General features: G+C 41.3%; 2 protein-coding genes across 2 annotated transcripts; one reads left to right on the top strand and one right to left on the bottom strand.

The window, feature by feature from the left end:
- The first annotated feature begins 764 nt into the window (after positions 1-764).
- On the top strand, positions 765-74,347 carry fbxo41 (F-box protein 41). The gene is made up of 15 exons (XM_080880503.1): positions 765-879; positions 4,277-4,385; positions 18,503-19,278; positions 20,192-20,421; positions 42,525-42,732; positions 49,441-49,514; positions 62,139-62,515; positions 65,190-65,428; positions 65,541-65,656; positions 66,568-66,720; positions 66,890-66,985; positions 67,079-67,197; positions 67,450-67,608; positions 67,777-67,892; positions 69,770-74,347. The coding sequence occupies exons 3-15, from the start codon at positions 18,730-18,732 to the stop codon at positions 69,830-69,832; spliced, it is 2,499 nt and encodes an 832-aa protein (XP_080736629.1). The 5' UTR covers positions 765-879; positions 4,277-4,385; positions 18,503-18,729; the 3' UTR covers positions 69,833-74,347.
- A 7,937-nt stretch (positions 74,348-82,284) lies between these two features.
- smox (spermine oxidase) lies at positions 82,285-98,855 on the bottom strand. Its single transcript, XM_080880015.1, has 7 exons — positions 98,716-98,855; positions 91,507-91,741; positions 89,424-89,650; positions 86,997-87,170; positions 85,101-85,821; positions 83,611-83,771; positions 82,285-82,827 (listed from the first exon to the last, which is right to left on the bottom strand). Exons 2-7 carry the CDS (start codon positions 91,712-91,714, stop codon positions 82,675-82,677), a joined length of 1,644 nt encoding a protein of 547 aa, XP_080736141.1. The 5' UTR covers positions 91,715-91,741; positions 98,716-98,855; the 3' UTR covers positions 82,285-82,674.
- Between the last annotated feature and the right edge of the window lie 2,184 nt (positions 98,856-101,039).

Genomic DNA, 101,039 nt, shown 5'->3' with positions numbered 1-101,039 from the left:
AGTGTACAGGCGCAAACACATAAGAGCACCTCTGGTTGTGGCTGTGTTCATTTTAAGCTACAGTGAAATCAAATCAAAACACCAGGCAGTGCATTCACTCTGAGGTCTGCAAGCTGCAGAGCTGAGCTTCAGCTTTCACAAGCTGGAGCTCAGCTTGTGAAAGCTGAAAATTTCCCCACATAAAGAGGCATTCAGCCTCTTCCACACCAAAAGGATATTGATTGAGTTGATGCTGAGGTTTTAATGACCTCCTTTAATTAAATGCACCCTTTTAGTCAGCTATTATCAGAAAGAGTGTGTTTGCATGTGCCTCGAATAACACATATTCATGCAAACACTGAATGATATCATTCAAGTGGATCAATTTGCATCATTGTGTGATTATGTGTTTAATATCAGGAACACAGAGTTACAACAGCGTGAGATTTAGTATTTCACAGCCTTTAAAACACAACATCTTTTATTATTGTAGCACCGACTGGATGAAAACATCATTGTTTGCTTTACACTGATTTAAATCTGTGTAATGATACCTCCATTTCTGTGGAAAGTACTATTCTCTTTCACCGGCCATTTTATTACATATAACTGGTCAACTCTTCGTTAACCCAAATATTTAATTAGCCAACTCCGTGCATTCAGGCGTATAGGCACGTGTTGAAAGAAGAAAGGTGATTTAAGTGAATTTGAACATGGCGTGACTGTTGGCCAGATGGTCTGGTCTGATTTTTTTCAGAAACTGCTGGTCTACTGCCATTTTTCGCCTCGAGGGTTAACAGAGGAAAAGAAAATGAGAGAAAAGCAACAATATCCAGTGAGAAAATGCTTCGTTGATGTCAGAGGTCAGAGAAGAATGGACAGACCTGCTTCCAGCTGATGGTAAGGCAAAATTAACTCAAACAACCACTCATTACAACCAAGATATGCAAAAGATCATAACAATTAACAGAGTTTCACTTAAACCGGGAAATAAAAAGACTGGAAATACATTACGTGGTCTGATGAGTCTCAGCTTCTGCTGCAAAATTCAGATGGTAGGGTCAGAATTCATGTAAACAACATAAAAACATGGATCCATCCTGCCTTGTATGAGCAGTTCTGGCTGGTGGTGGTGTAGTGGTGTGGGGGATATTTTCTTAAATGCCACAGCCTACCTGAGTATTGTTGCTGAGCGTGCCCATCCTGTGTACCTAACTTCAGATGGTTGCTTCCAGCAGCAAAACACACCAAAATGTCCCTAATACACTGGCCAGTGAGTGTCCACAAAGACAGTTTTAGCACTTCTGGTTGTTAATGTTACTGAGTGAGTCCTGTTCTGTAGGAGAACCAGTCAAAATCAAGATGGATGCTTGTGTCTTTGTATCAAATGTATATAAGCAACGCATGCAAAGTAAAAGAAAAGCTATAACGTGTGGATGACAAAGACAAATTCATGTTTGCAGACTGCTACTTCTAAACCATTAGTACAGAATATAGCCACAGGCTGTGAAGCATGGGACAAACATCAGCTGCTGAATAAATCCCTGGAATCTGATTTTTGCTTGTGTATTATTTTTTTTCTCTTTTCTGTCACCACAAAGAAGCCTACTGTATGATTAGCAGAAGAGTTATGACCCCCATTATAACACACACACAAACACGCTGCACTCAAAGGTCCAGAACATTCTTTAACTCTGTGTTATCAAAGAACCACCCATAAAAAATGTGATTTGTTTACCATGACTGCCTGTAGTGAACAGCAAGAAACCATCAGAGTTGGAGAAATGAGCACAAAAGAAAGTGAAATCTGCCAAGTTTAGTTCTGCGTGCTGCTGTCCACATGCAGCCCAACATGTATCTCAGCAAGATTAAAACAGCACAGCCAAAAAGATAAAAAAAATAAATAAAAACAAAAACCTAACAAGAAGCAGAGTGTTTTGTGAAAACCTTGACATAATTTTAAAGAAAATAAATCGAATCTTTATCATAAAAGTTATGATCAAAGCTAAAACAAAAGCCAGTGAATGGTGAACTGCATTAAGCAAGTCCCTCAGATCCTGAGACAGACTGTTTGTGACACAATCTTTTTGAGTTTTTGTGAAATCCTTGAGATGGTTGGGAAGACAGCTGCAGAGAAATGGTGGCAAATCCAAATGGATGAAATAATCATGATACAAAGATCTCAGTCTCCAGTTGTTATTCCTGTGATCTATACACTACTCTGTCCCAGTAACACAGTTTTATTAGCATTAATATGCTAAATGGGAACAATAGCCAGAAGTGACTGATTACCATGGCGGTGTGGGGCTCGTGCTGGCCAGTCACTAACCAAACTCAACACCACCTTGAGCCATAAACACACCAGCTATCCCATCATAAATTAACAACAATGGAGGACAAACACATCATAGCTGCAATAACTGTTACTACACTGTAAATTTAATGCATTCACTTAAACATGAACAGTCCCTAAATCTTTGAACTAGCTGCCCTTAGTCGTTACATCTATAAAGCATGTCTAAGAAATACTTAATACTTGGTAAATGGCCTATATAAATACAGGCCATTTACCATTTACCATTTTACTTGTGTGACTTTTTTAACCATTGTTCCAGTTATTCCAGTATCACCGGGCTGTAGCCCATCCAAAATCCTTGTGTTCCGTCTCTAAATCTCTCAAAGAAAATGTACCAAAATTATCCATTAGTCATATTATTTGAATTCACATTATCCTAATTGAATTGATAAATTGTATTTCTCACAGATTCTGTCTCTAGCTTGCATGAATCCTAATTCCTAACTTTAAACACATTGCCACTGATACATTTATCAGGTGGAGATACACATCTTGTCTGAAACTGTTACAAATGATGTGTTTTGCTCTAAAACTGTATAGATGATCTTTGAAACCAAGCATCTTCAATTTTTTATATCGCAGGTGAACTTAAACACGTATACTTTTATTCTATAAAAACTCAAAGAAATTAGCTGTTATTAATTTACTGGCACTTTTTGGGACCTGTGTTGACATCTGGGTGATGCAGAATTGTGTAAAAAAAGAGAACAAAACAATAAAACAACCAGTCACGGCAGATGGCTCCCTCTTCAAATGTTGGAGGTTTTTTCAGTTAAAAGGGTGTTTTTCCTTCCCACTGTCGCCAAATTCTTGCTCATAGAGCAATATAAGAAGCGCTATATAAATGTATTGAGTTGAACTGAATTGAGAAGCAGTTATCAAAACAGCTGATAATTAATTGTTATGTGGACTGACTAATGATTGGCAACAAACAAAATACTGTTAGATTTATCATTAGTCAACCCTATCAGAAAGGACTTGGCGACAGTGGGAAGGAAAAACTACCTTCAAACTTCTTATAGAACCAGACTCAGAGAGGAGCGGTGATCTGCCAAGTACAGTTGGGGTTGAAGGGAGAGAGGCAGACGTGCTGTAGAAAAGAGCCAAAGATGGATAATAACTAATTATTAAATGCTGAGTGGTGTATAAACACACAGAGTGAAAAAGGTGAGTGAAGAACCTCAATGCATCATGGGAAGCCTCTAGCAGACTAGACCTATTCCAGCCTGATTAAGGAGGATTTAGGGTCACCTGATCCAGCCCTACCAGTATGCTTGATCAGAAATAAATGTTTTAAGCCTAGTCTTAAAAGTAGAGAGGGTGTCTATCATCTGAATCCAAACTAGGAGCTGGTTTCTGAAAACCTGTAAAATGTCTCCCATTTTACTTTTAAGTATCCTAGGAACTACAAGTAAGCGAAGTGCTCCACTGGGGTGATGCGGTACTATGAGGTCTTTAACATAAGAGGGAGCCTGATTATTCAAGACCTCGTATGTGAGGAGAATAATTTTAAATCTGATTCTGGATTTCACAGGAAGCCAATGAAGAGAAACCAGTATGGGAGAAATATATCTCAGCATATGTTGAATTAAAAGACCCTTTCCGTCTTCTTCTGACCAAAGACACGTGAACATGCTGCCTGGATGACAGAGATGTTACCTCACCCATGTTTACTTGATGTTAATTAATAGGCAAACAGGCAGCTGGTAGGACAAAACTGTCTTTTCAGTTTGTGATGGTGAGCTGCTGAGCTGGATGAATATGATGTCTAATCAATTTCCACCTCCACAGCCTGAGTTGGTACAATATCTTCTCTCTATCCTGAGGACAGAAGGGCTTTTTTTTTCTTAATGATTCACATTTTTGCATCTGCTCCTCTCCCCCCTCTCTCTTTCTCCTTCTCTCCTCCCTCTTCCTCTCCTCCCTGCTCGTCCTCTGCAGGCCTGCTGCTGCTCTCTGCTGCAGAGACGGGCTGCGTGACGTCACTGAAGGCTGGAGCGGTCCCTTGATTGGAGCAGGAGGGGGAGAAAAATGGGGAGAAGATTAGGAGGTGAGTGAGACCGCACGTTTCTTTTGCTTTTTCCAACATCCCTCTGTCTTCCGATCACGTTTGTGTCAGCGTGTGTGTGTGTGCATGCTTTGTCGCTTCACTGCTGCCGCTCCGCTCTTCCCGTGCAACGAATTTTATGCAACGTCGGGAGTCCGGGTCCAGCAAGGAGCCAGTGCTGCCGTGAAAACACAGGAGAAAATCGGGTACACGCCAGGTTGTCCCCTCCCCGTTGTGCACGGCTGCTGTCACGAGCATCGGTGTGAATTAAGCTGGACTCCGGGCCTAGGCTTGTGTGTATATGTGTGCGCGCTTGCAGAGGCGTTCGTGGCTGTGAGATAACATTTGGTGGTGCCGCTCGTCCACACCCACTTGATCGGCTGCTTATGGTTGATCTATGTGCGGTGCAAAATGTGAGGATCAAAGATCGTCAGCGCCGGATGATCCAGTGGTTGCTGTCACGTCGCTGGCGGCTGTCAGGCGACAGCTACATGCAGCTTTTCAGGGATCGCTCTGAGACTTTGGCCGGCCTTGGCCTGTAGGAACTGGACAGGTTGTATGTAGAAATATTAGGATGCTGTCTGTTATAAGTTGCATGTGTTTGCTTATTGAATGTGCTCACACAGCTTGAGCATAAATCTGCATGTTTCCCCCCCTTATAGCCTATACAGTGTTCACTGCACAGATTTGTGCTGTTCCTCTGAGCACACTTGGATTCAAGAGGAAAGTGTCAAAGGAAGTCATGACTCTATATGCATGGTCTAATAATAATAATATACCCGAAGGACTCCTCAAACTCCCCTGATGTACCCTCAGCTCTTAAGGCAGCATGCTGCTAGAGTTTGGGAAACTGTCATATGACTACAGAGCTGGAGAAATCTCAGAGTCAGTGGGCCTTAGCCTTTATGTTGCTGCTGTGTTTGTAGAAATCTGATGTGACAAAAGTTGGGGCAGTCATGCTGAAAAAAGAGGGATGGCTGCAAGATTAGAGCTGAGTTTGTACAGGGTGGAAGTAGATTGAACTCTTTTGCAAACAGAGCTGTCAGGGCCTGTGAGTGCTCATTATATTTAAGGAAGAGCTGTGTCCTTTATCTGCAATGCAGTTATATACAACATGCTTGTGCAGACAGTATGTCAGTTTATAGCATAGCCGGTTATCAGTTTCCATTCGTCATGCAAATGTCAGTGCAAACAGATGGTTTCCTGACTGATCACATGTGAGGCAAGTATTTATACAGATGCACAATACTTACTGTCTGTACTGCTATCTATCTGGTAGGATCCTTTGATGCAGGTCTTGCCATGGTGACACCTCCAGGCACTCCTCTGGAAAATATTTTTTTGAAGGATTATCTAAACTTAAATTATCTTAACTTAAATCTCATTGATTATTTGGACATTAAAAGTGTACATGTCCAGGTAAAACCTGCTTAAAAATGTTCATTGACTTTGCCCCAAGTTTCATCAAAGTTTTTAAAAAGGTCCCCGAACTACTACAGAAGTTACACTTCTGCCACCGTCTTTGCTGTTTTCCCAAAGATTTTAATCTGCATCCTTTCAGTATGCAGTTCTCAAACTGAGGGGTGGGGTCCCACTGGTGGGACAGAGTCACTATGAGCAACAAACTGAAAAATGTGACGTAAAGCTGAATGAAGTAGCTTCTTGTAAGGGAAATAAACAAGTGTTTGCTGGGGCTGTCTTGGTGACATCTGCTTTAGTCAAACTGAGATGTTTTAATAATGAGAAAGAACAAATTTAGTTAAATAGGTGTTTTGGTGCTAAAGACATAAACAAAGTAAGATTTTGGCATTTCTGCTAGTTTTTTGGAGTAGCAGCCATCAGCTTTTTTTTTGGTGCTGGAGCTCATTATGTTCTCCTGGCTGTGTTTTGTTATGTACTTTATTTCTAGAATTTAACGTAGATTATTTAGTTATTTTTATTTATTTCTGCAGATGTACAGCCTGCCAACTGTTTTCTGTATGACATTATCAGTCTTTCACATCATTGTGGGGGATTTTTGGCCTGCTCTTCCTTACAGTGTTGCTTCAGTTCGACTCTTTTAAGATCTTGCCAGGGCTTTTCAATTGTCTTGAGGTCTGGACATTAACCGGGTCATTGCAACATTTAAATTCTTTTCTTTTTCAGCCAGTCTGTCGTAGATGTGCTGCTGTGCTTGGGATCATTGTCCGGTTGCGTGACCCAGATTGGGCCAAACTTTAGCTGTTGGGCAGATAGCCTTACATTTGACTCAAGAATACTTTGGTATACAGAGGAGTTCATGGTCGACTCAATGACTGCAAAGTGTCCAGGTCCTATGGTTGCAAAGCAAGACCAAATCATCACCCGTCCAACATGGTGCCAGCAGTGCTGATATGCTCTGTTTTTGTTAAATGCACCGCCTAAGCAGTGCTGCAAGACACTTAGAGAGAATAGGCTTTCCCCTGGTAAGCTACCAAACAAGCCATATTTGTTCAGTCTTTCTCTAATTGTGCTATCATGAACTTTAACATTTGACATTCTGATTCCTGTTAGAGTCTAAGATGTAGCTCTTGGGTTTCTTGCAGTTTCTCTGAGCACTCATGGTCTGACCTTTGGGTGAATTTCCTGGGATTTCCATTCCTGGGAAGATTGGCCTTTTGTTAACACACACACACCTGTATGCTCCAGACCAGCAAACTGCCAAAACATCTACTTTCATAGAGGTGGTCATACAAGTGCATTTGATTAATTCCTATTGAAGCAGTTTTTCACAGGACCATATATCCTGCTACGCATGCTACAGACAGCACTGAGAGTGTTGTAAACACTGGAGTTGAAGTTGCATTGCTGGACAAAGTACTTGTCTGGCCATCAAGTACAGATCGAATATCAGACTCATGGCTCTGTCCCAGAGCATTTAAGCATTTCTGATGGCTTGTGACTATCAACGACTGTATTGACCCTAATGTAGAAATGATTCTTGTGCCATATTTACTTATCTTCATTTATTGTTTTAAGGTTTTTAAACTTAAAACATCAAAAAGTGATATCTAAAAATGTTATGAACACTATTTAAATATTTAACCCTCACTTCTTCACCTGCAACTTGCATGTTATGCCACCACAAGCCCAGGATTAATGAGTATAAGAGGACTTCAGAGACAGTCAAAATGCAGCCACAAATCACAGAGGCCATTTTCTGCATCATTTCCTCCTCACGTCCTCTATAGGAGCTTCATCCCCATTATTGTTTAGGCAGGCATGGAGGGGCTTAATGTGCAAACATACAGTAAGAAGCTTGCTGTAGTCTTTAGAGAAGATGCGCAGTGGAGAGAAAGCAGGAATCTAACATCCCTGAGTGGAGGTGACAGATGTGTTATCTGCATAGGCAGCTGTTTAAATGAACTAATTGCTGAAAAAAAGCGTATGACGTATAAATTGATCTTATTAACTGTTAAGAAATTTGCAGAAAAAATTCGTTTTTGTATATTCCCTCATTAGCATACCCACATTATTGTAAAAACCCTCTATTTTCCGGGGAAACGAACAAGCAGAATACAAATGCGCCTACATTGTCAGTATTGAATTTGTACAGTGCACAGATTTGCCCACATAATGAGCATGGACTTGTGGCGTTAGGGTGCCTAACAACATCCTCTTGGCATGCTTGTATGTACATGTATACTTGAATGTAATTGCTTCAGTGAACAGCTGTCTGGATCAATAGCAGACAGCGGCGAGCCAGAGGATGAGTCTGTCCATAAGCTCAGATCGGCGAGAGGCTGTCGCAGCCTTGTCCTGTCCCGAGCTCGATGCTCATCAGAGTAAAGTGGGCAACTGCCCAAATGCCAGAAGAAAAGTTCTGATTAATACATCCAATCCTTCAGTTGTAAAAAGGACTGATGTGTCAAAATCTTAATACTGAACACATCTGTTAAGCTTTATTACATTTCCTTACCACTTTTTTTGTGTGCACTGTAGTAAACGCACAAGGAACTTCAAGCAAAGTGGTATTATTCCATCACAGGAGTACTACTATAAATGACTTTCCTTTATTAATGCAATCTGATGCGTAGTTTCTTTACCAGTCATCAGAAATACAGAAATATTTATTCACAAAATCACATAAAAATTATTTGGTTTTGTGTGAACTACAGCGTTTTATAGTTAAGTGGTTATTTGTTTTTAGTTTTTTGGTAATTGAAAATCAGGAATGTTTTGAATATTTACATTTGAGGAGATGCTGACAGAGCCTTTTTGGCATTATTGCTTAAAAACTGATCAGTTTTCTAAGTTTGCACAGATCTTTAGAGGAGTGTGTGTATATGTGTGTGTATATATGTATGTGTGTATATATATATATATATATATATATATATATATATATATATATATATATATATATATATATGTATGTATGTATGTATGTGTATATATAGCCGAAAGGGATTCTGAGTAATACTGTGACATGAGATGAAATGCTTCAGACGAGTGGCCCATTGTGTAATAACTGAAGTGTACCAAGTCTTTTTCGACATAAGCGATTAGGCTTGTCCTTTGTTGTCAGGTAATAGGCCCACGGCTATGAGGTTGTCCTGTCAGGGGAGTGCCATGGCTTACTCAGGGCTAACATACTTTGATGTAGTCATGTAACCCAAAAGGCTTTAGGAGCTTTCACTAAACCTCTCATTAAGTTTATAAAGGAGCCTATAGTGTACTGTAATGTGTCAAAACTCTGAAGGATCCTCATCTGTGTCCCCTTTAATTATTCTTGATACAACTGGAAGCCACGCAGAGCACTGGGGCGGGGTGATGTGAAACATTTTGTCGCACTTTGTTTATTTTGCTCTGCGTTTTTATCATGGTATTAACTGTAGTTGGAGGAGCACATTTTCCAAAGGAGAAATACCAGCAGGGATAACGGCTCCATTGTTAAAGCGTGGGTCGAGGAGGATGATCGTGTCGCACCTCTCCGAGAGGCTTGCACAAGTTTGAGCTCAGCGCTACAGCATCTCCAAGCGATGCTTTGCAGAGGACTGGCATGAAGGCTGTGATACACCTTGAGTCATTCTCCTCCTCACACCTCCGAGCAAAACAAATCTTTGTCGGCGAGCACGAGCACGCAGAAATAAATCTGAAGTGACTGCGTGATAGAACCCCAGTGACAGCCTGTGAAACAAAGACTGCGAGACTGAGGGGGTATTTCGCTTGTGACTGGTCGCTTTTATTATTTATAAATGAATTCAGACCATCATTTGGCGTTTATCCTTTAGAGCTGAACCTTTAATAGGCATATCATTAATGCAGCCTGAGGGCCAGCTCATGATTTATGCACACGGTGCAGAGATTGAGCTTTCTGTTGCAGTCGCTGCAGCGGTGTTCATTGTCCTCAAGCAGGAGTTTGAAACTCCAGCTACGCTAAACACAGTTCAGTCAGAGACTCTTAAAATCACTTACAAGGACCATAATGAGCATTAATAGTATCCTCAGTAATAAACACATAAACGGGTGTTTAAACCTGAGCTTGATCAACAATAACAAAAATATAGCACATAAACAGGATGTTGTGGCTTTGGATAGAGCAGAGTGAGAAGTGTGTACACCTGCTTAGAAACGATTTGCTGATGTGAATAAGGCAATTATTGTGAGGCCTGAATGCAGCAGCTGATGCCAATCAGTTTCTTTGTTTCTCAGGTCTCGTCAGTGGCAGAGATGGTTGAGCCAATCTTGACTATTTTCAGCAATTATCTCCTCCTGTTCAATTACTGTTAGATTTTGAAAAATAGCATTAACATTTGTTATCTCTCTAAACAAATGCATGCATGTCTGCTCTTTATCTTTTCAGCAGCATTGAGGTTCTAGACATTTGACACGACAGCTACCGATTGCCTGCATGTGAGGCATTTAGGGAACCCTGGTAAATTGTAGTGATTACACTCGCCACCAAAAAATACATTTTGAGCAAGGGGGAAATGCTGCAGAGAAATTTGGGTGTAGCTCCAAAAAGTTAGAGTTCACCTAACACTACTTAGGTCAACCTGGTTATCTTGTAGAAGGCTAATTCATTGCTAGTTTATATTTCATTATTTAGCAACTTCTTTTGTTAGCTTTACCTTTCAGGCTCACTTCATCTGTTTTATATTAATTAGCAAAGACTAATCCTTCAAGTTGTTGTGTCCTTAAAGATCTGTCATTTCAAAGAAGTACTTACATGTCTCTTAGTGCTCACAGCAACTGTTTGGCTGTATGGTTGTGCATTTGGTACCACTGTCATCTCACAGCAAGAAAATCCTGGGTTTGAATCCATCAGCTAGCCTGCGTGGGTTCCCTCCGGCTTCCTCACGCAGTCCAGCAACTAGTGTGTTAGGGTAATTAGTGGTTCCAATTGGCTGTTGGTTTAAACAAATCCCTCTGTGTTAGCCTTTCAAAAGATGGGCCCAGAGTATGCCCACCTCTCGTCCCATGACAACTGGGATCACATCCAGTCCAACCACAGCCCTGAATTGCGTAACTACAAGGATGTGAACATTGAAATTGTAGCTACAGAAAATAATCCAGGTTGCTCTTCCCTAAACATAAAAATAAGTGGTTACAATAATTATCGCTTATCATAATCATCATCATTATAAAAATTTGCTTATGTAATGATATGTTAATTAGCCACATGGAACCCACTTAAAGCATGATAGATAGTTAAAAGAAGATCATTCAAGTAAAGGATAATATGAAAACACATTGGAATAAGTATGGACAACATAGCCTCAAAATTATATCTCGATATTTCAAGAAAACCTGCAATAATGATACCTGAGATGTTATCTTCTCCTTTTTAGCCTGGTTATACTTGATGATGTATTCTTTGCCTCAAGTGGTGAAACAGGTTTGTTGTTTCCACCTTTAACAGCAAGTTTTCTTGCATATATAAGTACTTTGTCTTGTTGGAGGTTGTTAAAGCAGCTCTATTCTTAGATACTAAATTGTCACACAAGGCTGACACGTGGCTCTTGCAGCTCTCTCAGACATGCCCGAGCTTGTGTGCACTATAGGATGTAAACACCTGGTGTTGCTATAGCAATAATATCACGATATGACATTTTTATGTCACATAAAAATTTATACTGAAAATGTGTTTAAAACTAAAAATAATTGTTTTATTTATTAGGAAAATAACAGTTGAATTCATGGTTTTATATCCAAATTTGAGCACAGTGGTCAGAAATGAATCAAGGATAACATTCAGCCACTAATGCATTTTATTTTGTATTCAGGAATTTAATTAAATAAATTTAATTTGACATTTTTATCAAAAAAATGATGTTCTGCTTTAATATTTTTTTCTTTTCGTGTAAAATATGAATTTGAAAATTCATGGATAACAAAATAATATTCAAAATATCCCGTTTTGATCAAAGAACTTGAATATACCGGCTGGTTAAGCATTACAGGAACATAAGAAATGATTGACAAAGCTCAAAATTGACACCTCCCGGTTGCTTTTCTCTCTAGTCTGCAGATTAGTTCAGTATTAAAACCTGTTATCGCCTCTTCTGCTGAGAAACACTTTCACTCCCTCTATCTGCCCTGTTCTCACTCACCCTCACACCTCTGTGTGTCCTGATAGATTTCTTATTCTTTATTATTACTTTTCTATATCTTTATATCTATCTCTATCTTCTCTTTGAATTGGACTCTTTTCACCTTTGACATCTTGCTTGATGTGCAGAATCCCCGTGGGAGGGTAGACCACGTTTCACTTTTAAACAAACCCTGACTTCAGATTACCACCCCAATGCAAACAGCAATGAATAAAGAGTTATTTATGCCTAATACCATAACTTTCAGTCTTTGACCTTGTTGTACAGGACCACAAAATGAAGTCCTCCCTCTTACACTCAAATAGGTCATAGGTTTATAGATTGTTGACTGGACTTATTTTGCGTCTTGTTTGACTGTCTGAAAGCTTCTGTGGGTTTAACAATGAGATTGTTACTGTTTCCCAGCAAAAAGCCCTTTAAAAAGTAGCTTTTCATTAAATCTCTTCATTTGAATTACTCAATAAAGAAATGCAAAACTGCCAGTAAAGGGTATATTTGTGGTCCCATCGCACCAGTGTTGGTTGTAACTTGAATTGATTTTTTTACTGATATTTGTACATTATTATGTACTGTAAATATGGAATAACTGTGAGTTCTAATTAGAACTTATTATATTTGACTAAGTAAACTGTAAATACAATGCCTGGCCAAAAGAAAAGTCACCAACTCAAAGAATTTAATTTATAAAAATTGAGCGACTCTCTCAAATGTTGTGACGCTGCATAAGCTTGTGGAAATGATGCCTCGCTAAATTAAAATTGGCTTAGTTCTGCCAGAGTTCTCCTGTAAAAAAAAAAAAAAGGAGTTTTTCCTTCCCACTGTCACCAAGTGATTGATCATTGTCTGACTTTTGGGGTTTTCTCTCTGTTTATTGTAGTCTCAAGGCCTTACAGTATAAAGTGCCTTGAAGTGACTGTTGAATCGAAATATATATTTATAATATAAATGGTAAATGGACTGGACTTGGTATAGTGCCATTCTACTCAAGGTATGTAGCATTTCTGAATGCACAATCTGTCAAACCTTGAAGCAGATGGGACACAGCAGCAGGCCACCGCACTGTGCCTGAGCTATCAGTGACCATAACTATCAATAACTAATGAAGCGGCCGGTAATATAGTTGTGAAAACTAACCCTTCTGGAAGTACATTTAGGCTTGGAGCCTTTGCTTTTAACTCAACTGTTTAATGAACTGTCTAAATGCACAATAATAAGATGAATTTAACCACATTTACATATCGGCAGGTTTTTAAAAAAAAATTTCTACATTATTAACTTTTATTAGGAATTAATTGCTGTTTAGGATGTGTGATCTGTCTGTGTCTCTCTACCCTTTGTGAGGGTAAAACCAAAGATTTTGTGAAAGTATGACTGTAAATATGATTGTTGTAAATACCGTACACAAGCTTACTGTGCTGCTTGATGCTGAGTAATGCACTCTCTGCGTGGCTTCTCTGTGGGATCATTATTATGGAGCCATTCTGAATATGCTCGAATCCCAAAATAGTACTGAAATACAATTGTAGCTTTGAGGTTTTTGCAGATGTGATCAGTGCAGTTACGAGAACGTAAGCTATCATAAAGCGTTCCCTAACATTTCTAGTGCTTCTACTTTTAAAGGACAGCTTGTAAAGCTGATCTGTGTTTGGCCACACAGCCTTTCAGTTGGCAGTTAAAGGTTGCAAAATGTTTGAGGCAGATGGGATAGCTGATCTGATGGGACCGATGGCTTTTTGTTGTTACTGATGGTCACTGAAGTGGAGCTGATGAGTTAAAATCTGAACTGCTACCACCTACTTTAAAGCAAACAAATACATTTTTATATCTTTACTCTGTTTGATGTCATAAGGCGACTGTGTTTCTTCAATGATGTCCATTTATTGAGGCCTGAATATGCTTTCTGTGCATATGAAGTAAAGTAAATCATACATTATCTTCCCAATAGTTTCTATTTTGTATTTCTAATGTCTGCTATTCAGTACTCCACAATAAAGAAAATTAAATGCATTTCTTTTCAATGTTTCAGCTGAGCTCCACTGACAGGATGTGACATGTGGCTAAAAGCAGCTTCGCTTCCTTCCTTTTCCTGCCTGTTTAAATACCTCACTGAGTAATTTTAAGCAGATGGGAATGCCTGCTCACTGCAGTGCAGTGACTGTGTCTGTGAAATCCTCCTCCTTTAATAAATGGGGACGCGTTGCCAGTACACTCCCTGATCCAGCCTTACCAGACGTCTAATAACAGTCTGTGCGACTTCTGGGGATTTCCAGTGTATGAGCCCACTGTGAAGAATGGTCTGCATCTGGGATTTGTGATTGTGCTTCCAGTGCCTGCTGCTTCACTCATTAATAGCTGTTGTAGAAGTTTCTGAGAGATAGGAGATCTCTGAGAGTTGGTTCCAGTTCAAGTGCCAGTGTTGGTTTTTACTCTCACTTGTTAGTTAGATTTAGGAGCTAAAAACTACTTGGCAAGGTTTAGGAAAAGATTGTGGTTTGGGTTAAAATGTGCCTCTTGATGCATAACGACTGTGTTATGGCACCAGTCCCAGAGGACACATTGTCAAATCTGTGAGACCCCACTGCCTTTGACAGACTGGAAGTACGTGACTCCTGGGAATGAGAACAGGCTGGTTTGGTGGGAACTACCTGGTAAAACAATCCCTGCTTCAAGCATGAGCTTTCTATGGCTTTGAAACACTACTCTGCCTTATAGTAGAAAGTAGCTTGTGCTATGTTGAAAATGCAGATAATACACTACCCAGTATTTAAACTGATACCATTAATAAATTCCACATGTAATGATGCTAGTTTGATTTTCTTGTCAATACGGAAACATTTCCTAAAAAATACCCTTGGGTGTGATTTATGGAGATTCCTCAGGATCATTACTAAAAGTACACACATGAGTACACACTAAAGCCAAAAACACCAACACACAATAGACAATATAATATTTATAAATCGCAGTCTGCCTGGAAATGTTCACCTTTGGATGAGCACAACTCCTAATAAAGATATGCTCTGTAATGATTGGGATTGGAACTATGACTGGTTTATTTCTAGGCTGCAAATTTACAGATTGGTAATGATTTGGAAAGTGTGACCGAAAAAGGCATCGCCTACCGCCGTGTCTCCAGTGGGCTTTGTGTGGCTGAGGGGAGTGGCGTTCAGTGCAGCAGCAAATGGAATGCAGCAGTCTGATACAGATCCTTTTAAACAGTCTTAAATTGAAAAAGCTGGGAATAATTCTTTTATATGTAAGGAAGCATCAGGCTTAGGCTTCAGTCACAGGGGTCTAGAGACCCTGGTTATCTCTGGTTGCTAGGAAAAAATGTATTTCTGACTGGTTGACGAGTGGCTACTGGCAGTTGTAAATTGATCACAGAGAGGGATCAAAAAAACCTTTTGATTGCTTTGCTTGCTCGTAGGTTGTTGTGTTTGCCTGTGATTTGCATGGAAGACGCCAGCTTGTCTGCAAATGCTCACTGACTAACCATATAGCGATTGTAAAACTTAGCAAAATAAGAAGTGATTGCTGTCAAAGTAAAGGGTGTGCCATACTGGTGAAACTGACATGTTTTAAAACAGGGGTGGGCAACTCCAGGCCTCAAGGGCCAGTGTCCTGCAGGCTTTAGATATCACCCTGAGCCAACACACCTGAATCAATTAGTTCATTACCAGGTCTCTTGAGAACTTCAAGACATGTTGAGGAGGTAATTTAGCCATTTAAATCAGCTGTGTTGGATCAAGGATACGTCTAAAACCTGCAGGAAACTGGCCCTCGAGGCCTGGAGTTCCCTCGCCCATGTTTTAAAAGGTGCACCTTTGACTTTGATTGCAAACGGTCTGTTTCTGGTTTTCTGTCGCACTTTTTCAAGTTGCTGATTTCTGTGCATATTTGTGGGTGATTGTGGCAGTCTGCAGTCGTGAGGAGGTTTTTAGTACAACACTGCATACCTCTTTGTGAGGAGTTTCACCTAGCAACAGAAAGCAGCAAATCAAAGAGTGGAAGTTAACCGGTGGTTACCAGGGGATCCCTGGCCTGACTTTAGCAACCGCAGTGACTGTTGGCAACCTTCAGCAGCTACTCACCAACTGCTCAGGGAATATTAATTTTTTCCTAGCAACTGGTGGTTGCTAGGCTCTATGTGACTGAAGTCTTAAGCACTGTTTTTTTTTAAACAAGTTTTATAAAATAAAATGTAGCAAACAAATACATCCAAGAACATGAGTTTACTGAATTTCTTATTAAGACAATGAATCACAGCAGGACTTGACTCTAAATGAGACCTTGCTACAGATATTATTTAGTAGCTGTGTAGGCTCAGAGTGAAGAACTCAGTATTGTTTGTCAGTGCACTTGTGTCTAAGACTTGAGCAGAACACTGAGCTTTACAGTAATTAGAGAAGCTGATTCAGGGAAACCAGAAAAGGATGGTGTGCTGAATTTTTATTTCATCAGGGGCTTCAAGTTCTGGGTAATTGAATAAAAAAAAAAACTAATTCACTGTTCTTGCAGTGACCCACACAGCTCTGCATCTGAATAGCAAATGGGAAAAAGTAATCAAAAAATAATTTTGAATATCTTAAGTTAACTTCAGTTTCTGAATGCAACTGTGTTTGTTTTTTGTTTTGTTTTTTTTGTTTGTTTTTTTTTTTACCCAGAAATGCATCCAAGGAAAAGTTTTGCTATGCATTTACATGTTCTCTTCTTGTCTTCATTATCTATGAGGGCCGTTACTCTGAAAACAGATATCAGGGTTTTTTTCTTTACTACTGTGGGTTACCAGATCCCTTTGTAAAGGATTTAGCCTTATCCAGTCTGACCTCTTAGACTAAGACTGGAAAATGACCTTGGCACTAATAAGCACTCTCACTAATGGATCCATTTCCATTTCCCCACCATTCCCCGAGTACAAGTGCAAGAGCTTGCTTTTTAATCCTTGGTGAAGTAAAGGTTTCAGGTTTCTTGACGGCTAAACTCATGGATTATGAATCCAGCTGAGAGAGACAGGCTTTGATTTCTTCAGTGATCAGACAGCTGGAGTAGTAAATATTGAGAGGCCTGTGGTGAGGACATTAGGAAAACTGTTCTCTAATATTGTAATAAAGATTAGCTAAATGTAACAATAACCAGGATTTTCAACCCCAATTCCAGAGAAGTTGGGTAAAATATAAATAAAAACAGAATGTAATGTTTTGCAGATCTCATAACCCCATATTTTATTCACATTAGGACATTAAAATCTAGCTGCTCAACAGTCCTGGGTCTTCTTTGTGGTATTTTCTTTAAATTTTAAGATTCTCCAAATGTTTTCTGCTTTCAGTGAAAGATCTGGACTGCAGGCAGGCCATTTCAGCACCCGGGTTCTTCTATTATAAAGTCATGCTGTTGTAATAGATGCAGTATGTAGTTTAACATCTTCTCTCTAAAATATACAAGGCCTTCCCTGAAAGTGATGTTGTCTGGATGGGAGTGTATGTTGCTGTAAAACCTGTGTATACCTTAAAGCACTGATGGCACCTTTCCAGATGTTTAGGCTGCCAATTTCATAAACACCGATGCTCCTCATATCTCCAGAGATGCTTTTGAACTGAGCACTGTTAACTAGATGATCTCTGTCTTCTTTGGTCTGGAGGACATAGCATCCATGTTTTCCAAAAAAGAATTTGAGGTTTTGAATTGTCTGACCACAGAAAACGTTTCCACTTTGCCTGCTTTAAACGCAGAAGATAAATCATGTTCACACATAGCTTCTTCTTTGATTTTGCCTGCGTTTGTGAGTGGCACAGTGAACTGTGTTCACAGATGGTGGCTTCTGGAAGTCTTGCTCATCCCATGCAATGATTTCCATGACAGAATCATGCGTATTGTTAATGCAGTGCCACGTGAGGGCCCAAAGATCACAGACATCCAATATTTGATTTTCAAGCCTGCTTTGTGCACAGAGATTTCTCCAGATTCTCTCAGTCTGTTGTTTGTATTACGTACTGTAGATGATGAGATATTAAAATTCTTCTTCATATAGACATAGTATTTTATATCTCAGCCCACTTCTGCTGCTGAGAAAAGATGCTCTGTCATGTTACTGACCTGTTGCCAGTTAACCTAATTACTTGCAAAATTTTCCTCCAGCTGTTTCTTTTTAGCGTCACCTACTTTTGTTACCCCATCCCTGTCTTCCTAGAGATGTGTTGCTATCATCAAATTCAAAATGAGCCAGTATTTTTCATGTCTCAGATTAAACAACTGATTTGTGTTCATTTCTCTATTGTAAATAAAATGTTGTTTTTTTTTTTTGTCAAATGGGAGTTTTATGTGGCCCTGTCGCAGGGAAAAGCCGTGTAGTGTTGCTGGAAAAGGCACGTTGTTTTTTTTCCCTTGTATATTTTGGCAGGTGGTTTAGCTTTAGCTTTGTGCTCTGCTTCTTGGCATCTATTTAGTTGACTTGATTTTTGCCTTTGAGTGACTTTATCTCAGTATATGTTAGAATTATACTTGTATGAAACCAACAAACTTTAACTTGTATTTTCGTCCTCTCTTTAGGACCTTAGGAAAGGCAACCATGGCAGATGAAATGAGACGACCAGCTGAATGTTGCCACCCAGTGCGGTCATGTGACTGACCTGGCTCTTCTCTCCTGCTGATGTCCAGTAGTTGCCCTGTTCTCACCATGAGAGGATCTGTCAGGTGCTCGAGCTCAGTGCCCTCAGACTGGCGCTACCGTTGTGCTGCGTGAGCGCCCCCCCCTCCTCCGGCAGTTACTGCACGGAATGGCATCTTTGGACCTGCCATACCGCTGTCCTCGCTGCGGGGAGCACAAGCGCTTCCGAAGCCTGTCGTCGTTGCGTGCCCACCTGGAGTACAACCACACGTACGAGACCCTTTACGTCCTCTCCAAATCCAACAGTGTATGTGACGCTGCTGCTCTGCTGCCCCTAGTGGCTGAGGGAGCTCTGCTCGCACCCGCCAATAACAACGACCCCTTTGAGCCACTTCGGCCTTCAGCTTTAAAGGAGCGGCGCTTTCCTTGCCGTGAGCTTCCTTGTGCAGACGACCTGAGTTTGACCCCAGCCAACTCCAACACTGCAGCCCGGTATATTCCCAATGTGGAGTTTCCCCTGGGGGAGATTTTTATGAAAAAAGCCATGACATCCACAGATCCGGGTCCCCATGGAAACCCCAGCACAGCTGTAGCGGTGGCAGCTAATGTAGCAGCCAGTGCAGTCGAAGCAGCGTATGAGGAAGGCCTGGCCAGGCTGAAGGCGCGGGCGTTTGAACGGCTGGAGCTGGATGAGAGGCTGGAGAAGCTGTCTGAAGAGGTAAATACACTAAGCTAACAGAGTCAGAATAAACTTTATCAGGAAATTGTGTCCATAAACAGTCCTGTGCAACAACTCACCTCTCATTTCTCTATATTTTGCTTCCAAGGAGCCAGACTTTCTTGGAATTTTTTAAGTGGTCCTTGGACATTAGCTGCTTTTTCACTAATTTTCTAATAGTCTACTTCTTCACATTTCCTTCTTTCTTCATGATTCCTCTTACCTTGATGAGCTTGAGCATCCCCACAGCATTATACTCCCACCACCGTGCTTCACTGAGGGGACAGTGTTCTTCGGGTTGCACGCCTCTCCCTTCTTTCTCCAAACATAAGCAGCATCTCCCCGGCCAAAGAGCTTTAGTTTCTTTTCTTCTGACCAGAGGATGCACTTCCAATATGCATAAGTAGTATGTAATTAGTATATTTCTGTCTGGCTTGAAAGTGTCTCTTCTGCAGAAGTGAAGTTTTTCTTGGTCTGCAACCTCACAGTCCATTCCTGTGCAGGGTTCTAGTGATTGCCTTCTTTGAGACTATAATTCCTGACTTGGCTAAGTCATTCACTAGTGTTATGGAAGTTGATCTGGGGTCTTTAGACACTGTATTTTTTTTTTTTAACCAGTCTTCAAACTCTTTCACTTTCTACCTCTGCAATGCTTGTTCTGTACTGTGTAACTCTTGATAATTCTCACTCCAATTATTGACATTTTGGTACACTGCGATAACTTTGTATATCCATCTCTTGCAACAAGTTTTTTTCTCCAGTGTAAACGGACTTCTTTTGTTTTTGGCATGCTTTTTCATGATTTCGTTCTCTGATCTGATTTTCTAAAGAAAACTAGTATGCTTAGAAATTCTTGGAAAAAAAAACACTTTAAATTTTACACAGGGGGGTAAAATTTTCTCCTCGACTGTAGGTGGAGCAGAAAATAGCGGCCCGTGTAGGCCGTCTTCAGGCGGAGCTGGAGAGGAAGAGCTCAGAGTTGGAGCGGGCCAAGCTGGAGAGTGAACGGCTGAGCCAGGAGAAACAAGACCTGGAGGACAAGGCCTCGGAGCTTTCTCGGCAGGTGGACGTCTCCGTGGAGATGCTAGCCAATCTCAAGCAGGACCTGGTGAACAAGGAGGCAGAGCTGAACCACAAACAGCAGTAAGTGAAATATACTGGTTCTCTGCTGTTTAACACATTCCAGTTTTATAACACATCTGAATGGGTTGGTGTATACAAAAGTGCAATTAAGTGCCCTTAAACATCCTGCTAAGGAAAAACAGCAGTCCATCCAAAAATTTGGAAAAAAAACATTTTAAAGAGTGTGGAAGTGCTAAAGCCAAAAACAGGTCACATAAGAATTTGTATATTAAAACAAATCTGCACACAATAGCACAGGTTTTACCTGCTTACATACTTATTTATTGATCTCCCTCATCGACTTCACTGCTGCATGGTCTGATCCAGGACAGAAGAGAGCTGCTGCCCTGCTGTAGTTATCTTTATTTCTGTTTTCTTAACCTGTTCTTTCTTGCTGTTGTGCTACATATTAAATAAATATTACACATCATAATTAAGGATTAGATATGTATTAAAATAATATTTAAGGCAAACACTCTTGGAGCTAACTAAATGTGCAAAGTATTTGAGAAATAATTATACACGCTACTTTTTCCCTCTGTAGCAGGTCTGACACACACACACACAACATACTGGTACTGATGTCGCACGGACTCGCACACAAACTTTGACCTCTTTTGACTGCACCTATAACCAATAAATACGATGACAAATCTGTAAGATTAACGTCACTTCCATGCAAGTTGATATGAATGACTCTAGATGGATATGCCGAGCAGGTGTTTCTGACATCTGAATATTTGCTGGCCAAACGCTATCATAACCTTGCTTTCGCAGGGTAATAGCAGGTCAGAGACATCATGCTGTTCCTCAGGGTGCTCTGATGGCATGCAGGCATATGGCTGACAGCAAAAATCAAAAGAGGATATGTGGCTTGTGTGATCTAGCAGAATTATAAAAATATAATTGTTGGCCTTCATATGCTTCTAATTTGACATTAATGTCATACGAAATTGTGAAATAGATGATAGAAAAAAAGTAACCTGCAAAAAGGGGACTTATCAAGTAAGAAGTTAAAAGCACAGGTGCCTGAGCACTACCTGGGGCAGGGGTCGGCAACCTGCGGCTCCGGAGCCGCATGCGGCTCTTTAGTCCTTACAGTGCGGCTCCGCGTGGTTTGGGAAAATAAATTAGAAGTATTTAGCTGACGTGTATTTTTATTTTTTTTATTTTTATGTTAGTTCTTTTTTACCTTGTAGTTCTATAAATATAAAAATAAATTTATATTCTATTATTTTTTTCATCGCTCAAAATAAGAGTCAAACTCGCGGAAACCGATATACCCGCCGAAACGCCGTGCATTTATCAAGACTTTCAACCCCAGGTAGGCCAATTATGGATCTTTGGATCCAGCCATTCTCCACCGTGAACTATGTTAAAGACAAACACCGCTCACGCCTCACAGATGACAGCTTACAGTCCTGCGTAAAGATGAAAGTGACTGTTACAGCCTACATCAACAAGTGCATTGAGGATGTAACAGTCACGAAAACCATAACTGTCCGGGCCAATCAAAAACCATGGATGACAGGAGAGGTCTACAGGCTGCTGAAAGCTCGGAATGTTGCCTTCAGAGATGGAGACGAGGCAAGCCTGAGGACAGCTAGGGCCAACCTTTCCCGTGGCATCAGAGAGGCTAAGAGACAGTACTCCAGGAAAATATCCCATCACTTCAAAGACAGCAGAGACTCACGGAGCCTGTGGCGGGGCATTCAGACCATCACAGATTACAAGCCCCCACCACAGACTTGTGACAGTACTATCCCCCTGCTGAACGAGCTGAACACTTTCTTTGCTCGCTTTGAAGTCCGAAACAGCACCACTGCACAGAAGACCCCACCCCCTCCTGGTGACCAGGTGATGACTCTGTCCCCGGACAGCGTGAGGAGATCCCTCAGCAGGATCAATGCGCGTAAAGCTCCGGGTCCTGACAACATTCCTGGTCGTGCACTGAGAGACTGTGCAGTGGAACTCACTGATGTCTTCACAGACATCTTCAACATATCACTCATCCAGGCTGTCGTCCCCACATGTTTTAAAGCCACCACAATCATTCCGGTTCCAAAAAAGTCATCTCCCTCCTGCTTTAATGACTACCGTCCTGTTGCACTTACTCCCATCCTGATGAAGTGCTTCGAACGACTAGTCATGCAACACATCAAGACTGTCCTGCCCCCCTCCCTGGACCCCTTCCAGTTTGCGTATCGGCCCAACCGCTCAACCGATGATGCCATCTCCACTGCACTCCACTCAGCACTCACACACCTGGACAAAAAAGATTCATATGTTCGAATGCTGTTCATAGACTTCAGTTCAGCATTCAACACTATAATCCCCCAACAGCTCACTCAAAAACTGGTCCAGCTGGGGCTCAACACCTCACTGTGCAACTGGCTGTTGGATTTCCTCACCGGAAGACCTCAAGCAGTACGGGTCGGCAGTAATACATCCAGCACCATCATTTTAAACACGGGGGCCCCGCAGGGATGTGTGCTGAGCCCCCTCCTCTTCACTCTGCTGACCCATGACTGCACTCCATCACACAGCTCCAACCTCTTCATCAAGTTTGCGGACGACACAACGGTGGTGGGTCTCATTAGCAACAGGGATGAGACCGACTACAGAAGTGAGGTGAGACGCCTGGCCACGTGGTGTGCTGACAACAATCTCTCTCTGAATGTGGAGAAGACGAAGGAGATTGTTGTGGACTTCAGGAGAATGCACACCCAACATGCTCCTCTGACCATTGACGGAGCGTCTGTGGAGAGAGTGAGCAGCACCAAGTTCTTGGGTGTGCACATCACAGAGGATCTCTCCTGGACGTACAACACCACAGCACTGGCCAAGAAATCACAGCAGCGTCTCTTCTTTCTCCGCAAACTAAGAAGAGCAGGAGCTCCAGCCCCCATCATGTACACTTTCTACAGAGGCACCATCGAGAGCATCCTGTCGAGCTGCATCACTGTGTGGTTTGGAGCCTGCAATGCGTCCTGTCACAGAACCCTCCAACGCATAGTGAGAGCTGCAGAGAGGATCATTGGTGTCTCTCTCCCCTCCCTCCAGGACATTTACAGCACCCGTCTCACTAAAAAAGCCCTTTGCATAGCGGCTGATCCCACGCACCCAATGCAAAGCTTCTTCAAGCTGCTGCCGTCAGGGAGGAGACTGCGGAGTCTCCAGGCCAGGACCAGCAGACTGAAGGACAGCTTCATCCATCAGGCTGTCAGGAAGCTAAACTCCCTCCCGATTCTGCCCCCCTCTCCCCTCTCTCCTCCACGGTCTCACTGAACTCTGTCACACACACACACACACTCACTCTCTGACGCACTCACTGGCCTGCTCCAGTCACTTTGTGGAGCATTGGACTGCTTAAGCATTGGACCTCATAAGACTTTGTTGTTACACTATCTCTTACCGTACACTACTAAATCCCCATTTGCACTATTTGCCTATTTTGCACCACTATGCCTTCTTACTTGAATATTGTATATTGTATATTGCATAGCTTTTTTTTGTTATACGTAAAATTGTATTGTATTTATTTAAATTTTTACTTTTTAATTATTTTATTTGCATTTTTCTAATCACTAGGGTTTGAGAGTAACGCAATTTCTATTCTGTGTATGTCCTGTACATGTGGCAGAATTGACAAATAAAGTTGACTTGACTTGACTTGACTTGAAGTGACTTGTACAGCCCCGATTTGCAGACGCTGTGCGCAGAGGTTCAGGAGCAGAAGTCCCATTGTAAACATATCACGGCAGACCCGACGATGTTTCCATGAACACGCTTTTTAGCATCTCTTTATTGACCACTTTTCACACACGGTTGCTGTACACATACAGCCGGCTGTAGCTTTTCAGCTCACAGCCCGACACATACCAACACAACAGCATAGAGAGCACAGACGTAAAGGCGGCGAGGCGTGATTGCAGGTGCTGCTCAGGTGCGTCGCCTCCCCTGCAGCGGCGCTGCAGACCACGCCACGCCACACACATTAACCAGGTAAAATACATATTTAGGCAGAATTTTGCAAATATCTATTTGTCATTTTTTAGCAGCATAGTGCTTTTTTTCCCAATTATTTTTTAAAAGTCAGGTCAAGGCTCCAAAAGCCCAAAGGCGATATAAGGGTGGCGGCTCACAACACTTTTTGTTTGCTACATGGATCATTTTAGTTCAGCTGGGTGTCTTTCCTTTAGCTATATTTCATTAAGAGTTCAAAATGTGTCAATTACATAAATAAAATGTAATTTTCTCTGTAGCACTTCAAGGATTTCATAAGCAACACACCTTAGTTGTTCACACACAGCATAAAGGTAAAAAACAATATATACAGTGTTATTGTCATTTTAGATGTCAAAAAGTATTTGCGGCTCCCACTGTTTTCTTTTGCGTGGAAACCGGGTCCAAATGGCTTTTTCGGTGTTAAAGGTTGCTGACCTCTGACCTGGGGTCTATGTGGGCACGTGCCTCATCTGTTCCTTGAAGCTCTGCATGAGGAACAAAAACAGTTGGTGTTGAAGTACCTGCAGCAGTCCTTGGAAAAACATTGTCCCGTGATTCCATGATTGCATTTTACTACCTGTCAGCAATTTCTGCAGTACTGTGCTGCAGCTGTCTTCCCTCCAGCTAAACGCATAAGGAAAGGTTGCTTTAATACGAAGTCTCCTTGTTTGTGTGCTGCATTTTGGATGAAGATCTTGTGTTTAGTTTAACCGCTCATCAGTGTCAGAGTATTAGTTTAATTTCTGAAATGGTCTGAGGCGCTCTGATTAGTGCTGAGTTGGAAAGTGACATTGGACTGCACACGGCAGCGCTTTATCATCCTCTTCCCTCCTTTCCTTCACCTCTCCCTCTGTGTTGATAATGTAATTTGCCATCATACCCCCCCCCCCCCCCCCCCCCCCCCCCCCCCCCACCACCACCACCACCACCACCAGATGTGTTCTGCATCTGTCCCACTGTTGTCGCGATTTACCAGTGTCCTCCAGGGCTGGTCAGCTGCTCATGTTGAATGGAGGGCTGGATGGGAGCAGCTGGATTGGCAGTAGAGATTACAGCATCCTGCCAGTCCCTCAATAAAGCTGCCATGCTGTTTCTTGAACTAGTTAAAGTGCGGCTGCTGTAAATAGACTAAGTTCTTGGATGCCAATCACAGCTTTATGAAGATAGATGAGGATGATTTGGAGCTCTTCCGCAGCATGGCTCAAAGCTTAATTTTCTGATTTTTAGAGCTTTTATTGAAATGAGTCCCAGGATGAATTATTGTGCACTCCAAAAATTTGTGCTGTTTTTAGTTTGACACACTAGAAGCTGTCAAACTAAAATCTTTTATAGGATGCATGCCATCTAGTTTCCTTTTTAATATTTGCAAATGTTAACAAAGGAGGATTGGATGCATTATAGCATTAGAAAGGGGAAAAAAGGCTCTGCAAACAGAATAAGTACATAAGAACATGTAGTTGAAATATTGCTTGGATTTTTTGATCTACAGTGTTAAACTGTAGTTTCTGTCCACTTGATTTAGATCCGTTTGTGGCACTAGTAACTACGAAAACAACCTCTTCACTTTAAGCAGTGAAAATAAAAATACAATTTTACTGACTGCTTTACTTTGAACACTGAAGTACCACTAATGGAACTAAAGCAGAACCATAAGCTCTATTGGAAAAAAAAATTAAATGTTTGCTTTAATGAAAAAGTTTTCTTTTTTAAAAACAGGCAGAACATTTTTTTTCAGTGGTCACTAAAATTCAACCTTGCAAAAGTCACCGGATAGATCTCAGATTTTCAAACCTGTCCACCTGGTCAAGAAAGCCCGTCAGCGTCTCTTCTTCCTCAGAAGACTTAGAGACTTCCATCTGCCACTGAAGGTGCTCAAGAACTTCTACTCCTGCACCATCGAGAGCTTCCTGACGGCAAACATCTGCACCTGGTTTGGCAACAGCACCAAGCAGGACAGACGAGATCTGCAAAGAGTGGTGCGCTCAGCCGAACGCATCATTCAATCAGAGCTCCCTGACCTGCTGTCCATCTACACCAAGCGGTGCAAGTCCAAAGCTAGGAAGATTATGATGGACCTCTCCCATCCCAACAATGGACTCTTCTCACTGTTGAGGTCTGGGAAGCGCTTCCGCTCCCTTAAGGCCAAAACAGAGAGAATGAGGAGGAGCTTCTTCCACCAGGCTATTCGGGCCCTGAACCAGGTGTAGGACTGGACTCTCCCACACACGTCACTATAAGACTGGACTCTCACACACGTCACCACACGCACCACCACACATTTCCTATAATCCTATAATTCCTATAATTTATAATCTTTATAATCTTTATAATCTCTTCTGCTATTTGCACATTCTTTACTGTAAATTCCTAAGTTAATTTGTAAATTTTGTAGTAACCTGTAAATTGTAAATATTGTAAAACTTTTTTTCTGTCATTTAATGGTCGGGCATTGTACAGCTACAAGCATTTCACCCCCATGTCATACTGTGTATGGTTGTGTGTGTGTGTGTGTGTGTGTGTGTGTGACAAATAAAAATTTGAATTTGAATTGAATTTGACCTCATGAACTGTTTGCCCTCCCTCATTGCTACTTTCAGCTACATTTATTCACTTCAACTACTCATTATTCATTAATCTGTTGAATTCTTTTAAAAATAATTTCAAAGAAATCTTTGATCTTTAAAATGTCAGTACTGACAGTTTCCTTGTGTCCAAGATAATGCCTTCAGCATACTCAATTTGTCCGCTGAAGATATCCACCACACCGAAACCTGTTAAAATCGCCTTGTTTGGCTTTCATTTTGCAGTGCTCTAGTGGTAAATGCAAACATCGTAGGTTTTTGACTAGTTAGTCTTATTACCCAAACGGCTTTGTTTTCAGATGTGGCTGATCTTGAGCGTTCATCTGGTTTAATGTACAAAAAAACGCCCACAAGATGTCCTGTTCTTTTACTCACTTCTGCTCGTCTATTGTAAAGGTTACAGTAGCTGTGGTCACGTATCTCAAACCTGGCAACATCAGACAGGGAAGGTCATGCTGTGGGCTTAAAATCCTTGCCTGGGCTGTGTGAATACCACCTACTTATGTCAGCAGCTTAGCCTCTCCCTCTTTCTCACACTCACACACAATTCTTGTGCCTTTCTGCCTCTCAGAGGAGAAGCTGGCAGTGAAACAGTAAGCTCATTCAGAGTCTAAAATACAGAGCAGGTCTGAGGTGGAAAAAGAGCATCACAGTCTGTGAATGTTCAGCAGGGTGGACGTGAAAGCCGTAGTCAACAGATACAAAGCGACTTATTGGCTCATGTATGTCTCCCTAACAGCCTATTAGATGATTTTTAGTTTAATTCTAAAAGAATCCAGTGACTTTAAAGGCTCTGTGAAAGCCCTTTAAGGAGATGTGTGAGATCGTGCTTTTACATCAGCTGTGTCAAATGCTGAAAAATGCGAGTCACCTAACCGAAGGTTGCTAAGCGACCAGAAGAAACTCCTACGAGCCTTCTTTTGCTTCTAGCAGTGTCGTGCATAAAAATATGACCTTGATAATTCCTCCTGCACTTAATATCCCTGTAATTAGAAAAAAAGTGTGCAGAACGCCTCAGGTGCAGTTGTTCCTTTCAGCTTAGACTTTATTACTCAGCATGTGAAATAATTCATTCGCAAACAATACGAGCGAAAAAAAACCCCGCCGCATGCTAGCCTGTAGCGGTCAGAGCTGAATGAAGCGTGCCTGTTAAGTGGTTTAATAGCAGCTGGAATAAACGAGAGCAGCTGTAATCAGCAGAAACTGGAGCCCGAGGAGAAATGAAAAATGATGGGACGGTTATCTCCATCATTTCAGCTGTTACAGAATCACTCAAATGAGAAAACTGCTCCATTTTGTGTCTGTCTCAGAAATATCATTGGAGTTTTTCCAACTATCTGTGATTGCTTAATGATGTGGGTTTATTTCATTGCTATGATAATGATCTTGTTATGATTACAGTAGATGGTTTTAAAGAGGTATTTGGAGCAAACGTTTCTGTAATGGACTGTAATACATGGTGATCATGCACAGCCAAGTATGTGATGGCCTGCCTCTCGAACACTGTATGCTTCAGTCGCAGCATTTTGCCGAGAGCTTAAGGGGCTGAATGCAGTATTAATTAGACCTGTGCAATATTACAGTCCAGTGCTCAACTTAGGTTAAAAGTGAACCTGAAGTGCTTTTCCTTGTTGTCTCTCATATATCCAGGTAAGTCCGTAAGTGCTTGGACAGTGCCACAGGTTTTGTAATTATGCATGTGTACACCTCCACAGTGGATCACACAAACAGTAGCTGTAGGCAGCTGCAGCGAAAGCCTTTCAGAGCATCTCAAAGGAGAAAAAGCAGCATTACAATGAGGAGTGATCCTTTGGAGAAAGTAAACCTGATTTATTGAAATGCAGAGTGTGACTAATAAGCTTAGCAGGATTATTTAGCAGAGTTGACTCCAATGAAGATAAGAAGTAGGACAGGACCTCAGCAATGTCCTGTGGTAAATAATACCCCCACCCCAGTTTCTAGACACTTTTTTGTCATTGGTTCACAGAAAGCAGTCAACAAAAAGACTGGACCAGAGTGATGATGACTGAATTGAATTTGACACCGTGGGAAAATAAAAGTGATGTAAAGAACAGACCAGCAGCTGAAACACCCAAGAATGCAGGCAGACGAGTGAATCCAGATCTTACTTATTGAACTTCATCTTTAAGCTTCAGTTGCTGATGTCCATGGGTCCTAGACTTGAATCAGCCATAGTCTGCACATATTTTTATCCAAATTTGTTAAAAACTGTCCAGAAATGTTAGTTTGCCCAATTACATTTGAGACTCACTCAGTCTAAAAGTCTGTTGTTGATTGATTAAAAAACCACTTTGGGGATTTTACAGCGGCAGAATTACAAAAAACTGTATTATTGCCCAAATTCTTACTGACCAAGTGACTTCTTCAGAGACTGAGGAAGTCACTTGGATGAGTGGCGATATGTTTCTCCCACTGGAAACGCTACATCCAGATGAACAGAGTCAACTTTTTTGCGTGGACTTTGATGTTTGCAGATGACGTTTCTTTCTATGGTGAGATTAGTGATCAGGTGGAAGAGAGCCTGGAGAGGTAGAGGTATGCACTGGAGAGACAAATGAAAGTCAGTAGAAGCAAAAATAATAGATGTGTGTCAGTGAGAGGGAAACAGGTGTGATAGTTAAGATGCAAGGAGTAGATATATTGAAGCGGGATGAGATTAAATGTCTGGGTTCAGCCATCCAAAGCAACAGATGAAGAAGAAGAGTGTGCATGCAGGGTCGAGCGGTTGGAGACAAATGTCAGACGTGATTTGTGACAAAAGGCTGACAGCAGGAATGAAAAAGAAGGTTTTCAAGATGGTAGTGAGACCTGGTATTTATATTCCTATGTATGTATGGTTTGAAAATGGTGGCACTGACAAAGAAGTTGAGAGGAGGTTGACCTGAAGGTCCTGAGGTTTTCACTGGGAGTGACCAGAAATGGATAAGACAAGTAATGACTTTAACAAAGGAACAGCTCAGGTTACACCGTTTGGAGACAAAGTTACAGAATCAAGGCTGAGATGGTTTGGACAGGTGCAGATGAGGGATAGTGGATATACTGAACAAAGAATTTTGAAGATGTAGAGGCAGAAGAAGGAAACAGGACTGGCTTTGTCATGTTATGTGAAGGAATCAGAACAAGAAATGAAGTATGTTTTGTTTTTGCATTTTGAGTCGTAATGAACCTCCTAACACTCGAACTCTTCCACGGCATGCATTTTTAATTTCTCTTTGATATGTGGCCATATTGGGGCCCGATGAATGTAAAAACAAAGAATTACCAGATTTTTTGTTTCTAAGAAAAATGTGAGCCACATATAAGGATATTCATTTAAAATTTTGATAGAACAGTGGCAATATAATGTCCTCGTAAGTGGATATCAGGTCCTAGGAGGTTAAGGCAGAAGTAAATCTTCTCCTGACCTCATATAATCCCATGTAGGCTAGACCATTCATCCATTAATCTGAAACACTATAGTGTTGAGAATGTGTCAGAAAAGTACTACTATTATGGTAAATTTGTGCCTGGACAGTAGTGTTTATGTTATTAGGCTGTGTTGTAGATAGACTATCTGCGTTTCGTCACTTCTTAACTGGTTTGTACCGACCCAATGTATCATTCATCCATAATCATACTTATCTTACATACTGTACAAACAGCGGGGGGAGGCAGTGATGCATTTTTAATGTCTGTGTAGGTGTTCAAAATATTCTGTCCACCCTCTGCATAGAAAAGCAAAAGAGAGCTCTGAGAGCTGCCAGGTTTTCATATCATATTCAGCACACACACACGCGCCTGCTGCAGTAGGCCTTAACCCTGCAGGCTTGATTTATTCCTACAACCAGCTTTGATAAAGTAACATTGGTCTGTGCTGAATTCAAAACCCAGAGGCTCTGAAGGAAGCACAAAATACAGAAGAGTCCCGCTATGTGCTGTCACCATGTCTTCTTCAGAAAACAAGCCTATTTCACTGAGCAGGAAATCTCGACTGCAAAGTGAAGCTGTCAGGGCAAAAAGAGAACTCATCTCATTAGTAGCAGTGTCTCGGAGAAAGAAACATGGCAAGACTTCCAAAGGCTCCCTAATGACAAAGAATCAGAAAGGGAACAGGACACGCACAATATCTAGGAGGATGGAATATTTGAATAATAATAAAGAAGTTGGGCATCTGCTGTGAAGATGAAAAATCAAAGTCGAAGGTAGTTTTGATTTTTATAAACAAACACATTTTTGAATTGTTGAAGTATCGGTGCAACATATGTCTGAAGGCAGTCGAGAAATATTTGATCAAACTCTGGAGGAATGGGTGTCATTTAAACAGGCAAATTGTTTGAATGACAGAAAACACGCTGGTGCTGTTTCCAAGCACTTTTATGTCATAAAAAATGCATGCACATACTGTGCTGTAGAGATCTTTTCTTTTTTTTAATTTCAGGGAATTTGTTCATTAACAAGAACAATAACATGAAGTTCTGCACTGGTACGTGCTTACAAAGCCCATTTAATTGGACTGAATGTCTGCAGTTGGATTTATCAGGGCTGTAATGCACAAAAGAGTTGTGGTAATCCAACCTTAGAACAAATCAGTGCATGTGTGTGTAGACACTGCTTCAGGTTTCCTGTAGTGAGATGAAGATGAAGTGGCTTCTAACAAGAAATCGTTCCACATGATAAATAATCAAGACTAGTGCATTCGATTTCAGTTAGGGCAGGATTTATGGGCAGAGGGCTTTTCATGTCTGCCATTAGATGTAGGAGACTGACATGAGTGTCCTTGAGTTTGGGTGAAATTATTTCATGAGGGCAGGAGAAGGGAATCAGGAAGGATGATGCAACCGGTCTTTCAGTAGACACATCTCTCCTCTCATTATGTTGAGACTGACACGAAAGGTTGGACTAACAATTGTGCAATAAGATGAATGGTGTGGTCAAGTGTAAGGTACTTGAAGAATCCATCAAGGGTAGATAGTTGTCAGTGTGTGTCGGGGGCTGTTTTTCATCAGAAAACCTTATATTGAGACAATGTTGTCTCGGATGTTTTCAAGTTGTTATGTCTAAAAACAGATGTCCTAGCAAAAAAGTCAAAATGTTTCGGAAAGACATTGATGTAGCCGCTCTGGCTTCACCTGCTGGTTTGTGAATTGCAATTTTGAAGGCTTGGAACAAGTGACTGAGACCATAAACACATCAAGAAGAAGTTTACTTAGGGCTCCAAATAAAAACTTAAGTCATCCATCCATCCATCTTGGGGGATGAAGCTTATCCCTGCTGCCGTAGAGGTACACCCTGGACAGATTCCCAGTCTGTCGCAGAGCTAACACACAGAAACAGACAACATAGTCACACCCATAGACAATTTAGAGTCACTCATTAAATTAACCCCACTAACTTTGTGTCTTTGGTCTTAGAGGAAGCCAGAGAAACTCCACATAGGCACAGGGATAACTAAGGGATTCTAGCGCCGCACAAAAAGGCCCCACGTGGTGGTTTTGAACCCTGGATTTTCTTGAAGTGAGGCAACAAAAGTGAGATTTTCTATCTGCTTTTTGGGTATTTGGAAAGGAAAGTGGATTACATTTAGATTTACACATCTCTTTAAATGTTTTTAATGCAATCTCCAAAAGTTTTGCAAGTTGTCCAAGTTTTAGGATATGCATGAACACAATCACATGACTTCAGCCCCATGTGTTCACCACGCTGACTTTAAATGTCTGTAGTTGCTTTTAGTCACATTCTCACAGTTTATGTTGTACAGTACAATGTGGCAATTTTAAAAGCTGCAGTTATGATCTGCTAAACACCCCCATCATAGAAATGCCTCTGATGGGGCTGAAAAAGCTGAGGTATGCCAAATTAAACACGATCTGAACTGAAAATCAGTGGCAACAGGTCTTATGGAGTGATGAATCCATATTTAAAACAGCCATCTGTAAAGCACAGTTGTCAGTACCAGATGTACTAGTTTAATTTAATTGTTTTACATTTTAATTGATGGCTAGTGCTGGAAAATTGTTGTGTCCCACATTTTATTCAGCCATCTGCCACCAGAGGGAACAGCAGCCCTGACATCGCTGGAGAAAAAGCCTGATCCTGTCAAGTATTGTGGTTCTTTTTGTTAGTTTTTTTTGAAGGTGAAAGTATGAGATTCTCGATACAAGCGGCAGAAATTAGCTTCCTCCTGTAGATGAGTGGAGCCTCTACTCCTCCATATTGAAAGGAGCCAGCTGAGGTGGTAGCCTCTTGGGTCGAGGTGTTGTGACTGAGCACATCCTGGGGAGATTGCATCTCTCGGCTGGCCTGGGAACGCCTTGGTGTTTCCCCCTGTTGAGCTGTAGGAGTTGGTTGGAGAGAGGGAGGTCCGGGCTTCTCTGCTTAGGCTGTTGCCTGCGTGACCCAGGGGAAGAAATGGATCGACAGGTGATTATTATTTTGTTGTCATTTTAGCTTTGAACTTTTATAGAGATAGTTGTCACGAATTGTTGAACAATTTTCATTATTCAGTTGAAATTTATCAGTTTTTTGGGTGTTAATTTGTTATATTTTAACAATATCGGAACTTTTTTTTCAGTTTTGTTGTAACGTATTTTCATATCATATTTAACACGTTTATTTGAAGTGATTTTTATTTCCTCCTTCTTCTTCTCTGTCTGTTTTATAAATGCAAGGTTCACAGTGGAAGGTGGCACACAGCTAAACAGCATTTAAAGTACGACTCATTATTGAAGAACTGTTTAGATCTGAAGAATGCCTTTAGACTGTTTTAGAGATGGCACGATACCACTTTTTTATGTCCGGTACCGATACCGATATCATAAATTTGGATATCGGCCGATACCGATATGAATCCGATATAGTGTGTTTTTTAATCAATAAAACTTTTCATATTTTGCTGCATTTTGTATAGGTTCATACACAAGTTTTAAAAAACAAGAGACTGAAGCTATTCTGTTATACCTGTATGCAAAAAATGCACTGCACCCAAAATATTTCATAGTTCAGCAACACAGATCAATCTAATAAACTTAAACCTACTCCATCCTCCCTATTCTGGTATTTTAAAGAGTATGCAACCTAACTAATAGGGCTAAGAGAACCACCCCCCACCTCATGATGCTTAATCGATGTAATGAACTTTAATTTGATGCAGTGTGAAAAAAAATGCACAGAAATCAATTATTTTTCTACAATATTTAAATAGATTCAGCATCTTTCTTCAACAGAATTGCAGACTGCACAGATGGTACCTTCCCAAAGGAAAAAGTACTATAGCTTACTAAGATATATTAGACTTAATAGTTACTATATACAGTAATGGACTTCTATATATTTTACATCAGATTAAAACTTTGGGTGTAAGATTCGGATAATTATTTATTAAAAGCTAGACATTTTAAGTGAGAATAAGAAAGAAAAGTATGTCTTTGTGCCCCCTTTTCCCTGTTAATGCCCTATCGGCCCCCCTGGCTAAACTTTGCTAGATCCGCCCCTGCACAGTTACCAGCCGTCAGCTGCGTAGAAAAGGATCCTGGTGTAGAAAGTAATATTAAATAAATTCTAACAACAGCTTATCAAGCTTAAACGTGCTGCTGTTGTTCAGCCGCTGGTTTCCTCTTTCTGGCGCGAAGTGGGCGATAAACAAACAAGAGAGAAAAGCCGATCAGCTGATCATTGATCAGTTTCATGATTGAAGTAGCAACAGGAGAGGGAGGGAGAGAGAGAGAGGCAGTCGCTCCATATATCGGTTGTTAAGCTTAACGCTGGAATGCTTTACAAACATTCAGAGATGAACTTACACACTTGCTTTACTTCTCTCTGGGATAACTTTCTCGGAGATGAAATGCCGGTTTGGTAGCGAGGATCCAAATGCTCAACCAGACCACCGACAGGTCTCGCGCCACAGCCGCTCTATCACCTGATGCATACTGCTCCGATGTGCTACAGTTATGAGCCGAGTTACGCCATGTCGCAAGTTTTGTGAGGTGCTTTTTTTAATATTTAATGGATCGGATTATATTTTTTTATTTCTCTCCGATATCCGATCCAGTAATTTAGGTCAGTATTGGACCGATATGTAATATCGGATCGGTCCATCTCTAGACTGTTTAGACTGTTTTTGACAGTTTGACATTAAATGGGCATCAAATTTAACTTGACATATGAGTGTTTTTGCAGTACAGTAACAGCATACATGGATAGAAAAACATGCAATGCAACACTATCAGTCATGGATTGGCCTCCCCAGAGCCTGGACCTCAACTTTACTGTGGGATCATTTTGACAGAGATCAGAAGAAAAGGCTTTGAATGTCCTTCAAGAAGCCTGGAGAACTATTCCTGAAGACTACTTAAATAAATTAGAAGAAATCTGCTTAAGAGAGTTCAGGCTATGTTGAATCACTAAGGTGGTCATACCAGATAATGACTTTCAAGCTTGTTAGAATTGTACAAACTGCTTTTGCCTTATATAGTGTACTTCCATGTGTGTTTGCACATTTCAAAAATTGTTGCATCTGTTTCCCCTTTTTCTAACTAAATAAAGAAATGGTGGACGACTCTGGACTTTTACACAGTACTGTATATGTTAAAATGTTTGTCTCCCTTGCAACACAAAAATGACTTCATGGACCCATTTTTATCATCTGTTTAAAATCCCAAATAGAAAACCTGCTACTGCTTAATTAATTAAGCAGTAGCAAATATAGCTTAATTGCTATATTTGCGGTTCACAGGGTGTTTGATTAAATAAGCAGTTTTGAAGACATCTACTACTCATTCATACCATCATTATTGTAGATTGGTTGTCTTCTCCCACATTTTTGTTTAACTTGCACTTCCGCTTTCTGAAAGATTGGATGCAGATATACAAAACCTCATCGTTGCGAACATGCTTTTCAGGACATATCTATTCTGTTTCTAAAGACACCCGAATTTTTGTTGACCTTTCCCATGTAATGAATTCGTTCTTTCATGCATCTGAAATGCTGCAGATCGTCACCTTGCTTTTGTATCTCAGGGTTACTCAGCCATCTGTCTGTTTGTAATGGGAATTGAGATTTCCAGAGAGCTGGTCCACCCGCAGTAAAATATTTATTTTCTCCCGATTGATCGGAGGCAGCAAAGACCAGGATTAGCGGTTTCTTGGGAAACCAGGTTTTCTGTGAAAAAGCAGCACATTTTAGCCTGCAACTCTTTTATCATCCCCTTTCTCACAGCCTTTCATCCTCGTCCGTCTCACATCTCCTCTCATGTCGCCATGCTCTTCATGCTGCCTACCTCACTGTGTGCTTCTGTGTAATGCATACAAATGTGTGACACTATGACATGATAACACAATGTAAACCAAAAAAACCCCCAGAAAACAAACCATCAGAAACAAGAATAAAAAATCCAGGTGTCAAAACAGAACGACATGCGAGCAGCTGTCCTTTGTTAAAGGAGAGAAAGCCTCGTCGTCTTTATCCAGGCCTTTTAGTCAATCATCTCTGCTCTTAAATATTAATAAAGCATAATTTTAAATTAATGGCCACAGATGATAACAGCTGTGACAGGAGGTTGACCAGTCACTGTAATGAACATTTAGACAAAACCCTTCAGCTGAACACGTCTTATTATCCGTGTCTTTTCTAAGCTGAAGTGTTTACATTTGGTTTTGGAGTCGTTGCTTCTTAGTGCTTCATACAGTCACCAGCTGTCTGCTGTTTGGTGCCGAGCAGGTAGTGTCCAGATGGCTCTCAAATTTTCAGTTAAGTGCAAAATCAAATGCACATGCATACATTTTTTTTATCTTGTGGGTGTTTGTGTGTAGCTTCAGAGATGTTGGCTGTGGAGACGTGTGCCTTTCTCTTGAATGAAATGGACGCAGATGCAACTTGCCCTGTGGTTCTTGGAAAAATCGGCGGCGGTGTTCCAGTTGCTCCAAAACAAAAGTTCCTGATTCTTGTCTTAAAACATTTGGTTTCATAATACTAATACTTGGTTGGAGTCTGTTTACCTTCACAGCTGCTTTAACTTCTTCATCAAGGGGTTGGAAACATTCCTCTGAGGTTGTGTTCCATATTAACATGTTAGCATCTCACAGTTGCTGCAGATTTGTCGGCTGCACATTGATGATGTGAATCGCCTGTTCCACCACAAACCAAATTAGATCGAAAGCTGGTGACTGTGGAGTCCAGTACAGTGAACTCATCACGTTTAAGAAACCAGTCTGAGATTATTTGAGGTTTGTGACACGGCGCATTATCGTGCTGGAAGCAGCTATCAGTAGATGTGTACACTGTGGTCATAAAGGGATGAACATGGTCAGCAATGACACTCAGGTAGACTACGGCATTTAAAGGATGCTCAGTTCTTTTGACATTTCCATCGAAAGTTAAAAAAAAAAAATAGGACCAGTTGGATGAATGTTGTAAATTGTTTTTATTTGTGAAATTTGGACAAATCTTAGCAGACTGTTTTCCCACTGTTTGCAGTCTTTTTGTTAAGTAAGCTAACCATCAGCTTACCAATGTCAGAGAAACTTTCATCTTCTCACTAAACTCTCAGCTGTTTTTTTTTTTGTTTTTTTTGGTATTACAAGGTCTCAATTATTTCTCAAAGTTATAGAAAATAGTGTGAAAATAAGATGTATGCTGTGTCGTTTACTATGAAGATCACTGAAAAGTGCATGAAAGGACAAAATTCTATGTCACCATTGGCTAACGTTCACCTGGAATAGCCTGAAAAGATGGGATTTCTTCTTTTCCAGGTAAACACCCAGGCATGTTTATCACCTTGAGGTATTTTTTCGGAGGTGTGAGAGTGAGGTGTTGTGAATATGTCAGCGTGTGTAAAAAAATTGGGATTGACAACAGGAAGCAGCTACATCCCATTTCCCTCCTTTCCTTAAACCTCCTGTGCTTTCTTCTTCCACATGACTGCAGCTTTCTGTTTGCTGTCTGATCTTTTAGCTTCTGCAGTGTGTTATTTTTTTTTTTTCTTTTCTCACAGTCGTTGTGGCCCTTCCTCCCTCTTCAGCTTCAGCTCCCTATTTCTCATCTCCTTGTCTGTCTTTTTTATTGAATTTAGATCTTACCAAAAACTGACAGAAATATTTATTTTTCCTTTTCTTCCTTTCTGACCATCCTTTACCATCAATCGTGTTCTTTTGTTCTCTCGCCTCATTTCCTTCCTTCTTCGTTAGCATAAGACCGAGTAAAGCGTCTGTTAGGCTGTCAGGCAGCATTGGGGAAGGATGGGAAAAGTGTTCCTGTGTGGCGTCCATCACGGGGTTGGTGTATCCATCTCCTGATACAGCTGAATAATTAATTAAGACAAATTAAAGATGCATGAAAATTTAGATCCTGAATCACATGCGCCCTAATTTTGAGTGCATACTAACCAAGCTCAATAATGTCTATTCCAGGATTTTCTCAAATGGATATTTGCTACTTTTCTGGAGGCTGAACTTAAAACAATACTCAGTCGTTGTGTCCTCTGTTTATTAAACCGAATAATGAGAACAAAACGTCAGCTTCAGGTTTTCTAATGAGACATCTCATTATGTACAGATCTAATTATTAAATCAAAGTAAATAGTTCTTGAAGTCATTAAACATAATGAGATGCATGTTTAGTGTAGGATGATTTAATGATATAATCTGCAGAAGCTGTTTGCTTATTTACGTCATTATGACTTTAGGACTCCTCCAACCATCATTTGCCATATGGTTTTTGAAGAGGGCAGTAGTCACCAGCCTTAAGAACTACAATCATTCACTAAAATGGTTAATTTGACTGGAGACTGTTCTGTGTAAACCTTATTATCTATGAAAGCTCATCTAGATTGCACAAAGAGGAGAGGAAACTACTCTTATCACTGGTTCTTCTGTTATTGTTTATCCCTTCTTTTCCTTGAGGCGGAGCAATTTTATTTGTAAAGTGGATTTTACACAGAAAGACAATTAAGACCAGTCCTGAGCTATACCATCCATCCATTCTCTTCCACTTATCCTTTTTCAGAGTCGCTGGGGGGCTGGAGCGCTGGCGAGAGGCAGGGTACACTCTAGACAGGTCACCAGTCTGCTGCAGGGCTAACACATAGATACAGACAACCATTCGCACTCACACCTATGGGCAATTTAGAGTTACCGATTAACCTATCCCCATTAACTGCATGTCTTTGGACTGTGGGAGGAAGCCAGACTGCCCAGAGAGAACATGCAAACTCCACACAGAAAGGCACCGGCCTGATGGTGAAATTGAACTCAGGACCTTCTTGCCATGAGGCAACAGTGCTACCCACCGTGTAGCACACACGTGTGATATACGTCACACTAAAATTCACAAAATCTCTGTCAGTCCTAAATGATCAGGAGTTGAATCCAAACTTGACATACAGAATTCAGAATTCGTAGTCATCATGTGGGTCATGTGCCCTTCAACTAGCATACAGAGTTGTTGGGGTGAACGGAGAAAGACAGGAAAAAGACAAGCTGTGTAAACATAACATTAAAATTTGGATTTAAATTAATGCCGTCAGCATTAATCTTGTTAAAATGACGTTAATGTCATAACCGCATTAACGCGGATCGTCCCTAACGCGTTAACGAGCTAACCGCGCTAACGTGTTGAGGCCGCGTTAACTCGCTAACGGAGATTTGCCGCGTTACTGCAGTTATGGCGTTAACGTCATTGTAATGAGATTAACGGTGACAGCACTCATTTAAATATATCTAAAGACTTAAAGTCCTCTGGAGAATGTTGTTCTCTGCTGAACAGTTTATCTTCATGTTGGCTAAAACCAGATCCTCACATGTTCAGTTTGTCCCCGGTCATCAAATCACCTAAATGTGTTGGGCTGGATTTTCCTCTTTTTCCTTTTGCAAAACTAAACATAATGAGATGCATCGTTGGGAATTAACAGTGTGGTGATGGTGAGATAAGACAGTTTACAACAAGACACACATGCTTAATGTTTTCTGTGTACATAAACACAAAGATTTTTATCTCGAGTAGTGTAGATAGTGTACAGTAGCAGGCCTCTTAATCAATGTACGCTCAACTTTATACAATTCGGTTAGTGAGCACTTGATAAAAATCATGCTATCTAAAGTTGTGAGCAATTACTAAGTGACTCCGAGCTCTACTCACAGTCGATCACATTTCATCGTGGAGAGAAGCCGTTTGATTCTGACATAATTTCCAGACTCGCTGATTATTTACTCACTGATATTAAAGCACATTTATTGCTGGCCTACAGTTTGCTACCTTGACTAATTCTGGAGTCGTTTTCTTTTTATAATCTTTGCCTGAAGATAAGAAAAGTTATCTGTGCCAGGCTCGAAGCTATTTTTATCTCAGCTTGTCCCCATTTCAGGAAGTTGTGCGTGTTGTTGCTGTTTTGGATTCTGCATCGTATGATGGTTTAGCAACAGCGGATGTTTGACATTAATTTGACATGAAATAAGTGGCTTTGCTTGTTTCATGACCACAAATCCATTTAAATTGAAGTGGCACGGGTTATATGTCTCCATTCCATGTCTGCAGGAATCCTCTGAACTTTTCTTTTGCTTCCTGAAGGTCAGATAGTTTAATAAGCTCTCCTCTCTGACACTGTTTAGACGGTAAACACTGGGATGTTTGTATGGATACAGTCAGAGACCAATAAAGGAAAAAGACCTTGGAAGCTGTAGACATTTGGATTGATGAGCATTAAATATTATATTCACATATTTTTGTAGATTTGGAAATGAGTAAAAGACAGATTTTTAGTTTGTATCAGGCAACAAGGGAAAACTTTTCAAAAGACCAAAGGACTGTGGGTCCTAAATTGTGGAACTTGCTCTCGTCCGACTTATGATGTGTTCAGACCTGCTTGTTGTTTAATACCATCTACTCAAGCTGTTATTATTTTTCAGCTAAAAAGCTAAAGCTTTGTCTCTTCTGCCCACAATAAGTTACTGTGTTTTATTATTTCAAGCACATTGCAAGAGTCCGACCGTGTCTTTTTTAAGCTAATGCAGAGACACAGAGTCACACTTACAGGATTAATCGATCAGATCAATACTCTTCCAGAGAAATCTTGGCCACTGCGTTAACTTCAAAACTCTGCTGCACGTATTGGCAAGGACCAGAGAGGGAGGCCACATTACACCAATTGTAAGGTCTCTGCTGGTTTAAGGTTCCCAGTCACAAAGATATCGTTTAGTTATTGTGCTCCATGTTTATGGAGCAGTCTACCTGATGACCTGGTGGCTGCTCAGACTGTTGAGATTTTTAAAAGCAAACGCAAGACTTTCCTTTTTATTGTATTTTACTTTCATTCATTTACTGATATATTTTCATTGCATTTTTTTTGTTTACCTGTTTATTCATCTGTTATTATCTTTATGCCTTTATTCAGCTCTAAGTCAGTAGGATCAGCTTCTCTCTCATCTGACTTACGGTACATTTGAATAGTGCAGACAAATTTACCTCCTTTCTCTTTTTCCGAATCACTTTCAAATCAGTATCACAGTATGAAGGAAAGGTGAATCTGACTGTGCTTAAAAAAAAACAAATACAAATGGAACTACAGTGAAACCTAATCAAGTTCAAACTAACTTTGATGTAAGTAATTTAGGAACTGTGGGTTGGTGTCAAAAGTCAAATCATACCTGCAGGTCATGGCATGAAATGCAAAAACACATTCTTAACTAACATTGAATTAGCAGTTATGTTATTGTTTTTATGATTGGTTAAATTGCTATGAATGACCTCTTTTACTTGGATAAAGGATGGTCCAGTGTGTCCTCTCCTAAAGGAGGCAATAAAGGAAGCACTAGAGCACCTTTCCTCAGTATCTAGAGCAGCTCTTATTATGGCTGCCACACAGATACTTCTGGGTCACTTCACTCTTAGAGACATTTAGGGTCGGAAACTGTCCATCATTAGTTTTAGATAAGTTTATTGATATCCCTTGATGAGAAGCTTTTGTTCTGAAGCTTTTGCAGCTGACTAACAAGTTGTCATTGATTTCAGTAAGCTGTCTTCTCTTCTACCAGTTCCTACTCCCCTCACACACATATGGTGCCAACAGAGGAAGCTATTACAGAAACTAGTGCAACTATAATTGAATGCAAAATGCATCTGAGACTATTAAACTGCCCTGAAATTAAGACCAAGGCTGTCTAGGTCACACGCTGTCCCTTGAAATGACAGGAATTTGCCCTGCTGTGTTTGCAGTGCAAGTATCCAGCTGCTCTCTCACCCTCTACTCTCTCTGCTTTTGTGGTTGTATTGTTTATTTATCTGTGTCATCAACCCTCGGTGTCTGTTTTCAGAAAAGGGCGGTACAGCTGGTGGATGCGTGAGAGAGGCTTTTGAAGGCAGAATCTGTACCCACATGCATTAATAAACTTGTGTGCGCAAAAATGTCATCAGGACATGAATGTTTCTGAATGAAGGAGGTTTAGGAGATCTCTAATTTTCCCCACAGCCCTCCAAATATCTTATTTCATGAATCCTAGCTTCCAGCAAGAAGGAAAGGTTCACACCTCTTCCCCTTGTGCCCACAGGGAGGTCGCCCAGATTGACCAGTTCCTTCAGGAGACGGCGGCCCGTGAAGCAAACGCTAAGGTACGCTTGCAGCAGTTCATTGAGGAGCTTCTGGACCGAGCCGACCGGGCCGAAAAACAGCTGCAGATCATCAGCAGCTGTGGCACCACGCCGAACGGCAGCCTGGGACGCTGCAGCCTGCAGGCCTCGAAGGGCAACGGACGCCAGGTTAGGATTTTTGAATACACGTTGCTGTAGGTTCACACTATGAAACGTGTGATAGTTCCTGTCAAAAGAAAAAAATATATATAATGCATATAATATATAACATATTTTGTGCCATACGTAACAACACCTGATGTACAAATTGGTTTTTAAATATTTAACTGCTCCTTATCACACCGATTGTCGTTGGTTGATTTTCCGATGAACTTTTTCTATGTAATTTTGTAGCACATTTTAACTGGCATATTATTTTAACTGGCAAAAGTAAGTAACATTCTTAGTTTTATTGCAAATAAGTAATGTTTCATTAACATTTAGTAGTGACTTTTTTCACTTCCAGAGACTCTTAAAGACTCCTTAAACTGCAGGAAACTCCACTTCCAGCATTCTGGCAGTCATTAACAGAGCAGCTTGTTGCTGATGAAAAGTACATAACCATAGATTGTATTGATTTATGCCTCTGTAATGCACCACAGCTCGAACCGGTAATAGACTTCAAGATGCCTGAGACAGCAAGTCTACTGTGTTTTACTGAACTGAAGGGTAGTCGCTGCCTGTTTTTCACATATGAGCAGTTGAAATTAAATAAGATATTATTCTGGATTAGTGATGCACCAAATTCTGATATTTTTATTTGGTTTGCTTATTCGGAGCAATTATTACCCCTTCTGTGAAAACATAAGAAACAAAACAAGACAAACCTCTGCCGGCACGTCACTCTCTGGGCAACAATGTTCCCTCTAATTTTTCACGTGTCTGAGCGAACACACAAACTCCCTGAGCGCGGTCCCTTGGACCACTGTGAGCGACATCAGACGTGTGCACTGTGGTCACGCCAGCATCTAATCCATCCAAGTTACATGGTTTATTAAAATAATCAAATTACAGCATTTACATTTATGTTAGACTACTTTTAATTAACTGCTTTAGCCCACTTACAATGAAAATGTAAAAAAAATCTAGTCATTCACCTGTGCAGTATGTTAACACTATTGGAAGTACAAATAACTTGAACTCCAATTTTGAAAACACAAGTTTCTTTCTTTTTAAAAAAAAGCTCTGACTTGTATTATGAGTCTGTGGTCTGGGAGAGAGTCCTGTAGCTCTCTATAGTATATAATGACCAATGCTGGGCAATTAATTATATAGCTACTTCTTCAAAAAGGTTACTCAGTTTGGCAAACAACAAAGATTTTTGCAGCTATGTTTTTTTTAAATGCAGCCAAGGCAGTTTTAAATAAACATTTCAAACTATTTACAGAACAATCAGCTGTTCTGCATCAAATCTGATGCCACACAAATTATTTGTGCCACTTCAAAAAATAATTTCTGTCCACTATGAGATAAAGGAGAACAACAGCCTGGTACCTGCAGGCCTGACAACAGAAGATGTATCACTGCTGTAACACCTGTAACATTCAGCAGTCGCCTCATTGTTCTGACACACACAACAAAACTACACTACACACTAACTACATAAGATTTGCGCTAAACGTCTCAAATCTCTCACATCTCAAAGCACCGCCGTCACTCCTAAAACTTCCCCCCGTTTCTTAACAACTAGATGTCACGTTGCCATATCAGTTTTTTGATTGGTCGACATGGTACTTTTTTTGGACGAATAGGAAAGGGAGAGAGGGGTGGAGTTTGTTTTTGCTCACAGGCGGAGAGCGCTTTCAAGCCTTTTTCTTATAAAACGCCGTTTTTACAGTTTCTTCCCGCAGTAAATATAAACAACGATAGTATTCAGCAAGGAAACCAAACATTGCAGATATTTTTATCATAACTCTGGTTTTACGTGGCCTATCAACACGATTTAAACGCTGGTATAAAGTCCACACTTTTTCTGTCAGTTGTTCCGTCTGTCCTGCTCACATCTCCAATGGTTGTCCACGTTGTCATTAATGTGGCTTCACTTCACATCAGCCACGCCGCTTTGTTAGCTAAAACACCGGTGTCGGCACATAAGGACGCTGTCATAGCCTGTCAATAACGTTGATTAGCTGCGTATATATGAATGTAAATCGCATTATTGGCTGGACTATGGGATAAGGTGGCATCGTTCTAATCCCATACGGGCGCAGACAGTCACTCACTGACTAACACTGCAAAACAGAATTGTTAAAGTATTAATTTTAATTTCAATGCAGGTTAGATTTATTTTGTGCGCAACACAGATTTTCTGTGCGCAGAGACCGTGGCAGCAGTGCGCAATTGCGCACGTGCACAGCTTAGAGGGAACATTGCTGGGCAGTATTTACTTTTAAGGGAGTAGTACTGCATTATATTTTAATAGTATTGTAAACTTTATGTAGGAGTAGATCATGGAAATAGGTATTGATTTGTAAATAACTGGACACGAACAACCTGTGCATACTATATCATATTATACTACGGGATATTTCTAGATAACTAGACAGCTCAGTCTCTTTCCTTTGGCAATACTCTCTTATAAATATCTAACATGTTTTACGGTCAACTTGTTAGAAAGGCAGATGTGAAAATTAAAAGTGAGATCAGAGGTCAAACGTGACGTGATATTTGGATGCAAGCTATGTTTAGTCATATTTAGAATCCCCATATTCTTTCCCCCCATATGTTTAAATGTGCAGATGTTTTTATTTAAGGTTATATTGTTTGGATATAAAGTGAGTCCTTATATCGTTGTACAAGAGATAATGTTTTCTATAGATTAGATTTTGTTAATAACCATGTGCTCTATATATGCAAGTGCATTTTATTAATATTGCACATTTATAACCAAAGTGCTTTCAATTAAAATAAAACTGATTAAACAAATTCCTTTCTTCAAAGATATGGGGGTAAGCCTAGCTGTATATATTGAACTGATAATATACAAAGCATTTTATTTTATACTCTATCAGTGTGATCTTCCTTCATCAAGGGATTATTACAGTAGGTACAGTTTTACAGTTGTTACAGCATTCAGCATCAAAGCTGTTGGAACAGTGAAGCTGTGCAGCTCGGTACATCCTGATCAGAAAGTGTGCTCCTATTAAAAAAGAAAACTGGAATGCAGCTCTTCATCTCCAGGCTCGGTGCTTGAACCATCCCTCCTTGCTCCTTTTGTTTTGCCGTATTACACAATGATTAAAAAAAGCTATAAAAGCACACAGAGTCTGTTCTTAATGTCACGTATTCAAATTACTGTACGACACTTATGGAAAAAAAAAAGGGGTCACCTGTTTCACAATGCACTAATGTGTATGCTGCCATGGAAACAGTTCTTGCTCTCGCTCAAGATTTCAGCATGATTTTTAATCAGATGTGATGTGGTGCAGAGCTGCCTGAGAGGAATCATGTCCTAGGATTACCGTCTCTGAGTGCACAGATGATGTCGGCGTCCTCGGGTTATCGCTTTATAGTCAGGTGACCAATTATAGACAAATCTTCAAAATAAAGTGTTTTACTAAGGAGTTGGGCCACTGTGGCCACATGTTTTCCAAATGATATTCCATTATTGGATGTTATCTGACCAATCAGTCCAAATTCTCCAGTAGCTCTTCACTTGGGTTGAGATCTGGCCGTAGCATATGATTCAACTCATTTTCATCCTCGAGTGAACCTTTCAGGGCATCAGGGCAGACAAAGGGGGTGATTCAGAAGAGTGAATGTATTGATTCAGAGTGATCCTTCTTTCTAAGGTCAGGGCTTTTAAAGTGTGGCTCTTGGTAACATTTTATGCAGCCCACGAACATGACGAGGATAAGAATGCACTAATGCACATTTCATTCATCCGAGTTCATGGCAGACTCTGACAGAACAGGAGAAAAGTATTTCTCTTCAACTTCTTCTGCTGTAGTCATCATAGCTCACAAACCTTTCTAACACTGACAAATCCAGCAGGTATCAAGGAACACAACAGTCTCAGAAGAGGTTATAAAAACATTAACACCATAAACCACTATCAACTTACCAGGCAAAAAGCCTGCTACAGTCACACTGTAGCGGAAACACTGATTGGAGACAGTGCCATAATCACGATTATTGCAATAGTTGCAACGAACTTGCGATCTTGTTCCTTTAAAGATGGGAAACAACAGTACTCGCAGTCAGTTTCCATTTTCAAAGTGACTTCTTTTTTTGCAAGAGCCAGTCTGCAATCAGTTTGTGATTGATTGAGGTGAAGTTGGCATTGGCATAGAGTCTGTGTGGTTAATGGGCGATTAACTGTCATAAAATGGTAAAAATTGCAAGTCTGCTGTCATCTGTTGTAAATCTGTTGCAACAGATGACAGCAAGATGCACAGAAATTCACATTAACTGCTCGCATTTAGAGTTCACCCAGAGCCTCATACACACAGAAATTCCTGTTCAGATGGTGACATAGTTACTGCAGGATGGAGATTTAACTGCAAAATGAAATAGGAAATAAACAACCTCGATTTCACATGGGAACAGAACCAGAATATAACCAGTGTAGGCCCCTGTTACAAGGAGACATGCTGTAGATGTGTTGCATTCGTCAGTGCAGACTGACTCAGACTGATTGCAATGTGCCGGCAGTTTGAATTTGTTTATAAATGACATGTCGGTTGCTTGCAAACCAGTTGGTTATCCAATCTGTCTGAGAGTTCAGTCAGTCTGAGTTGGACTGTGATTGTTTGGAGAAAGGTTGCCTCCCATCAGGTGAAATGTGCAGTCGCCTCATGATGGAAACTGATTGATACTGTTGCATGTTTAAACACTTGGTGACCAGTTGGTAGCTGCAACTACTTGCAATCGGTTATTTTATATATGATATTTATATACTTATTTTTTATTTACTAGTTGCAAGGAGGTTGCCTTCCTTTTTGTACTTTAGTGTGACTAAATACGAAATCCCTAAATCTGCACTAAGTTAAATGCTTTTGCCAGAGGTCCCTTCCTTCCTGTTAAAAGGGAGTTTTCATTCCCATTTTCGCCATGTGGTTGCTCATAAAAGGTTGTTTGACAGTTAGGGCTTCTCTGTATTATTGTAGGATCTTTAACTTGCAATATAAAGTATCTCAAGGTGATTGTTGTTGTGATTTGAAATATTAGAGAACCACATGACCTGTGAATGACCTGAAACTACCTACATTTAGTCAGTTTCTTGTCTCCATGCTTGTGCACTGTAGGACTATGAGTAATCAGCATGACAAGTACAAGTGTGGAGGCACTAACTGGTTGGCACCTTGTTATACTGTCAAGGGTGTCTCCACCTCTCTATATGGCCTGAGAAAGGTCGCCCTCATCTTCCTACGAGACAGGTTTTAGAGTGACAGGGGTATTTTAGGACTGGTGGTGAGAGAAGGGATGGTTTATCTGCTCACTCTGTTGTTCTTTCCAGGCTGACTGTAATATAATTTTCACAAAGAATGAGAGGAATATACAGCAGCTTTAATCTGACTGTGATTCTTTATTATGTTTTGGGTTTGTAACAGAGAGCAGAAGAGGTAGAAATAGACAAATGCTGACGTTTGGCTCGAATTTAAGTCACCCAAATTGAGTTATACCTCCCGATGAATGCATTTGATTAAACCCATTTCTTGGAGATGTGCTCCTGCTCTGCCTTCACTGCAGTCTGTCCAGGAATGAAAGGCATGGATGATACTCGCCTGTTTCCTCCACGGTCCATTTTCACTGGCAGTGGCCCACAAACAAGCTGTGTGAGTGAAGCAGAGAAAAAGAGAGGGAGCAGAGAGGGAGGGAGACTGTCTGTGTTTGCGCACATTTTCCCTCTGTGGCACGTCGCCGGTTTGGTACACAGAGTTCCACCTGGCATGGCTTCACACACGCACACTTCAGTGCACATGCAGCTTTGAGAACGGTGTGAAAAAGCGACAAGGAAGATTTTGCGCTGGCAAACACAGAGAGTCAGATTGCACACTTACAAGCAAATGCATTTTAAAAACCTGCTCTCAGAGCTGCAACCAAATATTTTAGATTACAGGGTTCTCTCTGCAGTGAGTACAGTGGATAGATAGAAGTATTGATTGCTCAGTCAGTCAGGTCCATCCAGCATTTTGCTCTAGAAAAAGATATTTTGACTACTTTCCATCCATTTTCTTTGGGTTATCCAATTCAGGGCTGCAGGAGTTTGTGCCAGCTGGACAGGTTACCAGTCTGTCGTGTGGCTAATACAGACAAATGATCATGTTACACTCACACCTATTCACGACAATGATCCTGTTCCAATGCCTTGCTCGTGTGTACAGTACAAATCAAGAAAATGAAATGTGATGAAAACACGTCACTGAACCGCACACAATTACCTTTAATCAGAAAACCACTTTTGTTAATCATTCTAGTCATGATTGTATTCTGTTTGACAAAAATCAGAAGTAACGGAGCCTGTTTGAGATACGTTTAGAAAACCTTCCCCAGATAACTGCAAAATAGGCGGCGGTTTCATTTTCTATGATTTCATTCCACTTCCAGTGAGATTTTTTTTAAGCAGGCTTCTGTACTCAATTTATTTTTGTAGCAGTTCTAATTTACTGTGACAGCTGTTTGTTAGTAATACATACAGTATCTTGTCCTTCAATTAAATGTCTTGTTGTACTTTGTGTTTTGGTAAAATATGTATGCTCGCATTTCTCCATCATAAAAAAAAAAGATCAGCCTGTAAAATAATGTTTGAGAATGATGGGGAAACAGGACATTTTATTAATAACACGTTTGATCCGACTCTTTGTTTTCTTTGTGTTTCTCTCTCTCTCTCTCCAGAGAAACTCGAGCATCTCTGGGAGCACGAGGGGAATGTACCAAGTGTCAGAGCGACGTTCCTCTCCCAGCACAGGGTGGGTCAGCAACACACTGCTGTACATTCGACACATGAGTTATCCATTCATAGTACCATTGTACCATGAAGAGCTTTATGAAACACATGTTGATGTACATTGGAAACGGGATGCAAAAGCAGGATGCTGAGGAAGGCAATACATCCAAAAAGCAAGCCTTCATTTTTTGACCCCCGAATGTTACAATGTGTGACTGCTGGGGAAAAGAATACATTGGGAAGATGGCCCCAACTGACCGAGTGCTCAGTGAATACCTCAGGCAGCAGAAACCCAAGAAAGAGGAGGGAGACGAGGAACCATCATGGAAGGACAGGCCCCTGCACGGTATGTACCACCGGCAGATAGAGGAGGTGGCTGATATCCAGAAATCCTACCAGTGGCTGGACAAAGCTGGACTGAAAGACAGCACAGAGGCACTAATCATGGCAGCACAAGAACAAGCTCTGAGTACAAGGTCCATAAGGCTATCACACCAGGCAAGACCCCAGGTGCAGGCTGTGTAAAGATGCCCCAGAGACAATCCAGCACCTAACAGCAGGATGCAAGATGCTAGCAGGCAAGGGATACATGGAACGCCATAACCAAGTGGCCGGCATAGTGTACAGGAACATCTGTGCCGAGTATAACCTGGAAGTCCCGAGGTCAAAATGGGAGATGCCCCCAAGGGTGGTGGAGAATGACCGAGCTAAGATCCTGTGGGACTTCCAGATACAGACGGACAAAATGGTGGTGGCTAACCAACCGGACATAGTGGTGGTAGACAAACAGAAGAAGACGGCCGTAGTGATCGATGTAGCGGTTCCGAATGACAGCAATATCAGGAAGAAGGAACACGAGAAGCTGGAGAAATACCAAGGGCTCAGAGAAGAGCTCGAGAGGATGTGGAGGGTGAAGGTAACGGTGGTCCCCGTGGTAATCGGAGCACTAGGTGCGGTGACTCCCAAGCTAGGCGAGTGGCTCCAGCAGATCCCGGGAATAACATCGGAGATCTCTGTCCAGAAGAGCGCAGTCCTGGGAACAGCTAAGATACTGCGCAGGACCCTCAAGCTCCCAGGCCTCTGGTAGAGGACCCGAGCTTGAAGGATAAACCGCCCGCAGGGGCGTGCTGGGTGTTTTTTTTGTTTGTTTTATATATATATGTGTGTGTGTGTGTGTGTGTGTGTGTGTGTGTGTGTGTGTGTGTGTGTGTATATATATATGTATGTATATGTATGTTATACAACCAGTGGTTGTTATGGAAACTGGTTGGGGAAATTGTTTGCAAAGAAAGTGCTAAATCCCAAACCTTGCTAGCTTATTCCAGTATAAACCTGTACTTTTTCACATCAGCCAAGCATCCGTACAGTTTGAGAAAGTGCAACGCAAGCTGGACATGTAGAAGGTTTGGCCTCAAAGTAAAAGTTGTGTCTCAGAGGTTTCAAATGGCACAGAGAGGAGCCGACTGATGTTTGTAGAAAAAGCCGACACATCCGTTCAAACAAGACTGCAGCAATGTGCTAGCAACTGAAGCATTTACAAAGAGGTTTTGGGGGAATATGTGTTTTTACCTGCTGGTTGCCATGGGGTCACTGACTGTAGGCCTCTGTGACTAGCAATTTAGCGATCATGTTCCCAGTCGCTGCCACCAACCTCCAGCAACGACACATAACAGGTTGGGAAATACTCAGTTTTCCGTGATGACTACTATTTACCAGATGGTGGCGGTGCAGTCTGTAGGCTTGTATGACTGGGGTCTTATTCACTGGATCCTGCATTGTCACCACGATAGTCATATGTTCAGAATGGCCGAAAAGTTAATGTCATGTGGTCAGTAATCATGTGTTTGCAAAGCCTCAACTGAGCCAATGTGAATAAATTTTTTTTAATATTGAGAGTAGACTGTTTAATCCAGAGTCCTAATGTGAAGATTTGTGAGCACAGTAGTCGCCAACTACTAATGAGAACATCAAATCTATAGTGTTGAAAACTGACTTAAAATTGAATCTATCCAAACCACATGTCACAGATGCTCTCAGTCAGTGGCAGCGCTGAGGCGCAGGTCAGACGTCTCACTACACGAGGTGTGACTGAAGTATTTCTGGGTCTCCACTGGAGATTTCAAACACATGGCGTGCCATCATGTACCGACCCAACTGTCATCCCCAGTTGGTGCGCGAATGTGTTCCCTTCTCTGACGTCACACAGAGCCTGTCAGGCCTTCCCCATTAAATAAGTGATGGCACGACACACGCACAGACGCCCGAGAACAACTGTGTGAGCCTTCTGCCTTCGGTTATTAATAGCTGTTTATAGGGATGGGCATTGATAAGATTTTCACGATTCCGATTCCATTTTCAATTCTGTTTAACGATTCGATTCTTTATCGATTCTGTTATCGATTCTTTTTAAAAAAGGAGAACACTAAGGTCGATTAGCTTAGAACTTTGTTTTATATCTTCTCTTTGAACAAGATAGAATTTAGGAGTAGCATGGACTTACAAACCCAACAGTGAGATCTTAAGAGATCCTTAAGAGATCCACAGCCTACGGCTCTTCAATGGGGGGTCACAGGGTCCCCGGGGAAAAAAATTGTAAATGTAAAATAATAAAATAAATATTCTTCTGTAGCAATAACAAAGTATAACATAAATTATTCTGTAGCAATGTCCCTGCCTACAAATAAACACATTCACTTACTGAAAATCGGGGGTATCTGCTGTGGCAGCCTTTGACCACAAACTTAGTCACTGCTTGGTGACATTCGTCTATCCTGGCCTGAAAGGAGACGCTACCGGTAGACTGCAGCGACAACTGCCAGCGAGCGCCAGCCAGACTCTGTTTGTCTCTCTCATCATGGTCACCTAAATGCACACTAATGGCAGGTTTTGTAATATAACTCAAACATAATATGCACTGTTAGTTGATTATTTATCTGCCGTATTAACGGGAGAGGACGTGCAAACGTTACCGCTGCTGCTGGGTTGAGATTCACGAGTCCGGAGCGGAATTAAAAACACGACATTCATTTAAGGTTATCGCGTGTTTTGTGAGCAAATGCTTTTACATATTCGTAGTGTTTCCTCCCTTAAATGAAATATCTACTTTGCAAGTATTGCAAGTTGCCCCGTTGTCATCCGTTCTCGTAAAGTATGACCAAACTTTTTAGCGTTTGAGCCGCCGTGTTTCCTGCCAGGTAAATGACGCTCCACAACGTGGTGACGTCATTCGGGGCGACTGGAATCGATAAGGGAATCGTTTGCAAAAATGGCAAACAATTCCAAGGAATTGAAACAGTGGGAACCGGTTTTCAACAAGAACTGATTTTCGATACCCATCCCTAGCTGTTTAAGGATAAAGGTTGTATTCAGATGCCATTTTACAGGCAAAATTACTCAATTTGCACAACTCCCATTAAAAGTTATAATCAAGATTTACTAAAGACACGCAATAAAAAGTTGCCAATCCAGGCAAGGTTGCTGCTTGAGTCCAGCTCTTTTTGCTTTGTATATTGAGCCTTTGGCTCAGTATATACGGCAAAGTACAGACTTAAAAGGGGTTTTTGTTTCCAAACTTGAACAACGAATAGGTCTTTTTGCAGATGATATAATTATATATCTACAGGATCCTGATACGACCTTTCCTTGGCTGTTTAAAGCATTAAAATATTTTGGTAAAAATGCAGGATATAAACTAAACATCGTAAAGACTCAAGTACTCTGTCTGAATTATTTCCCCAAAGAATTATTACAAAATGAACTTAAACTAAAATGGGATTCAAATAAGATCAAATACTTAGGTGTCTATTTAACTAGTGATACAAGTACTTTATACGAGGCAAACTATGTGAAGTTTAGTAACACAATCCAAAAAGATCTGATTAAATGGGCTCCGCTTGTCAAGGACCTTAGCTCAAGAATAGAGGTAATAAAAATGAATGTGCTTCCCCGGTTATTGTACCTATTCACCTCATTACCAGTCCAAATAACAGATGCACAGTCTGGTAAATGGGATAAATTAGTTAGTAGATTTATTTGGAAAGGGACAAAGCCAAGAATAAGATTTAAAATACTTCAATCAGGAAAAGAAAAAGGAGGACTTGCCCTCCCGAATCTCAAGGAATATTTCTATGCAGCCCAGCTGAGATATACTGTTTACTGGTGTTCATCAGAATATACTTCAAAATGGAAGCATATAGAGTTAAATTATTGCCTATCAAGTCATCCACTAGCAAGATTGGGAGAAGAAACTACCCAGCCCACGAACAAAAATCTCATCACTGAATTTACTATTAAACTCTGGTGGACAATAATGAAGAAATATAGAATTACAGAAGATTGTAAATTGCTGATTTGGCCTGCATACTCTCGAAAATTCCAAAGTGGACAATGGGATAGCACATTTTTAAGATGGGTCAATAAAGGAATTACAGCAATGTGTACATTAATAGATGGGACAACATTTAAATCTTTTGAGAATCTACAGAAACAATTCGGATTGGATAAATCAGATTTATTTAGGTACTTTCAATTAAGACACTTTTACAATACAGAAATTAGAAAGAAGCTCTCGAGAGAAAGAAATCGTATAATAGGAACAATAACAGGTGCATATAAAAATCTTCCATCAGGAATTCTGTCGAAATTATATGATGGCCTACAAAATTCGAATAGGAATGAAACATTATATATTAAACAAAAGTGGGAATCGGAACTACAAATTGAGTTGTCAGAGGATGATTGGCGATCCTTATGTCTCACACAGCATAACTCCACTAGCTCTAGACGATGGAGAGAATATGGCTGGAAAAATGTGATTAGGTTTTTTATTACTCCGTATATCAAAAGCAAGCAGTTGAAAACACCCCAACAATGCTGGAGATTATGTGGAGACTGGAACGCCAATCACTCACATGTGTTTTGGAAGTGTAAATATATTAAATCATATTGGGAAAGAATCGCGGCAACAATGACGAAGGTGCTGGGGTATGAAGTACTGTGTGAGGCACGAGTAATGTATTTTGGAATATGGGAAAATGTAAAAAAGGAGGACTGGTATTTGTTTAAGATTATGTTGTTGTCAAGCAAAAAGGTGATAACAAAAAATTGGCTGAAAAGCGATCCTTTAAAACTGGAAGACTGGATGGACGTAATCGAGGACATATATACAATGGAAAAAATGACTTACACTCTGAGACTGAAATCTGACAAACACCGAAAACAGTGGACAAAATGGATAATTTATAAGTCTCAGTCAGCCTTATAGGGCGGGACCTCTCGTGGTTTTTTTTTTTTTTTTCTTTTTTTTTTTTTTTCTTTTTTTTTTTTTTTTTTTTTTTTTTTTTGTGTATTTGTTGTTGTGTTATTATTATTATTGTCTTGTCTGTATGTAATACAAAGGAAAAAGTACAAAATAAAGAGTTAAAAAAAAAAAAAAAAAAAGTTGCCAATCCAAAGTCACTGGTCACTGTTTTCCTTTAAGACTGTTTAAATAGACATTGCTGCACAAACATCAATCCAGAGTGAAAAAGAAAAGGACACCAGTCGTCAGTTTGCAAAAGTTTACACAAAACATTGTGAAACCTCATGAATGAACTTTCATGTATTTTTCTTCCTATTGCATAACATCAAGAATAACCTTGAAATTTTGGAAAAATTACACCCATCGATGTGACTCGGGTACATTTTATTTTCCTGAATTTCGCTGAAATGCCTTTAGGATGTCGCTGAATGTTATTCTGGATTTTGGGAAATGACTAATGGACCTGCTGATGTGCTTGTTCTTGATCACAGCTGTCTGTGTTTCAACAGAAATATTACAGAAACGGTGGTCACTTTATTAGGTACATTGTTTAACTACACATTATCACATACTGTCAAAGTTCGGCTGTGTGGCAGGATGTAGGACCCAAACGCAGGACTCAAACATGGGAAGTTACCTGAAAACGGCAGCCATGACACACACCTAATCAACCGATCATACAGAAGCAACTCAGTGCATTAGGCATGTAGATATGGTGAAGACAGTCTCCTGAAGTTCAAACTAACCAGAAAAAAGGTGAATTAAGTGGCTTTGGGCATGACATCGTTTTAACACCGTGTGAGACGGGCTGGTCTGAGTATTTCAGAAACTGCTGATCTGCCGTGTTTTTCCCACACAGCTATCTCTTGGGATTGCAGCTAATGGTTTGAGAGAAAATATCCAGTAAGTATCAGTTCTTGCCGCTTCAGTTCAGTTAATGATGCCAGAGGTTAGAGGAGAATGGCCAGACTGCTTTGCTACAACCCATCTACGTTTAGGTGCATCTCTGAATACACAACACTTCAAACCCTGATGTATTGTGATGAAGACGAAGTTACAGGATGAAGCATGAAGATTGGAAAGATGTTGGTTGGTCTGATGAGTGTTATTTGGATGGTAGGGTCTGAATGTAGTACAAACATTTAAAGCATGGATTCGTCCTTACTTGCATCAGTTTTTCAGACAGCTGGTTTTGTGATAGTGTGCTGGATATTTTATTGGCGTACTTTGGGTTTCTTGAGGATGCATAAAAACAAAAACATGCTTACACTCTTTGTCAGCTTAGAAGTAAGAAACAGTGCCTGTGTTATTAGTAAAGGTCATCCCCACCCCATCAGGTTTGCTTGTTTGCAACCATAAATGGTGCTGCTTTTGGGAGATTATGGGTCAGTTTTGAAGTAAACTTGTCTAACACCTGTATTTGTCACAGAGCTTTCTCTGCACTGTCCAGGTCACTTGGTGAGAAAGGTTATCAGTGACCAGTTAGCCAGATCTAGTGTCAAGCTCTGTGCTTTGGGCACTGAGTTGTAAGCTTACTTGTATTTAACAGTCAACCAATTAGTAATGCTTTGCTTATTTGTCTACTCTGCTCAGGAGCTAGAAATTCACTAGTGTTTTACCCTTGTACGAATCCTTGACCATCAGGAGTGTTTTGCCCTGTGTTAACCAGTCAGTCTGCCGAATGTCTGTCTCTGTGTTTCTGACATCTACTTCGAGGCCCACCAGACTCTTAGCACGGATGTTGTTGTCTTTTCACTTTTGCTCAGTCTCAGCTCTGGCTGACTCATTCATGTGTCCTGTTGTCTCGATTTGGAGAAGGATACAGTATTCATACTGTTGGCTTCTGTCTCTCTGGGACTCACTGATAGATATCTTCTTGCACTTCTCTATCAACTTCTGTTAGCAACTCAAGTCTCTCCGGGCTTTCTTGAGAGACTTTAGTCTGGATAGTTCCTTCTCCTTGCAGTGGCATTAAAGAGCTCATTGGAGTCTGTGATACTACTGGTAGCATTCATAGTGTTAACTGTGTTACCATGTACCAGTATCTCTACCAGTGGGACCACTGTCTGTCAGCGAGCTGGAGGGGTTGCAGCTAAGAGGTTGACTGTGTTTAGACTTGCTGCAGTTTTCATCCTCAGTTCGGTGGATGCAGCTGTCACGACTGCTGGTGCAGTATTATGTAGCTCTTTACCACCATGTATGCAGAGTTCTCACTCTGTTATTTATCTATTATTACTGCTGTTTTTTTGTATATAGTGTCATCCAAGAAAACCTGTTATAACTGTACACTGTACAGATGTAACGGTGTCACGTTCTTGGTGCAAGTCTTTTCATATTGATTTACTTGTTAGTTATTTTTGTAAGATGAGACAGAAGGGAGCTGCTTGTTGAGCCGTTTATTATTTACTGTTTGATGCTATGTGGACTCTGAAATTACCAATTCTTACTCATAGTCTCTTATTTTATATATATATATATGTATATATATATATATATATATATATATATATATATATATATATATATATATATATATATATATGTATATGTATATGTATGAAGGCAAGCCGGCTCGGACGTCGCCCGGATCAACAAGGTCCGCGTCAGGTGTTGAGGAACCAGGGCACCCTGACGAAAAGTGGGCTACTGGAACAAGAAGGCATCGGTGGGCAAGAGACGAAAACAGGGCGTTGTTGGAATGCTACTACGCAAGTAACCCCGGCGGAAGGGGCTACATGAATAGGATGCAACCCATAACGGCAATGCTCAGTGGCTAGAGGATCTGAGGGCAGACCACAGCGACCTCCCTGAACAGGGTCCAGTAACCATCACAGTGGCAGATATCCAAGAAAGGGTCTCCAGTATGAAGAGTTGGACAGCACCAGGGCCCGACATGGTTCACGCCTACTGGCTGAAGAAGCTGACTGCACTCCACGAGCGTCTGGCAGCACAAATGAACCAGCTGCTAGTTAACGAGAGACACCCGGAATGGCTAACTGAAGGCCGGACGGTCCTGATCCCCAAGGACCCCAAGAAGGGACCGGTCCCCTCCAACTACCGACCAATAACCTGCCTCAGTACTACATGGAAGCTCCTGTCAGGCATCATATCGGCTAAGATGAACAGGCACATGGGTCAATACATGAGCGGGACACAGAAAGGAATTGGCAAGAATACCAGAGGCGCAAAACACCAGCTACTGGTAGACAGAACAATCAGCCGAGACTGCAAGACCAGACTGACCAACCTGTGCACTGCCTGGATTGATTACAAGAAGGCCTATGACTCAATGCCCCACAGCTGGATACTGGAATGCCTAGAATTGTACAAGATCAATGGGACCCTAAGAGCCTTCATCAGGAACTCAATGGGGATGTGGCGTACAACACTAGAGGCCAACTCCAAGCCCATAGCACAAGTCACCATCAAGTGCGGGATCTACCAAGGAGATGCTCTGTCCCCACTGCTGTTCTGCATAGGCCTGAACCCCCTCAGTGAGATCATTAACAAGACTGGCTACGGATACCGACTACGGAACGGAGCAGTTGTCAGCCACCTCCTGTACATGGATGACATCAAGCTGTATGCCAAGAGTGAACGAGACATCGATTCACTGATCCACACTACCAGGCTATACAGCAATGACATTGGAATGTCGTTCGGACTGAAGAAGTGTAGTCTGATGGTATCAAAGAGAGGGAAGGTAGTCAGAACTGAGGGGATTGAACTACCAGAAGGCAACATTGCAGACATAGAGGACAGTTACAAGTACCTGGGGATCCCGCAGGCAAATGGGAACCATGAAGGGGCCGCTAGAAAGGCTGCAACCACCAAGTACCTGCAGAGGGTCAGGCAAGTCCTGAGGAGTCAGCTGAATGGTAAGAACAAGATCCGAGCCATCAACACGTACGCCCTGCCCGTGATCAGGTACCCTGCTGGGGTAATAGGCTGGCCAAAGGAGGAGATAGAAGCCACTGACATAAAGACAAGAAAGCTCCTTACCATGCATGGAGGGTTTCACCCCAAGTCCAGCACCCTGAGGCTGTACGCTAAGCGGAAGGAAGGGGGCCGGGGACTGGTGAGTGTCAGCACCACAGTCCAGGATGAGACAAGGAACATCCAAGAATACATTGGGAAGATGGCCCCAACTGACCGAGTGCTCAGTGAATACCTCAGGCAGCAGAAACCCAAGAAAGAGGTGGGAGACGAGGAACCATCATGGAAGGATGGCAAGGCAAGACCCCAGGTGCAGGCTGTGTAAAGATGCCCCAGAGACAATCCAGCACCTAACAGCAGGATGCAAGATGCTAGCAGGCAAGGCATACATGGAACGCCATAACCAAGTGGCCGGCATAGTGTACAGGAACATCTGTGCCGAGTATAACCTGGAAGTCCCGAGGTCAAAATGGGAGATGCCCCCAAGGGTGGTGGAGAATGACCGAGCTAAGATCCTGTGGGACTTCCAGATACAGACGGACAAAATGGTGGTGGCTAACCAACCGGACATAGTGGTGGTAGACAAACAGAAGAAGACGGCCGTAGTGATCGATGTAGCGGTTCCGAATGACAGCAATATCAGGAAGAAGGAACACGAGAAGCTGGAGAAATACCAAGGGCTCAGAGAAGAGCTCGAGAGGATGTGGAGGGTGAAGGTAATGGTGGTCCCCGTGGTAATCGGAGCACTAGGTGCGGTGACTCCCAAGCTAGGCGAGTGGCTCCAGCAGATCCCGGGAACAACATCGGAGATCTCTGTCCAGAAGAGCGCAGTCCTGGGAACAGCTAAGATACTGCGCAGGACCCTCAAGCTCCCAGGCCTCTGGTAGAGGACCCGAGCTTGAAGGATAAACCGCCCGCAGGGGCGTGCTGGGTGTTTTTTTTGTTTTTTTTATATATAGATAGATATATTCATTTCACATTATAGGTATTTATTGATTTTAATATTGGTGCAGTCTGTCATGTTGATGATGTTGCAGCTTTACAAACAGCTTGTTAGACTGCAGTTTAGTCCAGGTTTGTCCCAGTTTTGTTGTTTAAACGATAAAGTGAGATCATCATTTTAATTTTAGAGAATATAAGTTGATGTTTGTGGCATTTTATGGATTTCTACTTTGGTGCATCCTGACTTGGAATTTCTGGTTAGTGTCATCTGCTGTATTACCTGTGATTCTCTTACACTTTTATTCTTATAATGATGCATGGAGACGTTTTTGCTCTCCTTGTTATGCTGAGAAAAAGAAGCACTGAGATGGAAGAAAGAGAGAAAAAGAAAAATGTCCTACTTTTGAAAGGCTAATAACTGTAACTGCTTATTGCTTGAGGTAGCTGGGTGGTTATTTTAAGGACTGTATTAGCTCGTATTCACAAAAGTCACCCTGATTTGACAATAAGTAACCTGAAGTGCGGCTCTTCCTCGTTGGTGACACTAGCTTACCTGTTCTGTCGTACTCTATAGCAGCACTCATGTTGTCTTCAATGGACCTCTGAGGATATTAGTCTTTGTTAGCAATGCCCTGAGGCCTTTACTGATCAGAAGAACATGAACATGTAGCTAATGAATTTAAAGTAGCTACAACAGTGAAGTCTTTTGTGTATTTGAGACTTTTGTGTGTAGCAATTGTATGTTTGAATGTGCCATTAAATTGGTCGACTTAAATCCAGCATCCGCACGGGGAAGGCCTGAATGGGGTCGCAGTTTCAACAGCTATTTACTATTTAGAGGTGGGAATCACCATACATCCCACGATACGATATTACCACAATACTTAATGCACGATACGATATTATTGCGATTTTTTTTTTTAAATATTTTGCAATATTCAGATTCTGTACATCAAGGTAAACTTTATCAATATTCATTTTCTCTAATATCAAAGTCTCGCACTCAGTCTTTCTCTCATTTCAGTCAGTTTTATTGTTGACAAACTGAACGGTTTGTATTACAGTCTAGTCCAACTTAACTGAATGCAACCATCTGGTACAATTATAGCTATTCTGAACTTTGAAATTTATGAAAACTATGCAGCCCATTCAGCAACTGAAGAATTGGAAAGTAAAGTAAAACAAAATATAATTTTACATTAAATAAAAAGTTTTAACCTTAATTAAAATAAAACATGTCTTAAATTAAAACAAGTAAACTGTCATGTTTATTGCTGCCAAAAAAAAGTTAAACACATTTGGACAGTGAAGGAATGTCAGGATTCTTGCTCAGAAAAAGGATGCTCTGAAGTCAGAGTTCCAGTCCACAAAAACCTTTTTTGTAACAAAATATCAATTTCTGCTGTCCCTGTATCGATACATTATTAGCAAACAAAATATCACGATACTACACAGTATCGATTTTTTCCACCACCCCTACTATTTATGCTGTCATGGTATCTTAGTTGTTTTGCAAATTTGTTACACTTACATGCAAAGTTTAATATTATACAAAGATAACCTGAATGAATGCAAAATCCAGTTTTTAGATTGTGATTTCATTTATTTAGGGAAATAAATGTTATCCAAGCCTACCTGTCTGAAAAGGTCATTGCTTTCTAAATAACTGGCTGTGCCATCTTTGGCAGCAAGAACTACAATCAAGGGTTTGTGATAACTGGCAATGAGTCTTTCACACGGCTGTGGAGGAATTTTGGCCCACTCTTGTTTGCAGAATTGTTGTAATTCAGCCACAGTGGAGCATTTTTGCACATGAGCGGCCTGTTTCAGGTCATACCAAAGCATCTCAATCAGATTTAAGTCCAAACTTCGGCGAGGCTGCTCCAGAACCTGCTGGTATGTTTTGGATCATTGTCCTGCTTCATAACCCAAGTGTTTCTTGAGCTTCACGGTGTGACCTGATGGCCGGGCATTTTGGTCAGTAGTGCACGGATGCCATTTTTGCCCAGCCTCTTTCTTATTGTTAAATCGTGAACTCTGACCTTAAGTGAGACAAGTGAGGACTGTACTTCTTTAGTTTTTGTCTGATGATCTGAAACATGTGTGACAAATGTGCAAAAAAACTAAGACTGAACTAACTTACTCCTTCAAATAGCTCCCGTAAAAAACAACCAAAAGACTCCCACAACTTGTCATATTTATGTTGCATTTCAAGTGTAAGCTTTTTTTGTAGACACTGTTAGTTACTTTTGGACCAATTGGTCTCTAGCTTCATTTTTAACAGATTGGTTTGATAATTAGGTCTCTGCATGAAAGCCAGCAAAGCTATTTTCTAATGTATAATTTTTGTTCAAAATTATTACCACAGTAAGTCTTGTTTTTAGATGTAAGATGGGTCATCTATATGTTAGACAATTCAATAAAAACAAACTCATGTAGATTACCCTCCCTTGTATTTTTTTTCTGCAGAGCATCAGGGAGGATCAAGTCTGTCTCGCAAGGCTCTGGAGGTTACGACAGTGATAGCGTTGAGATGCATCCCATGGAGGACTGTCCTGAAGCTCAGTACTATCACATGCAGTGCCGGTTGAATGAGGGAGGTTACGAACGCTCACCCGGATGCAGCTCGAGAAACTGGGGTCTTCGTAAACAGGCTATCCAGAACTGGCAGCGGCGACCTTACAGGAACAGCACTGAAGGCGAGGAGGGAGACGTATCTGATGTGGGTTCCCGAACCACCGAGTCTGAAGTGGAGATGTGGGAGCAAGAGAGGAGGGCTGTGGCGGAAGTCCAGCAGTCTGCTGCGCCCTATTCTCACAGCAGAGCAGCATACCGCCCCAACGCCGGTAAGGGCTCTTTGGAAAGTTGTTAATGTAAACAGATGGGTAACAGATGGGCGTAGCCACGGTGACAGGTCACCCATCGATTTCGATCGGATAGATATTTTACATTAAAAGTCTAAGGGGATTAACTCACTGTAGGACCTGCATTTTTTAGTACTTTGTTGGCTTGATTTTCAGGTCCCAGGTGTTGGTGCTTGTTTGTCAAGTGCAGGAAAATTAGTAGAAATCTCCATCCTGTAAATCCGACACTCCCTACAATTTAATATCTGGGAGCCAGGATTCAGAGTCGAGGCCTTGAAATGAGTCCCATAATAGAAATGACAGATGTAGATCTGGGTCAGCTTGCTGTAATGTAATATTGCAGGAGCTGCATCAGTGGCCGAAGCTCGTTCTACAAACTGATTGGGGTTTATCACTGAGGCCTTTTATCTGCTGCAGGTCTCGTGTGATATTCATGCAAGACAAGGAAAAAATCTATACCATCTGAGAAAACAAAGTTAAAGAAATTGTATTTAAATCAATAAATAACATGAAAATAGGTACAAATGATTAAAAATTCTAATATTGGACCACACATATGCTTATTGTGTTTGCGGTGCAGGTACACAGCTTCAGTTCAGTTGCGGTGCATCAGGGGTCATCAGGAAGATGGCTCCATCTCCAGTGTTGGAGCTAAATGCAGCTTCTTTACGTTTGCTTCCGATAAACAAAATAAATGAAGCAACGAGGGACAAGAAAAACGCACAAAGTTTAGGGTCTATAAATATTTCTAGCAGGCTCACAGGCTAATGTTATCCAACACAATTTAAAATCTCGAGTCCTTTTTAATGAGATGTTTTGCCACCGTTTCTGTTGTAGATGCTGAGAAAATCAAGTCAAACATTGCTGCAGGTGACTCTGCTGTTCTTCCTCTGTGTGCCTTTGTGCGTTGCGATATTTGTCTGTCATATTGTCTCAGTTCCTCTCCTCATACTAGGTTTTGTGCTCAGCAAAGCTAGGCAGCTGGTCTTTCCTGCACAACTTAAATCCACCACAGATTGTGCATTTCTCTCTTAACTTCTTGTAATGCCAAGATCTTTGAACTCACTGCTGTGGCCCCTCCATCTTTTCCACCTGCTGTTGGGATTTTAAATACCAGTTGGACTGGGGCGGTCTGCGAAGAAGCAAAACTGGGCCAAATCTCTGACGAATTCGTGTAAACTGCTATAACGGCCCCATTAACACAAAAGATTCCTCTCATCATGTTACTGGCATCCCTCTGCTCTGACGTAGTCCCTCTTATCGGGAGAGTCTCTGCCAGGTTGTGATGGAGGTTTATGTATCTACAAGCAAAGACAGAGTTGTTTTCCCAGCATGCAACACACAGTTTGGCTTCTTTTTTTTAGTTCACTTGGCAATCTTGAGCGTAGGTGGTGTGTGTGTGCGTGTGTGTGTGTGTGTGTGTGTGTGTGTGCGTGCGTGCGTGTGTGTGTGTGTGAGAGAGAGAGACAAAGAGAGAGTGAACGAAGAACAGTGAGAGTGTAAGCAATGGTTCGTATCCCTGTTGGTTTCGAGCAGACACCTTCCAAGGCCAAAGACGAAATGAGTCATCTCGGAGCAATCTTGCTAAGAGGAATGGACACATGATGTCAGCCGATAGATAAAAATCCACAGAATGAAAAGATGAGAAGGTGAAAAAAGAGCAATGTTAATTAGTGTCCTTCAGAAAGTTGGCGCCACCGTGTGACAGAATGTTTTTTTTTTCTTTTTTAAAGAGGATTTAAAGTATTTTGTAAGAGTCTCAACTCACCCATCATTTCTTTTACATTTTGCTAGAAAAATGGGAAACAGTTGCAGTGATTTATTGAAATGTGCAAACATACATGGAAATAAGCATGCAGGGCAAAAACACAGTGTGTGTAACTTTACTGACCTTGAAAGTCAGAGTTTAACCTGGCCGCCTTTATTTTTCAACCTAAGAAGGTTCAGGCTGTGTTGAAATAGTGTTTAAAAAAATTAGGAATAGTTCTTCAGGCTTCTTAAAAGACATTCAAAGCGCTTCTTTGAAGGTAAAGTATTGTCAAAAATCAAAATGGCTCCTTGTCTGTGTTCATAATTCCCTCGGTTCTGACAAAACCCCACAGTGTAAATGTAGCCTGAAACAAGATTTCTGACAATGCTTCAGTGAACTGTCAGCTGGATTTCTTCCCTATATCTTAAGGATTTGACTTTCAGATACTGTTAATTGTTAATCTATGCTAAATAGTTATTTCCAAAAATAATATTTGATGCTTGTCAAAGTGTTAACTTTGGTATTTTTCTTAGATTCAACTAAAGAAATGGGTGCTTTACTAAGTTGCAAACACAGCACGGTTCCTCCCTTGACTAGCGTGCTTTCGTATGCTTGACTGATTCATAGGTCAGTGCTAAGTGGTTTAACACACAACCCCCCCCCCCCCCCCCCCCCCAAACATTCCTCTGAAAGAGTGAGTGAACGAGCAGATGTTTAGAAAGCTATTGAACTATTGTTTAAGACTACTTTCTTTAAAAAAAAAAAAGACAAAGTCTGGCTCCTTCAAAGCAAAATATAAAGAAATGAGTGTTGGCTCAAGATTTTTGCACAGTACTGTATTTGCACAATAATTTTGTTAATCTAGTTAGATTAGGAACTGGATTAAAGACTCTTCTATTCCCACAGGTCGGTCTGAAGGCGTCTACAGCAAGCCATGCAGACATGAAAAGAGTCCTTCCAAATCCAATGAGGTGATCAGTCCAGAGATCCTGAAGATACGTGCTGCCCTCTTTTGTATCTTCACCTACCTGGATACTAAGACCCTGCTGAGAGCTGCCGAGGTCTGCCGCAATTGGAAGTTTGTGGCCCGCCACCCAGCCGTGTGGACCAGAGTGCTGCTAGAGAACGCTCGCATCTCTTCCAAGGTGCTTAGTGAACATGAAGATATTGTGATATATGTAACAGTCAAGATAACCATGTGCTTACTGTTATTATTTAAGGTGTATTTTCTTATGTACATGTATTTTTTTTTCTCAGTTTCTTAGCACAATGTCTCAGTGGTGCACTCAGACGCACTCTCTGATCCTGCAAAACCTTAAACCAAGACAGCGGGGCAAGAAGGAAACCAAGGAGGATTACCTGAAAAGCACACGGTGAGGCACACATCCAACATATAGCTGCCAAAGACTGCATGTAAAATATGGTCACTCCCACCACAGTGTCTTCCACTGCTTTGTGGATTCGCGTTTTGATGTTGTTGCTAACTTAGTTTCACCTTCAGACAAGAGGGTGGAATGCTAAGCTATCAGCTAATGTCAGCAAGCTATGGACTGTATGAAAAGCTCTCAGAGACGCAGTGGAGAGGTGCAGTTGAATGACTTGAACTGTCCGTGGTAAAATAATTCAAAGCTTTAAATCTTAACTCAAAAATGGATGAGTTGTTAAAAAAAAACTTCAGCTACAAAAACCAAAAATCTGACTTTTAGTATGCTTATTTTTCACTGTTGGACAGTTTAACATGAGAGCTCATGGTGACAACCTCAAGCAGGCCATGTGATAAAAAGCCCTGGAGCTCGCTGCTCGACCGATAAGCTCAGTTCCTCTTTTCAAATCCCTGCCTAGTGGCTCATTCACACCTGGTACTGCAGTGTGTGTTGTTTTGGCTTTATTAAGCATTGCTGTGCAAACTGTCAAACTAAGTGACATACCAAATGACTCCTCAAAGAGTGATTGATAAGCGGAAGCCACCAGGAGAAGGATAATTGATGAATACTGACATTTCCGTGCTGCCTGATTATGCTCGGCATGTAAAAGATCAGTTATGATTTCCTGGAAGTAGAAAAGCAGATATTTGATATGAGTGGACGAGTGGAACGTGGAGTGAAGGAAACGAATTAGAGTTAAGTAGGTGCTCCCAGGTTACGCTGATACAACTTGGATATGCTGCAAATGTTAGTGGACCCTTTTTTGTTATTTTCTATAAATGGTACTTTTGGAGTGTCAAAAGGAAAAAACATCACTTTCTGTCTTTTTCTGTTGACCTTCCCTTAAATCTCTGTCTAAGTGGCTGTCTGGAGGAGGGTCTAGAGGCGTTGTTAAAGGCCACAGGAAGTAACCTGCTGATACTGAAGATTTCACACTGCCCCAACCTGCTGACTGATCGCTCCCTTTGGCTGGCCAGCTGCTACTGCCGAGCCCTTCAGGCTGTAACATACAGGTAGACTCTCACACTGACATCCAGGTCCTGTCTTTTGTGAAATAACGTACACTCAGACCGCTCTATAAAAACAGATAGAAACTATCCTGCTTTTTATCCCGAAGTCATGCTCTAATCTGTATAATATTGCGTGCAATTTGGTTATTTGTGCATATTTATTCTGTTTCAGGAGTGCCACAGATCCAGTTGGTCAGGAGGTTATCTGGGCCCTTGGAGCTGGATGTAGAGACATTATATCCCTACAGGTGGCGCCATTACATCCATGGTAACACACTCCATCTCATACCCAGAAACTCTGTTAAAATATGGGATTGCAAACAAATGAATGAACATTTCAAACCCAGTCTTTTCCCTTCAGCCAACAACCCGCTCGCTTCAGTAACCGATGTCTGCAGACCATTGGAAGATGCTGGCCGCACCTCCGTGCTCTTGGTGTGGGCGGTGCTGGGTGTGGGATTCAGGGACTGGCCTCATTGGGTAAACTAGAATAATAATTCCACTCCTTAGCGATTACAAATTAGAGTTTGAGCTTAACTGATCTAATTACTTTGTGTATTTTCTTGTATTTGATGTTTTTATCCAAATGAGTCTTGTCCATTCTTTGTTGTCCTGACATTATTTAGTTTAAAAGACCTGCATTTCTGCTACAGTTCCTATAAATATAAGTGAGTCTTTGTGTCCTGCAGTAACCTCTGCTGTGTTTTATTTTGAAATCCTCCCTCTCTGCAGCGAGGAACTGCATGCGCCTGCAGGTGTTAGAGTTGGACCATGTGAGTGAAATCAACCAGGAGGTGGCAGCAGAGGTTTGCAGAGAGGGCTTGAAGGGCCTCGAGATGCTGGTGCTCACCTCCACACCAGTCACCCCGAAAGCCCTGCTCCACTTCAACAGTGAGTTTGAAAAAAAAAATAGATCAGGCTAAGTAGCTTTGCAGTTAACTAGTGTGGCTGTGTAGTCAATAATATTAAAGCAGAACTCTAAGCAGAGCCATGTTTTTGCTGTTACATTACTGCCGGTGTTGTTACTTATGTGTGTTAACGCTCCTTCCATTTATGTAGGTGTTTGCCGCAACCTCAAATCCATTGTGGTTCAGATCGGTATAGAAGATTACTTTGAGGACCCGAACAGCCCAGAAGCTAGAAAACTGTTTGATGAGATGGTTAACAAGCTCCAGGTAACAGCACCTTTGTGTCTCACAGTCCACCCACACTTCACATACATAGTTTGATACACCAGTTTTTCAACTGATGAGACATCCAGTACTGTTCAGACAAAATCAAGTTACAGGCATTCATTACTCAAGAGGAGGAAACCAACAGAAACCCAAACCTGCCTGCTAACCTCTCAGTTAAAATTAAATTTCCCATTTTTAGAAAATGCAGTGCATGATTGAGGTGACCTGTGGAAGTTCACACAGAGGTGATTTTAGTGACTTTAGATGCTGATCGCTGTTTGAGCCAGGCGAGCTGGTCTGAGTATTTCAGAAACTGCTTTTTTTACTCAAACATCCCCACACAACCATCTCTGCAGTTTACAGAGATGGTCTGGAAAATAGGAAATATCCAGTGAGCAGCAGCTCCTACAGTGAAGATACCTTGTTGATGTCAGAGGTTAGAGGAGAATGACCGGACTACTTTGAGCTGATAGGAAGGCAACCATGAGGTATGCAGAAGCGCAACTACAACAGCAGAACACCACACAGGGTGCCATCTCAAACTGGTTTCTTGAACGTAACATTGAGTTCACTGTAGTCAAATGACCTCCACAGTCAGCAGATCTCAATCCAGTAGAGGAACTTTAGGATGCAGTGGCAAAGGGGATTCACATCATGGACGTGCAGCTGACAAGTCTGCAGCAGCTGTGTGATGGTGTCATGTCAATATGGGCATATCATCACACCAGCACCTTGAAGAATTAAGGCAGTTTTGAAGGCCAAAGGAGGTCGAGCCTGCTACTGATGGAAACTTTATTCTGTGTTATTTCCTTCTAAAAACATGCAGCCAAACACAATGTGACTGTCAAACAAACCACGAGCACCAGAAAATGTGCCAAGATGGCGCCACCTTATCTCGCTGTTGTTTTGCATCTCTGTGTTCTTCTGCTGTTGTCGTTTTCCTCTCAGGCAAAGCTGACTATCACAGCTGACTTAGTGCTGTTCTGTCAAACATCCAGAATAAATAAAAAGAGTTTAGCCAATGAGAGAAAGACGTTTTTGTTTAAATAACTGTACAGTATCAGTTTGTATTATTGTTTGTTAGTGTAACTTTTATGTAGGAGTGAATATGATTTGTAATTTGGAAACATAACTCCTTATATACACCCCCCACTCTTTGTCAGCCCCCGTTATGAGTCTTCCTGAATGAGCTGTTACTATTTTACTAAAGTAACAGCCATTCATTCATCAAAGGTCGACTGTGCAATGTCAATGTCTGACATTGTAGTTACTGTATCTGGTAACAAAGGTCCTGTATACACATGACTAAGAGTTAGGTCAATAGTTGTTAAGTGGGTACAGTGCATCTATCTTTATCACAGTTGCATACCATTAGACCATGACTCAGTCCTCAAAGCCCCAGTGATGGTTTGTTGTGGATGTGCTGCTGCTATGCTGCCAAGATGCTCTGGTTGTTGTTGAAGCTTAACTAACACACACACACACACACACACACACACACACACACACACACACACACACACACACACACACACACACACACACACAGCTGTAGAATCAAGAGATTTTTTTAGTTTGAGGTATTTTTTTCTTTTCTCTCCAAAAGGTGCAAACAGCTCTGATTCACTTTTATCCCTCCTTCCTCACGATTGCTGTGGAGAAAGAAACATCAAAGTGAATCATCTGTTCTGTCAAACAAGTCATGTAAAGCATAAAGGGCAAAAAAGGTGCATCTGTACGAAAATAAAAGAGCATGACGAGATGGAGATTTATAGAGGATAGACTATTTGGCTTGCAGGTATTTAGAGATAAGTCATACACACCGTGTGTCTCTACAGGAAACGAGATTATGATATCGCACTCTCTTTTACTTTCAGGCTCTAAAGAAGAGACCCGGCTTCTCCAAAATCCTCCACGTGAAAGCAGACAGTCTCTGCTAACGTCTTTTGTGCAGGTTCCTCAAGCCTTGGAGAGGGTGCCATCACGGCTCCAGTCAATCAAAAAGACCCAGCTGTTCCTGGAGTTGAATGCGTCTGCAGCATCGTGAAGTAGTATTGAGGGCTCAGTGTGCATTTTGCTAAAGTACAAATCTAAGACAGAAAAACTTGATACAGTTATCTCGTTAATATCGGTTAGCCAGTTTGACTTGCAGCGGCACTATGTATCAGAAAGGGGGGCTTGTTTTAAACCTGACAAACTCAAGAAACGCAACAGCTTACTCTAAATTTTCCTTTGCAGTAACCTTTTTGCTTTTTCCATTCAAAAAAGTGGTTTCTGTCATTGCACAGAGCAGATCCCTTTTATTGCAACCCTTGAAGCCACACGACAGCACTTTTTAGCTGTCCGCATCCACACAGTGCTCGATGTAGACTAACACCAACAGCTGACGGGCTGTAGACCATGATCACAGGCAAATGTGACTTCTCTTATTCAAGTTCACGTTGTGTTTGTGTCTGCGTGGATGACTTAAACACATAAATGGAAATTGTGACAAAGTACTGGATCAAGCCTGTACATTGAAACTGGACAATGGATGACTTTGAACACTTACTGCTTCCACCCAGAACAGAAATATGCTGCACCAGCTGCGGGTTCTGTGGACAGAGCGCAAAGGACAGCCACACACACACACACACAGACCTTCAGTCTTCTAAACACTGCCTGGCAGTGATGCATTTTGCCTCCTCTTCTCTAACATCCTCTGTTTCCATATGTTTAAAAAAAACAAAAACAAACAAGGTCACGAATCTTGTGTTTTTAAATATTTGGGCCTTTTCATCCCAGACAGCAGGATTTAATACCTGACGTTACCGGTGCCATTCGTAACAGTGTCCTCATTCCAGTGAGCGTTTTCTCCAATGTGCCATTAACGAGGGGGAAAGGGGGACCAAGTGTTTGATCACTAAAATCAAAAGCAGTGTTGACGTTTAATTTAAATGTGTGTGAATTTAAGGCGTTGTGTTTCATATGGGACAAAGTCTCCAGGTGTCGTAGAGTTTGGACGTCATCCGACTTTCTTCGTTTGCCACCTGAATCAGTGCCATTCCCGTTCACGGAGCTTCTCGTGGCCAAAGCTCTTGTGTGATCCCTCATTTGTATTCATTTAACATTAACGTCCTCTGCCTCCCTCTGCTGGTGATTCCATGCAGATGCAGCGCTGACGTGCAGCTGGCGTTACGTGACACTTTGTACCCTTTGCAGCATGGAACAAGGATCACCTTTTACTATTTTGCAGACATACGGGATCAGGTCTTCGGTGTCACCTTTAAAATTGGAAAAGCGACCTGACTACAGTTTAGCGTATGTTTTGGAAATCCTCAAGAAGTATGAGTAGCAATACCTGCAGTAGTTAAACTTACTGTGTTCACTTTCTGTGCTGCAAATAGCTTAAAAGGGAGGAGCTCCAGTGATTTTTATACAGCCAGATCACCCGTATACACACAGAGATACACACAGTAACACAGCCTGTGAAAACAGTATCTTAATATATGCCGAGGCTCTGCAGGAGCGTTGTCCTGTCTGAGAAAATAGAAATTGTGATCTGGTGGTTATCTCACATTTCTAACAGAAAACCTGGGATCTGAACTGTGGGTGTAAAAAGATGTAGGTGGTTACCAAAAAACTGTATTTCGGAGTGCTGCAATGGACTGTTTTATTTTTTATTTTTTTTATAGTTTTTGAAACTTGATGATTCTATGGACCAAAATTCTGCTGCACTGAATTTTAAATGTCTCTCTAATGAGTTCCCTGACTTTATGGAAGTGCAATACTAAATCTCTAAACGGAGCTCACAATCAGTTTTAAAGGGGACCTATTGTGCTCATTTCAATTCAATTTTATATAAATTCCCAAAAACATTCGCCTCAAGGCGCTTAATGTTGTGGAGTAAAGAAGAAACCACAATATTGGAAAGAAACCCCAACAATCATATGACACCCCCGCCTACCAGTGAGCAAGAACCTGGCAACAGTGGGAAGGAAAAACTCCCGTTTAAAGGGAAGAAACCTCCGGCAGAACCAGGCTCAGGGAGGGGCAGCCATCTGCTGCCACTGGTTGGGTGCTGAGGGTAAAGAGCGCCATATTTTTATTCTTGGGCTCTACTAGGTAGCTTTGCATGATTCACAGACAAAAGTAACTCCTTATTTTGCTTAATCTAAGCAAAATACGCCTTCAGAAAGATTCAGAAAGTCACGTGAGAGGTGGGTGGAGATTCTGAGCTCACAGTTATCTGCCTCAGATGACCGTATCAAGGATTTCCGCTCTCTCGGTGACATCATAAAAATGTCTTCTGTAGCCTGATAAACTTTCAGAAACCAAACGTTTAGTTTGAAGCCTTAGCTTTTGGTTCACAGCGATTATGAGGAGCAGTATGAAAGGAAAGCATAGCAGGTCCCTCGCTATAAACAAATCACGAGCACAGTTCTGTAACAAGTTTCAAAATTAATCAAGAGACGTGCAGAACATGACTTCTTCTTCTACTCTGTCACTTTACACACCTTATTCGCCCGACGGCCCTGCCTCGCCACGCCAGGCTGCATCATTTGTGGGCGGAACAGCAGCAGAGCAGAGCAGGTTGACATTTTCAAGGAGCCCTGTGTGGGTGTCTGTCACGTGAGCTCTTTAAAATTCCCAGATAAACAAAGCTCTTAGCTGCTCTGCTTCACAGTCAGATATACGTACGCAGACTTGTATAACTGCAAATTGTTGTGACGACAATTCGGGAACAGTCGTGGATGTCCATTTCTCCGTGTTCTTCCAGTACCGCATATTTATTATCCCACACTGGTCACAGCATGTTTGCTGGGTGCAGGTGAAGGAAATGTGGAAATGTAAAGGTTTGCTGACACAATAGAGAAAACACAAAAGCACTTGTTGATTTTTTTTTCAGTTTTAGACAATCCTGCCTTGGTTATCAGCTACTCTGTACATAATGTTTGCTTAAAAAATGACCAACCTTTGATGTTATATAATATTAAGGTCATACTAACGAGTGGCAAAGTTGAAGTTTACAGGTGTTCACTCTGTAAGCGTTTTCTCTCCAAAGGTTGACGACAGACGAGCAGAGAGAATTATATTATGTATAACAGTAGTGTTGAAATTGCAGTTGTGTACTAGATACTTTATATTAAATGTGCATCAGAGTCATATAGAGATGGAAATTATTTAAGAAGAGGTTAAAGTTAATAATCAGCTATTTATTTCTATAAAAAAAGAGCGATGTGTAATACTGTTGGCATGTTTGTGTTCACGCATCAGTCATTGAGTTGCCTTCTTTACTGTTCTGCTACTGTGGCGAGAAAATTATTCGATGTTTAAAGAGCTTTGATTGCCTGCAGGTTAATAATCTTTATTTCAACCCGTCTGTTGTTGCACTAGTGAAAAACAAAACAGGATTTAAAAAAAAGAAGATATTTCAGATGTTTATTATAAGAGTGTTGTTTTTAATGTTCAGCTATCTCGCAGTATTTTAACAGAAATATGATGCACTTTCCCCCCCTTTTATCGGCCGGCCGGTCGTCGGTTGTGTCGGGAGCGACGGCGGTCGGCCTGCCCGTCGGCGCCTTCTGATGGGCTACTAAAAAGGAACTCTTCGCTTACGTGTCGGTTTCATTGGGAAGGTGATTTCGGAAACACGATAAGCGATACTTTTACGAACTTCTATAAGTGAACAGACATACGGTTTCTCATCTGTCATACCTCTTCATGTTGGGAAGGGGAAAAGATCGACCCTGATTCAGCTACATTCAAGTGTTTTTTAGGTTACCGATATGACCTTACGCTCATCTATTTTGAAACGTTTTTAATTGATTTGCTTTAGTTTTGCTTTTATTTGCCGATTTCACGCGCGCACCCATCAGTACATCAGTTGCTTTATTTTGAAGTTGGCCTGCTGAGGTTGTTGCAGAGCCCTTTTGTTGCCCTCTAAACCTGCAGATTAGAGGTGCCAAGCGTGCTCCAGTGACTCCTTTTGGTTCGAGTTATGATCCTGTAGTTTTTTCATTGTTTTGAAAATGGAAGGTACTTTCTCATTCACTTTTGTTTTGTTTGTTTTATTTAAATCAAGTGTCCTCTGTTGCAGTTACCCCAGTTTATCATAGTGTGCAATAGAGAAATGGTGTCTGAGTGTTCATGTACCTCTCTGTACATATTTTATGTGTGATTGATTGTATTCTGCCCATTCATCTGAACAGTATTTTACACATTACCTCAACACTTAACTGGGCAATTAAGTGTGCCGTTTGTCTTTGTAATCTTTGTTTTCCTTTTATTTTTTGACCGCCGGCTGATCCATGAACTTCATCCGATTTGCTTGAGACGAAATTAATTCTGTTGCTGGAAAAACAACAACAACAAAAAACCCAAATAACTTTCCCAAAACATGATCAGCCTTCTCTGATGACTGCAATAGATAAAAATGTTTTACTGCTCATTTTCACTCATTTTGTTGTCATCAATAAAAACTGCTTTAAATTGTACTGGCTCATTTTTTAAATAATTTTTTTGTCATTTTAGAATAAAATCATATCCTAGTAAGATTTTAAGATATGACTATGTAGTAGAAAATCCTTCAAAACAGAAAGATCACGGTTGGAAGACCTTACAGTACCTAGACCTAGACTCACAGGCCACTTTATTATCTACACCTTGCTAGAAACCAAAGGTGCTCTGTTGGATTGAGATGTGGGGGACTGTGGAGGCCATTTGAGTACTGTGAACTCTTCATCATGTTAAAAAACGCAGTTTGAGATGATTTGAGCTTTGTGACACGGTGTGTTATCAGAAGATGACTACACTGTGGTCATGAAGGGATGGACATCAGCAGCAATACTCTCATAGGCTGTAGTGTTTAAATGATGCTCAGTTGGTACATTTCTGGGCATGATGCACGTGACTGTATTAAATCCACCCCAAAATCAAATTTTACCATCTATTTTCTATAAAAATGTCATTCATTATTGTAAAATTAGAAATCTGTGACTTAAATTGATAAGGAACACCCGATGATGTGACTTGTCAACGTGTGCATACTTTTGAAAAGAAAAAAAGAAATGAAATAAAAGCACCGTCCCCACATGTAATGAGCCACTCAAAACAGCAGAGCAGATCACTTTAGCCTTGGCCTGGAAAGATGTAGCTGAATGGTTAAATCCTCTCTCTCTTCAGCCTCACGTGTTCCCTGCTGGACCGGGACTCCTGCCAGAACTTTGTCCCCATGTTTCCTCTCTGCTTTCTTACAGTCTGAATGAAGGAGGAGGAGGCTGAGTACGCTGCACACGGAGAACAAAGTTTCAGCTTTGCTGCCTCTTACACACAAACAATTTCCCAGCACAGACTTTTTTTCTTTTTTCTCTTTAGCTTTTGATTTTATTACTACAGTATGGTATAATCTCATATTTCAGAAGGTTAAGGAAAACATAAAAACACAACAGACAATAATAATAATTTAAGGATATTTTATTGAAAGTGAAAATGGTATAAATATTCTGGAGCCGTTCCTACAACAGCTAAATCATAATGATATATTATTTCTTAAAGAAAATAATGAAAATGGAACAATCACAACTTCTTATTGAAAGGTTACTGAAGCATGCAAAGCAGTGGCAGGAAACTGTGTGTGTGGGACTTGCATGCATTTCCCACGCTTACTGAAATGGCAGCGCAGGTGCTTTAACGCTCTCATGAGCCCCGAAACATCTCTCTTTTAACCCCTGTTTTAGTAAAAAACAATTTAAAAACACCACAATCTACTATAATAAAAACAAGAAACTGAAAGGTCAACAAACATGAAAATCAAAACTTCGAACACCACAATAACAGTAAAATTGCCACAGAAACCATTATGTAAACAAACTGAGGACAAAAACTAAGGATATTTGTGTTTGGTTTTTATTTCTTTGTTGTCCCAAAGCTTCTTGCAATAAATCCTATACCGTTGGAAAGCCTGTTTACTTCCACTAAATGTTACCACATTTGTAAGCAAAATGCATTTGTGGGTTGAGCCCATGAAAAGCTCCCCAAATCTTCTCTGCCAATGCTGAACAGCTTATTCATGCTTGGTGTCCGTATTTATTGGAGGATTGGAAGTCTAAAGTAAGAAGAGGGTACTGGCAATTTAACAGTTTATTCATTTAACACAGAGAGGCCTGAACAGCATGTGGAAGACACAACTGTCTGCCACCTCCTTGTCACCACCTTGGTCACACACTGCTGTGGGATGGGATCCCATTTTTCTTCCCCCATTTGCCGCAAGTCAGCCAGTGTGGTTGTACTGGTAACTCTAGCCCAAACTGCATGCCCACCCTAATCCAACAAGTGTTAGTGAGGTTGAGATCAGGACTGCAGGCAGTCATCTGTCTTCTCCACTCCCAAACTTAACGTAGTCTCTGATAAACCCCACTCTGTGGGGCGAGCATTGTCATGTCGGTGGACTGAGTTCAGTCATAGTGTGTTGAGATATGGGACTGCTGCTGGTTGCAGAATCTCATCAATATCTCTGCATTGAGGTTGGCTTCAATGATGACGAGCCTTGCTTTTCCATCACGGTAAAAGCTGTTAGCATATCAGTGAAGCAATCAGCATAGTGCTCTCCGAGCCTTCTCCACACACAAACACACAAAATCCCCCGGCTCATGCTTTGTGTATTTTCATCCATTTTCTTCCACTTATCCTTATCAGGGTCAGAGGTGCAGCTGGAGCCTATCCCAGCTACCGCAGGGCGAGAGGCGGGGTACAACCTAGACAGATCCAGGTCTGTTGCAGGGCTAACAGACAGACACTCGCATTTACACCTATGGTCAGTTTAGAATCACCACTGAACCTAACCCCACTAACTGCATGTGTTTGGACTGTGGGAGGAAGCTGGAAGTGAACCCACGCAGACAAAGGAAGAACATGCAAACTCCACACAGGCCAGATGGTGAATTTGAACCTTGTTCTTTCTTGCTGTGAGACAGCAGTGCTAACCACCGCGCTGCTCTTTATGTATTGTACTTCTAGTTTCAATTCTGTTAAGTGGAAGAAGTGAAAGCAATTACTAACATCCTGTTGCAAAGGGAAGCAGAGAACAGCAGGCAGTGGAGTTGACACAGGCATATGTTTTTTTCAAAAGTTTAGTCTCTGCTAGAGTGCCTGATGATCCAGCCCAAACTATAAGCGTTCAAGCCTAATCCTAAAAGCAGAGAGCACGTCTACTTTTGCCACAGCATTCTGGATGAATGTTTTTCAGGGAGCTTTTACAGCAACGTGATATAATAATGAATAACAGTAGTCAAGCCTAGAAGTAATACAAGCATGAACTAACCTTTCAATATGAGGAAGTGTGTTTCTATTTTAGCGGTATTTCCCAAATATAAGGTGTTGGTCTCTACATGCTATTGTGGCACACATACCCAGTGTTGGGAAGGTTACTTTTAAAATGTATTCCATTACAGAATACAGAATACATGCCCCAAAATGTATTCTGTAACCTATTCCGTTACGTTACTCAATGACAGTAACGTATTCTGAATACTTTGGATTACTTAATATATTGTGGCGAGTTCAGACAAGGAGGAGACGGAGGTATCGTTTGGTCTTGCTTCCCGTGAGCTAGCCAGGGAGCACAGCCGTTTATAACATTTGCAGAAGAACACACTGCCACTAGCTAACTGCTCAGCGTGGCAACCACAACACACATAGGGCGCCCTCTGACCCCGGAAGGACACACCGTCGCAGCGAGAGGGCGTCACCCGTCACCATGGCAACATACACAAAACATAACTGTACAAGCAGAACCCCGAACAGCCCTGACCCGCTACAATATTATCATGCTTTTTACAACAACGTGAATGTACTATTGCTGTGTGATTTATTACTATTACTGAAGGTCCGCGGCTCCGAACTGTAGTAAAAGGACCTCTGACTAATGCTGGGCTCACACTGTGCGATTTTTGGCCCATTTTGAGCCGATTTTTGAGTCGTGCGATCGTTTTGGCGATCGGCCCGATTTTGGCCTTCATCGTGCGTCGTGCATCGTGTAGTATACGTGGGGTAACGAGAAGCGATTGACACCTCACGACCAGCTCCCGATCATCAATCGCTTGGTCGTGAGGGTGTCACCGCAGTTTGCCACACTGCGCACGCGCAAACACAAATGTCAGCGAAAAAGACGGCGTAGCACGGCAGTGCAGCGTGTGATCTGGACACAAGCGAGGGAGGCACAACCTGTAGAACCATCCGAGCCCTTTCGATGTGGCCTCACAAAATTATCACGACCACAACAACCGTGAAAATAGTTGGATCGACACTGCTGCTCAATCACAGCTGCCTGACCAATGTTTTTCATTAGCAATTTAGCAAAGTTGATGGTGGTGGTGTGTCTGTGTGAGTGAAAGACGGAGAGGGAGAGCGAGCGACAGAATTTCTGTTATAACCTTCATTTTTATGGACGCACAGTGTGAGCACTCAGGTCGCATCAGAGCATCGGGCCGTATAGTGTGAGACCCTGCATCGTGACCTATGAACTTCTAACCCCTGCGAGTCAATCGTACAGTTTGAGCAGGAGCTGAATCGCGCGACTGAAAAAATCGCACAGTGTAAGCCCAGCATAATACGGCGGGGTCCCTGTCGGCTGGTAGCCGAAAAATGGCTCTACTTTGTTGTGTGGGTCAACTTTTCTTGCGACAGACAGAGAGAGGCGTTGAAAGGCTGCTCCAACGGAACTTGTTGTTTTCGGAGGAAAACACGAACACAGTGTACAGTCGAGTCTTAATAGCTTACTTACAACTGGGCTCGTCAGGCTCTCTTCTTGGCTGCAGTGGTTATTATTATATTTACATGCTTCCAGCTCCCGTTTTTGCTCGATGACTGCTCGTACCTTTCCACTCCCCTTTTTCTCCCTCCTAGCGCTCACAGACACATAACGTGTATGGCAGTCCATTCTCCCAGCAGCACGGACTACACTGAACATGATGCTACATTCTTTAGAGCTATGCTTGTAGCATTCTGCCTGTTAGCTTAGCACAACAACAACAACAACAACGAAAAGGCGCTCTCTCACCCAGGAAACACACAGTCGCAGAGAGAGAGAGAGAGAGCGTCGCCCTGTAACCATGGCAACCGTAACGCTGCCGCCTGGAACAACAGAACGTAGCTGTCAAACAAAACCCAAACAGTCCTGACCCGCGACAAAATGAAACAGGAAAGTACCCCAGTGTATTCCATTTATTTCAACAAAGTAACTGTATTCTGAATACCACCTTTTTAAACGGTAACTGTAACGGAATACAGTTACTCATATTTTGTATTCTAAATACGTAACGGCGGTACATGTATTCCGTTACTCCCCAACACTGCACATTCCCAACTGTCAGCTAGAATACCACATAACAGCTCCACAAGTAGGGAGGAAGGAAAGCACAATATACATGCATGTAATATAAATTAAGCTAACAGGTGATAAAAAGTAGATATATTGGTAATCTTTAAATGTATTTACTTACAAATCCTAGCTTTAGCTGATCTATTAAGTGCCCCACGTACAGGTAAATATACAGTTAATTGCATAATATTGAAAAAGGAAGAAGGGTTTCACTCATTTTTAATTACAAACCCACTCAGGGGTTTTCCACCTCTGCTTAGATGGGCTGAAAGTTGCCCAGAGGCTTGGTGCCGATTCACAAAAGATCAAGGTTGAATAATTATTCTGCCTCTTGCTCAAATTAAAAGACGATAGGAACAGGAGGAACTCATTTTCTCACACCGAGCCATCCATCGATCCAGCACATACATCAGACATCATTCACAAGCGACGCTTCGAGCTCAGTGCAGAAAAACACAGGTGTATAATGTATAAACCATTACTGCCTTTCTCTGAGGGATTGTCCTGACATTGTGTGCCTGCATGCTCACAGAGAGGCATTGAAGTGAGTCATTGTTAATGCTTTTAATGGTTTTCCTGCAGTTACAAGCAGAAAGTCTGTTGTGAAGGCCAAACCGCTGATGACTTCTGAAACGTGTTCTGGGGACTGCAGCTGAGCAGCAGGTCACCTTTGTTCAAATTCAAATACATTTAAGCAGCAAACGTGCACAAATATCAACACTATTATTAGATACCAGGAATTACGACTATCTAGTTTTATATATGGGCCTTTCGACTTTGTAATTTTACTGCTTTTACATTTTTCCAAGATTTGGGGAATGCATTGAAATGTTGTTATGAATGTGTGCGTGATGGTCTTTGTGGATTGCACTGAGTGAGAACAGAATGCACCCCATGCTAGAGAACAGACATCTTTTCTCAGTCGTGAATTAAAGCTCCCTTTTTTTTCTGTGTGGCAGTACGAATTGTTCCACCTTGAAAGGAGCAATAACAGCGACTTCAGTCAGGCTCTGTCTGCACTTGCCCACACAGTAATGAGACGAGGTCTAATCAGACAAAGTGAAAACACCTGTGTGGGTGGCCCGTGACCATTTAGAGGCTTTAGTTCCCAAACAGTTTAAACACAAAATTAAAGAGCCTACACGGGTCGTCTGTTCATCTTCGGGGGGCGCGCCGTGTCCCTCAGCACTGACACGTTAAACTCTTGGATGCACGTCATTCTCACGTTTGAACTTGAGTCTATTCTCCTTCTCGTTCACCATCTGACGCTGCTTGATTTTCATATCTGGCAGCAAGTTTACATCACGAAGATGGATCTGTGTCCTTGCTGCTTATGTGGTCGTCAGTCTGTGCTTCAGCTGTTTCCCATAAGAGCCGAGCTGCCTGTAGGGTGCAGATTCGCAACCCTCAAATTATCTCGTCTCTGTGCTTTAACCCTGTAATGCCAAATGTTTGATGCATGGATTTCTGTGAGTTTTTGAGACTAAGAAGTTTTGGGGCATATAGGAAAATAAAAAAGAAGTGTCTGGGTTGAAAAAGAGACATTGAGGCAAAAATCTGAAACACATACTGTTTGCAATACTTTGGAAATCAGGTAAAAGTCTCTGTGCAGAACTGATATAGTACTGTAGGCTTCTTTCGGCTGCTTCCTTAATGTGGCTTAAATAAAGCTGACCACAACTACAGATCTGCAGCCTAAGTAGATTTTAATTGGAAACTTCCAACCAAACATGTGATCAGTAATGGATTCTGGGTAACCATTCGTGACATGGTGCTTGTCAGGGTGCACCGATTTATCCTTAAAGCACAGAGGGGCAATTTTGAGTTACTTTCCTCTGCAGTTATTTTTTGTGCCGGTCTTGGAGTTCTCTAATTATATGTGAATGTTTTAAAATAAAACACTTTTCTGAACCATTTATCAATTCTGTGAGATTAATTCTGAACAATCTACAAGCAACTGAAACAAATAATGCACTGAACTGACATCTGCCTGCCAGACTCCACATAAGTTATTTTCTTCCATGCTCTATAAAGTCCAACAGTTAGCGTGTTTGTTGACATGGCTAGCACAAATTGGTGAAAGTCAATGTTGTGAACTTTTCCCCTTAAAGCTTCCCATATTCAGTGTTGGAAAAGCCACTTACTCTTTCCCCTAATGAAAAATAGCCTAAATGTTAAAAAACTTTTTTTTAAATGAAAAATTTAGTCATTTTAGCTCTCCTGATGTGATGAAACTTTTGTTGCTGACACATCCCATTTCTCAGTCTTTTAATATCCAATTTTGGTCAGCATGTGTGAATCGGTCTTCTGCTGCTTGTGGTGCATCTTGAGATGCTCTGCTGCATACCTCAGTTCTAACCAGTAGTTATTTGAGTTAATATTACCCCCCACTTAACATTAAAGCAGTCTGGCCATTCTCCTCTTACATTAATAAGGCACTTTTCCTCAGAACTGCCTCTCACTGGACATTTTCTTTTTCAGAGCATTCTTTGTAATACTTTAAAACATTTTTTTAAGTAGTTCCCTTAAATTTTTGAGTAAAATTCTAGCTGCTCATCAGTTTCTAAAATACTCAGACCTGCCTATTTGGCACCAACAATCGCGACAGATTCAGACCTACCATGCCTGAATCATGCAGTTGCTGTCATGCGATTAGCTGGTTAGATTTGTGTGTTAACAAGCGGTGAGGGTTTGTAGTTAAAGAGGGCTTGTTTTCATACAACCACCTGACTCTGGAAAATGATGATTGGTGGGGCGTAAACACAGAATTTAAAACCTGTTTTCATTTGTTGTTAATTGAAACCTTCCCTGGTCTTTTCCGTCTCTGATTAAGAGGATTGACAGTGTTGTCCAACAGAAGTGGAGGCTGGGCTGAGGCCTGTTCTAACACCATCTGTCACTTTGGAGCCTTTTTCCTCTTCTTTCCACGTGCACCACTTTGTGCTCCCTCTCACTCAAAATAATGAGAACATCTGCACATCCACTGGTGTGTTTAATAAATTTAATGAATCAAGAAAACAAAACAAAACCGTATTAAATGATGATAAAACTTTTATTTTGTTAAAACCTTCGATTTTTTTTGTTTAGTATTTTCATTATTTTCGAAATAACATAGCATTACGTACAGAAGGCACTTACAAAAACAAGTTAAATTACAGATGCTGTTATTATAAACATTAAATTACTGATTAAAAAAAGAATGATAAAGAAATGAAATGACAGCACCATTGGCAACTTCTGAACAGTACATCTCAAATAAAAATTTAGCATGATTCAAATCTACAGTACAATAGAAACAAAAGTCATTTGTTACAGGTGTAATAATGCCCGAGCTATGCTTTTAAGTATAACTTAATCATCAGGATGAAAAGCTTCAACTCAACAGGTTTGTATTTTTTTCACTAGTCAGAGGTTCATTTATTTTTATATATTAGGCTTCGTGGTTTCCGCGCTGTTCAAGTCCTGGTAAATCTCCATCAGGCGAGTGGCCTCTCTCTGCCCTGATAGCAAAGCACCATGGGTAGTGGAATAGTATTTTCTGTGGGTGGCCTCTCCAGCAAACAGGACCTGTAAGGGCTGAGCAAAGAGGGGAGGAGAGGAAACCAGAGAGGGAACAAAAATGAGATTCAATCACGATCCATCAATGTCATCATGTTGGTTTTTTCTGTTTCTCCAGAGGCACTCGCTCCTATTTCACTCCCTTGTTAGTGCTCCACATGTAGGAGGCTACAGAAACTTTCCTGAGGGCTCGGGATTTCACTTTGCCAGGGTTGTACACTTCAGCAGAAGGGGGTCATGCCGTTCCTTCAGCAGTGTCAAGTGAACACACGGATCCTCCACCCCCACACTCCTAGCCCCTTCTCCCTTTCACCCAGAATGCATCGAGTTTCATGGTCTAGACTTTTGGCCTGCAATCAGCACTTCGGACCCTCCTGACACCAGCTGTATTCGCTCTGCACCAGCTGGGCTCTGACATGTATGTGATGACGCGGCCACACTGGGCACATGATCTCTGAGTGTGGCCGAAGGTTGTAAACAAACCATGAGGGCAAAAACACTGCCATCCCAAACGTCTACACTCAGAACAGTTCAGCTTCTAAGTAAAAAATATAAGATTTCAAACTATAAAATAATCAGTAAAACATTTTCTAGAAAGGGAACTGTGGAAATAATTATAAAGAAAAAGTGTAAAGTCAACATACAGTATATGGATAAAAGTGGTAAAATGGTCAATAGACTGGCACTTACATGGCACTGTTCTACTCAAAGAGTTTGTGTAGTGCATTAAAAAAAAAGGATGTCTACTAATCAATAAATGACAACTAAATATCTAGCAACTGTAATGTAAGCAGTTCTTACTGGAGCCTTGGTGCTATTGGCATAAGGTAGTGGCATGGCCAGCTTTTCACAGTCCGCACCACTGGATCCGACTCTGGTGAAGGAGTAGGAGCCTCGGATGTACGGGTTGCTGCCCCATGAGGAGCGCAGGATGCGCCGGGGCTTTGGAATGTCGGGGTTCCCTGGAGATGGACGAAAGGGTGGAAAGACAAAGGAGTCAGCTGAGATAAAAAGACAATGACAGTCAGCAAGTCGACAATAGCTGCTCTTATTATCCGTCTCAGCTCTCACTGTGGCAGATCCAACATGTTTAGGAGCTACCATGTCAGTGGGTTAGGATGCTAAGATTTAAAAACCATCCCTAAAACAACAAAAGCAGAGAACGATAACTGATGGTTGACATTTCATGAGCCACCATCATCATCAGGTGTGAAAGAAAGAAATGTCTGTACAACAATTTCAAAGCAACTCCAAGTTGTTGAGATGTTTTTCAGATACCTCTAATATGGTAAAATTATATGAAAGACCAGCAGCTAACCTGGACTAGCTTTTACACTTGGATGTTTAATCTGCCAACACAAATCAACTTGTGACTGTGTGCGAGCAGAGAGGCACCAGTGAGTGATGCAATTAAGCAAACAGCTGAAGGGATTAAACCACGCTGACCTAAATGAGGAGTGACTGTATGTGTTTGGCTTCTCTGTGCAAATTACAGTCCACTGACCTTATCATGAAGTGACAGTAAGTGTCTCTGTGACCTACTTCTGAGGTAGAATATAATCCGAGACCTTTCCTCTCTGCACTTCTTACCTTATGCAAGTTGCCAAACAGTAGTGCGTGTTACATTTTAGCTTCCAGTCACTTTGAAGCAGTTAGTCAGCCTTCTGTTTTTTCCCCAGTTGCGCAAGATGTGACGTGCATCATGTAACTGGTAGCAGCAAGTACTGGATTGTTTGTGTATGTATAAAAGAAGGGATGGTTAAAAATCCCAGTGACAATAAATGACTCTCTGCCTTGTGCAACATCAGCTCTCTGAGCGGTGACACGAGACTGGTAAGCTGCTGTTCACCGAACACAAAGAAGGCACCAGAGTCATTCAGCGGTATTATCTCTCAGCCTTTCTTTGCAGAAAAAAAAAGGTGCTTACATCACAGCTGAAAGGTGACATCATTTCCTTTCTATGAAGTACAATGACCCAACCTTAATCATAGTACAAATGAGTCACTGAACTCACAGCCTCAGACTGAACCGTGTTAGTTTTAGATGACTGATTCTTAGTGAAGGCTTCACTAGAATTAAAGAAGGAGGTTACAGCTGAATTTGCCTGGTTTATTAAATCCACAGAAGTGAAGATTATAAAAGTAGAGATCTCTTATTTGTCCTCAATAGTTCTTTGTTAGTTAAACTAGATCCTATTTTAAATGCAGTTTTAAAAAGTCATAAGAATAGCATATCTTGTTATGAGCGTAAAACTGTCCAAGCTCTATACATCTGCGTCTACATGCCCTCACCTGTAAAGCGCCTCAGCAGCTCAGTGCAGGTCTCGGCCACCGTTTCGTCATCGCAGCGCTCCATGTACAGCGCCTCCTGCCCACAGATCCAGCCGCTCAGCATGTAGCCGTAGCGCTCAGGTGGATAGAGGACATCAAAGCTACAGATTTTTTTGTACCACAGCTCCTCGGGGTAGGCCAGCTGCTCCAGTTGGGCCTCGTCCTCCCACACAAATTGGATGCTGTTACACTCGGGGCTCCAGAAGGGCTCCTCAAACTCCAAGAATATCTTGTCGGTGGTGCTGATGCCCAACTTCTCGATGGCGAGGACCTTGTCCTCGGGAAGAGAGGGCGAGAACATGGCTTCGTGGTTTTGCTTCAGCACGCCCAGAGAGGTCGTCACGATCACGTGGTCGGCCATGATCCACTCCTCATCCTCGCACTCCACGCTGACAGGGTGACCCCGCATCACAGGCTGGCTGCTGTGGTTGTTTTCATTGTGGTTGTCGTCGCTGCTCTTAGTGATCACCTCCTGATGCTGGGCTGAGTAGTTCCAGTGGATGCAGCGCACCGGCTTGCGAAGGCAGATGGTGTGGGAGGGGATGTCCTGGGCCAGGAGCTCCATGATCTTCATAAAACCTTCAGGGATGACATAATGTGCCCCGGGGATCTCCGTCCACTCACCAAACTCACTCAGGGACACCTCGTCCATACTGGGAGAACTGCTTTCACAACTTTCCACCTGAAACATGATGCAACATCAACATAGAGGATCGGGTGTCACTAAAGTAGCAATGCTAACATTCAAAATCAAACCTCTGCAGCCATTAAAGTATTTACTGCGTGTCAGCAAGACATCTCTGCAGCTACTGCACTCAACAAATCAGCATGAATTAACTAGTTTAAACATACTGGGAATACACAGGGTTTAGAGGACAGCTACACCTGCTTCTGGCTCATTAGCTGGTGAACCAGTATGGCAGCAGTTACCTAATGTTTGCCATTTGCTTCCCTGCTGCGTTTCTCCACATGCACTCACTTTATATTCACTTTGAAATATAAAGTTATACAGGCTATAACTTCAGTTCTATGAGGATGTACCTAGGCCACTAATGAGCTAGGTTAGCATAGCTTTGCTTGTACTACTTGCAGGGTTGATAGAAAATTAATGTTTTCAACAACTATGTGAGGCGACAGTCAATCAAGATCTATTTGTCTATCTAGTTGTGGTCAAGTAAATCTCCCTAGGGGACACATGACACACTGGGACTGTTATGCCATGTTATTGACTTCATCCCTTTATGAGCTAATTGGCGACAGAAGAGGATGGTAACAAAAGAGGAAGATGGAGGCAGAGGATCTGCTACTGCGATGCGACCGTTAATGGCAGCAGGTTAAAGTAACAGTCCCAGATTCTCATGTAGTCTCTAGGAAAATGAATCGCTCAGCCCAATTAAAACAATCCAGGGTGATCACTAAGCAGTATCCTGAGAGGTGGACTATGCAGGCTCACATTAAACTGGAAAATGTGATCATTGCTGTGACTTGTCACCCCAATTTAACTGATTAAAGTGAATTACAGGCAGCTAGCCCATGCTAAATGCTAACCACAGCAATGTTAGCCTACTTTATGAATGAAAGATTAGGGTTGCTATGGCAATCATACCAGACAGATGCCCCATTCCCATGTAAATGACGTATGTTAGCAAGATTGTTTTTATTTATCTGCAAGTTGTACTTACGCCGCTCACTGTGCCTTTTTTTTTTTAATTTATAATATTTATTTGTCCATTGATAGCTACATGGATTATAGGCAGCGATAAGGAAACAAACCAAAGCTTCGGGGTTCATGAGTATCAGTTATTTTCTAGGACTCCAAATTTACAAATGTTTGTCTTCAAACGAAACAACGCACACCTTGAGGTACTGCTGTAGCATGGACAGTTTGACTTTCTTGGTGCTGTCAGAGTCATCAGGATCCAACATGATCTTCTTGCGGACCACGTCTCGTGTAAAAACGCCAACGCTGTTCTGGCTCTCAGCACAGACGGGTTTCCCGTTCTTGAAGAACTCCTGAGTCAGCTCGTACACCTAAACGAGAGCAAAAGGCAAGGAACGATGTAAAGAAAGCAGGGCATTGTGAAATGAGGAACTAAAAGAAACCAGTTTATTTCAGTCCAGGCCAGATTTCTGTACTTGCAGGACTAAACACTGGCATCATGGCGAAACACTACAGACAGAACAAGTTATAACACATTACAGGCCGGTAAAAAGCAGAACAAAGACAGCGGTAAAGGACACTATGAAGAAATGCTGGTGTGCTGACAAAATGTGCTTCCACAATGTTGATTATGAACCATTTCCTAGAAAGAACAGCCAGTAAGGACCACATCAGTTATGCATCAACATGTATTGAGTCAAAACATAACAGCGCAAAGCTGTTGTCTCGACTTCCAGTTAATGAATCCCTGACTTTCCGAATGCAGCCCATGTACTGGAGTTTAGACATTTCAGGTTGAATGTTACGCTTGGGCCTAAGTACAAATGGTTCCAACTGACTTCCTGACTCTACCTCACCTTCCCAACCCCCAAATTCCCCTTGTGCCTGATGGTTTCTTGCTTGATTGCATGTGTGTTGGTCATTTTCTTAGCTCTGATCTCTCTCCCAGCTCTGTTTTAAATCAGCATGTGCACAATGCTGAGCTATTTGCTGACTGTTACAAACTACTTTTCGTTTCGCTCAAGGAATAATCACTGAACCACACCCGTTTTCACACCTTGGCTCATGTGATTAGGTAGAGGATCATCAGGGGGTCCCTTTTGTCCCTCTTTTTTTTTTTTTTGGGGGGGGGGGGGGGGGGATACTCCCACAGGGTTTAAAGGTAGAAAAGCCAAATGGCTGCTCTCTGGGACTCTAAGTTTAAATCTGGGACTCTCCACCATTTGACCCTAGAACTAAAGAAGCTTCTCGGATGAGAGGTGAAACATCTTCAAGCAACCTAAAGAAGTCCAGACGCTTTTCTTTCCAAGCTCCTTAAATCACTGAAGTTATTTTTGTTTTCATTGCTTGTGACATTTTTCTTTTTTGCTGGCTGCAGGTGCTGTGAGTGTAAACTGACAGGAGCACTGATCTGAATTTGGCTTTTATTAAATTCTGATTTTTGACATTTCATAGTGATTTTCTAGTGAAAAATGAAGGTTGATTTAACTTGATATACAATAAAAAAAACCTTTTAGATTGCTGCATAAATATATTACAAGTGAATGAATAAGACCTAACAGCTAATAGAGAGAGAATAATTAAACTATACCACATAAATATTAAACATATTCAACTTTATTCATTAAGGAAACAACTCAATATTACACATGTGAAAGGGACAGTAACCAATGCTGAACCTCAAGGAGAAACCCAGCACAGGGCATAAGAAGCAACCTTCATATGACACGGACCATAATCATTAAGGGTGACAGAGTGTTCACCCCTGTCCACATCACTCCTCAGCCTGGGCTGGATGATATCACAGTACACCGTGTGGTAAAAGGGAAGTGATCCTGTGCAACTTTGCGGGCCGCAAAGTTGCACAGGATCACTTCCCTTTCAAAGTCAAACCAATTTTTTATACGCATCACAAATACCAAGAGAGCTTGTGCAATCAAATGTGCATCAAAGCATGCACTATATTCACAAGAGCTGGAAAACTGGAGTGATTTGAACAGCATAGACTCATTTCACTGTAAGAGGACAATTCACCACAAATCTTCAGGTTTTAAAATAATGTAAAGCTCTTTTTTCTGCTCATATCTGCGAAGCTGTAAAATTCAGATTCGTCACTGCACAGATGCTGAAAAGAAAAATGTGTGTGTGCTGCTATACCTTCTCTCTGTAAGTGCTTTTCCAGATGTGACCTACTTAAACAACAACTTACACAACAGTAAAAAAAAAGAAAAAGAAAATGTAATGAGCGTGAGAAGACTTGCTACAGTAAAATCACCTTGCTCACTACAATAATTTATTGAAGCTGTTCCAGCCTGTTTTTCCATGTCTGCACAAATGCGTTGCTCTTGTGCATCACTTAATCCACATTCTTATTAATCCAGCCTAACATATTCTGGATTTAAAATCATGGATTACAGCTAGAACAAAGTGAGCCTGCACAGTGAGTTTTTTCAATGGTTACTGCTGACCTTATATAATCTGGCTACTGCCGACAATATGTGGCAAAATTTCACTTGCATATTGAGTTGTTATGCAGGTTGAACATCCAGCATCTCTGTTCGTGCACACTTCCATTTTTGCATGCTGATGTGTGCATCCAATTGTGCGCAAATGTGTCCCCTCACCTCATTGTACAGGTCACTGAACTCTTCCACCAGGTCCTTGGGGATCCTCTTCCCGACATTGGTCTGGTAGTGAGCCACACCGTTCTTGGTGTACAGGCTGATGCGTCCCACACTCCTCTCCCCATCTGTGGTGTGTTCAAGCAGCCCGTTGTCCTCCGCCAGGTGGTATACTGGGTTCCCATTGGCACCATGGATCCAGGTAGCGCCAAGCTCCAAAGTTGCTTTTCCTGTAGTACAGAAAAATCAATAGAGATTAATTTAAAGAACACAGGGTCTCCTAAGTGCCCCTGAGTGATGCAGTATATACGGTCTTCTTGGCTCAAGCACAATCACTCTGGAGTTTTGGGTAATTATAGAGTTCAAAAGTAGGTCAACGCAATTAAAATACCAAAGCTAAAGCCCCAGTGGAATACCATGAATTTTCTTTTCTGAGGATAATAGCATCAAACCCACTGTATGCGTTCACTTTTTGATAAAACGACAGAAGTAACCACACGCACTCAAGCACACAAACACAGCACCTAACATATAGACTTACGTGTAACCGAATGCGTGCATGTTTTTTACATGTGGCTCCTTTTATGCGCACAGAGCCAGGCTCTTTTTATTAACCGCTCGTTTGTTCTTGCCAGTTAGAAGAATTCATCATGGTGGAAATCAGTGGAAGGCTAAATTTTTCTTGCCTAAGACTCACAGTTCAGTTGATTTTGTAAGATAATCACAACAACGTCACTAAAATATGTAGAAATGCATTTGAGGAAGTGCGGTTTTTGGCATATTCAGGAAATCCTGATTGTGCGACTGTATGACTGATTAACAGCACAGTTTAACTGAAACTAACCAATCAAAGTTAAAAACTGACCATATGTCAAATATTGTCTTCTTGGGAAAACCTCAGCAGATTTTAAACTGTTACCTGGAAATTTTTTTTTACCTAAATAGGGCAAAATTATTAACTTAGTTTTTCTGGCATAAAATTCAAAACCTTTTCTGTACAGTTATTGGGTTCATAAGGGGCCTTATGCAGGTCTGTATGTTTAAAATAAGATCAATAAGACGCTGCTAAGACGAACATGGCTAGGTCAGTTTACCTAATTAGCACATTTTGTTTAACAGTGAAGTGGCTTCCTAAAGCTAGTAGCTAGCTACCTACAGAAACCATTTTGCAAGTTTTTGTGTTTTATTCATTCATCAAATTTTTTTTAAGCTTTTGGGCTTCATCCATAAAGATGGACGTAGCTTCCAGGTATGACAGGTGAAGTCAGTGCTGAAGTGCCTTATGGCATTTACACGGTCATCAGGCAAGGACCTTTGAGCAAACAGCCGCGTAACTACAGGGGCTGTTTGGCTATTGGCTCAGTTACTAGCTTCAGATTACATATAATAAAACATTTTGTAAATTATTTTCATTCTAAATGCCTTCTTGGGTCAGGACTGTGTGCATTTAGTGAACAATAAGACGGCAGCAGCGAAAATGCTCAGCTCACCATAACAGGACTTCATTTACGTGTGAGTGACGAGATGGTGGCTACGCCCAACTATTTTATTCACCGTTTATGTGAAGTTAAGCTAGATGCCCTCATATTTTAGCTAACAGATAAAACTGAAATCCATTTAAAAGTGCAACATGTAGCAATTTTCATATATTAAAACAGTTTGTAATGATCTGTTAGCTAATGCTAATTTAGTTGCTCATGCTGATAAACAGCCAGCTTTCTAATGTTGTCTTGAGTGGATAAAGTTGATTCAATCACACTCTCGGGGCTGATAAATTGCTGTTTTCCAATATCTTTAACAGCCAACTTAGACTCTTAATCACACTCGTGTGGGTAATGTGACTTCTTATTAACCAAACAAAATCAAAACAGAGAAGCTTTCCAAACGACTTAACCAGTGACCTCGTCCATGATCCATTCAAATGATTGCCAGTAAGCACAATGGTTTTCTAGAGACTTTGCCCCATCGTATAATATAACTTGACATAGAACTTCATGATTTAATCAACTGGAGATCTCCATTCTACCCGTTAACCCAATTAGTGTGTGATGCTAATTTTTGGGTTAAGACAGAAAAATCCTCCCACCGTGCTGAACGCTCTGAACTCTCCCGCCGATGTGGTCCGATGCCTCTAGGACAGAGACATCAGTGAAGCCGTTTTTCAGTAGGATCTTAGTTGCGGCCAGGCCAGCCAAGCCAGCTCCAATCACTACTATTCGAGGCTGCCGATGAATACGTAGGCCGCTACTAAGAGGATCATCAGTGCTGTCTGAGGAAATTTCACAACTTTGCATGCCGTCCAAACTCCTCTGCAATGAAGGCTGGGGACAGAGCAAAGAACAAGAACCAAGTTACAAATGATGACACTGACAGGAGGGTGACAAATACACATGTAAAACTCAGAAACTCCACATTATGTAGTTTTGCTATGTATAGGAAAGGTTAGGGAAACTACTGAGAGTGCATTTTTTACTTGACACTGGAACCTTTAGAGCAAAACTACCCAAGAGGACAATAAAGTCTAAAGCTATTTAACTCAAATTTGCTATGTACATGTAAAACAAGTGTAACAGCAACACAACATGTGTATATCTGTGCGTGCGTGTGTTCGTAAAGTGCCAATTTGCTCAGAGGTTCTACATCAAGAAAGATCAGCTTTAAGTCTGTCAAACTCTTAGCTTCCAAAACCCTGTTTTTAGAGCCTGCGGCGACTATCCATGTGATGATTTCAGTTTGAGGACTTTTCGAAACCCAAAACATTTACAGGTGTGCCCTGCACATCTGTGCTGTTGGCTGCCTGACAAACGTATTTCCTGGGCATGACTTCACCACCCTCAGGACGATGACAGAAAAAAGTGGCAGGGTTTGTTAAAGGCAGTTACCTTGGAGAGGAATTGATGATAAATATTAAAAAAAAAAGACATAAAAAGAATGGAATTTAAATTCTCTCTCACCAGTTTCACCTACAGAATAACAAGAATAACAAGGACGTGGTGAAAATAAGATAATAAAATGATCTTGTTCAGCGAATGTAGCATACACAAGACGATGATTTATTCACACTACCCAACCAAACCAGAACTTTTTGACCAGTAGACCTCAAACCAGAGTCAAATCTGGGCCTCTTTGGTGCTCTGCTTGTTGGTCTAAGTATGTTCTTGTTTTAACACAAAAATAAAGCCACACACAACCTATTTTACAACTGGTAAGTCCTGCTTATTGGCATTCCTGTGAATATAACCAACATTTACAGCTGTGTTTATACCTGTGATTAACTTAATGCCATGCGGCTAATGTTCTGCCTTCCCATAGTGCGTCTGTTTATTATTAAGCACAAGGCCAAATTAGAAGCGATGAGACAACCCTGTTATTTCCATCAGAGAATAGACTATACAAAGGCACAAAAGCAAACCCTTGCTCATTTCTTGCCAGAGTCCCTCTAATTTAACTGAAACTGCTCAGAGACACCGTGACTGTGAAGACATAACACACAGACGACCTTGTTGTTCAGCCACACAAGGCTGTTCGCTATCGATGTATGGACAGCTGTGGATGAGTGTGGGAAACAGCACGGAGGACATTCCTGAACGTCACTACAAACTAACACTGTAGTTCCTTATGGGAGATATATCGGTCAAAAGTTATCACCATTATATGATAACGTTTAGGTCTGTTTTCCTACTCCTGACTTGTACAAGCATCAGCATAATGTCTTCCGAGGTAACCCATATCCTGCCTGCCCCCACACACACACACACACACACACACACACACACACACACACACACACACACACACACACACACACACACACACACACACACACACAAAACTCCCTGCTTTGTTACCACAGCAACACCGGAGAGAGTTCAGTACATAATATACTGTTTAGAAAATAGACAGAGTTTCGTTTAGCTTGAGGCCACCCAGCTGAAAGACGTACACGCACTCTGCAGACCGCAAAAAGACATAACTGTGACACACAATAGGCCTCTGCACAGATATTAAACTTTGACTTGATTTTGGAGGGTTTTTTTGAGGAACTGTGTTGTAAGAAAGTTGTGAGCAGTGATAGTTCAGTTGCAAGATCAGCTGATCAAAGAACAAAAAGGCTGTCAGAGAGGAAACCACAAGCTTTGACAGAACATCTGTACGAGAAACGCTCGTATCCGACGGCTGAAACAGATGTGCGTTAAACCCTCAAATCTGCCCGTCAGTACATGACATGTGGCCTGACTTCATGATCCTCCTCGTGAATACAGGTCAGACTTCCTGGATTTGTAGAACAGGGGCTTCTTCCAATATTTACTATGTTTGAGGGGTTCTTTTTTCAGCAATGTTTCAAATCACGGAGCAACACTGTGAATAAAATAATTTTCTTCTTATTTTCCTCTCCCCCGTGGATGATGTTTATTTGTTTTGCTGGAATTTACAGATTTAGACTATAAACTGTATATAAAGACGGATGCAGCTGCCACGACATCACCCACTGACACCGTCCTGCCTAGAAGCTGAGCTTTTGCCCGCTGCTATCTGGGGTTTTTTTTTTTTTTTTGAAAATGGGTGTGATTGGCATAGCAAACTGAGATACACCCCACAATCTTATGACAGCGACTTCTAAATCACAAGATAAGCTCGCCATAACGCTTATGCTTCTTTATTGTCCTTTGAGATGCTGGAGACCATAAAGCAATTAGAAAAGTACAGGGTGTATCAAAAAGAAACATCTGATTTCAAAGTGCTTTAATTCTGCAGTCGTTCACTGGTAACAATCGAAATACGTACTGTTAGAAAAACAGGATTTGGGATTTTCACGTGTTTTGAAATCAGATGATTGTCACACTCACAATTCCCAATCTGACGAGTGCAGGTTCGAGGCACATTTACATTGGTTTTACTTTTCAGACCAAGAAGCTATGTCTATCTTTTCTATACACTCTGTAAACTGGAACAATATTGTGTATCCATTAGGGCTGCCACGATTTGTCGACTAGTCACGATTACGTCGACTATCAAAATCGTCGACGACTGATTTAATAGTCGACGTGTCGTTTGAAGCTTTGTAAGATCGCAAAAGACGCAGGAATAATAGCAGGATTTAAGAGTGTAATAACGGACTGAAACAGAAGATGGCAGCACAGCATGTACAAGGATGCCAGCTGCCGTTAAACCCCGAAGAAGAAAAAGCAGCTGTGTCCCAGAATTCATAGCGCGGCCCAGCTTAGTTTCCAACAATGGCGGTAGCTAGTTAGTTTTAATATTACTCTTATTATTCTTTCTGGGTCACAAAATAAACGTTTAACATATTTTCAGGCGAGAATGTAGCTGTGTAAACCTCAAATATCGGCTCAGTTTATCAGGACACCACATATTTTCAAAAGCGCTCCGACGTTTTCGGAGACGTCTGTTACCCACTAGCTCGATAGCTAGCCGGGGGCTAGGTCACTAGCGCCGTGAGAACACCGGACTCCCGGCAAATTGTTTTCAAACCCACCGCCGTCTTTCGCGACTCAGGTTAAATATATATGAGTCACTTAGATAAATTAAAAATGTTGTTGTTTGGCTTTTTTTTTTTTTTTTTTTTTTTTTAGTATTTTATTTGTTCCTGAGTAAATCGGTTTGGCTGAGATTAAAGTTATAGTTTTTACACAGCTGAATAAACGTCAAGCAGACAGCTGATCATCAGAAGTGTGAGATGCTGGAGAATATACTCCGGTGTCCTGTTATATTTTAGATAGCAAGGAGTTTATTAAACTTCACCGAAACAATCTGCAAATTTCATTAAAATTGAATAAACTATCATCTTGTCTTTATTTTTAGTTAGCACCTTAAAAGCTTAAAGCTGTAAGCTAATGATAGTTATATAAGAGCAGATGCTGCTGGTGCAATAAGCTGTAGTTTTACGTCCAGTGGATGATGATCTGATTAGTCGACTAATCGCATAAATAATCGGTGACTAGTCGACTATCAAAATAATCGTTTGTGGCAGCCCTAGTATCCATGGACACATAATCTATTGATTTTCTCAAACTGTATTATTACTAACATATAAGAATATTAAGCGGTTAATCCATGCACAACGCTCGACTGACTCCATTCTCCATTAGCACTTGTGAACAAGCTACCAATTAAAACACTGAATCGCATCTTTGTAAGTATTAAATGAGTTTCAGTTTTGCCTTTTTCTCTGAAACTAATCCCAGCCATGAATGCTTTGAGCTGAGAAATGTTCCATTTACTCTCTGCACACAGAAACAACAACAACAAGAAAACAGTTTTAACAATGACACCAATCATCAGTTACATTCCCAGAATCTAAAATTGAAATATGAATTCAGCATCAACATGAATGGACTCATTCACAGGCTTTAAAAGAGCTTGGTGTTAGTCTGCTCTATGTATTTCTGGAACAATAATATATTCATGAAGGACTCAAAAATTTTTTTTTTTTGGTTTTTTCGGTTTTTTAAAACCCAGTCGGGAACTACCATGTCTCTTTGCTCTGCTGCTTCAAAGGCAGTTTGTTTAAGAATGTGGTGTACAAATGCGTTTTTGTGGCATTATGTGATTTTGATTTTTTTTAAATTCTGCAGCTGTTAAGTTTGAACATCACACAGGAAACTGATTTGTGGCAGAAAACAAAACACAATGACAACAACAGAAAAGAGAAAAGGATGCTGGTGAGCTATTAGTTGGGTACCTTTTTGTTTATATCCTTCAGCCCATTGCCTCTGATCATATGTATGTATGTGCAAAACCTTTTAAGCTAAATTCTTTATTTCACATGATGCAAATGTGTATGATGTTAAACTAGTTTCTACGGATGAATTACGCAAGCGTTTCCTCAGACACAGTCCACAGAAAACACAAGTAACTACGTGAATCATCTCCAGCAACCAATAAAGACCCACCTTCATGTGTGACTTGTACTTACTGTTTACATTATGATAAATGCCTCAGCTTCTCTGACCACCACTTTGGAGGAGACGCACATTAACACGCTGACCTTGTGTCAGCACTTTCCAATGTTGTATATGACAACATTGTGACAGTCCCAGTTGTTAATTTTTCAGAAATGCTTTCTATCTACCCTCTATATTCCAGAACTGGGACTTTACAGGCTTTGTCTCCCCCCTCCCCACTTCTCCACACACTCGGACTAAGACACTCAGACGTGGGGGAACTTGTGCCTAAAACAAGATCCCAAACCAGGTTTAGGCCATGTTGGAAATCATGTAAGGTTCATTTTCTTCTTTGTGCTGAAATGTAAGTGCAACATACCCATCTAGAATAACTCTGATGAAATCTGGCTTGACCTACAAAAGAAATCCTATTTCACTGTTAAAATTCACCTGAACGGATGATGATCTAATTGATGGAAAGCATTTAATCTCTCACACACACACACACACACACACACACACACACACACACACACACACACACACACACACACACACACACACACACACACACACACTGAACTGACAGATTGCGCATCACTCCGTGGTAGCATGTAATTCTATGGCTGGGTAATACACTCGCCACATGTCACCGCACCAGGCTTTACACCACTAGAGCAGATTAATGTGTGGCTTGGCCTTGGGTAGATAGACGGCTGAGGGTGGGGTGGAGTGAGGAGAATAGACGGGGAGGGGAGGGGGTAGGGCTACCATTGACCTAGAAATAGCAATCTACAGTACAGTGTGCGTGCTGGTGGACTTGTCAAGTTGCAGGGCGAGTCTTGGGCTGGAATGTCTTAAATCACCGAGTCTGAGCACATTCGTGGCTCTCATCTTTACTGCTTTCCTCTCCGCTTTAATTGTGAACACAGCCCTTTCCAGCTGTGTCCACACTCACATCTGCATTTCCTCTTTTGGTCCCATGCGAGTAGTAGCATGGAAATGGACATTTCTAAATCCTTACATGAAAAAAGATGGGGGAAGAAAAATGCAGGGTAGTCGGGCGGGGGGTGTTGCCAAAGGCCAGACATTCCACACTTCTCTCCCATCTCTACATTTCCCAAGCTGGGAGGAAGGACCGGAGGCACCCCGCTCACAAAGACATAAACACTCCACCGACGTGCCCCTTTATACACCACACTGTTCTTCTCCAAATGCAGATAAAGAGGAGAGCCGTGCCCTAAGATGCTGCTGCATCCAATAATTAATGAAATCAATTAGAGATGCACAAAGAGGGTATACAAATGACCACTGATAGAGTCAAAGCATAAAATTCACAAATCAGAAAACATGTAAAGCGAGAAAACCAATTAAAGGTATTTTAAGCTATATTTGTAGGAAATCACGACAGAGGTTAACAACAGGTTTTGTTTTTGGGGTTGTCGAGCTGTAAAAATCCCCTTGATTTACATATAACATTTTTACCTGCAAGGACAACTTTATTTATTAAATCATTTTCATGGATTCATTCATAATTTATTATTATTTTTTTTTAAAAAAAAGAAGGGGAGTACGAGAAAGTGAGAAGCTGATAAAATAGAACTCATCAATAAGTAAATGATTAAGAATAAAATTAATTAGGTCTAGAAAAAAATCCGATAAACTGAAGATAACGAGTTCAAAGATCATTAGAAAAGCAGCAGAGCAGAGAGAAGGTAAAAAAAATCTGTGGAAATCAGACTGTTTGATTCCCTGGTGGATATCCTGCTTGGATCAGCTGGAGTACAAGCCTCCCCCTGCCACGTATAGCTCAGCTGTGATGCCAAAGTGGCAGCAGTTTGAAACAAAGCAAACTCCGTTACTGCGTTACTTTAACTAATTATCTATGAAAGACAACACGTGATGGTGAGAACAACAACAAACATACAACACCTGAAGGCACCTCAAAGCGGACATTTAGCGAGAAGCAAAAACCCACCTTATTCCAGCCTGAGCACTTTGTCCCGACACACACACACACACACACACACACACACACACACACACACACACACACACACACACACACACACACACACACACACACACAGAGAGAGAGAGAAAGACCTGCGATACATCAACTAACATCTGATGTGCTCGTCCACCGGCGAGCTTAAACACAGGCAGCAGTGCCCGTTCATATTTTCTCAACACAAACAAGTGGGTCACGTTTTGTGTGTACGGTTGCCTTCAGGACCCCCTGAGCTGTCACAGTGTTTCCACAGATAACAGAGCCTCTTTCCACCCCCTTACGTTAACAATTAAAATCACGGCGGTCCTCTTTACCGTCCTGCTGCTGAATAATAACTTGTCAAATATGTCAGTTTTTTCCCTTTAGTAGAAGAGCTGGTTACCTGACTCTCTTGGTCTTTAGCTGTAAAACCTCAGAGCGCTCCGTTTTCCTTTGTGCCGTTTTTTCCTCAGACCGGCTGCGCTTTGTATTTATGCCTGGAAACCAGAAGGAGCCAGTTTTTCCGTGGCGCTGCCTCCTCATTAATAATGCAGCAGGAGCGATGACGACAGACCTGCCCCCCGCTCCGCCTGTGCCCATAGAGCTGTGGGCTGTACAGACAGCACACACATGCTCATCTATTCAGACAGACATTCGGGTAACGTTGCGTTCCGCGTCATTTTAATTGGTTCATGTGTGTTATTTTTGACCGTGTAGTAGTCGTCTTTTTTACTAAGACCTCCGTAAATCACGTTGTGATTGGTTTCTTGTCTTAAAGAGAGCTATATAAATAGATTTTACTTACATGCATCTGATGGATAGTGTATGATTTCAATCATCAGGATCTGCACAGCCCTGTTATAATGGAAGTTTTTTTGTGATGTAAAAAAAGACACCAATATCTATCTATACTGTCAGGATATGACTGTGTTCAAAATAAACAATCAGATTCAAATTCATTTTAAATAGTAGTCAGAACACACCTGCCACCAGTGTGGCTGATTAAAGTCAAAGATCAGCTGTCCTGAGACTTTTCTGACTTTACTTGGTTGCATCTTACAAAGAGCTTACAAAGCATTGCTGAAAGATATGGTATCAGTCAGGAGAAGGGTGCAAATGATATTCTAAGGCATTAGATACGGTATACTGTGTGAGATAGTCAAGACAGTCGTCTAAAAGTGGAGAAAATATGGTGTAACAGTGAAAATAATCATTAAAACATGAACAGTTTGCCCCAGAGTCACATAATCAGACCTGGGCTTTGCACGGCCCCTGGGTCACATCCAGCCCTTTGGTTATTGTACCCTAGACACCTTAGTTACTCATATTTGTATGTGGGTTAACAAATGAGTTTGAGATTATGGAGTTGGCACCAATGCACTCACTGAAAGGTTCCTGGAGATAACTGCATGCTTGAACAGACAGGGACAAATGGGTAGATGTTACAACCGATGGCTATCCAAATCTGACAGAGAAAATTTGAGCCAAAATTGGTTTTGGTGTTCTACACCAGGATTTGTTGCATTTTGCTGTTGATGAAATTTTGTCATAAACATATGAGTTAACTTCATGGGGGTCAGAGCACCAAGTCACAGTGTGTTGGACTTTGGAGGGGCATGAGACTGAACACAGTGACATAGGCCACCACACAGCTACCATAACAGTGGTATTTATCCACATGTGTCTGATCAATTGTCTGTCTCGCGTCAGCTGTGTTACATGTGATTTCTTTCGCCACGTGTCTGATGACCTGTGTTACATGTGATTTTTTTTTTTATCTAAATCTTTTAAATGTTGGCTGAACTGCAATTTTAAAAAAGTTATTCGTAAAGAGGGAAGTCTTACATAAAGGATGCTGAATGACCTTCAGCACAACAATCCAAAGCATGCTTTCAAATCATGAAAAGAATGGCGTCACCAGAACAAGGCTAACACCAAGACCTGGATCCAGTAGAAATATCTGTGAGGCTGTGAGAAGAGGGCTGTGCACAGGAGATGCCCTCACAGTCTGACAGATCTGGAGCGCTTTTAACACGGGAGAGTGGGCAAGTGTGGCTAAATGAAGACAGTCTGAATGCTCTATTAAAATGAAATAGTACTTCAACAGTATTAGTTTAAGGATGTGCCCATCGACATAACCAGGCTGTTGTAGTTTTAACTCATAGAAAAATTATTTTATTTTTGTAGTTTTAATCACAGCTTGGCTGATGAGGCTTTGATGGATGTGTTTATTGAGACTAATTTTGTGCCCTCCATGTAATAAAATGCTGAGAGCATCAGTACAAATTTTCAATTTGTATTCAGGTCTGGGCCTTTAGTTGAACCAGGCCTGAAGGTTCAGTGTAAAAATTTACTGTTATCTGTAAGTGTTCATAACTTTGGCTTTTTTTTTTTTAATATATTGTATATTTTTCACAGAGCTGGATTCATTGTACATAATGAACAATCCAGAGTAGGAATAGCAGTTTAAAATTTATTTGAGATTTTGCACCGTGTGTGTACAAAAGGCCAGCCAGTTCGCAGAACTCATGAACGGAGCCACATCTGCGGAGTAAGATATCAGCATACTGCTGCCGTTTAGCCAATGAGCGGTGAGGCAACCCATTCTCTTCGCCAATCAGAAGACACAATTCTACCTCATCACTACGCACACGTCGACGCAGAGAGTTCGGTCGGAGCTGCAGGTGGGAAGAGTCAGCAGAGTTTACTCACCGTGTGGATTTTCGT

This window comes from Rhamphochromis sp. 'chilingali' (assembly GCF_963969265.1).
Source record: "Rhamphochromis sp. 'chilingali' genome assembly, chromosome: 4".
Lineage (NCBI taxonomy): Eukaryota > Metazoa > Chordata > Actinopteri > Cichliformes > Cichlidae > Rhamphochromis > Rhamphochromis sp. 'chilingali'.
This window is presented reverse-complemented; position numbering and strand designations above follow the sequence as displayed.

Coding starts and splice junctions, on each gene's coding strand:
- fbxo41 (XM_080880503.1), top strand. CDS start 18,730: ATGGCATCTTTGGACCTGCCATACCGCTGTCCTCGCTGCGGGGAGCAC. Junction 42,733..49,440: donor CGAAGGGCAACGGACGCCAG/GTTAGGATTTTT, acceptor CTCTCTCTCCAG/AGAAACTCGAGCATCTCTGG. Junction 67,609..67,776: donor AGCCCTGCTCCACTTCAACA/GTGAGTTTGAAA, acceptor CCATTTATGTAG/GTGTTTGCCGCAACCTCAAA.
- smox (XM_080880015.1), bottom strand. CDS start 91,714: ATGCAAAGTTGTGAAATTTCCTCAGACAGCACTGATGATCCTCTTAGT. Junction 87,171..89,423: donor TCAGTGACCTGTACAATGAG/GTGAGGGGACAC, acceptor GCTCTCGTTTAG/GTGTACGAGCTGACTCAGGA. Junction 83,772..85,100: donor GCTGCTGAGGCGCTTTACAG/GTGAGGGCATGT, acceptor GTCCATCTCCAG/GGAACCCCGACATTCCAAAG.